Below are 142656 nucleotides of genomic sequence, written 5' to 3'. Positions count from 1 at the left end.
TCATTTTAATTATGTACATTCTGAACTCCTTCTCTGACATTTCATCAATTTTGCTGTTAATTGATTCTATTATTGTAGTATCTTGGTTTGTTTGGGGCACTTTCTTTCTTTGTTTTTCTGTTGTAAATCTGTCTTCCTTTCCTACAATGCAGATCTGATGTGTTTCATATTGCACCCTATAATCTTGTAGTGTCCCTGAAGATTATCTCTACCTCACCTTGGTGTTAGGCTTGTGTCCCAAGATGGATACTACCACAAGTAAATGTGGTGGTGGCAGTAGCGGAGGTAACTCAGTATAGCAGTAGGGGTGTCCCAAGATGGATTCAACCACTTACAGAAATGCAGCTAAAAGGGCTGGCCTTACAATAGCTTTGGGATGTCTGTTCTGAGATGCAGCACTTGGCCTGCAGTAGGCAGCTGGTACAGATCCTGTTTCTTGTCCAAAGGTGGAGGGTACTACATGGGGAAGGCTATAGCAATCGCTGCAGTGTTCCAAGATGGAGGCAAGCTGGGGGAGCAATGTGTTGGTAAATGGAGAGACCCAGTATGGTCCTCTGCTCTGTGCAGAGGTGGACCTGGGTCTGGGTTCTCACACATGTCAGCAGGGATGGTACTATAACTGGCCTGGTCCTGGGCTCCCCATTGGTGGCTGGGGCAGTCCTAGGCCTGGACCCAGGCTCTGGCATAGGTCAGCAGGTTGGGGGAAATATTTTGGGCCTGATCTGGACCTGGGTTTCTGGGTGGTAGGATCAGTTCTATGTAAGGGTTATGGGGTCCCTTATAGCTTCATGACTTTGGCATGCTTAGTGGCTAGGAAGTTTCTGTACAAAGGCCCAGAATACCTGTCTGCTCGGAAAACTTCTGTGCAAAGACATGAAATGCCTGGCTACTGTAGGAATGCCCTGCATGAGGAGGCTCTGTTTCAGAGTTTTATCAGCCTTGACCTTGATCTCAGGCCCACAGCTGTTGGAAATAAAGAAACCCCCTTGTTAAAAAAAAAAAAAAAAGAAAAAGAAAAAAAAAAAGAAAACAGGAAAGAAAAGAAAAGAAACTCCCTTGTTAGACAACCACAATGTTTTACCAAGCTCCATTGTGCCTGAACCTCTCTACATAACAGTAATTTTAAACAGTCAACTTTCTTGAGAGCTTCACAGAGCTCCTAGCAACTAAGTGTGTAACTAAGGAAGAAGCTGCATAATGTTGCTAAATCTGTAAACTGCCTAATGACACAGTGCACAATAATGTACTACTGATGCCAGGGACCTAATGTAACAAGTTGATATAAATAAAGCTGGCAGCTTGGCCATTTGATCATTCTGCCTCTGTACTTTGCTTCTGTCTTCTTTTGATTTCTTACAGTTGTAGGCCTGGGGTTGGGTTCTGGCTTTCATTGCTGGTCTTCCAATCATTTCTTTCATATGTGGAAGTTAGAGTAAAGTAAAGAAATGAAGGTGGTAGAGGATCAAATATATAATGTAGGGAAAGTCATTGGAGTAGGAGGAGACCAGAGGGAGATTGGAAAGGGGAGGATACAGAATGCATTTAATGAAACCATGTTACATCCATATGTAAATGCACCATGTGGAATTTCATCTTTATGCATATGCAGAAAGTACCAGTAAAAAACAAGTAAGTAAAAGAGCCAAAGAAAATCAGTAGAGCAGAAGAGGGAGGAGAGGTGGGGAAGAAGGAAATGGTGACTGAAACCAAATTACTTGCATATCTGATTTTGTCAAAATGAAACCAACCGATATGTATAATTATAGTTCTCTAAATAATAATAATAATAATAATAATAATAATAATACCCAAATTGCTGAGGGCCTGGCCAAGCTGCCCAGGATGACTTACTTTCATGTCTGGCTTTGGTACACACAGGGGGACTCACTCCATGCACTTCTCAAATCTAACCACACGGTGGCAGTAGAAAACCACCAGCGTCATCCAATTCAGAGCCATTCCTCTGGCAGGACCATACACAGACCAGGTAAGTTCTGGTCTCTCTTTCCTCTTACCTTGGGTAGACGGGTGTGTTCCATATGTCATCTAACAACTCCTTTTTTGCACTGGTATACCTGCGTGTTATACTATGTACCTTTGCACTTACAGGACTGGAAATTGGTGTGGTTTCCCTGCTTAAATACACTCACCATTGGGCAGCTGGGCCTGTTGTTGGTGATCCAGAATTAGACTTTGTTAAAGAATCCAGCAACCATATAAAGGTAGCAGATGTGTGCTCACACTGCTGGCAATAGTCTTAGTGGTGTTCTTGCAAAGAAAATAATAATAATCTGCCTTTGTGTTGGCCTGTGGCAAAGCAGCACGTCATGGCAAGAGTGCATGGGAAGGAGACTGCCTACCTGGTGGCCAGCATGTGATGGAGGAGGGGATGGACCTGTCACACACTCCACATTGGGGCACACCCTGGGGGCCTGAGGACGTCTCTCGACCCACCTCTTAAGGTACTACCACCACGCACCACATAGTGCCAGGCTGGCAACAAAAGTTCTACACGTGGCCTTTAGGGACACTGGGATCAACCCCAGCACCTATCTCCTGGGTGGGCCCTTTTCCTATCTGTAATGAGTGGCTAGTATTTTACTGAAACAGCTTGGAAGATATTAGGCAGAAAAGCTTACTTGATAATTTCTCCAAACAGATTTTATAAGATATGCATGTATTTTTGCATATTATTTATCATTTTTTGTTTTTGTTTTTGTTTTTATTTTATAGAATTGCTGAAAAATGAAGAGGTGAGTGGTGTTTGTTTTCATTTTGGTGACAAATGTCATAGAAAAATATATTTGATCTACTAAAAATTATGTTCTTGATTGATTTCCGTAGAATAAACTATTAATATTCTAAACTAGTCTATATATAATTACTAATCAGTTAAAATTCATATTTGTCCTTGGGGGCCTGAGCTGTGTGTACATTGTATATTTAGTATAATCAATTATACACTGTACAAACTTTTTCCTTTTTAAATTAGTTACAGTGAGACACATTTGTTCTGACTTTTATCAGGTTTGCAAATGTGTTTTTATTTTCAAAATTTTTATTAATTTTAATATGTTTTTTGTTTTATTTTCATGAATGAATGATAATTCTGTATACTTATGAGTTTTTGTTCTACCATTTCTTCTGTTTATAAACTAACTCTATAATTTGATTAATTTTCACATTTCTCTTCTAACTCTTCATTGCTATTTTATGATATTTAACCATCACTGGTGTTGGGTTATGTGACAAGTTGTCAACCCACATACCCAGGCAGCATTTGACTTCTTCAATGGTCTCTCATTTCTTGGCAGAACATGTTGAATTCTTGTACTAAGAATTAAGACGTGCATAACTTTGACACTAAGACATGCATAACTTTGACAGTTTCTCTGTATTCAGGGACTTTTTTTTTTTCTTTGCACTCACCTTTGTTTTGCTTGGGTTTTGATGCCTCTCAACCTTGTTCTTCCAGGGGGTGTTTGTCTAGTGAGCCAGTGCCCTCCAAGACTTTGCACTTGCTACTTGTCCTCTTTCCCAGGAGATGCCCTTTTGTGGTCATTTCCAAGTGCACTCTGCTCCCCCATGATGCTGGCCCTTTCTAGCTAAGGGAGGGGTCTGAGTGTCCTCCAGGCCCTGAGCTGTGTGGACACTGGACTTCCACTGCATGCAGCTCTGCAATTGTGGAAGGAGGGATGCCTCTCCTCTTCCTGTGAGTCCCAGTGAGCACCCTGCTCAGGGTGCCTGGTGCACAGCCCTCAGCTGTAGGAAGAGTGGCCTTCTCATTTGCTTTTATTTGCTCTTTATTTTTCAGAACACCAAGGAGAATATCAAGGAGACTTGAGCTCTTTTAAATTTCTTGGTCCAGGGCTAATCTGTCTTACAACATCTGAACTTAACAGAACTTCAGGATTCATGATCATTTTTTTATGTTCACTGATCTCCTATTGACCTGCACTTCATGCCACTGGCTTAGGTAGATTATCTGAGAATAGGAGCCAAGGACCCTTTCTAACATAGAATTGTTTTTGTGTGTTTTGTTGCTTTGTACAGAGAAAACAGAGGATGAGAATGGTAAGTGACACCTCCATTTGACTCATAAACTGTGGAATATTTGAATATTCCACACTTGATGTTCTTTTATTATTGGAAGAAAGCCAAAATGTGCAGACACACTAAATGACCTAACATAGTACTTAAAGACAACCACAATATCTTTCTTCCATATTTCAACAAAATATATATAAGTATGTGTAGGACGGTGAAAGTTGTTAGGTGTAGACCAAGAAAGGGGGATAGCACATGAACTGAAGCACGGTATGGAAGAGCCCATGATTCTTCCAGTGCAGACCAGAAGTGGCCAAGGGATCCTGCTGCAGAGACCCATGATGGCAGGCTGTGAGGAGGACAGGTGAGCCAGGTGATCTCACTGCAGAGACCCAGGGCAGGCTGTGAGGAGGAGAGGTGAGCCAGGTTTTCTCACTGCAGAGACCCAAGGCAGACTGTGAGGAGAAAAGATGAGCCAGGTGAACTGAGTGCAGAGTACCAGGACAGGTTGTGAGGAGGACAGGTCAGCTAGGGATCTCACTTCAGAGACCCAGGGCAGGCTGTGAGGAGGACAGCTGAGCAAGGGGTACTCACTGCAGAGACCCCTGGTGGGCTGTGAGTATGATAACTGAGCCAGGTTATCTGACTGCAGAGACCCAGAGCAGGCTATGAGGAGAACAGATGAGCCAGGTGATCTGACAGCAGAGCTTCAGGCAGGCTTTAGGGTGGACAGGTGAGCCAGGGGATCTCACTGCAGAGACCCAGGACAGGCTTTGAGGAGAATAGGTGAGGCAGGTGACCTGGCTGCAGTGACCAAAGGCAGACTGTGAGGAAGGTAGGTGATCCAGTGTGATCTGGCTGCAGAGACCCAGGGCAGACTCTGAGCAGGACAGGTGATTCAGGTGATCTCACTTTTGCAGAGACCCAGGGCAGACAGTGAGGAGAACAGATGAGCCATGTGATCTGACTGCCGAGTACCAGGGCAGGTTGTGAGGAGGAAAGGTCAGACAGGGGATCTCACTTCAGAGACCAATGGAGGCTGTGAGGATGCAGAGACCCAGGCCAGGCTGTGAGGACAGGTGAGCCAGGTGACCTCACTGAGGAGACCCAGTGCAGGCTGTGAGGAAGATAGGTGAGCAAGGGGTTCTGACTTCAGAGATCTAGGGCAGGCTATGAGGATGACAGGTGAGCCAGGTGATCTGGCTGCCAAGCCCCAGGCAGGCTTTGGGGAGGACAGGTGAGCCATTGGGTTTCACTCCAGAGAGCAAGGGCAGGCTGTGAGAAAGGCAGGTGAGCCAGGTTATCTTGGTGCAGAGACCAGAGACCCAGGGCAGGCCTTGGGGAGGACATGTGAACCAGGTGATCTTACTGCAGAGTACCAGGGCAGGTTGTGGGGAAGACAGGTCAGCCAGGGGATCTCACTTCGGAAACCCAAGGCAGGCAGTGGGGAGGACATATGATCCTGGTGATCTGACTGCAGAGACCCAGGCCAGGCTCTGAGGAGGACAAGTGAGCCAGGTGACCTTATTGCAGAGACCCAGTGTAGGCTCTGAGGAGGATAGGTGTGCAAGGGGTTCTGACTGCAGAGACTCAGGCCAGGCTGTGAGAAGCACAGGTGATCCAGGTGATCTGACTGCAGAGACCTAGGCCAGGTTATGAGGAGGACAGGTGAGCCTGGTGATCTGACTGCAGAGACCCAGGGCAGTCCTTGAGGAGGACAGGTGCGCCAGGTGATCTCACTGCAGAGACCCATGGAAGTCTTGAGGACAGGTGAGCCAGGTGACTTTACTGCAGAGATCCAGGGCATGCTTTGAGGAGGACAGGTGAGCCAGGTGATCTGGTTTCAGAGACCCAGGGCAGGCTGTGAGGAGGAGAGGTGAGCCATGTGATTTGGCTGCAGAGACCCAGGGCAGACAGTGAGGAGAACACATGAGCCATGTGATCTGACTGCTGAGTATCAGGGCAAGTTGTGAAGCGGACAGGTCAGTCAGGGGATCTCACTTCAGAGACCAACGCAGGCTGTGAGGAAGCAAGTGAGCTAGGTGATCTCACTGCAGAGAAACAGGGCTGAATGTGAGGAGTACAGTTGAGCCAGGGGATGTCACTGCAGAGACCCAGGATAGGCTGTGAGGAGGACAGGTGATCCAGGTGATGTGGCTGCACAGTCCCAGGGCAGCCTGTGAGGAGGACAGGTGAGTCAGGTTGTCTCACTGCAGAGACTCAGGGCATACCGTAAGGAGAACGGATTAGTCAGGTGACCTGAATGCAGAGACCCAGTGCAGGTTGTGAGGAGGATAGGTGAGCCAGGTGATTTCACTGCAGAGACCAAGGCCAGGCTGTGAGGACGACAGCTGAGCCAGGTGACCTGAATGCAGAGACCCAGTGCAGGCTGTGAGGAGGATAGGTGAGCAAGGGATTATGACTGCAGAGGCCCAGGGCAGTATGTGAGAATGACAGGTGAGCCAGATGATCTCACTTTTAGAGACCCAGCATAGACTGAGAGAAGGACAGGTGAGCCAGGTGATCTGACTGCAAAGACTCAGGGCAGACTGTGAACAGGACAGATGAGCCAGTTTACCTCACTGCAGAGACCCAGGGCAAGCTGTGAGGAAGGACAGGTGAGCCAGGTGATCTCACTGCAGAGACCCAGTGCAGGCTGTGAGGAGGATAGGTGAGCAAGGGATTCTGACTGCAGAGACCCAGGGCAGTATGTGAGAATGACAGGTGAGCCAGGTGATCTCACTGTAGAGACCCAAGGCAGGCTGTGAGGAGATCAGGTGATTCAGGTGATCTGGCTGCAGAGGCCCAGGCAGGCTTTGGGGAGGACAGGTGAGCCAGGGGATCTCACTGCAGAGACCCAGGGTGGGCTGTGAGGAGGATTGGCGAACCAGGTTACCTGGCTCAGAGACTCATGGCAGACTGTGAGGAAGGCAGCTGAGCCACATCATCTAACTGCAGAGACCTTGGGCAGGCTTTGAGGAGGATAGGTGAGCCATGTGATCTGACTACAGAACCCCAGGAAGGCTTTGGGGAGGACTGGTTAGCCAGGTGATCTCACTGCAGAGACCTAGGGCAGGGTTTGAGGAGAATAGGTGAGGCAAGTGACCTGGCTGCAGAGACCCAGTACAGGCTGTGAGGAAGGCAGGTGAGCCAGGTGATCTGGCTGGAGAGACCCAGGGCAGGCTGTGAGGAGGTCAGGTGAGCCAGGTGACATGCTGGCCAGGTGATCTCACTAAAGAGACCCAGGCCTGGCTATAAGGAGGGCAGTGGCTAGAAACAGCACCTACTGTCCATAAGGGGATATGCCCAAGAATTGGTATATTTCATTGTCTTTGAAAATGAGCAAATCATTTAAGTTCTCATGTGAATGGATTATCACAAGTAGATATTGAATTCTAAACATAATGTTTCTATGTGTCGAGAACAAATTAGATGGTGAATAGCTATAATCGTAAAGAAAAGAGAAGGAACCCAATTTGGGACGTGGTCTCATCTAAATAAACAACTCTAAAGAGTCAACAAATAATAATGTAGCATTTGGTGTTTCATCTTCAAAATCTCAATACATTTATTCTTATTATTTTTAGAAATCTAATAGTTTGGTATCTAGTAATGAAAAATGGTATCTAGTAATGAACCAGAAAATGAGAATAACACAAATAATTGCATACAAGGAGAACTTATGTGGGACCTGAGTTTTCTTTTAATTTCAACTTTTTATTCATTCACTCACTCTTTCATTTACTCTCACTCAGAGTGAGAGAAGTAAGTGATAGTTAGGCTCTTCTTTTCTTTTTACATGAATTATGGTGTCAGAGTATACAGGATTAAATTATGTCTCCATATCTTATCAGTTCCAAGACAGTGCAGATTCTTAACCGCGCCCCCCCCCCCGCGGGGGCACAGTTTCCACCTATCATGTGGCTGTGATAATGTCACCTATGATCTAGGGTCATTCTCAGTGTTGGACATGTGCCTCAAAACACCTCCAGAGAGTTCCAGACATTGTGGTTGCTATGGCCAGCGTCAGTGGTGTGGTGCTGAGCTGGGAGAAGAGGCTCTTGTCCTGGGCTGTATCTGGACCCTAGGAACCAAAATGAACCTACTGAGTCTTCTGTGAAAAGAGCAGAGCCGCCCCGTTCATACTGTCACAAGACCACAAGGCACCATCAGCCTGGTGGCCTCTTCCCACCTTCCTGCTCTAGGTACACTGACCCAACCAGAACCTGAAATAGTCAAAATATTTGGCTGCCAATAATGCCATATATTATATATGTCTATGTCTTTACTGTTCTATTTTGTTTTGCCATTCAGAATGCTGATTTTATATGGATTTACATAAATTAATAACTTTTTAAAAAATGAATAAATTATAATATTTAAATAATAAAATCTAATAACTGTCTTCTCATTAAGGAAATTCATAGTGTTTTTAAACTGAATTAAGTAACCTAGCATCATCTCTCTTGTCTGTGCTCACTTACACGTTTATAGAAATATACAAAGCTTATATTTATAAGAAGACAGCAAACTCTCATTAAAATATGTATTCTAAGTCACATGTAAAGAATCAGAAAATGAGAATAACACAAATAATCAGAGTATAATCATATTGATATCTAACCCCTCACTCATATTTCACCAAATATTGTAAATGTAAAGTATGTTTCTCTGGCATGTAGATGCTCCAGGGATTTGATACAGAGGACACACATTTGCACTGCTCCACTGGGTACCAAACATTTTGAAGAAATGGTAACTGAAACCTAAACTCCTCTAAAGGATGTGGCCAAAGTCCAGTTCCAAACAAGCATGATCATGAAACACAGACTAAAGTTTAAAAACTAGGTTTTTTTTTTTTAGATTCTTTCTTTCTTTATTTATTTTTAGTCATACATGACAGCCAAATGAATTTTGACATATAATACATACATGGAATGTTTTTTATCATGGGAACGCCACAGATTTGTAAGGACAGGATCACCACTATTTGACCAGGATGCTTCCATTAGAGGGAAGGGACAGTGCTTCCCAGTTAAGTGGACCTTTGGAGACAAAGGAAGGGAAGAACAGCGTGGTCCCCAGAACCTGCCTGGGGTGAGGTCTCAGGCTAAGGCTGCTGAGAGGTTTCTCCAGGAGAAGATTGGGTTGTGTCTCCTGCCACTGAGGGGTCTCAGGAGGGATGAGAGTGTGCAGGCACACACATGGTGAGGAAGAAGTGAACAGGGCACACTCAGAGCAGCCACAGCCCATGTCTGTCAATAGCAGGACTTGGTCCAGGCTGCACAGACATCTCTCAATCCAGGTTGAGTGACACAGTGAGGACCTCAGACCTACTTCAGTAGCCACAGAAACACCAGCCCAGTGACACTTATAGAGGAGTCACCAGGAACTGCTTGCCAAGCCTTGTCAGTTGAAGGGAAATGACTCTTGGCAGTGACAGTTGGTTTGGAATGTCCTGTGTTCTGATTCATTTGGAGCTTAGTGGACAAAGGTATCCCTAGTGCTACCCTCATCTCCAGGAAGGTCCATCATGATGCAGCTGGCACTGTGAACTTCCTGAACAGTGACCCCCATCTAAATTTCATCCTGTCTTCAGAGGAGCTTCCTTTGATAAAATGTGCATCCCATTTGGATCAGGGACTCAAAATAGATACAGAGGCTGGTCAAGGTCTTGAGCCCTAATGGCTTAGCCCTCTCTTCTAAGGTGTCAGCTGTTGTCCCTGCAAAAATCTTTGGTCACAATGTTTGAGTGAGTAGGGGAGCTGATGGCAAGACAAAAGGAGTCTCAGGTTTGGGGGTCTCTCACGCCAGAGAAGCAAAAACTTAACTGTCTCAGATCCATTGCTTATTAATATTGTTACTCTACCATGTCACTTCTTTCCTCTAAATATCACTGTCCTTAACTATAAGGCAGGTGTCAGCATTTCTACTCAGACCATGTCACAGGTCGACTTGGGGATCACAAGCCATGATGTAAAAGCTCCCAGAAGCTGCAATCACCTCACCCAACAGTGGAGGAGAGGAGCTCTGTCCCCTCTCCTGCCTTTAACCACCAACTCCCTCCTGGAGGCAGCCACTAGCTAGTGTGTGACTTTTCCTCCCAGATATTTAAAATTGAAAGGCCATGCACATTTATGCTGAGCCAGCCATCTTATACTAAAGCTTTACCTGCATCTGGTTACATTCAGCCTCATGATACAAATAAGGAGGCACATTTCAGTGCTCAAATTGAAAGGCTAATAAAATAGGTAGTTGTCACTCTGTTTTTCTGTATGCTTAACAAAACACTATTGAAATCTTAAGAACTGTCTGCTAATCTTGTTCCCAGAATTTGCTGTCCCCAACTGCCAAACTGTTTGCTAATCTTGTTCCCAGAATGTGCTGTCCCCAACTGCCAAACTGCAAAATGTAACTTCCCTCCCTGCCCTCTCCAAGAAAAGTATATAAGCTCTGCTTAAGAGGTTCTCAGGGCTCTCTCTCTCTCTCTCTCTTTGCTCTATTCAAGTGAGCTCTGAGCCCCAGCATGCTGGTCCCCAATAATCCCTTTGCCGTTGCATGAGATAGTCTCTTGGTGGTCTTTTCCTCCGACGCTCACCTGACCTTTACAAAATGACAGTGCAGAGGACCCAGGACACAGGATTGCATGACTCACCCAGGTCCACAGCTCCAGGCTGGTCTGAGCCCAGGCCCTCTGCAACAGCACCTAGAAGCTTAGGCCCTCTGCTCTTCTTCTGGCTCTGCACTGGCTCATCTACAGGAACACAGTTCCTACCCACCCTATCTACAGGTGTGCTAAGGGCCCTCTCCACGACCTCCCTGAAACCCCACTCTGACTCAGGAGGCTCTATGGGGCACCAGTAAACACTGGCTTCTGAATTTGAACTCTCAATCTCAGCAGCAATTCCACCCTGGACTAGGAACTTTGTATGGGCCACCAGGAAGAATGGGAGCCATGAGCATCCAGGAAAGCACAGCTCACAGGCCAGCGTCATCTGTGGACTCAACATTTCAGGCTGACCCCAGTGTCCATCAGCTGCACAGCTAGGACCTGAGCCCTATTCCTGTCCTCTCCTCCCTCTCCAGGCTTCTCTGCCCAGGACAGTGGCCCAGCAGCAGCTCAGTCCAGGCTGGTGAAGCAAACTCCTCCATCCACTCTGGTCCTGTGTCCACAAGGAGCCAACTCCTTGAGGAATTCATGAGCAGCCCCACCAATGTGCTTGTTGACAGGTACTCTGTGTCCTCCTGGCCTCCTGGGGCCCTGCTGCAGGAAGAGGCCCATATAATGCCGAGGTAAGATGGGAAATTGCTGGTTTATCTTATTTTCAAATGAACTTGTATGGAAATCTGACATCACACGTGACAGATGACATGGAGGTTTCCTTGGTGGGGTGGACTGCCTCTCTCATCATGTGACACTGGGCCAAGGGGTCATGCCAATGGCAGCACCAGTCTGTCAGCTGTGTGGGAGGGACGTGTCCTGAGCCCCCATCTACCTCCTGGATCAAGAGGCATGTAATTTTCCATCAAGACACATATGAGAAAGGGTGACATCCCTGACTTTCTTTGGGGGCACTGCACCTGCCTTGGGGCCTTTCACTGGACAGGAGAACTCAGGCCTGGGCCCACGGTGCCCAGCCTCCCCTAAGTCTCATTATTTCCTGTAACTGCCTTGGTCTCAGGATCAACTGTAAACAAGAAGGATCTGGAAACATCCTCACTGAGGGAAGCCCTAGATGAGGAGAAAAGTGGGCTTTCCTGCTGGCTCTGGCCTGGGAGCCTCCCTCCTGCTGGCTGTAGCTGGGGAGGGCTTGAGATCTGGGGACAAAACTCACCTTGTGGGTGAGGAACCTTGGGCCCCTGTGAACAGACCATTAGTCCTCAGGCATGTGGGTTTGCTTGCCATTTCCACTGATGGATCTGTGTGGTGTCTCCTGAGCAGCACATGCTCTAGGCTCAGATTTCCTTTAACAGCAAAATTGGTAGACTCTACTCCTGAAGTAACACAAGCAAATCCCACATCCTGATTTCCTGGTTACAATGTGGGTGTATAGTGAGTGTGTAAACTTCAAATTAACTTCATACTTTAGATTACTTTCATACTTCAATACACACAGTTCACACTCAAATCATGAGTTCACTGTATGACACCACATCAGACTTTACTTCAGAGGGTACAGCATAGGCCAGGAGAGCTGGAGGACCCTGCTTCCCACAGGAACTGGGTGAGGAACTGTTCTGCAGGCAGGTTCTCACCTCAAAGACCGACACACTCTGCCACAACCATCTTCCTGAGGGTACTTTAACCTCTGCTGTGGGCTCAGCACCCATTAGGATGTTTACCCCTGTGGCCTGGCCCCCCATGTGGGGTATGGACCAGGACTGAGTCTGCAGGATCCCATGTTCCTGCTCTTCCATATGTGGCATCCAGTGGTGGGGTCCCCTGGGGCTTCACACCTGTCCCTTCCCTTTTTCCCTGAATGTGGTTTTTGCAGGAGGGATCAGAATGCCCTACCCTGGTCTTGAACACCTGGAGAGGTGGGCAGGGCTCCTTCCTTCTGCAGCTAGACCCAGGGCAGCACCTGCCCCCAGCCCTGGTGGGGACCTGAGAGAGGAGGAGCCTGAGGAGGCCTGGGGAGGCTCACTCCAGGCCTCCCCACCTGAGCTGTGACTCTTCACTTCATGTTGCCCCAAATAGAAATGTCACCACATGTGGACAGTCTTCTTCCCATGTCTGGCACCCACCATGGTGTCTGTGTGGTGCCAGAAACACTGTGGCCAGCAGAGGAGAGAGGCCTCCTTCAGGGGCTGAGGGTCACGGTGGGACATGGCCTCCTGCCTGGGAGGTGCAAAAAAAAGGCAGGCTCTGTGTAGGAGGGAGGGTGACTTCAGCCTGTGACAGGACACTCCCCAGTATCCCTTTCCAGCCTCCCTAGGGAAGCGCATCCTGGGCTCTTCTGAAGGACTGAACAAAGGACTGTGGGTGTTTCAGGTAAATGTAAATATAAGTGGACTCAGGTTTGATTTTCCCTTTGCATTGCCAATTCCTGGGGAATACATTATAGTAATTAGCACCTGATGGTCTGCAGGGGTCAGCACAAGCTGAGACCAGTGGACTGGGAAATGCCTCCTGTTGGCCCAGATCTGTAGCTCCCTTCTCATGGCCACACTGCCCTGGAAATCCTTTTCCTCTGGATCCTAGGGGCATAGAGGGGGACCCTGCTGTGTGGGATTAACATGTAAATGAGGGCACCTGCAGCAGCCCCTGGCCTTGGGCTGCAGAGGGAGGATTTCTAGGGGCAGCAGGAAGACAGCAGGACACCTGGCCTGGGAGGGCAGGAGGGTTCCCTGTGCTAAGAGGAGGAGATGAGCACAGCATGGCCTGCCCCAGCCCAGGTTGTTGGTGCCTGGACACTGTGTCCCTTCCTAGGCACAGGGATCAGGGGCAGCCCTGTGTCTGCTGTGAGCACTTGTGCAAGTCTCCATTGAAGCCTGGAGGCTGGAGCTTGCTTCCTGCTCCTCCCCTTAGGGCCACTGGCAGAAGCAGGGGTTGCAGGTCAGATCAGCAGTTTGGGAGGAATTGGCCTCATCTCCCAGAGTGTGGGGATCTGGTCACAGAATTCACTTCCTTCAGGGTAACTTGGGCTCCTCTTATCAACATTATTTTGGACCTGCATTTCTCCTGCAGTGAACAGGTAGTTTGCTAAGGAATGTGATATATCCTGTCCACTTAGGTCAGGCTGAAAGACCCTAGCCCAGTAACCCCGAGGCCTAGTTACAGAATAACCAGGGCATGTCACAAACCTGCCCAGGCACCAGAAGTGTTTTTGAAATCAGTTAAGTGTAACTGATTAAAAGGGAAAAACAGGATGGTTGGGAAAGAGCAGAAAAACAGATTCCAGAGCATGCCTGAATAAACAGGGGCTAATAAGCAGGAACAGAAAAACCAGAATGCTCATATGTAACTGTCATGTGGTATTTTTCCAGGAACATAAAATGAAAAATAACTTTACCCTTCAGGTAACCTATATGCTGGGTTCAAAATAGCCAATAAGAAACCTGTTGCTTACCGCGCGCGCGAAACCTGCCCCTTTACCCTATAAAAGACCTGTACCCCAAAGCCCGGTGTGCCAGCTCACACGTCTGTGTCTGAATAAACCTCCTGCGTTTGCAGCCAGTGCCTCGTGCGTCTTTCTTGGACAGGGAATCGGAGGGTCTTTCAAGGCAGAGCTGCAGCTAAATTGCTTCTTGGAAAAAAAAAGCATTCTGCACATGCAGGCTATTGATAAATACCTGTAAGGAACCAGAGAAGGAGAGGCCCCTTCTTTCTTAAGTGTCATCTCCAGAGGAGCCCTCCCCAGAGTGATGGACATGAGCCAGATATGCTGCTGAATTTCCATTAATTACCATGAAGCAAAGTAACCATCCCAGTCCTTCCCCACACTAAACTCAGTCCAGGGTCCCAAAAAGTGAACAAAAAAAGTGCTGTTCCCATGCAGAGGAAACTCCCACCCTCTCAGAACTGTCTGGTGGGCAGAGGTCTGTGCCTAGCCTGGGTCCCTTCCTTGGAGTCATGAACACAGTGTGTCCATTGCAGCTGCAGCTCACAGCTCACAGGACTGGCTCTGAGGGCTGCAATGATCCTAGGCATGTGGGAGTGACACCTTGAGTTGTGAGGTTTTGCAGGTGTGAGCCTTGACTGCTGAATCTCTGACCACACAGAGCCCAGGTGAGTTCTGAGAAGCCAGCGGAGGAGGAGGGGGAGGTGTGGACAGTGTGTCCTCCTTGCAGCTAACGACTTCCCACTGTGTCTCTAAAGGCTCCTCTGTCAATAGAAGATATGATTCCAGTAGTGACCATGAAAAAACTCCAGGTAGATTCTAACAATGAGACAGGACCCAAGGAAAAGGCATTCCTGGGAGTCACTGAAGTATAACTGCTCAGCTGGAGACAGAGCAAGAGGCTGTGAAATCAGAAAGAAAAAAGAAATGTGACTTTTTACCTTCAGCAGCTACTGGTGCAATAAAAGAGCTGTGATGCCTTTGGGCTTTGAGTGCTTGACTCCCAGCCATCTTGCTCTGCTGTCAAGGTGTCTTTCCCACCAGATCAGCTGTCTCCTGAATCTGCCTCTGACACACCTGAGCACTGGGGTTGCCTGGGTAATGCCTGTTGAGAATGGAGTACAAAGTCTCTGGGTGGGGTCTGGTGCTGAACCCCAGTGCAGGTGTCTCATAGACCTGGATCTCTCATGGCTTCCCAGACCCTGGATGTGGAGGGGATGCTGTTCCAGAGAGCTCAGGGTTGTGTCCTGGCTGTTTACTCCTGGTGCACTGATGCCCTCGTGGTCAGTTTACCTGAAGAATCCCTTAAGTGTGGTGAGGTTGTAGCAAACTCAGCCACGTGCAAGGTGAGCCCTGAAGCTGGTGTGGCCCCAGGTCCTGGAGAGTGTGCCAGAGCTGGAGCTTCTTAGCTTCTTAGCTGTTCTCACCTCAGACACATATTTCATAATTTAGCCACTTTTTTTTTAATGCTTATGTGCTCTGTTTTGTTTCAGAATTTTCTCAAAGGTCAATGGAAGAGATATGTAATTTCCCCTTTCTAACATTGTTTTATTTCTACCTGAAGAAACTCCAGGTAGATTCCAAAATTGAGACGGGACCCAAGGGAAGGGTGTTCCTGGGAGTCACTAAGTTGTAACTGCTCAGCTGGAGACAGAGCAAGGGGCTGTGAAATCAGAAAGAAAAAAGAAATGTGACTTTTCACCTTTAGTAGCTAGTGGTGTAATAAAAGAGCTGTGATGTCTATGGGCTTTGAGTTTTCTTTAAATTTTGATGGTATGTTAATATTTTCATATAAAATCATAGTGGTTTTGTATCATTATTTTATCAAATATTTTGTGTGGCAATTGACCAGTGGCTGACATGAATTCAGACACACGTGTGTGTGTGTGTGTGTGTGTGTGTGTGTGTGTGTGTGTGGTCACCTTGTCCTTTAATTTGTACAATTGGTGACATATTTTTGCACTGACTTTAACATCACATTTTTAGCATAAACCTAAAAAAAAGAAACTAAACTCAGGAGTAGGGTGTTGGCCTTTTCCCAGGTGGTGGTGGTGATCAGCCTCCTGAGCCCCAGGGCTACACACAACCCCTGATAAGAAGGCAGGAGGGTCCTAGGAGCAAAGGGTGAGGCTGAGCCAGGGTGTGTGTGTCACTCAGCAGGCTGTGTCCCTGTGGAAGTGGCTGCTGCTCCCCAGAGCACAGGAAGAACAGGCTCCATGCTCAGCTTGGGCCCTGCGCTGGTGCGGGCATCCTGTCTCCAACAAGGGAGGCTGAGAATCTAGCAGGGCTCCCCATCTCAGAGCCAGTGATCTGTTAGGCCTGGAGGTTTGGGGAAGTGGTGACCCTGGACCCAGCTGTCTGTGGCCCTGGGCTACAGGGGAGGGTGATGGTCTCCCAGAAGTAACTGGGCAGAGAAGTGGCCCCCATTAACAGATGAGGGGCAGAGCTTCAGCATTGCCCTCCCACCCAGCCCAGTGGCTCCCCACACACTCACGTGGGCAGGGAGCAGGAGAGGAGCCCCTGCCTGCTGTATTCAGCAGGGCTGCTCTACAGGATGGTGCTGGGCAGCCTCAGCTCTCCAGTCACTCCAACACCAGGGGCGCAGCTATCAATTCAACAAGATCCTGTCCCAAAATAAAAACTCAAAAAAAAAAAAAAAAAAGAAAAGAAAAGAAAAGAAAAAAAGGCCTGGGGATGTGGTTCAATATTTAGGCACCCGTGGGTTCAATCCTCAGTACCAAAAAAACTGAACTTCTTGCATCTTGGAAAAGATGAAAAGGAAGGCAAAACACAAGAGGTTAAGACATGAGAAGCTTATGGGTGGCTATAGGGTGCATTGGCCTGGGGCCAGCATGGTTGATTGGGCCTTGTTTTAGTCAGTTTTTTGTCAGCTGTGACTAAATGACCTGTCAAGAACAATGTGGAGGGGGAACTGTTTGTCCCAGGCAGGTTTCAGAGGTCTCAGTTTATAGATGTCCTGTCCATTGCCCTGGGACCAAGGTGAAGTAGAACATCTAGCAGAATGGATGACGAAAGAAAGCAGCTCCAGACGTGGCAACCAGAAAGCAGAAATAGAGCTCTGCTAACCAAAAATAAATGTAAATCCTGCAGGAATCCCCCCCCTCCAGCTCCCGCAGCCACACCCCACATGCATGCAGTCACCAAGAGTTCATCCACTCAAGTGGGTCGATACTCTGCTTGGATTATGGCTCTCATAACTCAATCATTTCACCCAACTTTCTTACATTTTCTCACATATGAGCTTTTGGGAACACGTAGCTAAACATTAACAGTGTTTGATGAAAATTCTTAACCTAAAACATAAGAGAGGAAAACAGAAAAGGAAAGCAGGAGGGAAGCCATAGTAGGCAAGAGGTGGAGAAGAATTAACTTTGAGTGTGCTTTTGTTGGGAAAATTGAAATTGTTGAATACAATTTTTTAAATAAGACTGTTGTGTGGTACAATAAGAGTTTTTCCTGGATGTAGAATGTTGGATTGTTCCTCAATGGGCAGGAGGTAGTAAGAGTCAAAACTGCTGGCATATGCACATTGAAGGTGTAAACAAGTCATGACACTTGATGTGTCTTTCAGAATTTATTGAAAAAATTATAGCAAGGATGTCCTTTATGTAATGAGTCCACTTTATTTTTTGAGTGTGGGGATTAGGAAAAACTTAAAAGCCATCTAATGGGCATTTGGCAGAAAAAAAATATGATAGTCCAGCCTTATGGTGTTCTATCACCACATTCAGCAGATTCAGGGGATCCGAAATGATCTTAGTAATCCACATGGCTTGTTAAAGGAATACTTGATGACTTCAATGGTTTTAATCTTTGGAATATGTTAAAACATACAATATGGCATTCTTGGAATTGTGTGTTTGCTACTAATTTTCATTTGTGTTATAACAATAGGATCTTCTGTGGAGAAATCTGACAGCTCCAAATAATAACAAATCATTTGTGCTTAAAAATAAAAAACGGGGAGATGTGGAAAGAGGTGACATGTATCAGGTTCTCTGATTGCCTCATATATGTGATCCACTTGACCTGGGAAATTTCTGTGTAAAAGTCAAGTTGCCCAGTTGCTCTGGTGACACCCTGCCTGAAGAGGCTCTGAGAAGAGACACAGAGTCACATCAGTCTTGACCTTGAGATCACACACCACCTCCCAGCAATAGAGAATTCTGAGTATGACAAAGTCACAATGTTTTACCCATGCTGTGACCTCTACACCTGCACACTTATCAGAAACTCTGGCAAAGGGCTTCCTGGGTGTAACAGGATACCCCTAGGTTTATAACAGTAGAATAGCTACAAGAATGTTTCTAGTCTTGTAAATTTTTAATGCACAAAGAACAATGCCTCTACAGTCTTTAACTTCCTGATTATGAGACACTATATAATATATGTGTTGTGCCTGCTGCAGGTCACTTCTTCTCCATTAGAGATGAGTGCTTCACCTGATGCCAGATTTCTCTCTAAATTTGTGTCTTTCCTAATCCTTCATCATCCCTCACTGGTTTTTGAATTAAGGTCTATGCAGGTCATAGCACAGAGTTATTGGAGATTGCCTATATCAGTTTTAGATTGATACTTTTTTCCTTTATTTTGCATGAAAATATCATTGGGATTTTTGATAGGATTCCATTAACTTTGTAGGTAAGTTTTGGATAGTTTTGATTATATTATGTCATTGGAAATGTGAATACTAGCTGTCTTTCCATTTATTTGTATATACTTTCATTTCTTTCAGGATCATTTTATAGTTCTAGGTGTATAAGCCTTTAATCTTCTTGGCTAAGTTATTTCCCAACTTCTATTCATAGTATTTTTTTCTTTCATTTTCAGATTACTCATTATTAGTGTATATTAATGCACCTTAGTTATGCAGATTGAGTTTTTTGCTCTGCATCATTGCTGAGTTCATTTATTAGTTTCCTTAATTTTAGTGTATTTGAATTTGTTGCTCTTTGTTACTCTTTTTTCTTCAGTAGATAATTTGCCATTGGGCATGGTGGCACTCACTTGTTATCTCAGTTCCTCAAAGGGCTGAGGCCACCTGGACAACGTAGTGAGATTTCAAAATATAAATATAAAAAGTGTGTAGCTCACTGAAAGGTATAGCTGCAGCTCAGTGTAATGTGCTTGCCTAGCCAAAGCCAGACTGCAGTCTGCTCAGAAGACTGGCAGTTGTTAACATTTGTTTTCCCATTAGCATTGGAAAAGTGGTTTCTGTAGACTAGATTAACAGAATGTGTTTTGGAGATTTATGAAACTTTCTAGGGGTGTCCCTTGGAAGGTGTCATCTTGTTGATATTAGTTGTTTCTAAATCCATGCTATGTTTTCTCTTATCCCACACTGCTTTAACTTTAGTTAAAAGACAGCTTCATGTTGTTCTGTTTATTGATCATTACTCTTATTTACTACTTGGCAAAATGTTATCTGGAGTAAACCAATTGCTACCTTTGAAATGTTTTTGTTTATTACTAATCAAATAGTTTGAGATGATTTCTACAAATAGTGACAACTTCTCTGAAATATGATCTTCTGGGCAGCTGGTTAGAGACTCTGCCTGAAGCATGGGCTAGTGGGGAAACTGCTCATGTCCTCAGCACTGGTGTAAGAGTGCGACAAGATGGTAGAGTTTGGAAAGGAAAAAAGAAATCCAGGAAATACTATCTGGCTTATATAAATTCATTAGGAATAATGAGCCACGTTCACCATTAGGGAGGTATAATCTATCCAAATCCAGATTTCCCATGTATCAGCAAAGTTCCAACTTTGTGTGCAGACATTTCTAAAGATATATGAGTTCAGGAGTCCTAATGAGAAGAAGTCCCTTCTTAGCAAGCAGGTGGTTGGAATTTGTTTTTAGATGCGTGTTTGAGGTTCAGTCTGCAAAGGGAAATTACGATGGCCCAAGATAATATCTTTCTCCCAAAACTCTTCTGTGACAAGGCTATTCTTGCTCTGCTACTGCTTTTCTGCATAACTTAATCCTAGTGTAGGAATGTCTGCATTTGAGGAAATGAGTCCAGATGGATTCTGATTTTTGGTGACCAAATCACAGAATAAGTATTTGGAGAGTACAGAATCATGTGAACACTGTCATGGTAAGTGCAGATTCCAAGTACTGCTAATCTCACCAGCCCTCAACTACACATTTGTAGGATATTTTATAACTCAGTTGCCTTTGAGAATGTGGCTGTGAACTTCACCCAGGAGAAGTGGGCTTTGTTGGATCCATTCAACAAGAATCTCCACAGAAATATGATGTAAGAAGTCTCCATGATTTCTTTACTTAATCCAATAGAGAACATGTGGGCCTTTGCTTTTAATTATTGTGAGGTCTTAGATTTGAGATATGTAAATGAAATAGTATAGTAAACAAAGGAGACATGATCCAGTGTATACACTAAGAAAACACACAAAGTCAGAATTTGAAACAAATTAAAGAATTTTTATTTGACCTGTCTTATCCTGGCCAGGGATGTTTCTGACATAGCCTAAGTAGCTCTCTGAGAGAAACATGCCAGGCTGTCTGTGGTTCCAATATTTACAGAAGAAAACTACATCATATGGAATTTTGCAAATTGCAAGCACGCAGAGTACAGGGGCTGAGAACACAGCAGAACCACATCTTGGGGACTTTATAGTTGCAGGCATACAAAGTGTAAGTGGGTGCACAAAGTGCAAAAATACACATTTTTATCATCTTTAAAATAGTTCATAAAATAGTTTCACAGAGAAACTATAAAGATGTAGTACTTCTTTTATCTTACTGTTACTTCTTCTATCTTATAACTAGGGCAAACTAAGGTAACTTAACATTACTAATTTTATAACTTATAATCCTGTTATAATCTTATAATTTTCTTATTCATATTCTTTCATTAATCTATATTTCCTAATCTATAACCTATAACCTATTACTTGTATTGATTTGAATCAGACCATAACACAGTACAATAGAAGTACAGTAGGATTTTTGTAACTCATTGTAATTCAAATGATTTTACTGGATCTGCCTTTTAGGCTGCAAATGCAAATACCAGAACATTGATGAGGAGAACAAAAATTCTGGGAGAAATCAAAGGTAATTTGTAGTCATTCAGCATGGAGTGACCCTTCAGGGAATCATAGCATGATATGGATTTTTTTTTTTGGGGGGGTGTGAGCCATTTCAATTGAACCCTGGACCTTGAGGAGAGTATACAAACATTTTTATCATTAACCTACATATCCTTTTCATGTAAATTGTAAGACATATAAAACAAATAATCAGAACTTTAAATATATTTATTCTTTGTATTTTTCATGAGTGTCATATACATCATACAACACAGATGTTCCAGAGCTTACAAAATAATTGAATTTTAAACATTGCTAAGTAACTACATTCACAAATATAACTGTGTTTTTAAAATATATTTTTACTTGTCAATGGACACAACATATTAATTCATTTATTTTTTAATATGTTGTTTAGATGTTGATAAACTTTTATTTTATTCATTTATTTATATGCGTTGCTGAGAATCAAACCCAGTGCCTCACACATGCTAGGCCAATGCTCTACCACTGAACCACAAACACAGCCTGCTTGTTCATTTATTTTTATGTCATACTCAGTATTGAATCTAGTGTGTTACATGTGAGACAAGTGCTCTACAACTGAGCTACAACCCCAGTCCAAATATCACTGTTTTAATAATAGCTATTGGGAAGCCATGTTACAAATTAATAAATATATTTGCTTTTTATTAATTTACACATATTACAAACCTAGGCTGGGCAGCATGGCACATGCAAATAATCTCATTGGCTCAGGAGACTGAGGCAGGAGAATAACAAATTCAAAGCCAACTTCAGCAAAAGTGAGGTGGAAAGCAACTCAGTGAAACCCTGTCTCTAAAGAAAATACAAGAAGGGCTGAGGATATGGTTCAGTGGTCGAGTGTCCCTGAGTTCAATCCCTGGTACCAAATAAAAAAAAAAAAAAGAGCCCTTAAATTTTTGCTCATATTGATAGTATGTAAACCCAAGACCTATTAGTTAAAGAAAAATTATTAATAAGAAAAACACGATAATGTCCTTGTTATTTTTAATAGCAGTCATGTAGTAGAGGAATTGTACAATTAAAAAGGAAGTCAGGGCTTGGGGCTTTGGGGCTGTAGCTCAATGGCAGAGCGCTTGACTCGCATGCGTGAGGCACTGGGTTCAATCCTCAGCACCACATAAAAATAAACAAATAAAATAAAGGCATGCTGTCCATCTACAACTATACAAAGTATTAAAAAAAAGGAAGTCAGTGAGAAATCTTCAGTAAAATTCCAAATTTTAAATCTGTAAAAAGAAAATACTTATTAGTATAAATTCATATAAATGACGTATATGTGACATTTCTTCACATGTTATTCATTCCTTAATGGGCACACCATATTTTACTCTGGAAAGAAAGCATATGAGACTGAGGAGAGTGGAAAGGAGCCATATAAATTCAAACAATACAAGAGTTCAAAGGCAGCCTCAGCTAAAGCAAGGCACTAAGCAACTCAGTGAAACCCTGTCTCTAAATAGCATTTAAAATAGGGCTGGGAATGTGGCTCAGTGGTCCAGTGCCCCAGAGTTTAATACCTGGTACCTCTCCCCCCAAAAAGTGTTCTGAGTTTGCTATTTGTATTTCACATTTAACTGTTTGGATATTGAATAACAAAGAGAAACTAATGAGAAGCTATATTGGAAGCATATGTGAAAATTTCTAAGGCATTCACATAAACATGAGCACACACAACACCAAACTCAATTAGCTCAGCAATGTTGCAGATGACAAGAGAAATACACACAGAAACAGAAGATTTTTACACTGGAAATGAACAATCTCAAAATGAAAACAAGAAGCAGTTCTATTCAAAATTGTATGAAAAAAAATACTTGGAAATAAATCTTACAACAGAAGAAGGTTAAGACCTATTTACCCGAAAGGTAAGAAAGAAAGTTGAAAGTAATTGAGAAAGAGCTAAATAAATGGGAAGTAGCTAATATTCAAGCACAACAAAACTCAACAGTGTTAAGATCATGTTATTCCTTATTTACTGCATCCAACAGAATACAACAAATATGATAGTGTATCATTGTGCATCTTGCATCCAAAGGTCTTGAGTGCTTCTTGTCTTCCTAGTTGAACCCTCTTTTTCCATGAGAGCAAAGACTGTGTTGCTGATGGAAAAGGAGATACCATGGGGAGGAGAACCAAGGTGCCCCAGCCAACAGCCAGTTCCCTCCAGAAGCAGAGCTGCCTGGTCAACATGTAGAACACATGTCTGCATGGGCCCCGATGTGCCCAGATTGCTGACCAGCTCACCCACGAGCTGGTAAGTTGTGGAGTGATTTGTTCTGCAGTCAGAGCCACCTGACACATAGACCCAGTGCAGATGGGAGGCCAGGGTTCAACAACACATTCACTGGGAGTTACTGGCCAACAACAGGAAGCCAACAGGCACTGAGTTATCCTCTTCTTGTTCAAGGTTGGGTTTCCTATTAGATGGTGTTGAATTACACAGGTATGCATATGAACATCTGTACATGTGATTGGTAGTCACAGAGCAGTCCACACATGTGAAGAGAAAACAGTCACAGCTTGAAGATTAGAGTCAAGGTCCAACTACAAAGTAAGTACAAGTGAAAATCGTGCATGAGTGAGAGTGGGAGCCAGGAAGCAAGGCTCAGATTACCAAGCTCTGCTTTATTACCTGTGGTTGGAGTCAATAGGTCAGACACCTGATATGACTCATTTTGGGGGGATAGTAATGGCCTAAAGCAAGGGTGGATTTTATAGGCTGATTCATTAGGTTGGGACAGGAGTGTGAATAGGGGGCTTATTGTATTGTGGTTAGGGTTGGAGGTCAACCAGGCATTCCTTATGTACTCCTTCCCTCTAGCTGAGGCTTGGACTTTTCAATGACAGAAGCTTCAATTTTACCCCAGACAAGGTGGGTGAGAAAACAGCTGCACATGGGGGGAAATGGCCTTGGACTTATACTGCATATTCGTCAGAAGTTTATCTTTAATCTGCTACCTGCACATCTAAACAGTGGAGGTGACCTGTAGACACAGCTGAAGACTTAGGGTTCTCCTCACTTTTTTAAAAAAATTATTATTATTATTACTTTTATTGTTGTTGTTTTGTTATCTGATTTCTGGAAGGAGATGGTCCATCACCAAGCAACAGGTGGGGAGGTGTGGTCAACCTGTGGAGATTTTTTGCCTGCAGCTCCAGTTCTCTCCTGGGGCTCTGTTGTTTGGAAAGCAGGAGAGCTACTAGCAGGGAAGAGATGTATCCTCATTGTAGCATAAAAGTGGGTGAATGTTGCTGACAGACATCAGGGGGGTCACAAACCTCAGAGATGCACCTGTTATGTGGCAGCCACAAAGATTAGGTTGGACTCCTGACCACATGGAATGTGGCTGGTCTGCAGTGAGCTACTGAGAGAACACCATAAATTTTAAAGAAATAGTACCATAAAGACAAGTAGTTAATTAATAGTAATTGAAGGTTTATGGAAAATGACATTCCTATAAGACAGCTCACCAAGAAAAATGAAAAGACAGTGTGGTTTGAGAGGAGGGAGGGTAAATTAACCATACATTAACAATGGACACTGAGGGAAAAAGTAAAATTTCATCCCTTTTTGGGTTCTTCCCCAGCATATCTACCAAAAGCAAACATTTATCCCTGCCCAACTGAAATGCCAGATTCGTGGGACCACGATAGACCTCCAGGAGCCAAATTCGATGCAATCACACAAGAGTCTTTATTGCAAGCTCAAGCCTGGACTCACAACCATTTCCGATGCAGGGGTCCTGAGGAGTGAGTCCTGGCCCTTGGTTCAGTGAGGCTTTATAGGTTTTGGGGGGATACTCTATGTGTCACAACATCACACAGCAAATCATTTCATACTGTGGGAAAAACAAACAACAACTCTTAACATTGATTAACACATTCACTGGCGGGAACAAGTTGGGTAAGGGTGATTGGTTAGTTCAAGTGGTGGATACATTTGAACTGATTGGTGTAGGCCGTGAGGGGTTGCAAGGGTGTATATGCTAAACTGCAGGGTTGCCTAATCCTGTTATCAATCTGCAAAACTACTGGGAGGGTCACCTGACATTTCAGGTATTTTTCCTGTCTCATGCTGATTGGTGGTTGCTAGGGGGTTGCTATGGGTCGTTACCTAGCATAACTGAGTCAGGGACACGTAGTGCTACAGATCTCTCCTCTTATTTACGAACAACTCAGCAGGGTGGGTATGTGCCCAGGAGGCTCTATGGGTTATTCCAAGGAAAAAGGTCATGCCCCCTCCCTCTGGACAGGCCTTGAGGTAGAAGCTGGTTTCTCAAAAAATGGAGTCATATCAGTTTCTCACAACCACAGTGAGTCCTGAAGGAGGGAGGCAAACACTGAAAGGCTGGGTCCTGAATTTTTTACCCTTTCCCATAGCAGATGATTCCTGGAAGGAGAAAAGCAAATAGTGAGGCTCTAGGTAACAATGGGTCCCAGAGATAAGCAGGGAACACCTAGTTGTGAGCTTTTCCCAGTGACAATAAGTTTAAAACTTTTTACAGCTGCCTTCCTGAGTTAAAATTTTAACTTGCAGTACTAGGTTCCTGACCATCCAAACTGCATGTCTACAGTCTCCAAACTCCTGTATCATGGTGGGGTGGGGGGTAATATATTTCCATACCCAGAAAATGAACCCTCCTATGCCTGATGGATTGACTTCCCTGAAGAATAAAGGAAAGTTGGTGACCTGAGGTTTGCTTGATTGTGGGCCATGCACATACAGTAATACCTCACTGCATCGGTTGCATAGAAAAACAATGATATTTTATGTATATTACATTAAAGAACTCACAACCAATTTCACCTGTAACTGACTCTCTTGTTTTGAGGGTTTTTTTTTTTTTTTTTTTTTTTTTTTTGCTAGACAATCACTCTACCACTGAGGTATGCCTGAGCTATTTTACCTGTTTCTTTATCGTTTTTTAGGTGACTTTCCGAAAATTTAAAATTACATGACACATTTTATTTCAATTAAACAGGGTCTTCCTTTGCATAGCTGGGCCTGAGCCATCTAAACGAACACAGGTGAGGAAGGTCATGCAATTTGAAATCGTAATAAAATTCTCAAGTTACTCCCAATCTTGAACAGCACAGTTATTTGTACATACGGCTGACATTCGCTGGTCCTCTTTAGATGTTGCCTTCCTCAACAGTATGAATACAAACGTTTCCCGCCAGGCTCAGGTACCCTCTCGCCAAGGAAGCCCTGCCTGAAAAGGGCTGGGCCAAGAGCCTGTCACTCTGGCGTGTTTCAGCCACCGACTGGTTAGAATAGCTGTCACTCAAGACTGTGAGGCGGACAATTAGGCGCTGGGGAGGAACTGTCCAATCAGGTGCGCAGACGGAGGGGAAGGGCGGGCTCTCACAAACTCGCTCCTTCCTCTATTCCGCTTTTGCCACTTCGCTGGATCCCCAGGGACTCTGCATATCCTGGGGCCCCACCGAGCTCGGATACCCGACGTCCCTAGGAAGTACGGCGCGTCACTGGAGCCCCCCAAAACGATGAATGTGCGGCTAGTACTGGCCGGACCCGGTGAGCACCTGCCTTGGCCACGCGAGTCCCTGTGAGCTGCGGAGCGTGGGGCGGAGTCCCCAATGCGGGTGGCCTGGACCCTGCCCCTTATCCCGCGGGGTGGGGAATGCTTGGTGGCGGGTCCACGAAGTCGGCTGCATAGTGTTACGAGTCCCTGCTGGCGGGTGACCTTGGACCTTATCCCCCTGATCCCGCGGGGTGGGCTGGGTGGCAGGTCCCCGAGTTCAGCTGCAGAGGGTGACCGAGTCTTCTCTGGCTAGTCATCCTGGGTGTCTGTCTCTGGGCTGGGCTGGGCAGGGCAGCAGGTCCCTGTCCTCTTCCGCTCCCTATTAGCGACCTCTCGGTCATTATCTAGGCAGCTCATGCAGCCTGACGCTCCCAGAGTGTGCGGTGAGCAGGGGAGGGTGACATGGAATCCGGACTCCGGTTTGTTCTTGGAATCCAGACTCAGGTGTGTTCTGTCAGTGACAGTTGGCCCTTGGGGTCCCCGTCTGTCCTTGTTTTCTCCACAGAATTAACCTGTGCACCCGACAGCACATACTCCTAAATGTGCAGGAAGCTGGGTGTGAAATCCATTTCCCATTGGGACTTTGCTGCTCCTAGGGCTGGTAGCAGACCCCTACAGACCCCAGCTCTATTTTGTATTTTATTTAGATACAGGATCTCATTGAGTTACTTAGTGCCCTGCGGTTGCTGAGGCTGGCTTTGAACTTAGGATCCTCCTACCTCCACCTCCGGAGGCACTGGAGTTGCATGCATGGGCCACCACACCTAACCAGATGGTGTTTTAATTTTGATAGTTTCATCTATTCATTAATAGCACTTCTAAAAAACGTTTTATTTTATTTTATTATTATTTTTTTAATGTGGGCAAAGTTTTCTCAGGAGTGGAAAGCAGAGAGGAATTACCTAGAAAGTCCTCATATGGTCCTGATGCATCTCTTCATCATGCCCAGGAACAGACACCTATGCAGAGTCTTTGGGCAGACGTATTTTTTCAATACCACACAGGGTCCTGTGTCCTCAGCCGATCTGTCCTTTCCTGGGGCTGCAGCAGGGTGCCCACAGGTGTGCTGCGCCCTGAAGGGTGTAGGTAATTTCAAGCTCTGCATCAGCTCCTCCTAGAGGACAGCCTGAGGTATAGGAAGCAGCCTCTCAGCGGAGCAGCTGGAGATACTCAGGTCAGGCAGTGAGATGCTGGTGTTGAGGGAACATGACACACATGGTTCCTGCCCTCAGGATGCATTCAGAGCTTTGAAGGAAGAACAGTTATCCTAAAGAGCAGGGGAAACTAACCCTAGCAAGGTGGAGCAAAACCCTACAAAGCTCTTCAGCAGCAGGAGGCGGGTGGGAAGTTGTGCCTGGTGACAGATGGCCTGACCTGAAGCTGGAGTCTGACAGATCAGTGTCCAGTGGTTCTGCAGCTGCCTGGATTTGTTGTCTTGGAAAGACTGGCTCAGGTATTTTAGTGTCAGTTTTTTTATTAATTGTATAATGTAGTTTATTAGTAGAGCTGATCAGAAAATATTCCTAAAGAGTAAGATAGAGATATAATTCAGTAGAGAAAGAAGGCTAGAAACAGAAAAGAAATACTTGGTCTTATATTTCCATAGTTAAAAATTCTTATGTACTGGTTTTGTTCCCCAGAGTGAGTTTACTGAGTCTCTCAGATGCCTTTTTTGCAGGGTGGGGGGTGTTGCTAATTTAAAATATAATTCCAGGCCTTTGCTTTGGGAATGCTACCTGGAAATAGAAAAAGGGAAAACCTGTTTCAGTGTGGCTGCAGATATGAATGTATTCACAGAAGACAGTGTGGTAGAGAACTTGGTTTCTTCTTTTTTTTTTTCTTTTAATATTTGTTTTTCAGTTGTAGTTGGACACAATACCTTTATTGCATTTATTTATATGTGGTGCTGAGGATCGAACCCAGGGCCTTGAACATGCTAGTTGAATGCTCTATCACTGAGCCACAACCCCAGCCCTCCTCCTCCTCCTCCTCCTCTTCTTCTTTTTTTTTTTTTTTTGTGTGTGTGTGTGTGTGTATGTATGTATGTGTGCGCTGGGGATTGAATCCATGGGTTTGAGCATTCAAGGAAGGCACTCTATCAAATGAGATAGATCCCCAGTCCAGAAGTGTGTTTCTTCATTACAAAAATTCAACCTCACTAACTTAGTGAGGGCTTTGCTAACTTGCTGAGGCTGGTTTTGAACTGGTGTTTGTTCTGTGTCATCCTCTGTAGTCACTGGGATTGTAGGCCTGCACTACTGCACCTGTCTAGTTAAAAATTCTTATGTACCTTTTTCTCCTTTCAGATGTGTTCTTCTGGGGGGAGCAGGGGTGGGAGAGGGGTTTAAAATAGAATTCTACAACTTGGCTTTGGAAATGCTACCTGGGAAAAGAAATAGGAAAGGTTTTGTTCCATTGTGGTTGCAGAAAGTGAGTATGTTTCCCCAATACATGTGGCAGACTAATTGGTTCATTATAAAGATTCACTGAATCATGAGCTCTTGTATTTTGGAGGGGAGGGTGCAGGGACAGGGGAGAGTCAGATCCCAGGTCAGAGAATGTTTCACCAGAAGTCATCCTGTTCTCAGGGGTATGTTTCACCAGAATGTTTCACCAGAAGTCATCCTGTTCTCAGGAAGAAGGGTATATATTGGCTCTTGCTGTCAGTGGGTCGGAGTTCAGGGTCCTGGTTCAAGGAGAGAAATTTGAGTCAGTTTTGCTTAACAAGTATTTTTCTGATCCCTGAAAACAAAATTGGTTCCCTCATCACTTATGAGGGGAAAAAAAGAGGGGAGGGATTTTCAGGATCAGTGTGTATGTGCCGTGGGTTAAAAAGGGAACATCTTTTGAGTCATAATGGGAAGGGGTTTCTGTGCAGTAACTGCTCTAGCAGAATGCAGAGTTGGGGTTATTAAATCAAAGATATTTTGCAGAATTCTCTTCGACACTTTCTTTTTCTTACATATCTTTTTATTTTGGCCAATCCTAAGTTGAGTCCTTTAAACTGAACCTAAGTGATATGCTTTGCTAAAATCAAATCAGTGAAGTTAAGGAGGGGTGATAGGAGTCCCCAGTTTGTAGTTCTTTGCTCTCAGCAGGACTGGCCCTCCTGCCCTGCAGCTGGCATCTACAGTGGGGCAGTGTTGAGCTGACCCTGAACTAGGGTTTGTGCTGACTGGTGGTGTCAGAATTGAACTTTTGAGTGACTTGTGATTTTGGAGAACAGATTGGTGTTCATCAAACTCACATTGTGGTGTCAGAAGTGGTTTCAGGAAAGAGGCCTCACAGGCCAGGACCTTCATGTGCCTCCTGGTGGGTGCTTGGGTGCCAGTGACAACTGAGGTCCTGCAGGAGGGAACATTCCACTCTGTGGAGAGGAGAGCACAGTGACCTTCCAGAACCAAATGTCCCAGCTGCTCATGTTTTCCTCATTCCCTAGGAGAAGCCACATGAGCTGCATCCTCTGTGAGAGTGGTCCCCAAGCGGAGATTCCTGGTGAACTGTGGATCAGAGGGTGCTTCCCTGAGCTGGTTTCTGTTGCTTCCTTTATCAAGTCTTGCTGCCGTACAATTCTAGTTTGTCCCAAGAATGTAGCAAGTTCATTTTTCTTTCTTTTTTTCCTTTGATAGTGGGGATTGAACTCAGGGGCACTCAACCAATGAGCCTCATCCTGGCCCTTTTTGTGTAATTTTTTTTTTTCTTTTTTAAATAGCCATTGTCTCACAGCATTGCTTATGCCTCCCTGTTGTGAGCCTGGCTTTGATCTCATGATCCTTCTGCCTCCCGATCACAAGCCAGTGGGATAACAGGCATGTATCACCTCACCCGCCCAAGAATTTCATTCCTTCTTTAATGGGAGATTTTTATATTATGGATTAACATTTATTTGGATACAGTAATTTGATGTAACAAAGAACAGAGTTTTTGAAACAATTTTTTAATGCTCAATTTGATATGAATCAATTCACCCATATATTCCTGTCCAAATAGGGATGGGTTGGCCCTGGGCAGGCTGCCTCTCTCCCTGCTCTCTCCCACCTCTGCCTGGAGGTGAGTGCAGTGCTAATTCTGTCTTTCCTTCTAGTTTAACCAGCTGTGAGGAAGCAGAATTTTTCTTAGTTCTGTCTTATTGAGTTTTCAGTACTTTAATGTTACCATTAGTGCTCTATCACTGGAGTTCTATAATGTGCAATGTGTAGTTTCTCTGCCTCAGTTGGTTAGACTCCTGTGCTGTCTGAGTCTTTGGGTCTCCCAGTTTCCTTCCCTGTTCCTGCTTCAGGAACCTCACTTGTTTCCAGTTTCATTTTTATGTTTTTGACAATTTCATTGTATTTTTTAAATTTGGTCCCCAAGTGTGTACCCTTTATAATTTTGTACACATAGGGAAATTCTCAGATTATTGATTATGGATAAACTGCACTGTAGTATGTGGAGCAGCTCTCTCACTGTTCATCCTTGTGTGTTTACCCTCTTACCTGTCTATCCTTTTATACTTCTATGTGACTATATATTGCTTTTCACTGAATACCATTAGCATGAGCAAATTTCAGTTTATATCCATGTTCTTTGAAATGGTTTTCAGTCATTTTCTCATTTTGAATTTACTTTTGATGTTATATCTTTTACTTTTATTATTCTCTGCACTTGAATTCTTTTTTTCTTGTAAAGACTGCAGACATCTGCCCTGAGGTAGGGTAGCCTTCTTGCACCCTATTGCAGTTTGATGGAAGAAACCCCTTTATAATAAATGTGAGTGTATCACTCTCTTCTTTTGAATTTATCTTAAAAAGAAAACCTACAGGACAGGGGGCAGGGTGCATTTTAAGAGATAAATCCTTAGGTGTCCCCTCCTGGACACAGGGAATGAGTCCCCTTGGGCCAAATTTCAGCAGTCAGAGTGTGGCTGCCAACATGGGAATGTGTTTACCCCACTGTGTGTGGGTATTCATTCTGAACTGTGAGTGAGGCAGGCTCCTCACCTGAGCTGGCTCAAGTGTTTTCTTTTGCTTTCACTGTGTTTTTTCTTTCTTTTTCTTTTTCTTTTTTTTTTTTTTATTATTGTCATGTAATTAGTTTTTCATGCACTTAATACTTGTACTTCCTGATTGTCTTTATATTTTTCTGTCTGAAAATTAGTTGACAGAGTAAAAGTATGAGCAGGCCTTGCCCATGAAGCCCTGGCCTCTTCCCAAGTGATTTACACCTGGCTTCCTCCTTCCTAGTCAGGCTTGACCAGGTGGCACACACCTTCTCTGAGGTCAGGTCAGGCTGCCTTGGAACCAAGGCTGTAATTCCTCACATATGCCTGGGACTCTGTGCCCAGAAGAACTTCCTAGCCTACAGGGCCTGCTTTGGAAAGCCAGGCTCAGCTCTGCATAAATGGAAATGTCCCCCTGCTGGGGCAGGTCCCCTTACAGGGAGGAAGTTCTGCCTGAAAAGGGCTTTTGCCAATACCTTGTCTTCCTGGCCTATGTATTCAGGAGCGTGATGCATCTCCTGTCAGTCAGGGCCCCAGAGTGTGCATATTTGGGGTGAGAGAGGGGTCTTGTGGAGCCCTGGCAGTCAGCAGGCAGCTGGTAGGAGGGGGTGGTCTTCCACAGCCTCAGAGGCCAGTATCTCTCACCCTGTGGAGCTCAGAATCCATCTCCAGGACTGTGTCTCCTCTGCTGTGTGAGGCCCAAGTGGCTCTGGCTCACATTTGTCTCCCTGTGACCTGCAGGTGCTATGAGGTCCACAGAAAGGATGTCAGGTCTCCCCAGAAGGCGGAAAATGGTGAGTATGTGGGGCAGGTCTGGTCAGGTGGGAGGTATGCTTGTTACAAGTGATGAACCAGCTGTGGCTGGCCTCTGGCCTCCCACTGTCAGCTCTATAGTCACCCAAGAGTACCTGAGTCATATGCTGCTTTAGCTCAGCCCTTGATGGTCATGGTGTGGGCTGGTGCAGGTGGGTTCCCAGTGTGCTGCCTGGTCTGTAGCCACTTTGGCAGAACCCTCTCTGCCCAGCTGGACCCCAGCCCTAGGTTCTCAGTGTGAAGTGATGGCAGTGGGTCTCAGGGGATCCTGCCTTAGGTGTGGGGCTCCTGGGTAGAAGATGCTGGTCTGAGGGGTCTGTATTTCTTCTTCTCAAGGAGTCACGCTCCTTTTCCCCTCCTATGCCCTACCAGGGCTTTTGGTACATTCTTAATATTCCTGTCCTTTTCTCATATTTACAGATCTGACTCCCCTTCCAAGTTCACAGCATTTTCATTTTTTTTTTTTTTTTTTTTTTTTTGTGAATTTCCCATATGATGAAAGGAGAGAACAGTCACCTGGAACTTCACTGTATCTCTCTCTCTCTCTCTCTTTTTTTTTTTTTTTTCCTTCCCTAGGAATTGATACTTTATCAAATTGTGGAGAGGTTTCTTTTGGACCCCTCACAGGTTCCCATGTTTTCAGCCACTGTATTGCCCTGCTTGGGGCTGCCTCAAGTCCTTTAGGCTGCCCTGTGTCCTACAGGAAGCAGGCAATTTTAGACCCTTGGTCACCTCCTTCTAGAGGACATTATGAGGTGTGTCATTCAGCTTGTGAGGGGAGCAGCTGGAGGCCCTGGGGCTCAGGAATGTCCTGGAACAGGCCTCATCTAGAGAGCTACCTCCTTGGGACATTGTCTCCCCCAAGCCCTGTTCCCATTCCTTGGAGACAGGTGGACAGTGAGCCTGTGGATGCTGGTGCTGAGGGGCCAGGTCAGCAGTGATTCTTGCCCTTGCATTCTCTCACAGTTGTGTAGGAGGAAAACTCTCCCAGAGCATAAGGACCACCCACCCCAGTGCAGTGCTGTGCAAACCTGAAAGCCTCCTAGACTGGAGTCATGGTCCAGGTCTCCTGGGAGGGTGATCATGGAGTGTTTCTTTGAACAGGACCAGGGGGGATGATGTCCGGCTGTCAGGGACCTTACCAGCCCCTTGATCCTTACACATCTGCTCCCTTAGCTTCAGCCCTTTCTGTGTTTATCACTTTAAAATGTTCTGCTCACTTATTGCAGGCCTGGGTTTCCTTAAATGTGAAATATATTTATTCAGAGGTGAGCAAGGTGAAAAAAAGTTGTTTTTTGTTTTTTTGGTTTTTTTTTTAATCTTTTCTATTTGATCATTGTTATTTTGGAAATGTTTTAGGGCTTTAAGAAAAAAAAAAATAGGCTATGTTTCTTGTTTGTTTATTTCATTTGTGGTGTTGAGTATAAAACCCAGGGCAGTGCTTCCCAGATTTTCTCAAATTGCACCCCCCTTTTTTTCTTTCCATTTGTATTACTATATTAGTTATACATAATATTAGAGTTTGTTTTATTTATGTATCTTTTTGCTGTCAGGAATTGAACTCAGTGGCACTTTACCGCTGAGCTACATCCCCAGCTCTTTTTATTTATTTATTTTTAGACTGTCTCACTAACTTGTTTAGGGCCTTGCTACATTGCTGAAGCTGGCCTCAAACTTGCATCCCCTGCCTCCGGCTCACGGGTTGCTAGTCTTACAGGTGTGTACCTCCTTGCCTGGCTAATGTTGGGTTTTTATTTTTTATATAGTATGCAAGCATAGGGTGTAAGTTACTCTACTTCAGTCCCCAGTAACTCCCTTTTCTCTCTCTTATTCTCTTTCTGTTTCCTTACTGCTATTCTACTAGACTTCCTTCTGTTTATCTACAGTTTTCTTTTTTAATTAATGCTTTATAGATAAACATAATGGTGAAATTCATTATGATATGTCATCTATGCACATAGCATAATTTGTCCAACTTCACTCCAGTGTTCTCTCTTTTCTTTTCCTTCCTCCCTAATTCTCAATCTCCGTCCTCTTCTGTACTGATCTCTGTTCTGTTTTCACGGGATCCTGCCTACCCCACTTTTTGTCCTGATTTTCCTCTAGCTTCCACATATGGGAAAGAAAACATTCAGCATCTGAGGTCTGGCTCTCACTTATTTCACTTAGCATGTTGTCTTCCAGTTCTACCCATTTTCATCCTGATGACATACTTTCATTCTTTATGACTGAGCAAAATCCCATTGTGTATGTGTACCTCATTTTCTTTATTCTTTTTTCTCTTGGTGACGCCCTGGGCTGGCCTTGGATACGGGGAACTGTCCTGTGACTTTATCACTGAAGCGTGTTGATGTTGCACAGGGCGCTCAGGCTGCTCCCTGCAGGATGGTGCTGAGTCCCAGGGTTTGGGACTGAGGTGCATCATGAAGTTATGTGAAATTTGAGGCTATTCCAGGGTCACATTTGTTCTACTTCTTTTTCTGTGTTTATGTGTGGAGCAGCTCCACTGCTATTTGGCTGACCATCTGCTCCCTGGAGGTGTTGTCATTTCTCATCTACGTGGTGTTAAAGGTACCATTAGTGCCACCTTTGGTGACTGTTGACTTGAAGCAAGTTTTGTACTAATTTCATTGGTAGTCAAAATGCTCTTTTTCAAAGTTCTGTGGTATTTTGGGTCCCTTGTAATGTTGAATGATGTTTTGCATTTCTAAAAAGGAATCATCACCCGGGATTCTGATGGGTTTAAATATAATATATATATATATATATATTATAAATATAATATATATAGATTCTTTGGGATTATTACCACCTTAATAATGTTAAACCTTTTTCCATGAGCATGAAATAGTTTCTCATTTATTTGGATCTTGAGCTTCTTCCAAGAAGTGTTACAGTTTAGAAAATAAGTTTTATAGTTTCTATTGTCTATGTATGTAGCATATATTATTATTATATTATTTATTCTTCTATATTTATTCTTGGAGTGTCATTATAAATGAATTTTTAAGAATTGCATTTCAGAATTTTATAAGAGCAAAGCTGATTTTTGATTATTAATTGATTTTTATTGAGTTTTGTTTACTAATATTTTCACCCCTGACCTTGGGAACACATCTTCCTCTTGGGTACTTCCAGGCTTTGAAAATTATGAGTGCTGGTGCTCTGAACTTTGCAGGGCAGGATTTTGTGTGGACCTACGTTGTGAACTCATTTGGGTTACCTCAACTTTGCGAAATGGCTTGAGGTCCAGGAGCCACCGCTCTGACACATGAGATAGGGTTGATCATTTCAGCCTGTGACAGTTGAGTGGCTGTGGGCCTGTGAGGAGGTTTGTGTGAGGCCTCTGTGTGTTAAAGCCCTAGGACTTCTCAGGTATTGATCTTCCCACATGTCACAGGCTTTCTGGTAGGTTCAGCAATGAAGAAACCCTGTCACATGTCCTGTTCACTTGTAGTAGAGACTGTAGAGAGCAGGAAGCCAGTAATACAAGGCAAATGTGTTACCTGTTCCTACCTCTATCATTGTGGTGGAGTTCTTGATTTTGCCTCAGTGTCTGCTGCTGTGAGAGTCAGCCCTGATGTCTGTAATGGTGTGATTTTGTTCCTGTCTTCCCTAGTAGCCCCCCTCTTGGTGTGTTTTCTAGAAATGGTGAGAGCATGGAGACCTGGTTTTGTTCTTCAGTATAGCCTCAGGTTTTGTAGATCCCCATGACTTTTTAGGGTGTTTTATTCATTTCCAGGTCTGTGCGTGTTAATGTCACAAAATTGGGTTTGCTTTTTGTCAGCTGCTGCTGCTTCATTCTTTCTAGGTATCAACACTTCTCCAGATGCATGATATGCAGATGTTTTCTAAAATTCTTGTTCTTTTTTTTTCTTTTGAGGTGTTGGGATTTTTTGATCCTGGAAGTTCTATTATATGAGTGGGACAAAATAACATGATTTCTGAAATAAACATTATCATTCAGCACATCCTGTGCTGCTTACCTACACAGTCAAGCACTGTGACTCAGTGTAAATGCTTAGTTTGGTGAGATCCTATCCAAATCTTTACTACGTTCTACCAGCTAAACTACAACTTTGTCAATAGGTATTTCTCAGGATAGGTGTTGACAAAAAGACTAATATTAGCTCTCCTCTGCACATGAAGTCGTAGGGCTTCATCATTCCATGTATTAGTCATTAACCCTGAGAAGATCTTAGGGGTGACCTGAGAGCATACCTTACTTTCTTGATTAAAATTGAGAAGGGTATTTTTTTTTTCTCTTCTGATGCTTTCCTGATAATTCTTTCTTATATTGGAATGTCCATTTGGGGAAGTGAGTGCAGACAGAGTACAAGTTTAACAACCAAATCAGACACTGAATATTTGGAGATCACAGAATCATGTAGAATCATCTATTCTCACATGTAGAGAATAGAACTCACATGTTGTCAATCTCTCCTGGTATACCCTATACTTTTGTGGGACATTTTAGACCTCAGTGGCCTTTGAGGATGTGGCTGTGAACTTCACCCAGGAAGAGTGGGCTTTGCTGGAACCTTCCCAGAAGAATCTCTACATAGATGTGATGCGGGAAGTCCTTAGAAACCTGGCTTCTATAGGTAAGGATGACGTTTCATTACATAATCATAGACAAAGCACCTGGGAGGTTTTTTTTTTTCCCCCTCATGAATTTGGAGTGTGAGAAAGGGAGTACTTTAGGGAATAATTTGGGCCTAATGTCATTGCACTCTGCAACATAAATACCATAATCCTGTCTCCTCCCCGCCTTTACCATTTTTTTAAAGGGTGCAGTATAGTTGTCCAAATTGTAAATCCCATAATGCATTCTGAAATCATGATGATGCATAATGACTTTTCTGGGACTACATTTCAGGAGACACATGGGAGGACCAGAACATGGAATATCAGAACACAAATACCAAGAGAGATGTAAGGTAATTTGTACTCATATGAGGAAACCGAGTGCCTTGAGGGAATTCTAGCACATCCTATAGTTCCACAAATAAGCAACAGAAACAAGCATGAGATGAATTATACTTATTCTTTTTTCACCAAATATGGACTTTAACGTAAGATAGTTGTTTACTGTTTTCAAAAACTATTGAATTTTTGACAGTGTTAACAAGCTTCATTTATGATAGCACTGCTTTAGTAGCAGCTGTGGAGAAGCAGTTTACAAAGTAATTGTTATATTGATTTTCAAAGAGCATATAGTATAGATATGACAAAAAACCAGTGCTTTCCATGATATTGGTAATAGTATAAGTCCAAAGCCTATTAATAAATGTAAAAGTATTAATGATTCAACCATAAATTGTACTTGTAATTATTATTATTATGTTTTTACAGAAGTCATATGGTAGGCTCTGGAAAACTTTGAAAAGGTACCCAGTGTGGAAAAATCTCAGGGAGATTCCATATCTTAGTCTTAAAAAAACATTCCTGCTAGTCAGTTCATGTGAAAGCAATATGTGTGGACAGGTCTTCACATGTCATGTTTTCCTTAATAGGCCCATCATATCTCACTCTGCAAACCAACCATATGAGAAGGAGGAGTGTGGCGGAAAGCTATATGAATGTAAAGAGAAGAGAAAATCCTCCATTTCTCTCACAAGTGTTCAATGCCAGATGTCAGAGCACACTGTAAATGGACCTAATGGAGGTCTGACATGTGGAAGAGAGTTCAGTTGTTCCAGGTGTTTTCAAAAATATCAACCATCTCATACTGGAGAGCAGCCACCTGGATGTAAGCATTGTGGAGGCGCCATTACTATTTCAAATAACCTTCAAATGCATGAACAAACTCCTCCTGGAGAGACGACTTACAGATGTAAGCAGTGTGGGAAAGCCTTCACTCATTCATATTCTCTTCAAAAACATAAACGAAATCATACAAGTAAGAAGCTCCATGAATGTAAAGAATGTGGTAAAGCCTTCATTAAATTCTCCTACCTTCGAATACATAAACGAACTCATACTGGAGAGAAGCCCTATGAATGTAAACAGTGTGGTAAAGCCTTTCCTTCATCCAGTAAACTTCGTAAGCATGAAAGAATTCACACTGGGGAAAAGTGCTATGAATGTAAAGAATGTGGTAAAGTCTGCACATGTTACTCTGAACTTCAAATACATGAACGAACTCACACAGGAGAAAAGCCGTATGAATGTAAGCAGTGTGGCAAGGCTTATGCTCGGATTTCTCGCCTTCACTCACATGAAAAAACTCATACTGGAGAGAAGCCCTATGAATGTAAACAGTGTGGGAAAGCCTTCGCTACATCTGGTAACCTTCAAATACATGGAAGAACTCATACTGGAGAGAAGCCTTATGAGTGTAAACAATGTGGGAAAGCCTTTATTTCTTCCACTGCCCATCAAATACATAAACGAATTCATACAGGAGAGAAGCCCTATGAATGTAAGCAGTGTGGCAAAGCCTTCATTCGATCCTCTGCCCTTCGCTCACATGAAAGAACTCATACTGGAGAGAAGCCCTATGAATGTCAACAATGTGGTAAAGCCTTTACTCGGTTATCTTATCTTCATGCACATGAACGAACTCATACTGGAGAAAAGCCCTATGAATGTAAGCAGTGTGGCAAAACCTTCACTCATTTCTCTACCTTTTACTCACATGAAAGAGCCCATAGTGGAGAGAAGCCCTATGAATGTGAGCAGTGTGGCAAAGCCTTCATTGATTCCTCTAGCCTTCATTCACATGAACGAACTCATACAAAGCCCTATGAATGTCAACAATGTGGTAAAGCCTTCACTCGGTTATCTTACCTTCATTCACATGAACGAATTCATACTGGAGAGAAGCCCTATGAATGTAAGCAATGTGGCAAAGCCTTCAGACATTCCTCTAGCTTTCGCTTACATGAAAGAGCTCATAATGGAGAGAAGCCCTATGAATGTAAGCAATGTGGCAAAGCCTTCAGACATTCCTCTAGCTTTCACTTACACGAAAGAGCTCATAATGGAGAGAAGGCTTATGAATGTAAGCGGTGTGGCAAAGGCTTCATTTATTCCTCTAGCCTTCACTCACATGAAAGAATTCATGATGGAGAGAAGCCCTATGAATGTAAGCAGTGTGGCAAAGCCTTCAATTATTCCTCTAGCCTTCGCTCACATGAACGAATTCATACTGGAGAGAGGCCCTATGAATGTCAACAGTGTGGTAAAGCCTTTACTCGGTCATCTTACCTTCACTCACATGAACGAACTCATGCTGGAGAGAAGCCCTATGAATGAAACAATGTGGTAAAGTCTTCACTTGTTCCTCTGAACTTCAGGTTCATGAACAAACTCATCTTGCAGAGAAGCCATATGAATGTAAACAGTGTGGCAAAGCCTTCACTCAGGCCTCTAGCCTTCACTCACATGAACAAACTCATACTGGAGAGAAGCCCTATGAATGTCAACAATGTGGCAAAGCCTTCACTCATTCCTCTACTCTTTGCTCACATGAACAAACTCATAATGGAGAGAAGCCCTGTAAATGCAAAGAATGTGGAAAAGCCTTCACTGTATTAGCTTACCTTCAAAAATATAAAACAAATTCATACTAGGGAGAAGCCCTATGAATGTAAGCAGTGTGGCAAAGCCTTCAATCAGTCCTCTAGTCTTCACTCACATGAAAGAACTCATACTGGGGAGAAGCCCTATGAATGCAAAAAATGTGGAAAAGCCTTCACTGCCTTCTCTTATCTTCAAACACATAATCAAACTAATACTGAGTAGAAACCTTGTGGATGTACAAAATGTTTTAAAGCCTTCACTAGTTTGTTTAACCTTTGAATACACACATAAATTCATACTGGAGAGATGCCCTATGAATGCAAAAAATGTGGGAAAACCTTCACTGTATTCTCTTTCTTTCAAATACATAAAGGAATTCATACTGGAAAGAAGTCCTATAAATGTAAGCAGTGTGGCAAAACCTTCACACAGTCCTCTAGCCTTTACTCACATGAACAAACCCATATGGGAGTGAAACCCTATGACTAAGCAGTGAGTCAAAGCCATCACTCAGTCCATTCTATTTCACACACATGAAAGAATTCATGGTAGAGAGAAGCCCTATAAATGTAAACAATGTTGAAAAGTCTTCACTACTTTGTCTAGCCTTAAAAGGCTTAATCAAAATCATTCTGGAGAAAATTATTAGTGTGAACACTGTGGGAAAGCTTTTCCTTGATTACTTTTGCTCACATGAACAAAATCATATAGGAAAGAAGCCTTATGAATGTAAACAATGTGGAAAGCCTTTGCTTCAACTGGTGAACTTCACTCCCAAGAAAATACTCATACTGGAAAGAATGTTACTGGGTATGTAAACATTGAGGTAAAACCTTTAGTCCTTCCACTTGTCTTCATGTGCATGAACAGACTCATGCTGGAGAGCAGCTCTATGAATGTAAACAATGTATTAAACCTTCATGGTGGGGTTGTAGCTCAGTGGTAGAGCCTTTGCTTAGCATGTGTGAGGCATTGGGTTTGATTCTCAGCACCACATATAGATAAATAAATAAAACAAAGGTTCATCAATATCCAAAAATTTGAAAAAAAAAAACATCATTTTTTTTTTCTTTTTCTCTTTTCCTACAAATGCATGAACAATCTCAATGGAGACAGGTCCTGTGAGATTAAATGGTCTGGTAAAGCCTTCAGTAGTTTGGCTTACCTTCAAATACTTTAAAAATGTAAATAGTCTGGTAAAGATTTGACTAGTTATGCTTATCTTCATATACATGAAGGAACTTATACTGGAGAGAGGCCTCTTGAAAGTAAATACTGTGGTACAACCTTTGCTTATTCCAATTCAATTTGAAAACTCATACCAAAAAAAGACTGTATGAAAACAATGTGAAAAGCTTTCAGGACTTCTATTCTCCTTCAATTGCATAGCACACTCATATCACAGAGAAAAAATTTGATTGTGTATTGTGTAATTTTTTTTTTCTTTTTAGTTGTAGTTGGACAGAATATCTTTATTTTACTTATTTATTTTTATGTGGTGCTGAGGATCTAGTGTCTCACCCGTGGTAGGTAAACGCTCTACCCCTGAGCCACAATCCCTAACCTGTCTTATTATTAGCTTCAAATCACAAACAGATTCATACCAGATAGAAGCCTTATGAATGTCAACAATGCAATAATGTGCAAAAGCTTTCAATTGATCTTCCTACCTTCAAATACAAGAACAAACATACTGGTGAGAAGTTCTTTGTGTATAAACAATGTAGTAAGTCATTTGTTGCAGTGACATTTAAAAACATAAAATAACTTCTTCTACTGAAACAAAGCTGTATTAATATAAACAATCAGAAAAAAGCTATATTAATGTAAACACTTTCCTTTGGTGCAGTTCCCCTAATAAGCATTAAAAAAATGATAATTAGAAATGCTATTTCAGGGACTGGGGCTATAGCTCAGTGGTGAAGTGCTTGCCTTGCATGTGTGAGGCACTGGGTTCAATCCTCAGCACCACATAAAAAGATAAAAAGATACTATGTTTTCATCTACAACTCAATAAATATAAAAGAAAAAGAAATGCTATTTCAATGCAAAAGTTCTGAGAAATAATTCAGTTTTCCTGTTCATTTTCAAATATGAAAAGATTCACACTACAAAAACTCTGAACATTAAAGAAGTGATAAATCATTTTTCCCTGTTGCTTTCAAAGCCGTTTCACTCACAGTGGAAGAGAAACCCTCTAAATGTGTGATATTTACTTCTTATACATGAAAGGTAATGGAAAAAAGTAATGTGTGAAAGAGTTTAATTTTTACAGTTCCTTTGAAGAACAGAAAAAAAAAATTGTACAGGTTGAGAAACCCTGAACCAGAAATCTGATAGAGCCTTTACAAGTTTCAGTTTGATTTATGTGTCACATTTCCATTGTACTGACAGAACTATTGGAAAATTCGACCTATGGGAGGGAAGATTTATTTTGGCTCATGGTCATATACCTTTTTCAGTGTATCACAGACTGACCACCTTGCTTTAGGCCTGAGGTGAAGCAAAACATAATATGGAGTGATGTAGGAAGGAGAGACTATTTACCTCATGGTGGCTGGGAAGGAGGGAGAGAGAGGGAGACAGAGAATCAGTTAAGTACATCATTACTTGCCTAACAAGTTTTGTTTTGCAGACTGTAGATGTGGCCTTTCTATTTTAGAGTTTCCGCTTCCCTTGATACTCTAGTGTGCACTTGTGATGTGGTTCACATCTTGATGCCTCATGGTCCAGGTCCAGGTACAAAAAGAAGAGGAAACCATGATGCTAGGTTCTAATAAAGCATGGGAGAGGCTACCTCATGTATTCTGAGGGCAAAATCCCTAGTCAGTGTGTGGGCTGCTCTTAGCACACTAACAGCATTCCAAAAGTCATATAAGAAGGTTTGATGGTCTTAGACAAAATCACTATGCATTTTGTACTAACCCTAATAAGAATGAATCACATTTCCTGGAGATTGAGGTGGTGACTTCCATTGTAGGTTATTGGGCAGCTAAAATCTTTCAGTACCACACAAAACATGAGCACTACTGGGGTCAGAGGAATATATTACCTGTGTAAAGTGCAAGTTTGCATGAGTACCCCAAATTTTTCAGAGGAAATTTATGTAGAGAGTAGTAGTTTTGTGTAGTGGGCAGTTCTAGAAACCTACTAACAAATGACATTGGTCACCAAGACCCTTCAATGCTTCTTGCTATGCCAATATCCCAACAATTATGCTGATCTCCTGGTATCAAGGTACAGGATGGTTCTTTAGTTGGCCTTGAACCAGCTCAATTCTTCCCCACCCCTGTTGCTTGTACGTGTCAAGAATAAAAGTGAAGTGTGGACATAGAAGAATAAAGAGCATTCCCGTGCACCACTGGCCAAACTTTCTGTGTCATGGAGAAGGTGAAGTGGCAGAAGGCAAAAGAGGCGACAGACATGGTGAACTCAGCAGTCTCTTTCTCCTTTTGTTAAAATATTTTTTGTTGTTGTTTTTGATGGACCATTTTTTTTTAATTTGCTTATTTATATATGGCACTGGGAATCAAATGCAATGCCTCACATGTACAAGCCAAGTGCTCTAACTCTGAGTATTTCTATGCCTGGACTCCACATGGGTATTTAAAATATTGCCTTCAATAAGATACTGATTCATTTTTTTATACTGTCTTGTTCCCAAAAAGAAGTTTGTAGTGTAGCAGAAATAGAATAAGAAAGAGGTCAACAGTGTTAGTGTTAAACCATGATGCAAAGAAAAGACCACTGACTCCAATTTAAATCAAATTAAAGCAAGCTTGTAATTCTGACCAGCAGGGACTGTCCCTCTCCTGAGATATGTGGGAATAGAAGACAGTACTCCAACTATCTAGGAGCTCAGTTTTATAGCACAAAAAGTTGCAAAAAGGGGGGTGTCTTGAGAACTTACAGATAACAGGATTTTGAAATGCATAATACTAAGGCAAGTAGTAGGTTAAAGGTCTAAGTGGTTCAGCACTTAGGGAGTAAATATAAATCCCAACATCTGAATTTATGAGGCACTATTAGAGTTTCAGAGAGGATTGTTATCTTGTCAGGGAAAGCCAGAATTTATGAGGTACCACTGAGGTTTCAGAGAGGGTTGTTCTGGTCAGGGCAAGCCAGGCATGGGTGAGTTCAAGGTACAGGCAGGAATTCCAAAGAAGTTGATAAATCTCAGGAATTTATAGTAAAACAGAAATTAACTTTTCATGACTTTGTGACAAGATGGCTCCCAATCTTAAGATGGAATTAGGCTGGGTTCATCAGTTAGCAGAGCACACAGTCACCAGGGGTTTGAGAAGGGGGACTCTGGTGGAATAGGGAAAGTAGCAAATGATAAGCTATTACTTTTATTAATTTGGAAAGGGGAATTTGGAACTTTTTAGAAACTCCAACCAGAGACATACTCTTAACTCAGAGTTTTGTTCTGTATTGTCCTAGGGTTCAGGATCTCTTTTTATTAGGGGAGCAGTCCAGTTGAGAAGTGGATCCTTCAGAAATCTAGCATTACAGTGGAGGGTTTATCTTACAATGCTCTGGTGATTTGTCAAAACAGAATTTTTTTAAGTTGGAACCTACAGTTTTTGTATAAATATGTATGAGGGTGCTCTCTTAGTCCCTATAGCCATCTCAGTCATAAATATATATGTATGTTAAAAACAAGAAGATTTGTGTGGGGGGAGTAGTCTTCTCACCTTTTTCACTAGTTTTTTAGAGACATGACATTTCATTTATTTAGTGTTTTATTAAAACAAAAAAATGCACCTCATTGATTTGGAGGCTTTTTTTTCTCTTTTATGTTCTCCAATTTATTCTACAGATTTAGAAACTTTTTTAGATTCAAACATCTCCAATCTTGTCACTATAATTATTTTTGATCTTTAGAAGGAACAATTCCTTTATCTGGAAATGCACAGATTCCACAGTGGAGATGTTTTAGAATTCTTGCATTCATATAGATGTATGTGTATGTATACATATATGTATATGTATTTGTATATCTTGAGATTTGTGTGTATGTATATACATATACATATATACATATATCAACCTGCTTTTGTTCACAGTCCAGTTTTTCTCAGTCCCAATCTCACTGACATTGAGCTCAAATTTACACTGCGCATAATCTGAACTTTAAAATATTCATGTAAAAAAAGAACTCACAATAAGATTTGTAGCTAAGATCTGAGAGACACCTTTGGGACTTACCAATATATAATGATAAATCAGTGAGTTTAGGGACTCCCCATGTTTCCCAAACACTGGTTATTTGAAATAATAGCAATTCACAAATAGACAGGGAAATCTGTTAGGGTTAGGGTTAGGGTTAGGGGTCTAGCAAGGGCTTATACAAAGAACACTTAAAAAGAGTGTCCAGATGAAAGGCAAATTAAGAGTATAATTGTATAGGGAGTCCATGGTGGTTTGTTGGGGTTTAGAATTAAGTTAACCTGGTTTGAAATTTGGTTTTCTAATATAGAATCAAGATCACAGTCCAGTAGACACAAAAGCTGGTAATCTCCACAGAATGTAATGTGATCTGCCCTCATTGCCTCCCCTGGATATGGAAGCATCCTTTCCCATTACCATGCTGAAAGAATCCAGGGTTAACTTAAAAACATGAGCTGACTTTGGAACCTAAAAGAGGGCCTCATGTCACTACAGAAGTGTAGGATTCCACGAGGATGGTGGGTGGGGAAGTAATGACAGAATGACAGACATGCCACATCTTTTCTTTAGAAGGTTGAGTTCTGGGGGCTGCTCCTGGGGAAAAGGGGGAGAGAGGCAGACCCTGTGAACATCTCAGGACACTGATTATGGGCAACTGAAATACTTGTTTTCCCATGTTTTTCTCCTCAATATTGGTAACTTGCATGTCTTATGTGGTTGTGAGAGACTGTGTTTCAGTTTGACAGAACTTTTCTAGAGAAGATGCAGACTTGAGACAGGCCATGCCTTGAAAGAAGAATGTAGGCAACATTTTCTCCTAGGCCCCACCTGGTGAGATAGGTACATTGATGGAAGGTGGAAATGACCACTCCCTTTCCTGGGCCACAGAGGGTTGGAGATACCTTTTTAAAATGAGGAAGTCCTGGTTTCCCTGGGAATGTATGCTTCTGCCTGTCCTTTAGTCTCCTGTGCTGGTTAGTAACAGGGCTGTTCCACTTCACACTGGTGAGGATAAATTAATGAGGAAATGAAGGATGAGAGGCAATAGTGATACAATGAGCCCTGGTACAGGTCTGAGTCAGTCTATTTTCAGAAATGGTCTATGCTTCAACTTAGGATGGACAGTAGCCAGAGGAGTATACACAGTCCTGAGAATAACAGCCTCAAAATCATTTCTCCCAGTAAATTCATGTTGATAAAGTTAATACTGAAAAAAGAAAAACCATCTTTACAATTTCATTGAGAAAACCCAGTGGTTTTCCTGGTGACACACTTTTGTATCTGAACCATCAGCTTTTGAAAATAAGGGTTGACTTATCAAGACTTGCCCTATGACACTTCAAACCTCACCTCAATATATTCATCCCTCTATGTTCTCAGATTTGAAACTATTTCTTGTGACCTTTGTCTATTGCCACTCACTTTCCTGCACTAAAATTATGACTTCAATGATTTAATGTCAGATCTAAAATCCTATAAGCATGCATCTGCAATTTGCTTTGTGAGTGTCTGTCAAAGTGACATATCCCATGCTGAACTGCTTCCTGAGTGAAGGAGTGTGATTGATGAGTGGGCTGTGTACTAGAACACTACTTTTTAAACTCCACTTACAATGACATTGACAATGATTCCAATCAGTATGTTTATCTGAACAATTTCAACAAGATTCTTTAATGCACCTTGGTATCAAACAACTGGATAGAAGAATGACTGTAATTTTATTCTGTGGTGAAAATTGGTGGCACATGTGTGTGGCAGTATCCCTGGTTACATAAGGTCTTTCATAAGAATGTAAAGAAAGTATTGATTGATTGATTGTCTGGAGTGTAAAAACAAACAAAACCAAAAAAAAAAAAAAAACCACCAAATATTTTGACATGATTTGGGCTTATCAAAGAGGAGCATAAAGAATGATGCTTGGGACTATTCTGTGTCCAACCTAGTGTGTGTGTGTGTGTGTGTGTGTGTGTGTGTGTGTGTGTGTGTGTTATGTGTGTATATTATATTTCACACACATTTTTTTTTCCTTTTGATATTAGCATTAGCTGCAGGACAGGCTGAACAAATGTTAGCTGCAGGTGGGCTGAACACTCAACCCCCACTCTTCTGTGCCTTATAGCTTATCTGCCTCAAGACTGAACACTGAAACCCATTCAAAACTGAACACTCAACCCTCACTTGTCTGGTGCAATGGAAACCCACATTGGGCCCCTGCCTAAGGGCAGAAGATGACACCCTTAGCAACTACAGTATGATCCAATCACTATGCCAACAAGGCAGCTTGCAGACCCAGAGACCCCGTTAGATGTTGGCTATAAAAATTCTCTCCTGCCAGGCCCTCCCCTCTTCTCACTTTGCCTTCCCTCTTTGCTTTCTCCCTCTCTTTCTTTTCTGTTTTTCATCTCTCTCTCTCTCTCTCTCCCTCCTCCTTTTTCTGTTGATCAGATACTGCTACAATAAAGATCTCTTGGTCATTCTGAGTGTCATGGTCATGTTCCTTTTATTTTGGTGCCAAAACCTGGGAAGAAGGTAAAACTCACATTTGACCACCACAGTGGTCCTCAGGGACTCCCTCCTACCTCAGGTTTGACCTCTGGGTCCCAAATTATTTCTCTTTCTCTACATAGACCTCACAGACCATCTTCAGAGGACTGTGTAACCCCCGTGAACACACAATGGAGTACTGACTGTTGATCATCTTGTCAGCCTCAGTGGAGCAAGGCATGTCCCAATTTAAGGCCATCTACCAGACTCTTTCTAAAATGTTTCACGATGGGCCACTGGGCTTCATACTGTCCCAGTACACACAGAGGTGCATGGCCTGACCCTAGCCCCCATATTCTTGTAGGGCTAGCCATCGATGATTGATGGGGTCTCAAGACTCCTGAATCAACAAGTCCAATAACCATGCTGGAACCCAGAGTCCAAATGACTGTCCATGGTCACTTTCCTTTCACCAGGGGTTGAATTCAGGGGCATTCAAACAATGGAGCCACATCCCCAGCCCCTATTTTGTATTTTATTTTGAAACAGGGTCTTGCTAAATTGCTTAGTGACTCACTTTTTTGCTTAGGCTGGCTTGATCTCTTGATCCTCCTGCCTCAGCTGCTGGGAATACAGGGGTGTGCTGCTGTGCCCAGCACACCTAGGATATTTGCAGCAAAAGCAGCACACCTAGGATATTTGCAGCAAAAGTAGCATCCAGGAGAATCTCTGCTGCCCCAGGTCTTTTCTCCTTGTCCTACCCCTTCTTCTCTATCTCCTCCTCCTCTGCCTCCACTGCCTACTCCTCCATCTCCTCTTTCTGTGTCTTTACCCCCTCCTCCTATAACTCCTCCTGCTCCAACCCCTCCCCCTCTCCCTTCACCCCTCTAACTCCTCCAAACTACTTCCTCTACCTCAACCCCTCCTCCTCCCCTCCTTCAATACCTTTCTCCTCCACCTTCCCTCCTCTTCCTCCTCCCCCTCTTCTTCCTCCGTCCTCTCTTCCTGCTGTACTCCTCATCTCTTGTCCACAATCTTCCTCCTTCTCCACCCTTTCTCTACCTCTATTTCTTTCTCCACCTCCTCCTCCACACCCTTCCTCCTCTATTTCCTCTTCTTACTCCTCTTCCATCACTTCCTCTTCCCCTCTTCTGCTCCCTCCAACACCTACCTCCTCCCCCTTTCTCCTCCATCCCCTTTTCTTTCCCTCCTCCACTTTCATGTCCTCTTCTTCCTCCTATATTTTCTCCTCCTCTGCCTCCACTCCATCTTTCTCCATCCCCTCCTCCTTATTTATGCCTCTCAGCCATACTCCCTCCTTCATCTCCACTATATTCTAAGCCTCCACTGCTTCCTGCGCCCCTACTTCATTCCCTTCTTTCTTCTCCTCCCACCTCCTCCTCCTACCTCCTCCCCTTCTCCATTCTTTATTCTCCATCTCCTATTCTTCCCCTCCTCTGCTCCCTTTTTCTTCCACCCCCTTTGTCTTCTTCCTTCATCCCTCATCTTCCTCTTTCTTTATCCCTCCACCCCTTCCTGCTCTCCCTTCTTTTTTGTACACTGCTTTCTTTTCTCCTTCATCCTCCTCCACCCCGTCTTCCTCTACTCCCTTTTTCTGCACTCCCTTTTTTCTTCCTGCCTTCCCATTTCTCCATCTTTTTCCTAATCCTGGCTCCTTCCTTCCCCATCCCTTCTTCCTTCTCGACCCCCCCTTCTTCTTTGTGCTCCTTTATTCTTCATTCCCAGTTCCTCCTTCTTTTTGCCCAATCTTTTTTTTTTTTTTCTTCAGTAGCCTTACAGCTGCAGATTTTGGCTTTTACCCCGACTAGTTACCAAAGTCTTGAACACTCAAAGTCCAATTCCTATAACTTTGTTCAACATGGACACCAGTGGGATTAAAGGATTAAATGTCACAGCATTCAGCTACTTATGCATATAAAGGAAGATGGCAGTATCTTTCTGAAAGGAGAATCAGTTAAGATGTGGGAGGAGAGTGCTGCATATATGAATGTTGTAGAGGGAATTGTGCTGGGAGAATGGACACATTGGCTGGACCCACTAATGCCAACTTCAAAGCTTTGTTATAATCATTGACAGACTGGAAGAGAACATCAGCAACTCTTTGAACCATAGCACACCTGCCAGTAGACACCAGTCACTATGAACCTGGTGGTCCCTGCTAGTCAGTGTGGCTCCCTCATTGGAAAACATGTTTATTAGATGAAGGAGATTTGACAGAGCACAGGGCTCAATCCCAGGTGACAAGGACATTCTCCCTAATGCAGCTGGGTGGGCCTTTGCTATTGCAGGCATTTCTCAATCCATCACTGAGTGTGTCAAACAGATGTGCATAGTCATGTTAGAGTCCCCCCACTGGGTTGCTCATCCCACACTGCCCAAGATGCCATCTTCTGCAGTCCTCTTTTCAGGGATCCAGGGCAGGTACAGCACAAGCAGCAACAGTGCACACTTTTCCCACAGCACCTCATCCATGTGCCTCAATCCTGATATAGAGAAACCCCTCTGGAGACCTGTGCCATTCAAGGACAGTCTGCCATTCCATAGCTAGCCTTGACCAAGTTGCACCAATTGGCAATGCAACACTCTCATTGTCCTGGGACACAATGATCACACGGGATTAAACAGCATTGATTCCAGCTCTTCAGATGTGAAAGGCTGTCCAGCAGGTTTACATGCACCTGGTCAGGCTACTCACAAACTCAGTGTCCCAAACAACTTGACTGGCTGCATAATCAGGTGTCAAGGCACCAAAACAAATGAGATCCTTCAGATGTCTGGAGCACAGGTGAATATTGTGAGCCCAGTGGAAGATCTACTGATAGCAGCTCACCGTCACTGAATCTGCTGCCAGCAGTAGCCTGGCTCAGAATCTCATCAAGCTCAGCCTTTCCTCAGAGAGAGGTGGCATGGGGAGCCATTGGAACAATGCAGATTGATCTCTTATCCCTTTCATCTGCTCACCGCCACTCATGATCCATCTGTTTAGTTTCTGAACAGTCATTCCAGGTTTTACATAGTTTGTAAATCTTAAGATTTTACACACTTTATTATCCACTCATGGTTGTTTAATATTATTTGTTCTAATTAGTTATATATGACAGCAGAATGTATTTCAATTTATTGTACACAAATGGAGCATACATTTTTATTTCCCTGGTTGTGCATGAAGTAGAGTCAAACCATTTGTGCAACCATACATGTATCTAGGGTAATGCTGCCCATCTTGTTCCACTACCTTTCCTATTTCCAGGTCCCCTCCATTCCTTTCACTCCCCTTTGACCAATCTGGGGTCTGAACCCAAGGGCACTAAACTGCTACAACACATCCCCAGTTGTTTTTAATATTTTATTTAGAGACAGGGTCTCCTTAAGTTAATTAGGGCATGTCTAAGTTTCTGAGGCTAGCTTTGAAGTCTCAGTCCTTTTGCCTTAGTCTCCTGAGACACTATGGATTACAGGCATGAGACATTCACTATGTCCCACTGAAATAATTCATTTTTTAGATTCTCCATTTAGTATGAATCTAAACATCCATATGTCCCCATCCAAATAAAGGTCAGTGGGCCCTGGGCTGGCTGCCCTCTCTCACTGCTCTTCTCTACCTCTGCCTGGAGATAAGCTTAGTGCCAATTCTTTCTGTCATTCCTTATAGTTTAACCATAAATGAAGAAGCAGAATTTTACTTGGTTTTGTCTTATTTGAATTTTGAATAACTCAATGTTATCATTAGTGTGCTATCTCTGTGGTGCTATAACTTGTATTGTGTGGATTCTCTGCCTCAGTTGGCTAGACTCCTAGTGCTGTCTCAGGCTGTGGGTCTTTCAGATCTTTCCTTTTTTAAGAGCCTCACTTTTTTCCAGTTTAACTTTTTAATCTTGATAATGTCATTCTTTTAAAAAATTTGGCCCCCAAGTGCACACACTTCATAAATATTGTAGACATTGGAAAAACATTGTCAGATTATAGATTATGGATGAATTCAAATTACTAGAAAATTCCAGTGCAATGTCTGGATGAGCTCTGACTATTCATATATGTGCATTTATGTCTTACACCTGTCTATCCTGGTTTATTTCATATCACCATATATTTCTTTTTTACTGAATATCATTTGCATGAGCAATTTTCTGTGTATTTCTATGTTCTTGGAAAGGTTTTCAGTAATTTTCTCATGTTTATTCATTTGTGAGGACATTTCTTTTTCCATTTAATATTTTCTTTGTGTGAATTTATTTTCCTTTGTAAATACTGCAGGCATTTGCCCTGAGGTAGAGCAGTCATCTTGCACCCTGTTGCAGTTTCATGAAGGAGCCTCATTTTTAATAGATTTGAGTGTATCACTCTCTACTTTTGGATTTCCTTTATCTTCTCATTAAGAAAACCTATAAGACAGGGGGCATGGTGGGTTTTGAGAGATAAATCCTTAGGTGTCCCCTCCTGGACACAGGAAACGAGCTCTCCTGGGGTCACATTTCAGCAGTCAGAGTGTGGCTGTCAACATGGAAATGTGTTGACCCCTCTGTGTGTGGGTATTCATTCTGAACTGTGAGTGAGGCAGGCTCCTCATCTGAGCTGGTTCAAGTGTTTTCTTTTGCTTTCACTGAGTTCTTTTTATTATTGTCATGCAACTAGTTTTTCATGCACTTAATACTCGTATTTCCTGATTGTCTTTATATTTTTCTGTTTGAAAATGAGTTGACAGAGTAAAAGTGTGAGCAGGCCTTGCCCATGAAGCCCTGGCCTCTTCCCAAGTGATTTATGCCTGGCTCCCTCCTTCCCAGTCAGGCCTGACCAGGCACACACCTTCTCTTAGGTCAGGGTAGGCTGCCTTGGAACCAAGGCTGTAATTCCTCACATATGCCTGGGACTCTGTGCCCAGAAGAATTTCCTAGCCAACAGGGCCTGCTTTGGAAAGCCAGGCTCAGCTCTGCATAAATGGAAATGTCCCCCTGGTGGGGCAGGTCCCCTTGCAGGGAGGAAGTCCTGCCTGAAAAGGGCTTTTGCCAATACCTTGTCTTCCTGGCCTATGTACTCAGGAGCGTGGTGCATCTCCTGTCAGTCAGGGCCCCAGAGTGTGCATATTTGGGCTGGGGTGAGAGAGGGGTCTTGTGGAGCTCTGGCAGTCAGCAGGCAGCTGGTGGGAGGGGGTTGCCTTCCACAGCCTCAGACGCGGGCATCTCTCACCCTGTGGAGCTCAGAATCCATCTCCAGGACTGTGTCTTCTCTGCTGTGTGAGGCCCAAGTGGCTCTGGCTCACATTTGTCTCCGTGTGACCTGCAGGTGCTATGAGGTCCACAGGAAGGAATTCTGGACTCCCCAGAAGGCAGAAAATGGTGAGTGTGTGGGGCAGGTCTGGTCAGGTGGGATGTAGGCTTTTTAGAAGTGGTGAACCAAGTGTGGCTGCCCTCTGGCCTCCCACTGTCAGCTCTATAGTCACCCAAGAGTACCTGAGTCAGATGCTGCTTTATTTCAGCCCTTGCTTCCTTCAGGCCATGGTGTAGGTTGGTCCAGGTCTGGCAGCCACTTTGGTAGAACCCTCTCTTCCCAGCTTGACCCCAGCCCTAGGTTCTCAGTGTGAAGTAAAGGCAGCGGGTCTCATGGGATCCTGCCTCAGGTGTGGGGCTCATGTGTGGAAGATGCTGGCCTGGGGGTCTGTGTTCCTCCTTCTGCCCAGGAGTTACCCTGCTTTCCCCAAAGTAGCCCATTCCTGGGTCATCAGTTGATCCTTAATATATCAGCCCTCTCCTCACATTTCCAGACTCTACCTTGCCATCCAGCGCACAGCATCATCAACTCTTTGATCCTCACACTACATTTATGTGGGCACAGCTTCAAAGATGTTTTCTGTTTGTGAATTTGCCATGTGATGAAAGCAGAGATCAGCCACCTGGAATTCCACTGGTAAAATACTTTGTGCCTCTCTTCATTTATCTTCTGTAGGCACAGATAATGTAATAAGTTTGTGTTGAAATTCCACTTGGCTCTTCAGAGGGTCCTCTGTCCTCTGCCATTTTCCTGTCCATTCCTGTGGCTGTGAAAGTGTGTCCTTCACTGCCTTGTTTCTTGCAGGGTGCAGACAATTTTGGGCCCTGGGGCAGCTCCTTTTAGAGAGTAGTCTGATGTGTGGGGTATAGAATCTCAAGGGACCAGCTGGAGGGTCTGGGTATGAGGAATCCTTTGGGATTTGAGCCATGCACTCTTACCACTTGTATACTTCATTTCTTTCTTCCTTCCTCCCTCCCTCCTTCCCTCCCTCCCTCCTCTCTCTCTCTCTCTCTCTCTCTCTCTCTCTCTCTCTCTTCTTTCCAGGGATTGAACATGGTCGTGCTTAAACACTAAGCCACATTCCCAGCTTTTTAAACAATTTTTAGAGACATGTTCATACTAAATTTCATAGGGTCTAACTAAGTTCTAAAACTAGCTTTGAACTTTTGATTCTCCTACATCAATCTCCCAAATCACTAGGATTGAATCCATGTGCCTTCACGAATGGCCTGAATACCCTAATTTCAGAGATTAGTTTTTATTGTTTTTTTCTGTTACACTTCACATTGTTTTTTGTTTTTTTATATATAAACCTGCAGCCAGGTGCAGGTTTTTTTTTTTTTTTTTTAAACATGTTTAAGCAATTCCCCCTAATTTTCTACACCCATTGTCTTCTGATTAGGCAAAGCTGTGAGAGGCTTTTTTAGACCTCAGATCGCACTATGTCCACTGTGATGTGCAAATGCAGTAATTCACAGGTGAGTCTTTCCTCTGTTGTTTCTGGAATCTGAGACCAGACACCCACACTGGGCACTCAGTGTTTCAGTCAGCTTTTTTGCCACTGTGAATAAAGGACCAAACAAGAACAATTGTAATAGAGAAAAAGTTTATTTGAAGGCTAATGGTTTTAGAGGTGTTAGTGCACAGGAGGCTGGTTCCACTTCTTGGGGCTCAAGATGAGGCAGAACATCATGGTGGAAAACTGTGGCACAGGGAAACAGATCACATGGTGATCAGAGGGTAGAGTGAGAGACTCCACGTGCCAGATACAGTATATCCCCCATAGCCACATCCCTAGTAAACCGCTTCTTCCAGCCACACCCCTGCTGTCTCCAGTTACCACCCAGTTAATCCATTCAGAGATTAAGTCACCAATTAGGTTAAAGCTATTTCACAATCATTTCTCCTTAAAATCTTCTTCCATTGTCTCTAGTTTGAGCTTTGAGGGACACCTCACATCCAAACCATAACACTCAGGCTGCTGTCTTATATATTTTTACGTATATATTAAGCATATATATTATGTATTATATATTGTTGTTCTTTATTATTCTTCACTTTTTTCCTTGTGTTCAATTTTAAATAAACTTTTCTCTTAATTGCATTTCAGTATTTCATTTCATATATAGAGAAGTTGATTTTTGATTATTAATTGATATTATTCAATTTCATCTATTACTTTTCACTCCTGACCTTGGGCACACATCTTCCTATTGCTAGCTTCCAGCTTTTGAAAATAATTTGTTCTGCTGCTGTAAACTTTAATGTAAAGTATTTCATTGAGACCTACATTGTGAACCCATTAACTTTGGGAAATGGCTTGGGGTCCAGGAGCCACTCCTGTGACACAGGAGATAGGGTTGATCATTTCAGCATGTGAAAGTTGAGCAGTCATGGCCCTGTGAGGAAGTTTGTGTGAGGCCTCTGTGTATGTGTGGGTGTACTGGAGCCCCATGACTTCTCAGGTTCTGATCTTCCTCTGTGAGCAGGCTTTCTGGTAGGAGCAGCAGTGAAGAAACACCATCAAATGCCCCTGTAATTTTGCAGTAGAGACTCTAGGGAGCGGGAAGCTAGAAATAAAAGTCAAATGCACATCGTGTCTGTGGTCATTGTGTCGCTGTCTCCTCCTACTTGGGGCCTGTGGATGCTGTCTCTGTGGATGAGTCTGAGTGTGAGTCGCCTGCACCCACCTGTATCTTAATGGTGAAATCAGTGATTTTGACCCACTGTCTGGGGCTATGTGAGTTAGCTGGAGTCTGGAACACAGGGATTTTCTTCCTGGAGTGGCTGGTAGCACTCCTCTTGCTGTGTTGCCTGGAAGTGGTGACAGCAGGCATCCTTGACTTAGTTTTATCATGATGGAAGGAGCCTTTTGTCCTGCATCCTTAACTATCGTGTTAGGCTCAGGTTTTTTAGAGCTGTGGCCTATTAGGGATTTTCATTATTTCCAGGTATGTTTGTGTCATGAAGATGGCTTGAGCTTTGTCAGCCACTTTTTCTTTATTTTTTCCAGGTGTCAACACCTCTCCAGATGCACAATGCATAAGTATTTTCTACAGTTCCTCGGGGTGCCATTCCACTCTGATTGTTTCCTACAAAGGAAACATTTTCCTCTTTAGTGTTGATTCATGTTTAAGTTGCACATGTTGATGAGGAGCAGTGAGCTAGTTGCACACCTGTTCAGTGTGTCATCATCAGATCAGGGCATTAGCTCTTCCATCTGTTAACATTTATCATTTCTTGGTGTCTGTGGACTGCTCCCAGCTTCATTATGAAATACACAGGGACATGCTGTGTACCCCTGTCACCTCCTGTGCTGGAGGGCAGCACTGCTGGCCCTCCTGAGGTATTCTAGTACCTAATACCCAGCCTTCTCCCTCAGGCCCACCTTGTCCTCCCTCCCCTCTCTTCCTCCCTCTGGTGACTACCCGTGTACTTTCTGTAAAATCACCTTGTGCTGGCTCTCTGTGCTGCCTTATTTCACTTAGCAGGGTATCCATCAAAAAAATTTTTTTTTCTAATTGTCTTCTGTATTTCAATAGTGTCTGTCATGATGTTTCCTTTTTCATCACAAATTTTACTAATTTGAGTTTTCTCTCTTCTCTTTTTTAGGGTGACTAATGATGTATCAATTTTATTTGTTTTATTTTTTTTTCACAAAACCAGTCTTGTCAATTCTTTGAATTGTTTCTTTTGTTCTAATATTATTGATTTCCACCCTGATATTAATTATTTTCTGTCTTTTAGTTTTGGTGTTTGTTCTTCTTTTTCTAGGGCTTTAGTTTGTAATGTCAGGTGGTTTATTTGTTGATTTTTTTATTCTTATAATGAATGAACTTAATGTTATGAAATTTTCCTCTTTGTATTCACTTCATAGTGTCCCAGAGATTTTTATATGTTACATTGGAGTTCTCACCTATCTGTAAGAATTTTTTTTACCTCCTCCCTGATGTCTTCTGTTATCCAGGAGTCATTTGATAAAATATTATTTAGTCTCCAGGTGTTGGAGTAGCTTATATTTTTTATTTTATCTTTCATTTCTAATTTTACTTCATTTTGGTCAGATAGAAAGCAGGATAGTATCTCTAATTTTTGTATTTACTGAAACCTGGTTTGTGGCATAACATATGGTCTATTTGGAGAAGGATCCATGTGCTGCTGAGAAAAAAGTATATTTGCTTGTTGATGGATGACATATTCTATATATATCTGTTAAGTCCAAATGATTGATTATTTTATTGAGTTCTATAGTGTCTTTGTTTCGTTATTGTTTGGAAGATCTTTCTAGTGTGTGTTAAAGTCACCCAGTAGTATTGTGTTGTGGTCTATTTAATTGTAGTTGAGAAGAGTTTATTTGATATACATAGATGTCCAATTGTTTGTGGCATATTTGTGAATGTTATGTCTTCTTGGTGTATAAATTCCTTAAGCAACATGAAATATTTTTCTTTATCCCTTTTCACTAGCTTTTAGTTTGAAGTCTACTTTATCTGACATGAGGACCTGCTTGTTTACATGGTCCTTGTGAGTAATATGTTTTTTTCTAACCTTTCACCTTCAGTCTGTGGATGTCTTTTCTTGTGAGATGAGCCTCTTGAAGGCAGCATATTGTTGGGCCTTTTTAAATTTTTTTTTTTCCAATCTGTCAGTCTATGTCTTTTAATTGATGAGTTTAGGCCATTCACATTCAGGTTATTATTGAAATATAAATTGTATTCCTGGACATTTTGGTTTATTTTTGGTTTTTACCTTGACTTGGTTTCTCCTTTGATTGGCCTTTCCTTTAGTGTAGTTCCTCCCTTTGCTCACTGTTCATTGTTGTTTTAATCTCCTCCTGGGATATTTTGCCAAGAATGTTCTCTAGTTCAGGCTTTCTCCCTACAAGTTCTTTTAACTTATTTATCATGAAAGGTTTTCATTTTGTCATCAAATCTGAAGCTTAATTTTGCTAGATGTAACACTCTTTGTTGGCATCCATTTTCATTAAGAGCTTGCTATATATTGCTCCAGAATCTCCTGGCTTTGAGAGTCTGGGTTGACAAATCTGTAGAGATTCAAATTTGGCTCCCCTTATATGTAATCGGATTCCTCTCTCTTGTGACCTTTATGATTCTATCCTTAATCTGTATGCTAGGCATTTTCATTATAATGTGTTTTGGTGTAAATATGTTTTTATTTTGTGCATTTGGTGTCCAGTAAGTTTCTGGTATTTGATTTTTCAATTTATTCTTCATATCTGGGAATTTTTTTGATATTATTTAACTAAAGAGATTGAATACTTCTTTGATTTAAATTTCTGTGCCTTCCTCTGCCCAATAAATCTTAGATTTGGTCTTTTGATGATATCCCATAATTCTTGGAAGTTCTATTAATGATTTCTTAGAATCTTTACTTTGTGCTCAACTTATTTTCAAAACTGTATATTTTGTCTTCATTATAACTGATGTTCTGTCTGTTGGTGATACTTTCTATTGAGTTGTTTATTTGTTTTATTGTTTACTTCATTTCAAGGATTTCTGTTTTTTTTTTTTTTTTTTTTCAGAATCTCTATGTCCTTCTTGAAGTAATCTTTTGCTACCTGTATTTGCTCTCTTATCTCTTTGATAGTGATCAATTTTTTTCCTATATTTGCTCTCTTATATCAATCTTTAATTCACAGATCATTTTAATTATGTACATTCTGAACTCCTTCTATGACATTTCATCAATTGTGCTGTTGTTTCTATTATTGCAATATCTTGGTTTCTTTGGGGCAACTTCTTTCCTTCTTTTTTCATGTTGTCTATTTTTTTTTTCTCATAATGTGGGTCTGATGTATTGCAGTTTCTACCCTATAATCTTGTAGTGTCCCTGAAGATTACCTCTCCCTCACCTTGGTGTTGGGCTTGTGTTCCAAGATGGATACTACTGCAGGTAAAGGTGGTGGTGGCAGTAGCGGGGGTAACTCAATATAGCAATAGAGATGTCCCAAGATGGATTCATCCACTTTCAGAGATGAAGATAAAATGGGGGGCTATACAATGGCTTTGGGCTGCCTGTTCTGAGATGCAGCACTTGGCCTGCTATGCTTCAGGAGGCAGCTGCCTCCAATCTCTGTCTGTTGTCCAAAGGTGGAGGTTACAACTTGGGGAGGGCTATAGCAATGGCTTCAGTGTTCCAAGATGGAGGCAGGCTGGGGGAGCAATGCATTGGTAAATGGGGAACCCCAGCATGGTCCTCTGCTCTGTGCAGAGGCGGTTCTGTGCCTGGGCTCTCACACATGTCAGCAGGGATGGTACTGTGCCTGATTGGGCCTGGGCTTCCTTGTGAGTGGCGGGGATGGTCCTTAGCCAGGGTATGGGCTCTGACATGGGTCAGCAGGTTGGCAGAAGTAATGGACTTGGGCTTCTGAGTGGCAGAGATAGTTCTATGTAAGGATTCTGAAGTCTCTGATTGCTTCATGATTTTGGCATGCTTGGTGGTAGGAAGTTATTGTGCAGAGACACAGAATGTCTCGCTGCTAGGAACACTTCTGTGCAAATCACAGAATGCCTGCCTGCTGTTGCAATTTGCCCTGCATGAGGAGGCTCTGTATTAGAGCCTTATCAGCTTTGACCTTGATCTCAGGTCCACAGATCTTTGGAATAAAGAAACTCACTTGTTAGACAACCACAAAATTTTACCAAGCTCCTCTGCACCTGAACCTGTCCACATAACCGTAACTTTAAACATTTGACTTTCTTGAGAGCTTTACAGAGCTCCTAACATTGCACCTTGCAACTATAGTGTGTAACCGAGGAATAAGCTGCATAATATTGCTAACTCTATAACCAGCCTAATGACACAATGAACAATAATGTATTACTGATGCCAGGGACTTATTGATTTAAATAAATCTGGCAGCTTGGACATTCGGTCATTCTGCCTCTGTACCTTGCTTCTGTCTACTTTTGATTTTGTATAGTTCTAGGCCTGGGGTTGGGCTCTGGCTTGTGTCCGCGGGTCTGCCAAACATTTCTTTCATATGTGGAAGCTAGTGCAAATTAAATAAATAAAGATGGCGGAGGATCAAATATAAAATGTAGGGAAGATCATTGGAGTAGGAAGAGACCAGAGGGAGATTGGAAAGGGGAGGATACAGAATGCATTTCATAAACCATGTTACATGCATATGTAAACACACCACATGAAATTTCATCTTTAGGCATATGCAGAAAGTACCAGTAAAAAACAAGAAAGTAAAACAGCCAAAGGAAATCAGTAGAGCAGAGGAGGAGAGGTGGGGAGGGGAAGGAATGGGAACTTAAACCAAATTTCTTGCATGTGTAATTTTGTCAAAATGAAACCAACTGCTATGTATAATTAAAATTCTCTAAATAATAATAATAATAATCCCAAATTGCTGAGGGCCTGGCCAAGCTGCCCAGGATGACTTACTTTCCTGTCTGGCTTCCATACACACAGGGGGACTACTCCATGCACTTCTCAAATCCAATCACATGGTGGCAGTAGAAGACCACCAGCACCATCCCATTCAGAGCCATTCCTCTGGTGACACATCCACAGACCAGGTAAGTTCCAGTCTCTCTTTCCTCTTACTTGGGTAAGGAGTGAGTTCCAGCATGTCATCTAACATCTCCTTTTTTACACTGGTATACCTGTGTGGTATACTATGTACCTTTACACTTAATGGGGTGGAAGTTGGTGTGGTTTCTCTTCTGTAAATACACTCACCATTGGGCAGCTGGGCCTGTTGGTGGTGATCCAGAATTAGACTTTTTGAAAGAATCCAGCAACCATCTAAAGATAGCAGATGTGTGCTCACACTGCTGGCAATAGTCTTAGTGGTGGTCTCAACTTGTACTACCAGCTATATAGCACTCAGCTTTTCTAAGACCCTGAACCATGTCTCTGACCCCCTCCATAGCTGTAACCCTGATCCTAATGGAATAGCTCATTTATTATCTTATCACTGCCATGGTCTCCACCCAAACCCACTGGGGTACCTAGAAGCATCCAATTTATAAGATTCTTCTTGGACTGATTAATGTGTCCATGGCTCACAATTGCTTTATATCTGTGTGCATTTGGGAAAAAGCCTCAATGTGTTCAGCCTCCCAGGTCCACCAGCCTCTGCTCTCAGAGTGTGGAACTGGGAGATGCCAGGACCTTACCATAGGGAGGTCTGCAACTGTGTGGGTGTAGTCCTGGAGGGGAGGGAAAGCTTGGACTTCACCTACAGCAAAAACTGGCTCTGCTTTATCCTTAACCAATCAGTGTGGTTAGCAGAAAGCTCAGGTCTTTGCAATTCAGGTGTTGGTGACCTGTCCTCTCTCTTGGGGATGTGTCACCAGCATTTAAACTGCTTTCTCTAGGTGAGAAGACTAAGACAGCCAGGCCTGTAAGATCCAGTTGGATTCCTTGCCATGTCCCATGGGTGGTGTGATAGTTAGTGATGCCTTTCTTAAGGCCACACAGAATGGAGGCAGGCCCAACAGTAAGCACCCTTCAGACAGCTCTGCCTTTATGGAGATTGCTGTCCGGGCCTGAGGCAGCATGGGCCATTGGTCTCCTCTTCTCTGCCCCTGCAAACCCGGCACTGGCGCATTTATTTCTCTGCCAGTGCCACCATCACTGCAGCCGATTTGCATCCACGGGGATGAAAGCTGTGTCTCTATTGCCTCCCCTTCTGCCTACTGGCCCTCAGCTAACCAAATGCATAGAGCTTTTAAAGTTTTCTGCTAAATATTACTCTGCCTAAAATCTTCTTTTTCCCTTTTTCAACATATTTCTGTACTTATTAACATAATAGGATTTTGTTGCTTTCAATATCATTTGTCAATTTGAATCCTTTCATTTCATAAAACTCAAAGAAAGAATATTTTTCTGTGTAGCAGGGGAATTCTTTGAGTATATTTACATGCAGCTTTTTCTGTAGAATTGTCCTGCCATGCTTCATGTTATTTTTCCTTATTTGCTATTCTACCAGTATATTTAAGATCTCTTAAAAACTTTTGTAGTTTGTTACAAGGTGCTCAATATTCTATTACCTAACTTATTTAATTATCACTTGTGATTTTTCTTATCATATGAATATTCAAAACTTTGAAATATGACACTTTGCCAAGGGTTAATAAGTTTTTCTCAAGCATGATATCAGAAAAATAAGCTCTGGAACCCTCAGGTTTGTGCCCCTCATGCTAGAAATGCTGTGTCCCTGGTGGGAACTGTGTTCTGGCTTTTCTGGATCCAGATCCTGGGCTTGCGGGAAGGGCTCAGGACAAGCTGAACCTGGTACAGCTTAACTGAGACTCAGCCTACCAGAAAAAGTGTGCAGCCTTCCCTTAAAGTGACTGCTGAGGGCCCTTGGGGGCCAGAATATGTTATGGGGCTTTTAGGAAGATGATTGCCTCTTAATCGAGGGAAGAAATAGCAAGCTCCCTGGACAATTATGTCATGAATGACTTTAACTCTTTCTATGCTTTGAAATGTGCTGGAACACACAGAAGCACATGCACCAAATCTGACAGCTAGGGACCATTACAGGAACACAGCCCTGGAACCACCAGGAAGGGCCACCAGAGAAGCAGAACAGCACAGCATCAGGGTTTCCCCTCGGTCACCCCTCCCCGTGGCAGCCAGTGCTGCAAAACCTTCAGATGCGTCTTGTGCTACATGCAGAGAAGACCTGCAGAAAAGCTGGCCATCTGAGCAGAGCTGCTGGTCCTCACCAGCCTCTCCCACCCTCACTGCAGCCACCAGGCCATGCCCGCCAGGACCTGGGAGTCACGGCTTCTTCCACGAAGGCCCCATCTTGTCCCAAGATCTCATTCAGGATCCCAGGCTACATTTAGTTGTGGACTTTGATACCTTCAAAGAATTTTGAAGAATATTTATTGGTTATTTTGCCAAATGAATTTGATAATAATCATTTCCTGCATTATCATTATTGTGTTATGAGGTCAATGTTTTCCTCAATATTATAGGTTAGCTTTTACTGTTGATTCACAATTGTTTGTAAGAGGATGTAGGTTGTGCTCTTTAGAGTCTGGCTGCATATGAAGAGCAGGACTTTGATTTGTGCGGTGACAGGAAGCCATATTGGATCATGTGTATGCTTACACACACACACACACACACAGAGAAACAACAACAAAACCACACAATATCAAAACAACAGTTCAAAACATTCAAAAAGACAAACAGCATGGACAAAAGTGAATTATAAACCCACAGTTGACACTACTGAAAATTCTATGTACAGTACATCTTGTGACCACCCCCAGCAAAATATGATAGTACATATTAGGCCACACAAGATCAATGCCCACAAAAAAATTACAAAGATTAAAATAATTTTGTAAAGCTAATGTGTAGCCACTTCCACCCAATGAACTGCCTCTGACTTGAACTCATTTGCCTTCATCACAAAACTTCATCACAAAACTCGTTCCTAATGATCTCAGACAGCATCATCCACTGGATGCTTTCACTCAGCTGAGAACTAGACTAGCTGGACAAGATCCAAGAAGCTGATTGCCCCACTGGTGCCCAGCCAAGGAGCTACAGGGGACATGAGCAGGCAGAGGGCCATGGAAGGCCAGGCAGGCTCTAAGCATGTGCTCAGGCAGCAGATGGGGGAAAAAAGTTAGTGGGGGAAAGTGTCCTGACGTCCACCACTCAGAGCCATGTCAGAAGGCTGCTTCTGGTTATGTCATTTAATGAAATGGAAGTTGAGAGACTCTTTGGAGTCTGGGTGACATTCTCCTTCTTGGCCTGTTCACTAAGAATTAAGGGGGTGAACTTCATGTTATTCATGTGAACTAACATTATGGTGTTACAGGAACAAATTTTATATTTTGGTAGAATTTTAAATGAAGGGAGTAATTATTCACTTTAGTGTGTGTTTGGAACTTAGTAGTAATGGCCTGTGTGATCAAGAGGTCCGAGAGGATGCCTGTGCATGGAGGAGGAGGAAGGAGACCACACCAAGGGCCAGAGGGTACAAACAGTGCCAAAGCAGCAGCTGAAGACAGTGCCAGCTATTCCCACACCACCCTCTCCAGCTTCCTCAACAGTACACTTCCCAGTGCTGACCACAGGGCTAGTGGACAGTGAGAAACAGGAGCAGAGGACAAGAGCAGCAGACACATTCCAGGAGAAATCCTGGAAGCACGTCTGTGACTTCAGCAGTCATCTCGCGGCACCATGAGCACCACCTCTGTGGTTGTTCCTCCTCCAGAAACACCTTTTATACAACTGCTTTGCCAAAGGATCTCCAGCTGGTTCCTCAACGAAAATAGAATCCACCCCTCCCACTTCAGGAAGCTTCTTCACCAGGTCTCTCAACCTTCTGTCCACTTCCCAGGCCTCCTCAGGAGATGGCTGTGTTCTATTTTAGGGAGAAAGGGGAATATTGCAAAGCTCTGCACTCACCATGTTAGAAATAGTCATCTAACTTGCTTTGGTGTGGGAAGTGTGAGAAGGAACAGTGTATGTAACACCTGGGAGGACACAGGGAGTCCTCAGGACTTTCCTGTCCAGCTGCATCTTCTCCTGTCAAGGGAGAATGAGTACAAATGAATCTGAGCAAAGGAAGGAGAGAGCAGCTTGCAATGCCAAAACCTAAGGGACTTGGCAAATGTCCTGGAGACAAATGAGCACCCACCTTGGTCTTATGGGCAAGACACAAATCTTCATAGTTGATTAGGTACTAATTATGCCTGTGGCTGCATTAGCTATCCTCTTATATGTCCTGATTAACATTCCAATTCTACCACAGGGTCTCTGACAAGCAACAGTGACTTCAGCTCCTGGCACTGAGCATCTGTTCTGCAGGCATTTTGCCATGAGCCTAAGTGCCAGAACTGTGGCCAGGAGGATGTACTATCTCTGCTATAAATGTCTGTTATTTAAACCAAAGGGAAGATGCACCCTTCAGAGCTCATCTGCAGTGACCATCTTCTCCAGCAAAACCCCACTTGCCTACACTTAACTCCCAGTCAGTCCATTCACAGTAAGATGGACTGACAGAGTTACACCACCCATAGCCCAGTCATTTTCCTCCTGAATACCCCTGCATTGACACAGGAGCTTTGGGGACACCTCACATCCAAACCACATCCTTTAATAAGCTCCATGTTTTAAGAGCCACCTCAGATGCATCTCAGGTGGAGGGCCTGCCCCCAAACCCTCCTTCCACCCAGGACTGGCATTCTCCCCATGGTCATCCATGTGGTCTTGATTTTTCATCACACAACTCCATCCTAATGATCTCAGACAGCATCATCCACTGGATGCCTTCATGATTGGACCTTGAGAACGTCCCCAAGGAATGTGGAGAAAGAGCGGCACTGTCTCAATAAAGATTAGACACAATGATAAGAGCATGGTCTCCTAGATACTATGTCACACTGCCCCCAAGCAGAAAGTAGAAGTTTGCTTTTTTTATAAAAAGAAAGAGCCTGTTATTTAACTCTTTATTCATACATCATTTCAAATTCACAGAAAATTAGCATGAAAAAATAATACAACTAATTCCAATGAACTCTAAACCTAGACTAACCTCTGATTAACCATGCACATGTTTTTTTCATATTTTCTCTCTCCACTATACCAGAATGCCTTGTGACCATTTCCTCTGAATATCCACTATGTATTTTGTAATGCTATGAATATTTTCCCCTAGAAGGAGAAAGTCCTTGTCAACTTAGGTATATAAGGTGGATCCAGGGGAGCTGCATGAGGACCCTGAATGCACAAGCAGTAGACAGAAGAGACTCACCCCTGAGAGGAGCAAAGGGATGTAGCACTGTGGAGTAGGAGCCCAGGAGACGGCACCAGGAGATCTTCATCATCTGACGTGGAGAGAAGGAGAAACCATGGAACTCAAATCCCCTACTTTACTATTTCCTGAAAGACAGGTCCCACGTTCAACATTTTCCTCAGAGCCCCAGTGACATCCTTGTTCCTGAAACTGTACAGCACAGGGGTGAGTATGGTGTAAAACACAGACACCACCATATCCTTCTGAGGGGTGTGGTAGGAGCTGGGGAGAATGTAGGTATAGACAGCAGCACCATAGAAGAGTGTGACCACCATCATGTGTGAGGAGCAGGTGGCCAGGGCCTTCCTCCTGCCTTCTGCTGAGTTCATTCTGTGGATGGTGAGGAGGATGCAGAAATAGGATCCTGAAATGACTGTCACAGGGATGAGGAGCATGAGGACACAGCACAGGTACATGAGCGTCTCATAGAGCGAGGTGTCTGAACAGGAGAGCTTCATCACAGCAGGGACTTCACAGAAGAAGTGCTGGATCTCCCGGGATCTGCAGAATGGGAAGGTCATGGTGACAGGAGTGAGCATGAAGCCATCCACTGATCCCAGGAACCAGCAGCCAGATGCCAGGAGGAGACACACCCTGTGGTTCATGAGCATAGGGTAATGGAGAGGATGGCAGATGGCTATGCTTTAGTCATAGGCCATGGCACCTAAAAAGAAAAAATTAGAACCTGCGAGTGTCACACAGAGGAACATCTGCATCCCACATTCAGGGACTGAGATGGTACTTACACCCAGCACCTGGTCCAGGAGCACCTTGGTCACAGTGATGGAGAGGGACATCACTGAACTTCAGATGTCACTGTCCCTCTATGCAAGAAAAACACCAGTTAAATGAGATGAGGTGGGGTTTTTAAATAGTGATAAAATAAGTTAGGAATATGGGTGGACAGAAAACACACCTGGCCTTTCTTAAGGAAATCAATAATGCCTTCTTTTCCATTTTCTCTCAAAGACAGTAAACATTTCCAGCTCTCTGGTTCTGACAGATTAACTGTTAAATTTGATGCACTATCTGCAGGAAGGTTCTATCATCACTCCTTAGAAAGACTAGCATGAGCTATAATGCAGAGGTGTTCTTTTAAGAAATTAAAGTTTTTGTTTGAACCCTGGTAACAGTCCCTAAAACCAGCTGTGGCACTTCACTCTTGACAGCCTTTGCTGGGAAGGGCTGAAGCAGAGAACACAGTGCTCCTAACGCTGTAGCTCAGTGTCCAGCATGACTGAGACCCAGGGCAGAAGACAGGAGAGGTGCATAGAAGGGGGAAGGATTGGTAGGTGTGTGGGTGGGTACAAGGTAGAAGATATTTAGATGACACAGAGATGATAGGTGGATGAATAGACAGATTTCCTCTCCATCTTATCCTACTCTGCTGATAGATGAAGGGCAAGATCTATGCAGAATGAAGAGGAATCACAATGGCTGCCCTGTCTACCTCTGTGGACAAAGTGGAGCAAGACCAGAGTCCACCAGCCAGTGGGAGAAGTGGACAGCACTTGATGAGAGAATGGAGGGAGAGAGGAGGCTACGAGAGGAGGGAGGCTCCTGGGGGAATCTCTGCCACTGTCCTGGAGCAACACATAGTGACCCCAAGACACCAGAGGATCAGGGAACATGGTCTGCTCCACAAACAGGGCCTGGCATGCTCTCTCTCACTCTTCTCTAGGCAGTTGCTGGAGTTTCATAGGAACAGCTGGTGCATGCTTCAGTAGGGAACTGGTAACAATGCTGGTAGAGAAATACTTAGCCATCCCTAGAAACCAAATGCATCCAGGGATCACTGTCTTCACCTTCCCCAGAGCCTCTGAGGTCCTCACATCTTGTTCTTCCTAGTACAGACTGACAATCCAGGGTCTCAGGCCTCTGCCTAACATCACAAAAGTGACCCAAGCGAGGGTTTGTATCCTGCCCCTGGGTACAGCAGAGCACCTCACTGCTCAGTGTCCTTGGAAAACAGTGTCCTCCTCTGTCATGGACAGCTTGGATCTGGTCCACTCACCATCTATGTGCTTAGAGAAACATGAACATGCTCAGGATACTTGCTTCCAGCATTGCTGCAATCTCGGGAGTCACCTCCATGTGAAGCAAGGATAGCCCTTCTCCCTCTGCAAAGTTGCAGTCTCAGGACGACTAGTGTAGTTTCCTACCACCATCTGAAGCATAAGAAGGAATATATAACATTATATGTCCATAAATAATTAGGAATAAAAACTCAAAATTTAAGATGTTATGGTAAATAAATGTATATGAAAGTTTTAAGAAGAAAACATTTTATTTTATTTTATTTTTTCTGAAGAACAGGTGATAGAGAAAGATGAGGAAATGCCGTGAGGACCTAAGAGACCACCTCAACAGCAGAACAGCAAGCCCTGCTCAGCCATGGCCCTGAGCTCCAGGGCCACCTGCCTGGCTGTACTCACCTCAGAGGACGCTGTGCCTCACCCAGATGGCCAGGGAGTGTGGCCTGGCTAAGTCACCAGGAAGAGAAGGGTGGCGTCACCCCTGGTTTAGGATGCTAACAGGGGACTGGATGAGACATGTCTGTTCACAGATCCTCTGGGACCTGGAGGACACTGCAGTTAGAGCCAAGGAAGCAGCAGAGCTCTCTGGGGCACAGCTCTGGGTCATCCTCATTCTGTCCTGTCTCCCTCTTTGTTCAACTCCAGGCTTCACCAATGTTAACAGTCCTCTCCACTCTCACCCTGTCTACAACGCCTGACAAGTGACATGTAGGAGGATTTAGTCTGGATTGGTTTATCAAACATACCCTGTGTGTGTGTGTGTGTGTGTGTGTCTGTGTGTGTGTGCGTGCATGTGTGTGTGTTGTACAAGAAAAGCATCACCTCCTCAGTGTCCTGGAAGCCTGGAAGGAGTCCTCCTCACAGGTCCACCTCACTCTCTTATGTCCCTGCTTGTGTTCCTTGTTTCCTGTCATTCACTGGCCATCTAGGTCGTTATAATTTAGAATTTAATTTTAAAGTATTTGTTTTTATTTCAATTACTGATATGCAAATTATTGAGAAGTCTCAAAGCACAAACTGTTTCATTGAAAATTTAAATGTTTATTGTAATATATTTACCCAGATAAAAAATCATGCTTTAAATGTTAAGAGTGGAGGTGTAGCTCAGGGATTATGGCTCCTGCTGAGCATGCATGAAGCCCTGAGTTCAATAACTAGCATGCAGTAAAATGAAATAAATCCTATCCTGCCTACAAACTACAAGTGCTTCAAATATCTGTTCAGTGTACACTTGTTGTAGCAGCTACAATGAAATAGGGGAAGACAGAAGCAAGATCCTTCAACATCTGTTTTTTAATAGGTCCCTTTCAAAATTTGCAGTGAAATTCTTCTCAATTTTTTTTAAATCTATGTCTGAAACAATGCTTATTATTTACCCTACCATGCAGGTCTTGTGACAGCCTGGATCCACACACACACACTGTTGGCCAGGCTGCCTCCTAAGCTGTACCTACCTGTGACCTGCAGGGCTTCAGCCTGTAGATGGCTTATCCTGCCTCTTTGTCCCCCTGGTTTCCTGTAACTCTGTGGGATGCAGGCCTGGGGTCCCCTTGAGTGTGGGAGAAACTAAGAAACTGGGACTTTTCTCCCTCCTGGAGATGATCCGTGGCAGCTGAAGCATCTGGGCACAACAGGGACCCTGTTGGCTCCAGGCTCCAGCATCCAAAGGCATTTTGAGTTCCAGCAGCACTGCAGGACATGGGTACCTGGGTCGCTATGGCATCCTGCCTGTGACTGGGCTACAGTCTCCACACTCAGTAGAGAGTGCACAGCAGATGCAGAGGGAGGAATGGGGTCCTTAGCTGACAGGCTCCCTTCTGCTCCACCAGCCTCACTTAGGTCATGGCCACTTTGCAGCCAACTCTTTGCATGAAGTCTCTTCAGCTTGGAATTTGTGGTGTTGCCTTTTATTAAAAATGATTTAATGTGGTTACTATGTATCAGGTGATTTAAACAGAAATACAGTCCCTTTCTAAAGGTGCACGGTTGTTCTATGCTAAAAAACATCAATTATAAACAGAGCTGAAATAAAAATGCTTATACAGTAATCACTCTCTCAGTTAGTTTGTTTTGTAAAGTAATTCCATACAGGGAATAGTCATCCAAACATTTTGATATATAGCAATAAGTTGCTTTCTGTTAACTACCAAATCATGCTACAACATCCAGCTCTGCCTAAACCAGCCTGGAGTATGGTATTTTTCCACCTTAGTAAATTTATTAGAGTCACATTTGACTTGCATTTCTTGCTTACTAATATATCTATATGATTTTTCATGCTTCTCCATGTAACGACCACTTTATGGAATGACTATGTTCTTTGCACATTTTTTTTAGTGAAATCTTTTCTTCATAAATATACAGTGATATACTAATGTATTCAAAGTAGTAACTCAATATAATGGGCTACAACACTTAATTTCATTGGTTATTTTTATATTAGTTTCATCAGAATTTCCTGAAGCATTATGTTTAATTTGACAAATTTAATGATTCCTTTCAGTGTGTGTGTGCTGGGAAAATCTTAGTATGTTTTGATGTCTTCTAAAATATCCTCCTTCAAATTTCTAAGAAATGAGGTTGAGTTATTTTTTATTTATTATTATTTTTAGTACATTTACTTCTGAGACAGCAATAATTTATTTGGGGTGCACTCTGCTGGTGGAACAGCATCTGGGGCATGGGGTCAAGTGTAAGTCCGGATCTAAGAAGAAAAATTACTAAGAAGTACATGGGGTTGTGGAAATGGGGGTCCACGCAGGATAGCAGGACAATGTTGAAGTTGGGAAGGATAACCAAGGTGAGCAAGAGGATTACAATGCAGAAAAGAGTCTCTACTATCTAGGGCCACTCAGAGATTCTAAGCAGGATGGAGTCTACTGGGAAATTTGATGGCCCTCCCTATTGTTTTTTGAATTTGAATTTGAATGTAATCCTAAGCAAGATTTTATGTGTAAACTTTGTAGTAAGTTTTTAATGCCATTTTCTTGGAGGGGACAACCTTTTTCTTTGGCTAAGAGGATGAAATCTCTCTTCTACAAATGTCTGTTATTTCAACCAAAGAGAAGAAGCACACTTCCAGGGCTTACATGCAGTGACCCATCTAATCCAGACAAACCCCACTTGCCTACACTTAACTCCCAGAAAGTCCATTAAAAAAGATGGAATGATTAAGTTATAGTTCCATAATCTAGTCATTTTCCTCCTGAATATCCCTGAATTGGTACAGGAGCTCTGGTGAACATATCACATCCAAACCACATCTCTTAATGTTTCAAGTACTACCTCAGATGCATCTCTGGTAGGGAGCCTGCATGAAACTCTCCTTCCACCCAGAATTGGCATTTCCCCCATAGTCATCCATGTGGTCTTGAATCTTTTTCACATAACAGGATCCTAAAGATTTCAGAGAGCAACAACCACTGGATACCTTCATGGTTGAATCTTGAGAATGTTCCTCAAGGAAGGCAAAGAAGCAGCTGCACTAAGTAAAATTAGACACAATAATATGAGCTTGTTATCCTAGATACTATGTCATACTGCCACAAGCAGAAATGTCCTTTTTATAAAAGGAAGGAAAGCCTGTTATTTAACTCTTATATGTGATTTGAAACTTGCAGAGTATTAGCATGAACAAGAATAGTACAACTAAGTCCCATGAACCCTAAACTTCGACTCATCTATGGTTTACTGTGTACCCATTAATTGTCTACATATTCTTCACCATCCCTTGCCTCTGTCCACCTATCAATCACCTCATGGCCACTTTATCTAAATATCCACTATGTATTTTGTAATGATATGAATATTTTCCCCTAGAAGGAGAAAGTCCTTGTCAACTTAGGTATATAAGGTGGATCCGGGGAGCTGCATGAGGACTCTGAATGCACAAGCAGTGGACTGGGGAGGCTCGCCTCTGAGAGGAGCAAAGGGGTACAGCACTGTGCAGTAGGAACCCAGGAGATGGCACCAGGAGATCTTCATCATCTGATGTGGAGAGAAGGAGAAACCATGGAACTCAAATCCCCTACTTTACTGTTTCCTGAAAGACAGGTCCCACACTCAACCTTTTCCTCAGAGCTCCAGTGACATCCTTGTTCCTGAAACTGTAGATTAAGGGGTTCAGCACAGAGGTGAGAATGGTGTAAAACACAGAAACCACCATGTCCTTCTGAGGGGTGTGGTAGGAGCTGGGGAGCATGTAGGTATAGACGGCAGCGCCATAGAAGAGTGTGACCACCATCATGTGTGAGGAGCAGGTGGCCAGGGCCTTCCTCCTGCCCTCTGCTGAGTTCATTCTGTGGATGGTGAGAAGGATGCAGGAATAGGATCCTGAAATGACTGTCACAGGGATGAGGAGCATGAGGACACAGCACAGGTACCTGAGGGTCTCATAGAGTGAGGTGTCTGAGCAGGAGAGCTTCATCACAGCAGGGACTTCAAAGAAGAAGTGCTGGATCTCCTGGGATCTGCAGAATGGGAAGGTCATGGTGACAGGAGTGAGCATGAAGCCATCCACTGATCCCAGGAACCAGCAGCCAGATGCCAGGAGGAGACACACTCTATGGTTAATGAGGACTGGATAGCGAAGTGGATGGCAGATGGCCATGTAGCGGTCATTGGCCATGGCTGCCAGAAGGAAAAACTCAGAACCTACTAGTGTCAAGTAGAGGAACATCTGTATCCCACATTCAGGGACTGAGATGGTACTTACACCCAGTACCTGGTCCAGGAGCATCTTGGGCACAGTGATAGTGATGTACATCATGTTCATGAGGGACAGCTGGCTGATGAAGAAGTACATGGGGGTGTGGAGTTTGGCACTGGAGTGTATCAAGATGATCAGGACAGCATTTCCAGACAAGGCCATTAGGAAAACCAGAAAAATGACAATACAAAGCAGAGCTGGGTGTTGAGATTGCCTGAAGAGTCCCACCAGAATGAAATCTGCCCACCCTGTGTGGTTGGTCATCCAGGTGGTGATGTCCATGAGGCTCTACCTTGGCCACCAAGAAAGCTTTGGGTTAATGTTGTACAGAGGGCTGAAGTGACTTTTTAGCTGCCACACACCTGTGCACCAGCCTGATTGTGCCCAACCAGAGGATGTTCCAGAGCCTGTAGATCCTAGGAGTTCTGATGACCTGTAGTAAACAATATTTTTAAAAAAGTATCTAAAAGCTCACCTGTGGGTGAAGTGAGTTGGTAACTTGTAGTGAGGTTGCAACAGTTCAAGTTCATGAACTTCCTAAAGAAAGCAGTTTGTCAATGACAAGTGCATATATTCAGAATCGTTGCTCAAAAAAGTAGGGGACATTTGCAAACAAGGGGAATCACTAATTCCTGAGTTTAAGTTATTCAAGTATGAAATAAGTGTTAATATTTCTGGTGTAACAATCTGGTTTTAGCTGGCATTCTAAGACTCTCAGATCTATATGGTATACTAGAAATGTTTGAAACTTTACTGAGGCATAATTCATGGAATGCACATTTAACATTTGAACCCCCAACGTCTATAGGACCAGGACATGCCGGGAGGTTCTGTGAGTCTGGAATGACTCTGCTGTTCTCTCCAGCACACTGCAGTCTACACACAGGACCAAACCTTTTGAGACCTGAGGGGAACCCTTCCATAATAATCCAAGGTCATGGCTGGTTTCCAACCTTGACTCTTGCTACCCCTGACCTCCCCTTCCTTGTCCACTCTGCCTGAGAGATGATTAGAATGACACCTGACACCAGGTGTGGTGAGGATGAAGTGAGGCAAAGAAATGAAAGTTCCCTGAATTGTGACTTTGACAAACGAAGAAACAGGCATGCTGTTGATTGACATCTGCACTACTCACCCTTCAGAACCTGTCCTAGACCTGGCTGTCACTGCTATTGTACTGTGAGATTCCATACTTCATTTCTCCAATTTGGGTAACTATTTATGTCTCCAATATTTGGTTTTCAGGATTACATGAGAAAAGACATGCAAATAAAGCTTACAATCAACTTTAAAGGAAAATATTTGGATTTGACAATTTTTATGTTGCATTATTTATTTTGTATAAAATGAATAAATAAATATAAATATGAACTGTCTGAGATAGTTATTGGTATGACCCTCACTAAGCACAGTTTCCTGGAAAAGTTCTTATGAAAATTCAGCACAGCCAGGGCTCCTCCTGATCCATCTTCCATCTCTGCCATTTGCACTCAATCTCAGGTGCAGAACAAGCATTTGGGGATCACTGCTATTCACCAGAAAGGCTTTGGCTATTTTGCCAACATCATTTGATTTATTTACAGACACAATCAATTTTAATGGACACTGAGAGTCAGAGAGTTAACAGAACCACACGGAGAGGTCTCAGGGCACTCACTGTTGCCTGCTTTGTCTTGATGCTCAGCCACCTCTGTGTAGATGCTGAATACAGGTCAAGGGCTTGTTAACCTTGTCTGCACTTCTGGAGGTCATTTTCAGACTCTACACGGAAAATAGCATCCATAATATTTGAGGCAGGATTTTTATATAGGGACAAAATAAGTAAAAAGGGCAATGAACATAAAATGTGCCCCACCTTTCTTAAGGAAATCAATAGTGGCTTCTTCCACGTTTTCTATTAAAGAGATAAAACCTTTCCAATCTTCTGCTTCTGAAAGCATAACTGTTAAATTTGATTCTCTCTCAGCCTGAGGGTCTGATGTCTCTTCTCTCTAGAAAGACTAACAGTAGATAGAATACAAAGGTATTTTTTTAAAAAAGGAAAGTTGAAGCACATTTTCTCCCTTGTATTATATCCTAAACCAGATGTGATAGTCCACTTTTGACAGCCCCTGCTGGGAGGCACTGAAGCAGTGGACACAATACACGGCTTCTGATGCTGTAGCCCTAGGGTCTAGCATGACTGAGACCCACTGCAGAGGTAGACAGCAGGAGAGGTGCATGCCCAGGGACAGAGATGGTAGGTGGGTAGGGGGTAGTAGGTGGATGACAGACAGTGGAGAAAGACATGATAGACAGATAGACTTCCTGTCCATGAAATCCTAACCTGTTGGCAGATGAAGGCTGAGCTCTTTGGAGAATTTGAGATCTTTCCCATGAACTGAAATCACACCTTCTGTCCCATCAAACTCTGTGGACAAAGTGGAACAAGGAATGGACACAAACAGCTGCAGTGAAGATAGGGACAGAATTTTCTGAGAGGACAGAGGAGAGAGGGGCAGTGAGGGAGAGGCTCTGCCACTGTTAGGGAGCATAGCACCCCAAGAATATACAGGACCAGGGACCCAGTCTGCTCCACATCCTGGGCCTGTCCCACCTGCTCTCTTACTCTTCTCTAGGCACCTGCGTATGTTTCATGGGAGCAGCCTGATGCACGTTTAACATGGGGAATTGGTGACAATTTTGGTAGACAAACACAGAGCCACCTTATTAGTCAGCAGCATCCAGGAATTGCTGACCATGTTCCAGCTTTCACAGAGCCTCTGAGGTCCTACTCTTCTTATTTCCATCTAGTACAGACTGACAATCCAGGGTCTCAGGGTCTCTGCCTAACATCACACAAGTGACTCAAGATAGGGCCATGTCCCACCCCAGCGTGCAGCAGAGCACCTCCTTCAGTGTCCTTATAAAACACTGTTCTCCCTCTGCCATGAACAGCTTGGGTCTGGTCCACTCACCGTGTGTCATCAGGGAAAAATGAACAGGCTCAGGACACTTGCTTCCAGCATTGCTGTGACCCTAGGAGTCACCTCCATGTGAAGCAAGGACAGCCCTTCTCCCTCTGCAAAGTTGCAGTCTTGGGACAACTAATGCAGCTTCCTATCAACCATCTGAAGCATAAGAAGGAATATATACTCCTATGTCCATAAATAATCCCAAATAAAAATACACTCCTTAAGATGTTGCAGCAAATAAATTCTATATGAAAATTCAAAGATGAGAACACATTTCTATTTGTCAGAAAAACAGGTGATAGAAAAAGATGAGGAAATGCCGTGAGGACCTAACAGAGCACCTCAACAGCAAGTCAGCAAGCCCAGCACAGTCATGGCCCTGAGCTCCAGGGCCACCTGCCTGGCTGAACTCACCTCAGAGCACGCTGCGCCTCACCCAGATTGTTAGAGTCTGTAAACAAGTCTGGATGGCACCTGGCAAAATGCCAGCGGGAGTGGTTTGTAAAGTAACAAAAGCGAGCCATTAAGTGTGGAGATTCCTGATTGGTTGACTGCTGTATCTAGTTTATGCTAATTAAGATAAGCTGTGCAAAATGTATAAATACCTCTGTTATCCTACAATAAAGGGCTGACATTCCTGCTGCATCAACGTACACAAGTTATTCGTCACCCCTCGGTTATTCTGCTGCAGCCGGATTGCGGCACCAGATGGCCAGGGAGTGTGGCCTGGCTAAGTCACCAGGAAGAGGAGGGTGGCGTCACCCCTGGTTTAGGATGCTGACAGGGGACTGGATGAGACATGTCTGTTCACAGATCCTCTGGGGCCTGGAGGACACTGCAGTTAGAGCTAAGGAAGCAGCAGAGCTCTCTGGGGCACAGCTCTGGGTCATCCTCATCCTGTCCTGTCTCCCTCTTTGTTCAACTCCAGGCTTCACCAATGTTGACAATCCTTTCCACTCTCACCCTGTCTACAACGCCTGACCAGTGACATGTAGGAGGAGTTAGTCTGGATTGGTTTATCAAACATACCCTGTGTGTGTGTGTGTGTGTGTGTGTGTGTGTGTCTATGTGTGTGTGTGTACTCACATGACCATGAAGTGGATTCTGTGAGACACTATTATTATAGGGATAAAACCTGAAGGTCAGAGTTCAACTAATGCATCAAAACTATCACTCTGGTCAATGCTGTGGGAAACTAGACAGAGGATCCACCCCACATCTTTCCCCCACTCTCTCACCTCCCTGCATGTGCTCCTTGTTTCCTGTCATTCATGGCCATCCAGGTTGCTCTAGTTTAGAATTTAATTTTAATCTTTTTGTTTTTATTTTTATTACTGACATGCAAATTACTGAAAAGTCTCAAGCACAAACTGGTTCAATGAGAATTTAAATTTTAAAATTTAAATTTGTCCTTTTAAAAATTTAAAATTGTCCTGTAAATGTTAAATCCCTAGAGTGGAGGTGTAGCTCAGTGGTAGAGCTCCTGCCTAGCATGCCTGAAGTCCTGAGTTCAATGCAATAAAATGAGATGAAGTCCTATCCTGCCTAAAAAGTGCAAGTGTTTCAAACATCTGTTGAGTGTACATCATGTCCTATCAGCTTGCATAAAATAGGAAGACAGAAGCAGGCCCACCATCCTGGAATTTGTAACCAATTCCCTCTCAACTTTGCTTCTGTGTACATTCTGGAGCCATGCTGATCATTTCCCCTGAGCTGGAGGTTTTGTGATGGCCTTGCTCTACCACACTGTCTGTTGGTCTGGCTGTCTCCTGTAGCCACCTGACCTGCAGGGCATCAGCCTGCAGATGACTTGTCCTGCCTCCATGGTCTCCTGGTTTTCTGTAAAGCTGTGAGGTGCAGCCTTGTGGGCTGTTGCAATGTGAGTGGAATAAACAAGCTGGGTGTTTTCTCTGGATATGGTTTCAGGCAGCTGCAGCATCTGGAGGTGACAGGGACCCTGTGGGCTCTGGGCTCCTGCACCCAGAAGGCAGGTTGCAATTCTGGCAGTACTGCAAGATGTGGGTATTTCCAGTCAATCAGCAAGATAGACATCTAGCAAGGGCTTCTCATAAAAACAGAGACACAAAACTGAGCTGCTCAGTTCCCTTTCTGCCAAGGAACTATTTTTCCTTCCTTCCCATTCCTGACATGGTTTCCCTGTGTCAGTGTGTGTGAGGTGACCTGTGCTTGGTGTTAAGTCCTCTTGAGCAATGAAGGCGTGTCATTACTGGACTTCCCCCTCGGCTTGTCCTTAGAGTCTGGCTGAGGTGTGAACAGCTGCCCTTGCTCTCTTTGGCCTTCATAACATACAACACCCTCCCTGTCCCTTTGCTTCAATCTGTCCTCACAGTGAGGTGAGTCTTCAGGAGGCAGCTCATAATTGAGCTTGATGGTTTCATAAATTCAGTCCCTCTGTTCATGTTGGAGAAGTATTACACAAATGTTTGTCCTAAGACAAATTCTAGCACATAATGTTCTTTAGTGTCCTACAAGTCCAGTTCTGTCTGCCCACTGATTGGTCTGAAGTCAATGGGGGAGAGTTGTTGTCACCTGTCTTCTTTCAGTTCTTAGTAATGTTGAATACAGAGAGTGGTTGTGGGGATCAGAGACAGGGCTGTGGCCTTGGTGCTCTGGTTCTGCTATGAATAGGAAATGTCTTCTCTGGACTTTGGGTAAATTGGGGAAGAAAGGGCTCAGAGCAGCAGATGAGCTTCTACCATGCAATGGTATTCAATAACCATCACAAGCATATTCAAGCATATTTTATGGTGGGTTTCTGGTGAGTGTCTGCAGGAGGTTGCACACTCACACAGCTGGAAATGCTAGAGTGAGCTCCTGCAGAACCACGTCTAAAGCCTAGTGTGTGAAGGACAACTTCCACCAGGTTGCAATCAGGCTGCTAACTCCTTTACTCTCCACTGAGCACAGACTACACATAGGGCAAGAGGCCCTGTCCTGCTCTACAGGATCAGGCCCACAGAGGGAAAAGACAACAAGTAGGAAACTGACACTAACCAGACCACTAGGAGCAGGGATTTGGTGTGCACACCTGGAATCAAGGGCTTACGTTAAATTTATGCATTCAGTAGAAGACAGTTTCCCTGGTTCTTAGCAGAGTTGTTTTATAAAAGATCCCTCATAATTGCTTTTGTGTATTCTAACTCCAATATGACAGTTAAGTGCTCAACTTAACTTCAACGTGTTTGAGGCTATTAAATAATCTAGGACTCCTCCACAGCAGGTAACTGTAGAGAAAAGTTTGCATGGACATATTTAATCATATCAGATGTTAGGATAAAGTTAAAATTCCCAACTTTAACCAACTTTCCAAAATAAATAAGAATTCCCTATTGAAAATGTTGCTGATGGGCAGTTGTCAGGGCTTTGTCAAAGGGCCTGGCTGAAAAAGCCAAGCCTTGAGTCAGGAGTGTCAATCATGTGAGTGTGGACTTGGGTGGAGTGAGAATGGGTCTGCAGAAGGAGATGACCTGTGACCACTCCCCAGCACCTTCCTGCTGCTGTGTCACAGCAAATGTCCTGCCCTGTCTGAAAAATAAGGCTTGAGGGACAGCATCCACAACAGGGATCAGGAGCCAGAATGTCACAATGGTACCCCTGGACACATCTGTGCAGAGAAAAGATGTGTGGGCTCTCTCTCTTCCAGCAAGGAGGTCCACGGAACAGGATAGAGGAGAGTGTGGCTGCAGAGTTGCTAATCAAGACCTTTGAGACCAAGCAGGAGGCAGGTCTGATTTTATTGAGCAGTTACCATGTATTATATATTCAGGCAGCAGCTAGGCAGATTATAGGCAGCAATCAGTGCAATTTCTGCTAACTGTCCTTGAAGCCACCAATCAAGGAGTGGGCTATGGAGCAAGCACAGGGACTGCAACACATGGCCTCATGCCCAGGGCTGTGCCTACAGGGGTAAGTGGCCTACTGTTCACATGCCTAGCACAAGGGGAGTGGCCTGTCACCCAGAAGCCCTTAACATATGCCATGTGCGCAGTACCCCATGCACTTGTCCCCACAAAGAGCAACTGTTTGAAAATGTGTTTGAACTTTAGATTTCTTAGTACATGTTTTGATCTTCTCCTTTTTCTAAAATATATCCATGTTCATTAAATATATTGTACTGAAGTAAGTGCAGTGTATAATATTTTCTGAATTATATTACATATTTCATATTTCAAATTGAATTAATGAAGTACATATGTAAGACTTTCCTTATAGAAATTTGACACTAAATTTTTTTACTAAATAATTTTAATGATTTTATTGGTGCATTATAGTTATACATGATAGTGGGTTTTATTTTGAAATATTAGAATGTGCATGAAACTAAATTGCCCCTTTCAACCCCCTGTACTTCCCCTTCCCCTCCCCTTTCCTATTCCCTGACCTCCTTCCTGTTGTAATGGCCTTCTTTCTATTTATTTGTTGTTTTTTAAATTAGCACTGGGCAGATAAACATAAGGGCGGCCTTCCCTGGGGGTTTACACATGTGCACAGAATAGTTTGGTGAACCTCAACTCTCAGATCCTCCTCTCCCCATCCCTGCTCACCACCCCAACCCTTCCACTCCACTGTCTTCCCTTCTTGAGGTCCACTCTTTCCCCCATTCCTTATTTTGTTCTAACCCACATAAGACAGAAAACATTCCACCCTTGGTTTTCTTACTCTGGCTTATTTCACTCAGCATGAAGTTCTCCACTTTCATCCCTTTGCTCCACCTCCATGCACCTACAAGTAAATGACATCATTTCATTCTTCTTGGTGGCTGAGCAAACTCAGCCATACTAGTCCACATTTTCTAGACCCATTCATCTCTTCACAGGCTCCTGGGCTGGTCCCCTATCTTGGCTCTTGGGAGTGTGCTGTAAACATGGATGGATGTGGCTGAGTCACTATACTAAGCCAATTTTAGTTCTTTTGGATGAATACAAAGGAGTGGGACAGCAGTGTCATTTCAGGGTTCCATTCCTAGTTTTTTATTATAGCTAGTGTTTTCCCAAGTATTATTCCAGAGTATTATAAAACCTAGGAGGGCTGGGGAAATCTATGGGCAGGAGAACCATGAGGAAGGAAAGTGTTAAAAAAGAACCATCTCTCCATTCACTGAAACACCCCAAGTGGTGACCTGGGTCAATGTGTGAAATAAATACATGAGACCTCTTACCTGAAGCCCCCACAATGAATGGAAGGAAAAATTGACAGACATCTGTCTCCTCTGTTATCCTCTCCTCTCTGCTTTCCCCTCCCTCCCCTCGTCTCCTCTCTTCCATGAGACACTGTTTTCCAGCAGTGTAATTGGGGAACAGGCTGCAGAGTGATTCATCAATTTCCTGGATTATGATTCTCATATAAGCTGCTTCTAGGATATTTTTCCATTGAGAGAAGATGCACCTCTGTAGACAAAGGACCTCCCTAGACATATTCCCAGCTGACCTCCTCTTAGCTATCTGTGGCCACTGCATCTGAACACAACTTCAGAGGGGGAGAAATGTCCAATCAGACCAGAGTGACACACTTCATCTTCAGGGGATTCTCAGACATCCCAGAATGGAGGCCACTGGTCATTGTCTCTTTCCTGTTGGTCTACGCCTTTGGCCTCCTGGGGAACATGTCCATCATCACAGCTGTGCTTAGACACAGCCGCCTCCACACACCCATGTACTTCTTCCTGAAGAATTTGTGTTTTCTGGACCTGAGCTACACCTTGGTCACCATCCCCAGGCACTGGCTACCACCCTACAGGGCCCTGGGGTCATTTCCTACCTCGAGTGTGTGGCTCAGCTTATGTTTTTCATGCTTGCTTCAGCTGAGTGCTTTCTGCTCATGGCCATGTCTTATGACCAGTGAGTGGCCATCTACAGGCCCCTGCTCTATGGGACCATCATGAGAACTGGCAGTGCTGGGCACTGGCGGTCCTGTCTTGGGTGGGCGGGGGTGGGCGGGGCCCTCTACTCTGCCTTCCACACAGTCAATACCTTTCCCTGCCCTTCTGTTGGCCCAACGGAGTGGAGCATTTCTTCTGTGACATTCCCGCTCTCATGAGGCTCTTCTGTGCTGACTTCCACCCCAGGCAAGAGGTGGGCTTTGCCTCATCTTGAGCTCCTTCACCCTCACCCTCCTCTCCTACATCCACATCCTCTCCACCCTCCTACGGATTCCCTCGGGGGACCGTCGCTGGAAGGCCTTGTCCACCTGCTTCTCCTGCCTGACCACCCTCCTTCTGTTTTACGGCTGTGGAAGCTTCACCTATCTGAGGTCTGCCTCTCAGGACTCCCCCACCCAGGGTCGTCTGGCACCGTCTTTTACTCCATCCTCACCCCTTCCTTGAAGCCCGTCATCTACTCTCTGAGGAACGGAGACATGAAGGTCGAGCTGCAAAGGCTGAGCTGCCAGCGGAGTCTGAGCGCTGGGTGCTGCACAGCTGGCCTTGGTCCTGGGGTCTGATGCCCAGGGGGTGCAGACAACCTCCTCCATCCCTCCTCTGCCCTCCCGCTGAGTCTCACCTGTGGATGGAGGTCCCCACCCATCACCTGCTGCTTCTCCTCCCTCCCCAGAAGGTCTTTCACTTCAGTGGTTTTACATACAGTTCCACCACAGAAACATACAAATCTTGATTTCTTCATATTGTACCATAAAAATCATTTTAAAATAATTCTTCTATTTAGTATATGCGTAAGAATTCTTTTTTTTTTTTCTGTGAGTTTTTCTGGAATGGTATTCTCAAATCTTTATCATCACTCTCATGCTGTGGCCCCTAATCATGAATTTCCTTTTTTTTTTTTTTTCCTTTCTTGACATCATTTTCCTGAATATAACAGGAGGAACACATTTTTAACATTTCTAAAACCTACTGATTTCCCCCCTATATTCCAAACTACCTGACCATTCCTGATGCAACTATTCAACCCATTCTCTGCTTAGACATCCAAAGAGTAGAATGCATTGTCTTTGATCTTTATCTTTCTAAATATCATGAATTTCTAGTTCTCACAGGTTTTTCCTGAACATTTCATGATCCTTTACTAGCTATTCCTTCTTAGTCTCCTTAGTCTTTAGTTATCTGTTGTCTACAATCAATAATCAATATTTAATCAATTCAATGGTTTTTTAAGCACCGCCTCCTTTTTTTTTCTTGAAGAAAGAACACTGTATTCAGACAACAACTGAAACCCCCAAATACCAAGTGGATGTTAAGGAGGACACTGGGTGGTCTCAGGGCTGAAGCTCAACTCTCCCTTTCTCCACCACTGTATTGTATGGTTGTATTTTCAGAAAATTTAGAATTCCATCCCTGGGACAGAATTAAACTACAGTTGCAGTTCCTTTTCATGCTGTCTCCCTTCTCCAACTATTGATAGGAAAGTACCAGGTTATCTTAATTTATTTATTTATTTTAAAATTTTTTGGTTCTCTTTAGTTATCCATGACAATAGAATCCACTTTGACTTTATTATACAAGAATGAAATATATATTATTCTCGTTAGGATACCATTCTTGTAGATGTACAAGATGGTGGTATTCACTGAGTTGTTTTCCTATGGGTACAGGGGTAAATTGCATCACATTCATTTCACTGTCTTTCCTTTTCCTATCCCCCATTTCCCATTGTCTAATCCACTGAACTTCTACTCTTACCCTCACCACTCGGGTTGTGTTAGTATCCACATACCAGAGAAAACATTCAACCTTGATTTTTTGGGATTGTTTATTTCACCTAGCAGTATAGTCTCCAGATCCATCTATTTGCTGGCAAATGTCAGAAAGTCATTCATACTTATGGTTGAGTAATACTCCATTGTGTATATATACCACATTTTCTTTATTCATTCATCTATTGAAAGGCATATTGGTTACATCGCTTAGCTATTGTGAATTGAGCTGCTTTTAAATCCTTTGGATATAAAAATATATACTAAGGAGTGGGATAATGGGATAACTGGGTCAAATGTTGGTTCCATTCTAAATTTTCTAAGGAATCTCCCTACTGCTTTTCAGAAAGCTCACCCTAATTTACAATCCCATTATCGATGTACTATCGATGTATCAGTTAATCTTTTTCCCACATCCTCACCAACATCTATTGTTACTTGCATTCTTGATAATTGCAATTCTGACTATAGTGAGACAAAATCTCAGTGTAGATTTAATTTGCATTGCTCTAATTGCTAGTGATGTAACATTTTTTTTTCATTATTTTGTGACCTATTGTAATTCTTCTTCTGTGAACTGTTCAGTTCCTTAAACACATGGATTATTGCATGCTCTTATAGTAAAGTAAATTCTTCAGGGGCTCTTGCCATTCCTATCTGGAAAATCACGATTAGCAGTATGATTTCTGTTATATTTCATCTTCAGAAGCACATTTACATCATCCTCACTCAGCTGTCCTTGAACACATCCCACACTGAAGGTGCCAGGGTTGCTTCTGCATCCTCATTCTCTGTGGATAGTACAACGTGGAAAAATTAAAACTTGGACTTTCCACATCACTTCCTCTGTGGTATGCAATGCTACTCTGCAGAAGTCAGCAGAGCATGACTCATTTTCAGATTTCAATTTATCTCCATGTTCTGAAACACTGTCATGTATTTCATGTTGAACAGATGTCTATGCCTTAAAAAAAAATACAAAATGCTGGAAGATCCAAACCCTCACCCATACTTTTAGGTCTTATGTCTTTGATTAATTTCAGGTTGATTTTTTTGACCATTGTGAGAGATAAGCATCTGTCATTCTTTGCATTGGCTGTGAGGTTTTCCCAGCCCAATTGGTTGAAGACACTCTTCTTTCCCACTCACATTCTTGGTGCATTTGACCTACACCCATTGGCGTGGATTCCTGTTGCACCACCCTTTCTCTCTAGTGGTTCTGATTCCTGTTGTGTGAATACTGGAGACCATGGCCGTCACTCCCTGGATTCCACAGCTTGTCACCCAGGTGGCTACTTCCATCTCCTCCAGCTTTCAGAACCCATCTTCATTCCACTCATATGGACACTCCAGCAGCTCCATGGCATGCTTTGTGTTGGCCACCTCCAGTGTCTTCCTGTGGTGGCCATCCATTTACTGTCCATCAATGCTCCACTGGACTTTAGGTTCTGAGTCAAAGGTTTGCCCGGCTATCGTGATGCATATTTCCACTTCTGAGGAGCAGTATCTTGCTGCCACAACCTCATCTCATGCATGACAACACTGAGGCCGACATCCACTAAGTGCTTAAATCCAGGCACCCACTGCTCTACCAGGGCGCGACTTGTAGCACACCTTTTCTTCCTGATTTCTGATTTAGACCACTTTCCTTGTCTGATCTTTCCTTTATGATCATAGTCCCACTTTGTATTCAGCTATGATGTTTGCTCCTGGTAAAGGGATGTCACTGTTATCAAATTTGAAAGGATGATAATTCACATGGTCATTTATTACCTGAAGGATATTTTAATATGGAAAGTACTCTACATCCCCCAGTCTTGCCTGCTTAAACTGAAAACAGCAGTAAGAAAAAGAAATAGTCCTTTTTGTTACTATGGCTCTGTAGTATAATTTAAGTTCGGGTATTGTTATGCCTCCTGCTTCATAGTTTTTGCTGAGGATTGCTTTGGCTCTTCTGGCTCTCTTATTTTTACAAATGAATTTCATGACTGCTTTTACTATTTCTATGAAGAATGTCATTGGGATTTTAATAGGAATTGAACTAAATCTGTATAACACTTTTGGTAGTACCACCATTTGGACAATGTTAATTCTGCCTGTCCAAGAGCATGGGAGTTCTTTCCATCTTCTTTTTTTTTCTTTTTTTCTTTTATTGATTTTATTTTTTAAAATACATGACAGCAGTGGAATGCATTACAATTCTTTTGTTTTTTTATTAGTTACACATGACAGTACAATGATCTTGACATATCATACATACAATTCTTATTACACATATAGAGCACAATTTTTCATATCTCTCTATATAAAGATGTTCACACCAATCATACCTTTATACATATATTTTGTTTTTTTTGTATTATAATTCTTAATACACATATATATCACAATTTTTTAATCTCTGTATATAAAGAATGTTGACCCCAATTTGAGTCTTCATACATGTACTTTGTATAAGGATGACCATCACATTCCACCATCCTTGCTAATCCCCTGCCCCTTCCCTTCCCTCCCACCCCTCTACCCTATCTAGAATTCATCTATTCCTCCCATGCTCGCCCTCCTTACCACACTATGAGTCAGCCTCCTTATATCAGAGGAAACATTTGGCATTTGTTTTTTGGGATTGGCTAACTTAGCATTATCTTCTCCAATGCCATCCAAATGCCATGATTTTGTTCTTTTTTAATACTGAGTAAAATTCTATTGTGTATGTATGCCACATTTTTTTATCCATTCATCCACTGAAGGGCATCTAGGTTGCCTCCACAGTTTAGCTATTATTAATTGTGCTGCTATAAACATTGATGTGACAGTGTCCCTGTAGTATGCTGTCTTTAAGTCCTTTGGGTATAGACTGAGGTGAGGAATAGCTGGTCAAATGGCGGTTCCATTCCCAGATTTCCAAGGAATCTCCATACTGCTTTCCATATTGTCTGCACCAATCTTCAGTCCCACCAGCAATGTATGAGTGTACTTTTCCCCCACATCCTCTCCAACACTTATTGTTGTTTATATTCATAATAGCTGCCATTCTGACTAGAGTGAGATTATATCTTAGAGTAGTTTTTATTTGCATTTCTCTGATTGCTAGAGATGATGAACATTTTTTCATATATTTGTTGATTGAATGTATATCCTCTTCTGAGAAGTGTCTGTTCAGGTCCTTGGCCCATTTGTTGATTGGTTTATTTGTTTTTTTGGTGTTTAGCTTTTTGAATTCCTTTATATACCCTAGAGATTAGTGCTCTATCTGATGTGTGAGAGGTAAAAATTTGCTCCCAGTATGTAGGCTCTCTATTCACATCACAGATTTTTTTTTTTTTTTGCTGAGAAGAAACTTTTTAGTTTGATTCCATCCCATTTATTGTTTCTTGGTTTTAATTCTTGCTCTATAGGAGTCTTATTAAGGAAGTTGGGGCCAAATCCCACATGATGAAGATTAGGGCCTACTTTTTCTTATATTAGACGAAGAGTTTCTGCTTTAATTACTAGGTCCTTGATCCATTTTGAATTAAGTTTTGTGCATGGTGAGAGATAGGGGTTTAATTTCATTTTGTGGCATATGGATTTCCAGTTTTCCCATCACAATTTGTTGAAGATGCTATCTTTTCTCCAATGCATGTTTTTGGTACCTTTGTCTAATATGGGATAGTTGTAATTTTTTGGGTTAGTCTCTGTGTCCTCCATTCTGTACCATTGGTCTACCAGCCTGTTTTGGTGCCAATACCATGCTGTTTTTGTTACTGTTGTTCTGTAGTATAGTTTAAAGTCTGGTGTAGTGATACCACCTGCTTCATTCTTCCTGCTAAGGATTGCTTTAGCTATTCTGGGTCTCTTATTTTTCCAGAGGAATTTCATGATTGCTTTTTCTATTTCTATGAGGAATGCCTTTGAGATTTTGATTGGAATTGCATTAAATCTGTACACTGCTTTTGGTACTATGGTTATTTTGATAATATTAATTCTGCCTATCCAATAACAAGGTAGATCTTTTCATGTTCTATGATCTTTTTTGATTTTTCTCTTTAGGATTCTGTAGTTTTCATTGTATTTTATTTTACCTCTTTCATTAAATTTATTCCCAAGTATCTTTTTTTTGAGGATAATGTGAATGGGGTAGTTTTCCTCATTTCCTTCTCAGAGGCTTTACTACTGATATACAGAAATTCCTTTGATTTATGGGTGTTGATTTTATATTCTGCTACTTTGCTGAATTCATTTACTAGTTCTAGAAATTTTCTTGTGGAGTCTTTTGGATCTTCTAGGTATAGAATCATATCATCAGCAAACAGAGCTAATTTAAGTTCTTCTTTTCCTGTACATATTTCTTTAATTTCTTTCATCTGTCTAATTGCTCTGGCCAGTGTTTCAAGAACCATGTTGAATAGAAGTGGTGAGAGAGGGCATCTTTGAATTGTTTCTTTTTAGAGGGAATGTCTTCATTTTTTCTCCGTTTAGAATAATGTTGGCCTGAGGCTTAGCATAGAGAGCCGTAATGATGTTGAGATATCTTCCTGTTATCTCTCCTTTTTCTAGTGTTTTGAACATAAAAGAGTTCTGTATTTGCTTTTTCTGCATGTATTGAGATGATCATATGATTCTTATCTTTAAGACTATTGATGTGATGAATTACATTATTGATTTCCATATGTTGAACCAATCTTACTTCCCTGGGATGAATCCCACTTGATCTTGTTGCACAATCTTTTTAATATGATTTTGTATTTAATTTGCCAGAATTTTATTGAGAATTTTTGCATCTTTGTTCATTAGAGATATTGGTCTGAAGTTTTCTTTCTTTGATGTCTTTTTCTGGTTTTGGAATTAGGGTGATATTGACCTCATAGAATGAGTTTGGAAGTGTTCCCTCTTTTTCTATTTCCTGAAATAAATTGAAGAGCATTGGTATTAGTTCTTCTTTAAAGGTCTTGTAGAACTCGGCTGTGTATCCATCCAGTTCTTGGCTTTTCTTGATTGGTAATCTTTTGATGGCTTCTTCTATTTCCTCTCTTGATATTTCTTTCAATTCAAGGATTTCTTATTTTATTTAATTTTTTTAAAACCTCTATCTCCCTGTTGAGGTGATCTTTTGCTTCTTGGATTTGTTTATGTAGCTCATTGTTGAAGTGATCTTCCACTGCTTGTATATGTTCGTGTATGTCTTCTTTGAGATAATAGAATATTTTAACCATATATATCCTCAAATCTTTCTCTGACATTTTTTTTTTTTTTTGCTGTAGCTGTCAATTCTTCTAATGATGTATTGTCTTGATTTGTTTGTGGTACTTTCTTCCCTTGTCTTTTCCTGTTGCTCTCGTTTCTTTCATTCTAGCTCTGTGGGACTGGTGTGTTATTGTTTTTACCCTATAGATTTGTAGTGTTCTTGTATGGTTCCAAGATCCCTCCTTTGTAGGGAAGGACAATGTTAACAGATCCCAATATCAACCATACATCACCTATGAGCAAATTATTGTTATTAAGACATTTATAGTTTAGTCTCAATGTCCAGAAATGTTGGATTCAATTATTATTTAAAATATAATCAGTAATTTCATAGAAGGATTACAGTTTCTGGCAGCAGACAATGATCTCAGGGTCAGGCGTAGGACAATATGCTAAGCGGGAAAGATGTGAGGATATGGGGTTAATATAACTTAGGAAATTTGTAGGAGAATGCTAATGAAGAGGGTTAGTAACATGGGAATAGACAGAAAGTAATTTAGGGTAGACAAGTACATGGGAGGACAGCAGAGTTCATAAAAACAAACACACATATGTATTTAGAAAATTGCAGGATGTTAAAGTAGTAAAATTTGGAGGGTGAAAGAAGAAGAAAGAAGAAAAAAGGGAAAGAAAGAAAGAAAAAAGAGAGAAGAAAAAGAAAAAAGGAGGGCCTTATGCAATTCTTCTATATTATTCAGGTGACTCAATTCTCAGAGTTCTATATCATGCAAAGTTCTTGGTTTCACATATGTTGAGGTTGTGAGGGCCAGAGAATAGAAGGGTAGAGGAAAAAGAAGAAAAATAATAATAAAAAAAATACTCTTAGAATTCCTTTTCTTTCCTCCTTCTCTTCCCTTCCAGTAGGTGGAGTTGTATATTTTAAGCTGGAGTCTGTGCCCTCAGGGTGGTGTAGGTAACCAGAGTGATAAGACTTGAGGCCCCCACCCATCATCTCCCTCTCCTAAATGGAGCTCCCCATCCTATTTCTTCTGTTTTTCTCCAGGCTTTAGACTCCTCCCCTCTGTTGCTTATAAGGTCCCAACTGCAAGACCTCTCGCCCCTAGGCTCACACCATGTGGGTGGCCTGACAGTAGTCGGCACTGTGCTCCTGTTCAACTGAGAGCTGTTTTGTGCTGGGTAGACACTGTGCCAAGTTATTGCAGTTGAGAAGGGTGGGGGAGGGGAGTTGTAAACCTGGTACCTGTTCAATTAGTGCTGATAGCCACACCCACCAAAAAATGGTGAAAAAAGTTTTCCAAGATGGAGTGAGTCTGCTTCCAGTGCCGGGGTGTCTGATGAGGTGGAGGGAGCTGGGATGGCCTTGGGCTGTGGCTAGATAGCAGCTCAGTGTCCTGCGTGGGAGCAGAGCACAGTCTGAAGTTCTGCAGAGGTGCTGATTAGGTGATTTTGCTGCGCCACTTGAGAGCCCTGTGCACGCTAGAACTGCAGGCTTGGGTCCAGAGTTTGGAGTCTTACTGGAATGCAGCTCTGATTTCTGCACAGGCTGTTGCAGTGCTGGTGGTTTCTGCGAAAATCTGCTGTATAGGGGTCCTCTCGCCCACTCTGAGATGTTGTATTCCATCTAGGTGAAACCTTGTGGAGAAACTGCCTGACTGCTTTCTTGGTTTCATGCCACAGAGCAGCCAGAAAAAGTGCCTCCTCTATTCTGCCATCTTGGCTCTGCCGAGTTCTTTCCATCTCTAAGATCTTCTTCAATTTCTTTCTCTAGTGTTCATATATTTCATTATAGAGTTCTTTAACTTCTTTTGTTAGATTGATTTCCAAATATTTTATTGTTTTTTGAGGCTATTGTGAATGGGGTCATTTTCCTAATTTTACTTTCAGTGGATTCATCACTGATTTATAGAAACAAATTTGATTTTTTTGGGTGTTAATTTTATATCATGCTACTTTGCTGAATTCAGTTATGAGTTCTAGAATGTTTCTGGAGGAATATTTTTTGGGTTCTTCTAAATACAGAATTATGTTATTGGCAAATAGTGATATTTTGAATTTTTTTTCTATTCATATTCTATTAATTTCTTTCTCTTGTATAATTGCTCTGGCTAGAGTTTCAAGGACAATGTTGAATAAAAGTGGTGAAAGAGGGCATATTGTCTTGATTCAGTTCTTAGAAAAATAATGCTTTCAAATTTTCTCCATTTAGAATGAATTTGGCATTGGATTTAGCATTAATAACTTTTACAATGTTGAGGTATATTTCTAATATTCCTAGTTTTTCTAGTGTTTTGAATATGAAGAGGTGCTATATTTTGTTGAATGCTCTCTCAGCATCTGTTAGGATTTTCATGAGATCCTTTAAGTCTTTTGATGTGATAAATTATGTTTATTGATTTCCATATGTTGAAACAACTTAGCATCCCTGGGATGAATCCCATTTGATCATGGTGCACTCTCTTTTTAATGTTTTTGTATGCAATTTGGCAGAATTTAATTGAGAATTTTTGCATCTATATTTATCAGGGATATTAGTCTGAAGTTTTCTTTTGTTGATGGATCTTTGGTTTTAGTATCAGAATGATATTAGTGTCATAGAATGAGTTTGGAAGTGTTGCCTCATTTTCTGTTTCTATAATTTGAGAAGCATTGTTATTAATTTTTCATAGATGATCTTGTAGAACCGACTGAGAATCTGGTCTTATGTTTTTTTTTTTTTTTTTTAGTTCGTAGGATTTTGATGGCATCTTCTATTTTATTGCTTGAGATTGGTCTGTTCAAATTGTGTATGCCCTCCTGGTTTAGTGTGTGTGTAAATTATGTGTCTAGAAATTTGTTGATAACTTCAAGATTTTCTATTTTATTGGAGTATAAATTTTCAAAATACTTTCTAATTATTCCTCTGTATCTCAGTATTATCTTTCATGATATTTCCTTTTTCATTATGAATTTGATTTATGTGAGTTTTCTATTTCTTTCGTTTCTTTTTGTTAGTGTGGGTAAGGGTTTATCAATTTTATTTACTGTTTCAAAGAACCAAGTTTTTGTTTTGACAATTTTTAAAATTTTTTCTTTTGTTTTAATTTTATTGATTTCAGCTCTTATTTTAATTATTTTCTGTGTTCTACTGTTTTTAGTGTTAACTTGTTCTTCTTTTTCTAGGGCTTTCAGATGTAATGTCAGGTCATTTATTTTTTGACTTTATATTCTTTAATGAATAAACACAATGCAGTGAAATTTCCTTGTAGTGTTTCCTTTATGGTGACCTAGAGATTTTGATGTGTTTTATCACTATTTTCATTTACCTCTAAATACTTTTTTCTCTTATTCCATGCCCGATTTCTCTATTTTTTGTATTTTATAGGGGTTGCTTCATGGAATAAGATATGGTCTATTTTAGAGAAAGATCCATGTGCTGCTGAGAAGAAAGTGTATTTGCTCTTTGATGGCTGAAATATTCTATATATGTCAGTTAAGTATATGTTATTAATGATATTTTTTAGTTTGATGGTTTCTGTATTTAGTTTTTGTTTAGAGGATCTATCCAGTGGTGACAGTGGCATGGTAAAGTCACCCAGTATTGTTGTGTTGTGATTTATTTGAATTTTAAAGTTGAGAAGGATTTGGTTTGATGTACATAGGTGCACAATGGTAGGGGATTCATGATTGTTATATCTTTTTGATGTATCGTTCCTTTAAGTAGTATGAAATTTCCATCTTTTTCCATTCTGATTAACTTTGACCTGAAGTCCATTTCATCTGATATGAGGATAGAAACCCCTGCTTGATTATACAGTCCATGTGAGTGATATGTTTTTTCCCATCCTTTCACCTTCAGTCTGTCAAAGTTTTTGACTATGAGGTGAGTCTCTAGAAAACAGCATATATTGGGTCTTGATTTTAATCTAATCTGTCAGTCTATGTCTTTTGATTAATGATAAAGGCCAATAGTGTTCAAGAATATTATTGAGATGTGATTTGTGTTTCCAATCATTTTGGTTGACTTCTAGTTTTTAATTTTAATTTTAATTTAATTTAACTTAAATTAAGTTTTAAATTTAATTATCCTTTGCTAGAATAATTCTTTAGTTTAGTTCCTCTCTTCACTTTTTTTTCATTTTTCCATTTAACATACATGGACTTTTTTGAGAATATTTTGAAGTGAGGACTTTTGGTTGTGAATTCTGTTTACTTCGTTTATTTTCATGGAAGTTTTTATTTCATCTTCAAATCTGAAGCTTAATTTTGCTGGATTTAGGATCCTTGACTGGCATCCATTTTCTTTCAGAGCTTGGCATGCTATTCCAGGACCTCCTAGATTTGAAGGTCTGGGTTGGGAAATCAGCTGTGATCCATATTGGTTTCCCAGGATATATAGTCTGATGTTTTTCTCTTATAGCCTTAAAATTCTATTCTTATTCGGTATACTAGACACTCTCATTATAATGTCTTCATGTGAATCTGTTTTAACTTTGTAAATTTGGAGTTTTGGAAGACTTTTGCATTTGATTTTCCATTTCACTCATTAGATTTGGGAAATTTCTGATATTATTTCATTGAAGAGATTGTGAATACCTTTGGTTTGTATCTCCATGCCTTCCTCTATCTTTATAAATCTTAAATTTCTTTTTTTTTTCATTAAATTACATAATTCTGGGAAGTTCTGTTTATGCTTAATTTTTAATTTTTTTTGTTTGTATTAATTGGTTATACATGACAGTAGAATGCATTTATGCGCTTTGATATATCATACATAGATGGGATATGATGATTGTTGTACAATCATTTTGGTCATGTAGTCACTTATATAAATAGAGTAATAACATCTGTCTCATTCTACTATCTTTCCTTTCCCCACATCCCAACCCCTTCACTCTCTTCACTTCCCTCTACTTAATCTAAGGTAATGCTATTCTTCTTTAGTTCCCCATGCCTTATTGTGAATTAGCAACTGCATATTAGAGAAAATATTTGGCCTTTGCTTTTTTGGGGATTCAATTATTTTGCTTAGCAAATTATTCTCCAACTCCATCTGGTGAATGCCATAATTTCATTCTTCTTTAAAGGTGAGTAACATTCCATTATGTTTATATACCACATTTTCTTAATCAATTAATCTATTAAGGGGCACCTAAGTTTGTTCCATTGTTTAGGTGTTGTGAATTGGGCTGCTATAAACATTGACTTGGCTGTATTAATGTATTATGCTGATTTTAACTCCTTTTGGTATAAACTGAGGAGTAGGATAGATGGGTCCAATTGTGGTTCCATTCCAAGTTTTGTGAAAAGTCTCCATGGTGGTTGATGTACTTAAATTTGCAGTCCCATCAACAATGTATGAGTGTATCTTTTTTCCCACACCCTAGTCAACATTTATTGTTTTCTGTATTCTTGATGATTGCCATTCTGACAGGAGTGAGATAAAATTTTAGTGTAGTTTTGATTTGCATGTCTCTAATTGCTAGAGATGTTGATTTTTTTATATATTTGTTGTTCAGTTTTATTTCTTCTTCTGTGAAGTGTCTGTTAGGTACCTTAGCCCATTTTTTGACTGGGTTGTTGTTGTTGTTATTATTATTAGGTGTAAAGTTTTCTGAGTTATTTATATGTCCTAGAGATTAATGCTTTATCAGAATTGCATGTGGTAAAGATTTTCTCTCAATCTATAAGCTCTCTCCTCACTTTATTGATTGTTTTCTTTGCTAAAAAGAAGCTTTTTAACTTGAATCCATCCCATTTATTAATTCTTGATTTTAGTTCTTGCGCTTTATGAGTCTTGTTAAAGAAGTCAGATCCTAGGCTGATGTGATAAAAATTGGGCCCTATTTTTTTCTTCTATTAGCTGCAGGGTCTCTGTTCTAATTGCCTAAGTCTTTAATCCACTTTGAATTGATTTTTGTGCAGGGTGAGAGATAGAGATTTAATTTCATTTTGCTACATATGGATTTCCAATTTTGCCAGCACCATTTATTGAATAGGATATCATTTCTTCAGTGAATGTTTTTGGCACCTCTGTCTAGTATGACATAACCATATTTGTTTGGGTTTGTCTCTGTGTCCTTTATTTTGTACCATTGGTCTAAAGTCTATTTTGGTGCCAATACAATGCCACTTTTGTTACTATGCCTCTGTAGTGTAGCTTAAGGTTTGGTGTTGTGATGCCTCCTGCTTCACTTTTCTTGCTAAAGATTGCTTTAGTTAATCTGGGTCTCTTATTTTTCCAAAATAATTTCTGCAATCAATTGAAGAGTATTGGTTTTATGTCTTTCTTAAAGGTCTGTGGAACTTAGTGTGTATTCATCTAGCCTTGGGCTTTTCTTGTTTTTTTTTTTTTCTATTTCTATGAAGAATGTCGTTGGGATTTTAAAAGGAATTGCATAAAATCTGCATAATGTTTTGGTAGTATTGCCATTTTGACAATTTTATTTCTTTCTAAGCAGGAGCATGGGAGATCTTTCCATCTTTTGAGGTTTTCTTCAACTTTTTCTTTAAGTGTTCTGTAGTTCTCATTGTAGAGGCCTTTTACCTCTTTTGTTAGATTGAGTCAGTTTTTTTTTTTTTGAGGCTATTGTGAATGGGGTAGATTTTCTAATTTCTCTTTCAGTGAATTCATTGCTGATGTATACAAACACATGGGTGATGATTTTCTATCCTGCTACTTTGCTAAATTTATTTATTAGTTCTACAAGTTTTCTGGTGGGATTTTTTGGGTTGGCAAATAGTGCTAATTTGAGTTCTTCTTTTCCTATTTGTATCACTTTAATTACTTACATCTGTCTAATTGCTCTTGCAGTGTTTCAAGAACTATGTTAAATGGAAATGGTGAAAGAAGACATCTCTGTCTTTTTCCAGTTTTTAGAAGGAATGCTTTCAATTTTTCTCCATTTTGAGTGATGTAGGTCTGGGGCTTAGAATAAATAGATTTTACAATGTTGAGTTATGTTACTGTTATCCCTAGTTTTTCTAGGCTTTTAAACATGAAGGGGTGATGTATTTTGTCAAATGCTTTTTCTGCATCTATTGAGATGATCATATATTCTTATCTTTAAGTCTATTGATGTGATAAATTACATTTATTGATTTTCATATGTAGAAAAAACCTTGCACCCCTGGGATGAACCCCACTCGATCATGATGTAGTATCTTTTTGATATGTTTCTTAATCATTTTGCCAGAAATTTATTGGGAACTTTTGCATCTATCCAGGATATTGGTTTGAAGTTTTCTTTCTTTGATATGTCTCTGCCTAGTTTTGGAATCATGATGATATTGTTCTCATAGAACGAGTTTAGGAATGCTTCCTCTGTTTTCTGAAATAAATTGAAGAGTATTGGTATTATTTCTTTCTTAAAGGTCTTGTGAAACTTGATGTTTATCCATCTAGCCTTGGGCTTTTCTTAGTTGGTAGGCTTCTGGTGTCTTCTTTTATTTCATTGCTTAAAATTGATCTGTTTAATTTGTGTATATCATACTGATTAAATTTGGGCAAATCATAGAACTCTAGAAATGTTTTAATGTCTTTGATATTTCTATTTTATTGGAGTACAAGTTTTCAAAATAATTTCTAATTATCTTATGTATTTCTGTAGTGTGTGTTGTGATGTTTTCTTTTATATCATGGATGCTAGTAATTTGAATCTTCTCTCTCCTTCTCTTTGTTAGCATGGCTAAGTGTCAATTTTATTTATTTTTTCAAAGAACCAACTTTTAGTTTTGTCAAATTTTTCAATTGTTTCTTTGTTTCAATTTCATTTATTTCAGCTCTCATTTTAATTATTTCCTGTTTTCTATTGATTTTGGTGTTGATTTGTTCTTCTTTTTCTAGGGCTTTGAGGTGTAATGTTAGGTCATTTATTTGTTGACTGTTTATTCTTTTAAGAAATGAACTTTATGCAATGAAGGTTTCCTCTTAGTAATGCCTTCATACTGTCCCAGAGATTTTGAAGTGTTGTATCAGTGTTCTCATTTACCTCTAAGAATTTTTTAATCTCTCCTTGATGTTTTTTGCAATCCATTGTTCATTCAGTAGCATATTATTTAGTCTCCAAGTGTTGGAGTAGCTTTTATTTTTTATTTTATCATTGATGTCTAATTTCATTTTGTTATTACCTAATGGAATGCAGGGTAGTATCTCTACTTACTTTTAATATTTGCTTTGTGGCATCATATATAGTCTATTTTAGAGAAGGATCCATGTTATGCTGAGAAGAAAGTGTATTTGCTTGTTGAAGGATGAAATATTCTATATATGCCAGTTAAGTCTAAGTTATTTGTTGTATTATTGAGTTGTATAGTTTTTTGTTCTGCTTTTATTTGGAGGATCTATCCAGTGGTGAAAGAGGAGTTTTAAAGTCATCCTGAATTAGTGTATTGTGGTAAATTTCACTCTTGAACTTGAGAAAAGTTTGTTTGATGAACATAGATGTTCCACTGTTTTTAGCATATATATTTATAATTGTTATGTCTTGTTGGTGTATAATTACCTTGAGCAGTATGAAATGTCTTTCTTTATCCCTTTTTGTTATCTTTAGCTTAAAGTCTACTTTGTTTGATATGAGGATGGAAACTCCTGCTTGCTTCCACATTCCATGTGAGTGGTATGGTTTTTCCCAAACTTTCACCTTTAGTCTATGTATATCTTTTTTTTAATGAAATAAATTTTTTTGATGCAGCATATCTTTGAGTCTTTTTTTATCCAATCAGCTAGCCTGTCTTTTGACTGGTGAGTTTCAGCCACCAACATTCAGGGTTATTATTGAGACATGATTTGTATTTCCAGCCATTTTGTTTATTTTTGTTATTTAACTTGGTTTGTACTTTGATTAATATTTTATTTAGTATGTTACCTCCCTCTGCTGAGTTTCATTGTTGTTTTTCATTTTTTTTGCCACAGAATATTTTGCCAAGTATATTCTGCAATGCAGTTTTTCTAACTGTAAATTATTTTAACTTTTGTTTATCATGGAAGGTTTTTATATCATCAGAAAATCTAAAGTTTAAGTTTGCTGGTTATAATATTTTTGGTTGGCATCCATTTTCTTTCAGAGCATGGTATATGTTGTTCCAGGATCTTCTAGCTTTCAGTATCTGGGTTGAAGAATCAGCACATAACCCATTTTTTCCCTATATGTAATCTGATTCCTTTCTCTCATAGCTTTTCATATTCTCTCCTTATTCTGTATGTTAGGCATTTTCATTATAATGTGACTTGGTGTGGATCTGTTGTGATTTTGTACACTTGGCATCCTGTAAGCCTCTTGAATTGGTTTTCCAATTTGTTCTTCATGTTTGGGAATTTTTTTGATATTATTTTATTGAATAGATTGTTCATTCATTTGGTTTGGAACTTTATGCCTTCCTCTCTCCCAATAACTCTTAATTTTGTCTTTTTATGCTATCCCATATTTCTTAAATGTTCTGCTCATTTTTTTCTTACCATTTTCATTGTGTGGTCTAGATACTTTTCAAAATTATATATTTGTCTTTATTGTTAGAAGTCCTGTCTTCCAAGTAGTCTAATTTGTTGGTGATGCTTTCAATTGAACTTTTCATCTGGTTTATTGTTACTTTCATTTCAAGGATTTATCTTCAGTTTTTCTTTAGAACCTCTATCTCCCTATTGAAGTAATCTCTTACTTTCTGTATTTGCTTATGTAGGTCTTTGTTGAAATGATCTTTTGCTGCCTGCATTTTCTTTCTTATATCATCCTTTAATTCACATATCATTTTAATTATGTACATACTGAACCCCTTCTTTGTCATTTCATCTTCTGTGATGGTCATAGATTTAATAATGTGGTATTTGGAATTGTTTGGGGCATTTTCTTTCCTTATCTTTTCACGTTGCTCATGTGTCTTCCCTTGTAGCACTGTGAATTCTTGGTGTTACTGTTTTTACCCTACAGACTTATAGTGCTCCTGTAGGGTTCCAATACCTCACCATTGAGTGGTAGGACAATGTTAACAGATCCCAATATAAACAATATATCACCTTAAAAAATTAGTTGTGAACAGACATTTACACTTTGCTCATAATATACAGAAATTGTGAATTCAATTATTATCTACAATATGATCAGTAGGTTTGTAAATGGTTTTACAGTTTCTGATGGTGTACAAAAACCAGGGTGAGGTGTAGGAAGATATGTTGAGGATGTAGGAGGTGAGAATATAGAGTTATTATAACTTAGGAAGAGTAAAGTAGAAATCTAAAGAAGGTTAATAGCAGGAGAATACAGAGGAAGTAAATTTGAGTAGAGAAGTAAGAGGAAAGACAGTAATATAATAAAACAAACACATACAGATATTAAGGGAAAAATCAAAAAATGTTAAAATAATAAAAATTGAGGGAAAAACAGAAAAAACAAAAACAAGAAAAAGAAAAAATGTATACAACATAAGGATAACATACTAATCAGTTGTTTCAGACTTCAATATACTAATTCATGCAAAGTACTTGGTTTCACAAATGTTGGGGATGTGAGAGAGGGAGAATAGAGAGGTAGAAGAAAGAATAAAATTAAAAAATCTCAAAAGAAGAAACAAGGATTGTTTTGAATGGAGATCAGTGTCTTTTCTGTTTCCCTTCTCATCAAATAGGTGGGGTCATCTGTTGGTAGCTGCTATCTCCACCTTCAGAATGGTGAAAGTAACAAGGGAGGGAGGGTTGTTATTGAGTGGAGGGCAACTGGAAGTGGGCCATGGCACCTGTCCATCTTCAAAGGGAGACTGCACCTCAGAGATCTCTTTTTGAGCCTGTTCCTGTGATGTGAGTGCCTGATTTATCTCCTTATCTTGCTTGAAGACCTCCCAGTTCCTAGTCTCTCTTAGTCTCTAAATTGTATCACACACTTACTTTCTTCTTTGGTTGCATGTTCCTTTGTTGTAAATCTTCCCTTTACTGGTTTTCACTTTAAATTTTTTTAATGTCATCCTCATGGAATATTTTGTTGAGATTGTTCATACCCTCTCCATTAATGGTCCATAATAAGGGTCCTTTCTCTCTGGGGCTCTTGTGTGGTGTTTTTGGCATGCTGCATACCTGCCCCATTGAGAGCTGTTTATTTTGTTGTTGTTGTTGTTGTTGTTGAGTATTACAGTGTTGGGTTAGGGACTGTTGGGAAGAGGGAGGAGTTAGAATCTGGGTACCTGCCCACCTGGAGTTTCAAACTGGGAGTTGCCCTCACTAAATATGGTGATAAAGGTGAACCAAGATGAAGGCATCTGCTTTCAGTGATAGGGTATTGGGTCGGGTGGGACGAGCCAGGTGATGGTGTTTGATGATGAGACTGGATTTGTGGGCATGTAGTGTGTGGATATGGCTATCTTCAGAGCATGTGTGAATTTCTCTGGTTCAGGCAGACTATAGCACATAGGGGACTCTCTGTTTCTGCAGAGTCCCAAGATGGAGGTGACTGGGTGAGCCCCACCTTGGTTGATGGAGGTACTTACAGGAGTGGCAGTTGGAGATCCTGTGTGTGGATAGCTGTCAGGTACCTTGTGTGGGAGCTGTATCTAGGATTTCTTCTTGGATGGGTGGCCAAAAGTTTTGCATGGGTGCTGATGGTGATAGTTCTTCTTGAGCACCCAGTGGTGGTCTTGCTCAGGCACCTGATAGTCCTATGTGGGCAAGTAGTTGGGAAACCTACTCTAAAACTGAAGCCTGGAGCCCTGCATGGACATGGTGGCCATGGTTTCTGTGCAGAAGCAGGAATATATGGCTTGCATGGAAGTCGTATTCTCACTTCTTGAGTCCCAGGTCACAGAGCTACACAGAATGCTGCCTCCATCTGGCCCACTATCTTGGATCACCTCTCAAGGTTATTCTTGAGATATGATTTGTATTTGCTGTCATTTTGATTTATTTCTGTTTATTTTTATTTATTTATTTAATTTCTGTTTTTTTATTTGCCTTACTTTCTTCTTTGTTTGCATGTTCCTTTAGTGTAAATCTTCCCTTTGCTGGTTTTCACTTTATATATTTTTTAACTTCATCCTCATGGAATATTTTGTTGAGATTGTTCTGTAGTGTAGGCTTTCTAGTTTTGAATTCTTTTAATATTTGTTTATTATGTAAGGTTTCAATTTCATCTTCAAATCTGAAACTTAATTTGCTGGATATAAAATTCTTGGTCAGTATCCATTTTCTTTCATAGCCTGAAATGTATTATTCCAGGACCTCCTAACTTTGAGGGTTTGGATTGAGAAATCAGTTGAGATCTGAATCAGTTTCCTCCCCATATGCAATTTATTATTTTTTCTCTTAGGCTTTAAGATTTTATGTGTATTCTATGTGTTAATCATTCTCATTATAATGTTTTCTGCTGTAATTTTGTACATTTGGGGTCCTGTAAACCTCTTGTGTTTGACTTTCCATTCCAATCTTTAGGTTTGGAAAAATTTCTGCTATTTTATCATTGTAAAGATTGTGAATTCATTTGGTTTGTTTCTGTGCTCCTTAATCTGTCCCAATAACTCTTAAATTTGGTCTTTTGGGAACATGACAGCAGGCGCAGAGAGATCAAGTCTATGACCTCTTCAGCTGTGCGGGCATAGGGAGTCGTAAACCATCTAAATGCTGTTTGCTAAGGATTACTAGGTAATGCTGAGCTGACGTGGATCTGGGGCAAACAGTCTGGGCCTCTCAGAACACACACCGAGCCCAGATCAGTTGAATTCATGCTCCGGTTCACCTGCTTCTCACAGAAAAACTGCTGTGACCCAGCACTAACGATCCCACTGAAACAACTGGTCGGCCCTTCTGACCCTATGGAGGTTAATACCAACCAAGCCTTCATAGGCAGTGGTCACAGGTTTGAAACGGCACTTGGGAGAGACAGTCAAAACCCACCCGTTGCATTGGTCACCCGGCAAAGGGAACGAACTGTTGCCATTTGCATGGGATACCACCATGGCAGAGAACTGATGTCACCAGAATGCGGTGGAGGAGACAACTTCATTGAAACCAGTGGTGACAGGTGTGTAATCCCCTAGCCTTCCCTCTCCACACAGCAGGGAATCCTTTAGGGCCCCTCCCAGCTCTCCCGTAAGCGCGATAGCCACACTGTGGGAATCAGAAGTGGCGTGGGACCCGCAGAACGGAACTCCCGGCTACAGCTCCCACCAGTACTGACAACTGAGGTCTCTTGCACCAGCTACTGGGGGCATGGTTACCAGAGGGCAAGCAAGGGTGTGAGGGAATGGCAAACAGGGAGAGTGTACCCAGTCGTTCATGAAAACAGGGCTTCCGGGAGCAGCAGACCTGGCGTGTAGCCAGTATTGTGGTCAGTGTCACCGGTGAGCGGGGCCTGGCTTGAGGAAAAGTGGGGAAGTGTCTAGACAAAAGAGAAGGCCCTAGGCACTCAGGATTGGAGACCCGCCCAGTCTGGGAGGAGGAGCTGCTGCACAGTGATTGGTTCCCGTGAATTGAGAGGAGAAGCTTTGCCTGGTGGGCACAGCTCTACCTACTGGAAGAGAAGTTAATCGAACTCTAAGACTGCATTTATTATTATTTTTTTTAATTTGGGCTTTTTTTCATTTTCATTTTGTTGTTGTTGTTTTTTAAATTTTTTAAAAATTTTTTAAATATTTTTTTGAATTTTAATTTTAATTTTTAAAATTTTTTTTCTTTTTTCTTTTCTATTTTTTTCTTGTCTTTTCAATTTTCTTATACCCCTTCCTTGAATTCTACCTGCTTACTCTCATTCTCTTTAGTGACTTCTTCCCTTCCCTTCTAATACCTTTCCTCCCAAGCATCAAATAAATTTATAGGAGTAAACAGTAACTCAGCAGTCAAACAGAACAAGAAGTAACATGAGCAGCATGAAAAAGCAAGGAAGAAAAGGAGTACAAACAATGAAGGACAGCCTAAATATTCAGGAGGACCTAGAGTCATCAGAAAAATTTTCAAATAAAGAACACAAGGAATACCTTAGACAGATGGAATGGAACCTTAAAGAGATATGAGACAGCAAATTCAAACAGTGAACGATCACATTGAAAACGAATTACATAAACAGATAAAAGAAGAAGTTAAGCATCTTTATCAGGAGATAGAGATTATTAAAAAAAAATCAACAGATCAGGCCCAGCGACCCTGATTCCTAAACCAGACAAAGACACTTCAAAGAAAGAAAACTACAGACCAATATCTCTAATGAACCTAGATGCAAAAATCCTCAATAAACTTCAGGTGAACCGGATACAAAAACAAATCTAAAAACTTGTGCACAATGATCAGGTAGGATTTATCCCTGGGATGCAAGGTTGGTTCAATATACAGAAATCAATAAATGTTATTCACCACATCAATAGGCTTAAAAATAACAACCATATGATCATCTCGATAGATGCGGAAAAAGCATTCGACAAAGTACACCATCCCATTATGTTCAAAACTCTAGAAAAACTAGGGATAACAGGAACATACCTCAATATTGTAAAAGCAATCTATGCTAAGCCTCAGGCTAACATCATTCTGAATGGAGAAAAACTGAAGGCATTCCCTCTAAAATCTGGAGCAAGACAGGGATGCCCTCTCTCACCACTTCTGTTCAACATAGTTCTCGAATCACTGGCCAGAGCAATTAGACAGACGAAAGAAATTAAATGCATAAAAATAGAAAAAGAAGAACTCAAATTATCACTATTTGCAGATGACATGATTCTATACCTAGCAGACCCAAAAGGGTCTACAAAGAAACTATTAGAGCTAATAAATGAATTCAGCAAAGTGGCAGGACATAAAATCAACAAGCATTAGTCAAAGGCATTTCTGTATATCAGCGACAAATCCTCTGAAATGGAAATGAGGACAACCACCCCATTCACAATATCCTCAAAAAAAAAATACTTGGGAGTCAACCTAACAAAAGAGGTGAAAGACTTATACAATGAAAACTACAGAACCCTAAAGAGAGAAATAGAAGAAGATCCTAGAAGATGGAAAAATATACCCTGTTCATGGATAGGTAGAACTAACATCATCAAAATGGCGATATTACCAAAAGTTCTCTATAGGTTTAATGCAATGCCAATCAAAATCCCAATGGCATTTCTTGTAGAAATAGAGAAAGCAATCATGAAATTTATATGGAAAAATAAAAGACCCAGAATAGCAAAAACAATGCTAAGCAGGGAGTGTGAATCAGGCGGTATAGCTATACCAGACTTCAAACTATACTACAGAGCAATAGTAACAAAAACAGCATGGTACTGGTACCAAAACAGGCGGGTGGACCAATGGTACAGAATAGAGGACACAGAAACCAATCCACAAAACCACAACTATCTTATATTCGATAAAGGGGCTAAAAGCATGCAATGGAAGAAGGATAGCATCTTCAACAAATGGTGTTGGGAAAACTGGAAATCCATATGCAACAAAATGAAACTGAATCCCTTTCTCTCGCCATGCACAAAAGTTAACTCAAAGTGGATCAAGGAACTGGATATCAAATCAGAGACATGGCGTCTGATAGAAGAAAAAGTTGGCTATGATCTACATACTGTGGGGTCGGGCTCCAAATTCCTCAATAGGACACCCATAGCACAACAGTTAATAACTAGAATCAACAAATGGGACTTACTCAAACTAAAAAGTTTTTTTCTCAGCAAAAGAAACAATAAGAGAGGTAAATAGGGAGCCTACGTCCTGGGAACAAATCTTTACTCCTCACACTTCAGACAGAGCCCTAATATCCAGAATATACAAAGAACTAAAAAAATTAGACAATGAGATAACAAATAACCCAATCAACAAATGGGCCAAGGACCTGAACAGATACTTCTCAGAGGAGGACATACAATCAATCAACAAGTATATGAAAAAATGCTCACCATCTCTAGCAGTCAGAGAAATGCAAATCAAAACCACCGTAAGATACCATCTCACTCCAGTAAGATTGGCAGCCATTAGGAAGTCAAACAACAACAAGTGCTGGCGAGGATGTGCGGAAAAGGGTACTCTTGTACATTGATGGTGGGACTGCAAATTGGTGCGGCCAATTTGGAAAGCAGTATGGAGATTTCTTGGAAAGCTCGGAATGGAACCACCATTTGATCCAGCTATTCCCCTACTCGGTCTATTCCCCAAAGACCTAAAAAGAGCACACTATAGGGACACTGCTTCATCCATGTTCATAGCAGCACAATTCACAATAGCAAGACTGTGGAACCAACCTAGATGCCCTTTAATAGATGAATGGATAAAAAAAATGTGGCATTTATACACAATGGAGTATTACTCTGCATTAAGAAATGACAAAATCATAGAATTTGGAGGGAAATGGATGGCATTAGAGCAGATTATGCTAAGTGAAGCTAGCCAATCTCTTAAAAACAAATGCCAAATGTCTTCTTTGATATAAGGAGAGTAACTAAGAACAGAGTAGGGACGAAGAGCATGAGAAGAAGATTAACATTAAACAGGGATGAGAGGTGGGAGGGAAAGGGAGAGAGAAGGGAAATTGCATGTAAATCAAAGGACACCCTCAGGGGTATATAAAATTACATACAAGAGGAACTGAGGGGAAAGGAGGAAAAATATAAGGGGGAGAAATGAATTACAGTAGAGGGGGTAGAGAGAGAAGAGGGGAGGGGAGGGGAGAGGGGGATAGTAGAGGATAGGAAAGGCAGCAGAATACAACAGACACCAGAATGGCAATATGTAAATCAATGGTTGTGCAACTGATGTGATTCTGCAATCTGTATATGGGGTAAAAATGGGAGTTCATATCCCACTTGAATCAAAGTGTGAAATATGATATATCAAGAACTATGTAATGTTTTGAACAACCTACAATAAAAATTAATTAAAAAAAAAGAAATATCCTCCAGAGGTCCTTAACCTATGCTCCACAGGACTCTGGGTGTCCTGAGTTATTTTTTATTATAATTGTTTAAATTGATAGACCATGGGCCATGTGAAGATAGACGCAGAGACTACCCTGGTATTGCCACAGGACAAGGATTCCTGGGGCTCCCAGCAGCTGGGTGAGGCAAGGAGGGAATCTTTCCTGAGAGCTTTCAAAGAGAACATGGCCCTGCTGGCTCTTAAATCGCTGATTACCAGTCTCCACATCTGTGAAACAGTGAATTTTTCTTACTTTAAGCCCCTGTGTTTGTAGAACTTTATTATGGCAATGCTAAGAAATGCAGACACACTACCTATGACTTTCTCACCAAAAGAAATCACAGATACTTTCATGAAAGATTATGATTTCTATGGATAACTTAAAATATTAAGATCACGGGCTGAGGTTGCGGCTCAGTGGTGGAGTACTTGCCTAGCATGTGTGAGGCACTGGATTTGATCCTTAGCACCACATGAAAATAAGATAAATAAAATAAAGATATTGTGTCCATCTATGACTAAAAACAAAAAAAAAAAATCAAGCAATATTTCTAGAAATGAAGGAAACTATAAACCAAATTAAAAACTCAAATGAGAGTATCACTAACAGAGTGGAGCAAGTAGAAGCCAGAACGTCAGATAATGAAGACAAAATATATCATTTTGAAAAGAGTCTAGCCAACCAAGAAAGGCTGATAAAAATTCACGAGAAAAACATCTAAGAGATATGGGATAACATAAAAAAACCAAACTTAAGAGTCATCAGGATAGAGGAAGGTAGAGAGAATAAACCAAGGGAATGAGTAACCTGCTGAATGAAATAATTACAGAAAACTTTCCAGAAATAAAAAAGGAAACAGATATACAAATTGTAGATGCATACAGGACACCGAGCATACAAAATCACAGTAGACCAATGCCAAGACACATTGTTATGAAGATATCCAATATACAGAACAAAGAGAACATATTAAAAGCTACAAGAGAAAGGAGGCAGATTACATTCAGGGGTAAACCAATAAGGTTAACAATGGATTTTTTATCACAGACGCTGAAAGCAAGAAGATCCTGGAACAATGTATTTCAAACACTGAAAGATAATGGATGCCAACCAACAATTCTGTATCCAGCAAATTTAAGCTTCAGGTATGACAACGAAATAAAAATTTTTCATGATAAACAAAAGTTAAAAGAATTTGCAGCCAGAAAACCAGCAATGCAAAGCATCTTGAGCAAAACACTACAAGAGGAAGAAATGAAAAACAATAACCAAAACCATCAGTGGGAAGTGCCTCAGTAAGCACAAAGGGCAGGGGGAAAGCTAATCATGGAGAAACAAACTAAATTTAAAAAAAAAGATAAATAATCAAACATGGCTGGAAGTACAAACCATGTATCAATAGTAACTCTAAACGTTAATGGCTTGAACTCTCCAATAAAGCGACATAGGCTGGTAACATGAATTAAAAAAACTAATCCAACAATATGCTGCCTCCAGGAGACACATCTGATTGGAAAAGACATACACAGGCTGAAGGTGAAAGTTGGGAAAAAATATACCACGCACACGGTCCTCATAAGCAAGCAGGGGTGGCCATCCTCATATCGAATAAAATCGACTTCAAGACTAAGTTAATCAAAAGGGATAAGGAAGGACAGTATATACTGTTAAAAGGAACCATTCACCAACAAGATATAACAATTATCAATATTTATGCACCAAATAATGGTGCTGCGACATTCATAAAACAAATTGTCCTCAAGTTCAAGAATCAAATAGGCCACAACACAATAATTATGGGTGACTTCAACACACCTCTCTCACCATTGGACAGATCCTCCAAACAAAAGTTGAATAAAGAAACTATAGAACTCAATATCACAATCAATAACCTAGACTTAACTGACATATATAGAATATATCAACCATCATCAAGTGGATATACTTTTTTCTCAGCAGCACATGGATCCTTCTCAAAAATAGACCATATATTATGCCATAGGGCAACCCTCAGTAAATATAAAGGGGTGGAGTTAATACCATGCATTTTATCTGATCATAATGGAATGAAACTGGAAATCAATGATAAAAGAAGGAAGGAAAAATCCTACATCACATGGAAAATAAACAATATGTTACTGAAGGATCAATGGGTTACAGAAGACATGAAGGAGGAAATGAAAAAACTCTCAGAGATAAATGAAAGAACAGACACAACATATCGGAATCTATGGGACACAATGAAAGCAGTTTTAAGAGGGAAATTCATCGCCGGGAGGTCATTCCTCAAAAAAAAAGAAAAAAACAACAAATAAATTAGCTCACACTTCATCTCAAAGCCCTAGAAAAGGAAGAGCAAAACAACAGCAAATGTAGTAGAAGCCAAGAAATAGTTAAAATCAGAGCAGAAATCAACGAAATTAAAACAAAAGAAACTATTGAAAAAATTGACAAAACTAAAAGTTGGTTCTTCAAAAAAATAAATAAGATCAACAGACCCTTAGCTATGCTAATGAAGAAAAGAGAGAGAACTCAAATTACTAACACCCAGGATGAAAAAGGCAATATCACAACAGATGCTTCAGAAATACAGAAGATAATTAGAAATTATTTTGAATCCCTATACTCCAGTAAAATAGAAGATAGTGAAGGCACCGATAAATTTCTTAAGTCATATTATCTGCCCAGATTGAGTCAGGAGGATATAGACAACCTAAACAGACCAATATCAATTGAGGAAATAGAAGAAGCCATCGAAAGACTACCAACTAAGAAAAGCGCAGGACCGGATTATTATACAGCAGAGTTTTACAATACCTTTAAAGAAGAATTAAGACCAATACTTTTCAAGTTATTTCAGAAAATAGAAAAAGAGGGAGCTTTTCCAAATTTATTCTATGAGGCCAACATCACCCTGATTCCGAAACCAGATAAAGACACCTCAAAGAAAGAAAACTACAGACCCATATCTCTAATGAACCTAGATGCAAAAATCCTCAATAAAATTCTGGCGAATCGGATACAAAAACACATCAATAAAATTGTGAACCATGATCAAATAGGATTCATCCCTGGGATGCAAGGCTGGTTCAATATACGGAAATCAATAAATGTTATTCACCACATCAATAGACTTAAAGATAAGAACCATATGATCATCTCGATAGACGCAGAAAAAGCATTCGACAAAGTACAGCATCCCTTTATGTTCAAAACATTAGAAAAACTAGGGATAACAGAAATTTACCTCAACATTGTAAAAGCTATATATGCTAAGCCTCAGGCTAGCATCATTCTGAATGGAGAAAAGTTGAAGGCATTCCCTCTAAAATCTGGAACAAGACAGGGATGCCCTCTATCACCACTTCTATTCAATATAGTTCTCAAAACACTGGCCAGAGCAATTAGACAGACGAAAGAAATTAAAGGAATAAAAATATGAAAAGAAGAACTTAAAATATCAATATTTGCGGATGACATGATTCTATACCTAGAAGACCCAAATGGGTCTACAAAAAAACTACTAGAACTAATAAATGAATTCAGCAAAGTGGCAGGACATAAAATCAACACTCATAAATCAAAGGCATTTCTGTATATCAGCGACAAAACTTCTGAAATGGAAATGAGGAAAAACACTCCATTCACAATATCCTCAAAAAAAAAAAAATAAAATACTTGGGAATCAACCTAACAAAAGAGGTGAAAGATTTATACAATGAAAACTACAGAACCCTAAAGAGAGAAATAGAAGAAGATCTTAGAAGATGGAAAAATATACCCTATTCATGGATAGGCAGAAATAACATCATCAAAATGGCGATATTACCAAAAGTTCTCTATAGGTTTAATGCAATGCCAATCAAAATCCCAATGGCATTTCTTATAGAAATAGATAAAGCAATCATGAAATTCATATGGAAAAATAAAAGACCCAGAATAGAAAAAGGAATTCTAAGCAGGAAGTGTGAATCAGGCGGTATAGCGATACCAGATTTCAAACTATATTACAGAGCAATAGTAACAAAAACAGCATGGTACTGGTACCAAAACAGGCCAATGGTACAGAATAGAGGACACAGAGACTAATCCACAAAGTTACAACTATCTTATATTTGATAAAGGGGTTAAAAGCATGCAATGGAGGAAGGATAGCATCTTCAACAAATGGTGTTGGGAAAACTGGAAATCCATATGCAACAAAATGAAACTGAATCCCCTCCTCTCGCCATGCACAAAAGTTAACTCAAAATGGATCAAGGAGCTTGATATCAAATCAGAAACTCTGCGTCTGATAAAAGAAAAAGTTGGCTATAATCTACATATTGTGGGGTCCAAATTCCTTAATAGGACTCCCATAGCACAAGAGTTAATAACAAGAATCAACAAATGGGACTTACTTCAACTAAAAAGTTTTTTCTCAGCAAGAGAAACAATAAGAGAGGTAAATAGGGAGCCTACATCATGGGAACAAATTTTTACTCCTCACACTTCAGATAGAGCCTAATATCCAGAGTATACAAAGAACTCAAAAAATTAGACAATAAGAAAACAAATAACCCAATCAACAAATGGGGCAAGGACCTGAACAGATACTTCTCAGAGGAGGACATACAATCAATCAACAAGTACATGAAAAAATGCTCACCATCTCTAGCAGTCAGAGAAATGCAAATCAAAACCACCGTAAGATACCATCTCACTCCAGTAAGATTGGCAGCCATTCTGAAGTCAAACAACAACAAGTGCTGGCGAGGATGTGGGGAAAAGGGTACTCTTGTATATTGCTGGTGGGATTGCAAATTGGTGCAGCCAAATTGGAAAGCAGTATGGAGATTCCTGGGAAAGCTGGGAATGGAACCATCATTTGACCCAGCTATTGCCCTTCTCGGACTATTCCCTGAACACCTTAAAAGAGCTCACTACATGGATACTGCCATATCGATGTTCATATCAGCACAATTCACAATAGCTAGACTGAGGAACCAATCCAGATGCCCTTCAATAAACGAATGGATAAAAAAATGTGGCATTTGTACACCATGGAGTATTACACAGCACTAAAACATGACAAAATCATGGAATTTGCAGGGAAATGGATGGCACTAGAGCAAATTATGCTAAGTGAAGCTAGCCAATTCCTGAAAAACAAATGCCAAATGTCTTCTTTGATATTATGAGAGCAAGAACAGAGCAGGGAGGAAGAGCAGAAGGAAAAGATTAACATTAAGCAGAGACATGAGGTGGGAGGGAAAGGGAGAGAAAAGGGAAATTACATGGAAATGGAAGGAGACCCTCATTGTTATACAAAATTACATATAAGAGGTTGTGAGGGGAATAGGAAAAAAAAAACAAGGAGAGAAGTGAATTATAGTAGATGGGGTAGAGAGAGAAGATTGGAGGGGAGGGGAGAGGAGGAGGATAGTAGAGGATAGGAAAGGTAGCAGAATACAACAGTTACTAATATGGCATTATGTAAAAATGTGGATGTGTAACCGATGTGATTCTGCAATATGTATTTAGGGTAAAAATGGGAGTTCATAACCCACTTGAATCTAATGTATGAAATATGATATGTCAAGAGCTTTGTAATGTTTTGAACAACCAATAAAAAATAAAATAAATAAAAAATAAAAAATAAATAAAAAATAAATTTGGTCTTTTCATGTTAACTCATAATTCTTGGATGTTCTGTTCATGTTTTTTTTACCATCTTCTTTGCATGATCAAATATACTTTCAAGATCACATAGTTTATCTTTGTTGTCTGAAGTTCTGTCTTCCAAGTGGTCTAGTCTATTGGTAATGCTTTCTATTGAATTTATAATTAGGTTTACTGATTCCAACATTTCAAGGATTTCTGTTTGGCTTTTTTTTTACAATCTATTACTCTTTATTGAAATGATCTTTTATTTTCTGTATTTTGTCTTTGATTTCACTTCTTATACTCTTCTTTACTTCACATATAAATTTAATTATGAACAATCTGAACTACTTCTTGGACATTTCTTGTACTGTGTTATCAGTGGCTTCTGTTTTTGAATCATCTTGGTTTGTTTGGGACACTTTATTCTCTTGTTTTTTTTTTTTCATGTTATTAGTGTGGTTTTCCATCTAGCAGTATGGATCTAAGGCACCACAATTTCTACTCTGCAGACCTATGCTGACTCTAAATGTTTCCAGCACCTCACCTTTAATGGTGAGACCAATATCAATAGCACCCAGTGTAAACAATATATATCCTTAACTCTAGTAGCTCCCACTAAAGTGTCTTCTGCTTTCTCACATTAAACCAAAATGATGAGTTCAATAACCCTAGTAGCTCCCATTAAGGTGTCTACTGCTTTCTCACATTAAACCAAAATGATGAGTTCAATAACTATCTATAGTATAAACAGAAAATTTGTTAAAATGTTGTACAACTTCAAATGGTGAATGAGAGAACAGAGGTAGTGTAGTATGCAATATTTGTGATGGAGGTAGAGAGAAGCTAGAAGTAAAAATTCACAGGAAGGGTCAAGAGGAGCCAACACAGATGGACTGCTGGTTGGAGAAAAGTTGAAACATGAATATGAACCAAAAAAAATTAAAGTCATAATAATAGAACAAAAATGCAAACACTATTCATATATTGTTGCCCTCCACACACTGATGCATAAAAAACACCCTGTTCCAAATATGGTAGAGATAGTAGTGAATCGAGAAATGAAATAAAATAAGATAAGTCTTGCTAGAAACTCAAACTATATCTTCCAGTGTTCCAAAGTTTCTCAGGCCTGTCTCTGATGTCTCTCAGTATCAACAAACCCAGATTAGCCCCTGAAAATCCCATCAATATGCCACACATCTGACTTCAGATACTTCAGGATCAGCCACGTGTAGTTCCAAGATTTTAATGCTACTCCTACTTGCAGAGAGACCACCAAAGGTACACTCATCCAAAGGAGCAACCCTGAAATGCAGCAGCAAGACAAGGACCACCAGCACTCTTGGCAGGACAGGCACTTTCAAACCCGCAGGTACCCTCACACTGTATATGCAGGACCCAGCAGGAGTCCCAGACAGAAGCTGTTCTGGTGGTAAATCTGCAGGCACCTGGGCACCAAGTCCTGGATCGTGTCCAAAAATGGGTGCAGCCACGTGCAGCCAAACCTGGAGTTTCCCAAGAAACGCTCAAAAGTTAGAGGCAGCAGAGCAGGAGACCCTAGTGAGTGGCCCTGCTTAGAGAGAAGCTACCCAAGAGAGGGGTGGTGCCTCAGGCAGGCCAGGCCCTGGGTGACAGTGGTCACTGGTAGTCTTGGTGCTCATGGTCAACCGCAGTCTTCCATGAGTCCCCAGGACACACAGAAAGCAGCAGCAGGGTCCTGCCATTGCCATTTCAGGAGGGTATATGATGTGATAAGCCAGGGTTTCCATCCCAGGACATGCACAGAGCATTTCATCATCCCTGGGCACACTAATGAATACCTCAATAAATAATCTGGTCTCCAAATCAACCAATTTAAGGGTAGACCACAAAAGTTCTAAGCATATATGCTGTTTTTATGAAAGAGCTGATCTTGACCCCCAAACTTCATGTTCTGGTAACTATGTGAGGTGATAAGGTGAAGATGGACTAACTCTTCCTTTTTATGGCTTTTCCTGCCAGTTATCAGTGATACAGGGGACCCACAGTCCACTCCTGACTTGTGGTGACTAGCGCACTCTGCTTCCCAGGAACCTGAGCCACCCCGCCCCATGCACTTCCCTGTTACTTTTGGCTCTTCTGGCCCGCATCAGCAGAGCACAGGTGACCAGCAGGCTTACTTCCAGGAGGACCAGGAACACACACAGCCCCATTGTCCAGGACCAGTCTTTGGGAAACAAGGCACCTGAAACACACAATCATCAGACTGGAGTCCAGTTGGACAGCAGGGGACCTGGCTGTGGGGTGACTCTCCAGGAGCCTTCTCCAGACAGGAGGAGCTCAGAGACTCTGAGCATCCCTGCCCTCTGCTCCACTCCAGAGAGTCAGGAATTCTGAAGGTTCTCCTCCTTCACAGCATGGGGCAGAGACCAGAGGTCATGTAAGGGATTATGAAGATGTTGAGACATGTCCAACATGTTATGATAAATCAACACAGGGTATAATCTAGATTTAATAGTGCTTACGATTATATTTGTGACATGTAATTATTTTATAATAAAATGTTACTAATAGAACACAGTTTTCTCCTTCCATGTGGATCTCTTTTCTCCTTTCTCGCAAGCCCTGATGTGGCCAAGTCCTCTTTACCTGGTTGTTTTCACACATGTATGCACATGAGTGACCCAACAACATGTTGCTGAGGAGTTGGGGGAGCTCCTCTGAGGGCAAATGAGGAAGTTTGATCCTTTTAGAGGGTAAATCTAATAGGTCGCATGGACCAAGTCCCAGAGACAAAACCCTTACATGCCCTGGTATCCTTCTGAGAGGAATGACCACTGGTCCTTTAAATAAGCAGCTCTGGCCGGGCCATCCACACCTGTCTGTGCAATAACCTTCCCTGAAAAGAGGTCCCGAAGACCTCCTCACTCAGGAATTGCACTCATGTCAATAAGATGCTTTTGATCTAATCAATGGCTTTTAGTTATTATCAATGATTTTAAGTTCCATATAGAAGCATTTTTACTATTAACTGAAGACACTTTTTAAATTTTCATCTTCCATTTTTTTTTAAGAGAGCTCTAGTATGATGACCTGAGCATTGGTGAGTTTTCCTCTCTCACTTCCCACTCACGGTGAGCTGCCTCAGCTGCTTTCTTCACTATGAAACTCTAACAGGGAGAATTGGTTGATTTTTCCCTCTCTAATTTTGCTTTACTGAAATTGCAATTTAAAAAAAAACAGAAAATACAAACTCTACTGCTCTGATATATGCTTTTGAAACATTCTCCTTTTGAACATGGAATTTTCTTCCATTATGTCAAACAAATGTGGGTGCTTGAACTGAAGCACCCGAGGAAGGGCATTTTAGTTGATGGGATTCTTAGGAGCCTTCATCAGTGAACAGGCAGTGCCACACCTGAGCTGAGCCCTTGGGAAGTGATGGGGACAGGAGAATTAAGACACAAGTCCCCCTGGGTGCCATACCACCTCAGCTAGTGGGATGCAGTCCCCTATGGTGTAAGAGTCAACAGGGGGACCGCAATGCACAGGGGCTGGAGTGGATTCCTGGAGGACAGGTCCCTGGGATGCGACTTGAAGGACCAGTGGGGAAGCTTGGTGAAGGCTCCCAGAGGACAGGAGTGTGGGGTACCCTGTGGTCGGGACGGGACAGAGAAAGGAAGGAAGTGCAGAGTTGAAACAGAGGTCATGTGAAGGCAGATGAGAGGAAGAGCCTGTGGACCTGAGTCACTGTCACGCCCTGACTGGGCAGAAGGACAGAAAGCCGCAGGAGAGTAGTCGGGACCAACTCTTGTGGAATGCCCACTCTGGGTCTGTGCTGCCCAGGTGAGTTCCATCAGTCACTCTTCAGCCTTCTCATGGCGCACACACCATCGGGAGCCCTATTTCTTCTTTGGGAATTGACAGGGAAGGTCAGTACCCGCCAAAGATCCCAGAGATGATGGGTGGCACTGTCAGGATTCACACTAATTAGTCGGTGGCAGAACAAACATTAAAGTGTTCTGAATGATTTTCTCCTGGGCAATAGCTAAAGAACATCTTGAGGAGAATCTGGGAGATTCTCTCCCATGTTGCATGGGCTTTGAAGGCTTTTGCATATCCATAAATTCATTTTCATAAGTAAAATCATTTCTTTGCCAATAAATGGGAGCTGAGGATGAGCTCACATGGAAGTCACAGAGGAATGGACCAGAACCTGGCCCAGGTGACTGCCCAGGTCTTTCCTCGTCACACCTGATCAGCTGCAAGGACAGCGCGGACTGTGGAGGGAACTCACCTGCCAGAGACACATGTGCTTCCTTCTGCTCGCCAAGGAGTGGGTTCCTTACAACACAGGACAAGTTTCCTGTTGACCTCTCGTCCACTGTGATGGATGCCTGCACCTGAAACGTGCCAGGCTCTTCCGTTCTCACTGTCTCATAGGCTTGTGTGAAGTGCAGTCCCTGCCTGCCCTTCCACTGCACCTGGGGCTCGGGGTCCACCCCGTGGACCTGCAGGTCAGCCTGATGCCCCAGGCTGCATCAGGTTCCACATGAACACAAGGAGCCATGCCGGTGCCTGGAGAGGGAAGGAGGCAAAGAGCGCACACTGTTCCAGAAATATCCAGCTGTTTCACATGGACCAGTAAAACTGTGATTGCTCATTAACCTCTGTGAACCTCAACTCTGTGTTTTGTTTTTGTGACAATGGGGTAAAGTCACACAAAGGGTTTGGAGGAGGAACAGATTAAGACCACAATTTGGCCTTTACTAGAGTACTCCAGTTCCTACCAGGTCCCTTCCTGCTGTGTTTCTTTCCCTTGTTCCCCTTTGAGAACTACATGTAGTTAGTAAAATCCATTGGTCCATTTGCAGCCAGTGGACACACATGAGCTGGTGGCTTCAGATGTCAGTTGCAAGTTGTCCACATAATTTCTATCACCCTTCTCCTATACAACTACCTCACATGGAACTTCATATGGCCTTGGGCCAATATGGCAGACACTAGCCACTGTAGCAAAAGAACCTGGAAAGATGTCTATGCACCCCCCACCATAATTAGAAGCTACCCCCATGAACTGTATCCATGGATACACCTGCTCAGAGGGGGGATGCCTGCCTCAGTGCCCTTGCTGTTGGGAGTGTCCTAGAGGCTGGCCAGAGTGCTGTCCCTGGACATCATCTGTGTGTCTTGGTCATCACGTTGCCATAGGAACTGGCTCATCCTTCCCTCACTCTCTCTCTCTTCAAGGACAGGGGTGCAAGAGCAGCAGTGATACTTCTCCCAATGTGAAGATGGAGGCTGCACTGGGGGAAGGCTGAGGATCAGGAGTAAACGAAGGTGGACACACACAGAGAGACCCACTCCTCCTGCCTTTGTCTCTCCTCCCAAGATTTGGGATGACAAGCAGCTGTCACTTGTGCATAGTGTTTTGCAGCTTAGTGTGTACTAACACTAACTGATCCAAACCATCACAGTGTATAACAAAAACTAAAGTAAATTTACTGGTATTAAACAATCACTTTTGTGGGCTGAATCATGTTCCTTAGAAGATATGTTCAAGTCCTAAACACAGTGCCTCTGAAGGTTCCTGTGAGTGAAAATAGTGTCATTTTAGATGTAATTCCTAAAAATGAGCCTACATAGGTCATATTGGACAGGTGGGACATTCCCACAGAGCCAAGATGACATGGCGAGATGGAAGCAGATCTTCGAATGGTGTGGTCACAGTGCAGGAAGTGTCTGGAAGTTGGAAGGCACAGGCCTCTCTGTTGGATTACAGGAGGATGACACCTTGAGTTTGGAAGTCTTCACTATGGAAATGTTTTCAGGATATGTGTGCACAATGATGTTTAGTTAGGAGAAAATTTAGCAGAAAAATCTGTTTTCAACTGGTCAGTAATTCTTTCTCCTAGTCTTCTTTAATTTGAGAAGAATCAATAAGTACCCACCTTTCACTGTGCAAGCATGAGTTTAGGGGTGCTCATGGACTGCCCAAAACTGTCACTGAATATAGGGCAAGGACATGGCCTGTCAAGGCACACTGCAGGAAGAGATCTCCCCCTCTCGGGCTCCCTGTGACAGACTGGGTAGCCTCTCTGAAGGCCAATTGTGAGGATGGCAATGGAGAAACTCATTGCCTGAGATTGTCACAAGGTTCCATGACAAGAGCAGGGGCAAAGCTGTTCAAGCTCAGTGTGAGCCTGAAGCCTGAACCCCTCCACACCTGCTCACCCTGGCAGAACTGGCAGTGCTGTGGGTGCAGTGTCTGGGCAGAGCTGGGATCTGAGACAGGAGCTCAGTGCAGGGATCCAAGCAGACAAGAGTGTCATAGGAAGATGGAAACCACCATGTTGGACTGGGCAAGAGCAATTCCTGATGGTGGTGCATCTGATCTTTCCTGTCTCCTTCCATCTCCTTCTGGATTTTAGAAACTAGAGTGATATCTTAGACTGAGATGTGCTTCTGGGACTCCTTGGAAATATCATGGCTGGGATGGAGCTCAATGACAGAAAATGTGCCCAGCATGATTGAGAGCCTGGGTTCAATTCCTAGAAGAAAGAGAAGAAAAAAGAGAGAGAGAGAAGAAAGGAAGAGAGAGAGAGAGAGAGAGAGAGAGAGAGAGAGAGAGAGAGAGAGAGAGAGAGAGAGAGAAGAAGAAGAAGAAGAAGAAGAAGAAGAAGAAGAAGAAGAAGAAGAAGAAGAAGAAGAAGAAGAAGAAGAAGAAGAAGAAGAAGAAGAAGAAGAAGAAGAAGAAGAAGAAGAAGAAGAAGAAGAAGAAGAAGGAGAAGAAGGAGGAGGAGGAGGAAGGAAGAAAGTGGAATGAAAGAATGATATATACTAGATTCTCTTCTTTCTCCTCTTCTTAATTATGTTGACAAAGAAATGGGTTGCGACTATATTTCTCTTACAGCCTGAGACCATTGGAATAGATTAGTCAGATGTTTTCTTCCTCTTTAACACTCTTGAAATTCCTTCATAGGATTTGCCTAGACTATACCTCCACTGTCCACTATACCCAGTATTTATCCTAACGAAGTATAGGCAGAACAAAAAACAGAGTTAACGTTCTACAGAATATAAAGAGTTTTCATTTCAGAGAAGTTCACCTGTGACCAACACTTTGAAATGTGCTTCATTGTGGTAGGTGGAGCTTAAAAAGAAACATCTATAGTCGCCTTCATCTGTAGGGTGGATGTTGCGGATCCTCAGGGCCACTTGCCCCCTGGTGATGTTCTCCCTCAGGATCTCTGCCCTCCCTTGGTTCTCTGGATGCTGCTGGTTCTTGTTCTGGGAATTCCTATAGTTATGTACCAGGCATGATTTGTTTGTATGGTGCCATGTCACCTCCATGTTCTGAGTATCCATGGAAGGGCTGAGGTAAGAGGAAAACATGGCCTCTTCTCCCACCATGACAATGATGAGTGAGCTTGGTCCAATCACGAGGAACTGCCCTGAAAGTGATCAAGAAAAATGATAGAGGCTTTGCATAGAGTGTGGCACCTAGCCTGAAGCTAATTTTATAGAACATTTTTAGTGCACCTGTATTTTGATGATAATCCATCCGATGAGGTCAGGCAGGGAATTTCATACTTGGATAATCACATGAGCTGAAGAATTTTACACCTGTAGCATCTGTTGTAGTGCTTGTTAAAATTTGAATCTCCAATGGCACCCAAAAGCTCATGTATTAAAGACTTGGTTCCAAGATGGTGATGCTATAGGGAGGTAACAGAAACTACAGGAGCTGGCACCTAGTTGAAGGGAGTGGTTCTATCCTGTCTTCAGCCTCTTGCTCTCACTCTGCTCTCTTGCTGCCATTAATTGAGTAGCAATTAATGCCCTCTCTGCTGTGGGTCTCTGCCTCACCATCAGCCCATTCAATGGAACTGGCTGACCATGAACTGAAACCTCTGAAATCATGAGTCAAAAAAAATCTTCCTTCCCATAAGTTGATTTTCTCAGTCATCTTATAACAGCAAATAAAAAAATGAACTAACTCAGAAAATAGGTACTGAGAAGGAGGGTTATTGCTGTAACTGTACCTGAACACATAGTCCAAAATCCTTTGAAATTGGTTGTTGGAAGAAGTCCTATAATGTTGAAATTGGAACTTAATGAAGGACTCTTCTGATAGGAGCTCAGAAGATTGAAATGCCAATAGGCATATGGACAATAAAGACTTCATTCATTAGGCTTTTTTTATGTACATATCTATGTTTATTTTTTAATTGAATTTATTTTTTAAATACATGGCAGCAGAATGCATTTAAATTCTAATTACACACATAGAGAACAATTTTTTCATATCTCTGTTTGTATATAAAGTATGTTCACACCAATTCATGTCTGGGAATGAGCATGCTGTGGGGAATTGGATTAGCAGTCACATCTGTTACATTCTAGAAAATAACCTGTCTAAATTTTACCCATGCTCAGAGACTATGTGTGAGATTGAGTTTAAATATGATGGATTCACTCATCCAGGAGAGAGAATTTACAACTCATAGCACTAAGGCAATGATAGTGTATTGTTCGCAGCTATTAGCCAGGTTCAATTCTGGGAGCTAAAAGCAGAGTAGAAAGATTTGAAAAACTTTCAATTTGGGCATAAAGGGAAAATGTTTAAGTTTGTGGTCAAGGAGGATGTGATTGCTGAAGAGATCAGTGTCTATAAAAAAAAAATACAAGTGCTTCTCATTGGGACACTTGAAAAGATGTCTCCAGGGTATCAAGAATTGTACAGACAACACACAACACAAACTTAATGATGTCAAAGAACAAACTCACTTGAAAGATTGCTTTGAGAAAAGAGGCAGGAATACCCTGTTCCAAAAGGACCATCTAGGAAACTGCTTTCCCCAGGATTCATGTCAGCATGCTCAACTAACTAGGAATTCAGAAGTCACTGAAGCCATAGTCCCAGTGGGTCCAGTTAATGCTTGAGCTGGCAGCAGTTCTTGGCATCATTTATGGGGTGCTGGTTTTGAAGGAATGGAGAATGCAAGATCTATGGGATCATGGGGGTTTCCACTGAGATTTAAAAGGGAGACCAATAAGCCAGGCTGGGTGGGACAGTCTCAGCTTCCCTGAAGGGTTAATGTGCTAACTGGTGAGAATAAGGAGGGACACCAAAGTTGTTATGTTGACCACAGGAAGTTGGAGATGCCAGGAATTTGGGATATTAGTCAAGAAAAGTAGCAGGCAATAAAAAGAGTCAGCCCAATACAGTGATCATGTGGGATACAACTGGCAAGGTCACACAGCTTGCCAAGCCCTTTGGACTCCACACGCTGCCCCCATGTGCCCTGGATGCCAAACATGGAACTAAAGGATTTAGGGTTTGCCATCTGGATTTTGATCTTGCTTTGGTCTGATCCCTTCTTTCTCTTGCCCATGTGAAAACCACATAGCTAACAAACCATGCCTAAAAATCTCCTACAAACAAAAATGAAAGAAAGATGATAAACATAGTGAAAGCATGTGAAATATAAAAACCCCTAGACAGGTACACAGAAGAGAACTAGAACAAAGATCCAATCTCAACAAAATAAACCCCATTGAAACAGTAAAGTTACCAATACAGTAAAACCTCAAATCTCAGAGATGAATGAGAAGAAAAAACAAAGAATATTTGCAAAAAAAAAGAAGAAGAAGAAGAAGAAGAAGAAGAAGAAGAAGAAGAAGAAGAAGAAGAAGAAGAAGAAGAAGAAGAAGAAGAAGAAGAAGAAGACAAAGAAGATGAAGAGGAGGAGGAGGAGGAGGAGGAGGAGGAGGAGGAAGATGATTTTAAAAGTGCAGGCAAAAGACATTATTTTTAAAACTAACCTTGAATTTAAGTAGACTAAATGCTCCAACTAAAAGATAATGACTGGCTGAATGTTTATAAAAACAAGACCAACATTTGCTGCCTATAAGAAACTCACTTTAAAAATGAATATGCACAGAAAGTGAAAGACTGGGAAAAAATCTAAAATATCAATTTTTATTATTTATACATTATAATCATCTTTTTATAAATTATATTATTTTATCCTTCTGGAAATTGGAGGTCAAGTATTTTGCAGAAATTGATGGCTGTCAACCAGATATTTTGCATGTTGTGTGAACATAAATCAAAGATAAAATGAAAAGAAAAAGTACCTCCCAAAATAGAATTAAAGACAGAAACTTGAGAATAACCCTAAGATGTTTAGTTGTAGAAAACAAGAAATAACTGAGGCCTGGAATTGTAGTGTGGAATAAGATGTCCTCTCAACAAGTCTCCAGTGTAAAGGAAAGCAGTCTTCCTCCTTCTCACTCACCTGCACCTGGCCAGGGAAGAAGGAGGGAGAGCAAGCATGCCCAGCTGCCCACACAGAAGAACTGCATCCTAGCTGGAAGGTCCCAGTGCCAGTGGGACTGTCACAGAGCACAGTCCTGAGATGCAGTACCTACATCCCTCTCCATAAACAATTGCTAAACAGAAAACCAACTTACAACATCACTGAATACTGGAAATGAAAGTAAAGTGTCATGCAAGTAGACTTTGATCAAGTTGAGTCATTCTTTTACATGTTAAAAGACCAAATAAGGAAAGAGAAGAGATACACAGAAGTCATTATGATATGGTAAAACCCCTCCCAGCACCAAGGAAACGGACTCTAATATCTTTTTCCAGACTTTGATTTTTGTTTTCTCTTTTTGATTGGTTTGCCTGTGGAGACATTTTTTATTGGTGCATTATAATAATACACAATGTTGGGATTCACTGTGACATGTTTGTACATACAAATATTATGATTTGCTTCATTTTTTTCCCCAGTACCACCCTTTACACTCCCTTCTTTCCTATCCCTAATTGCCTTCCTCTAGTCTACTGGTATCCCTTCTATTTCTATGAGATCCTTTTTGTTTTGTTTTGTTTTATGTTTTCCTCTCTAGCTTCCACAGGAGAGAGAACACACACTTTGACTCTCTGAGGCTGAATTATTTCACTGAATATGCTATTCTCCAATCCTATTTAATACCTTTGCACTAAAAAAAGATTTCCTTTTCAGAGAAAATATGGTTCACAGACTTCTACATTGCTGCCCTAATCCTAATGTGTACTCAAAGTTAAATAATCTGATTTTTATCCCTTGACAGGTTCCTTTAGAAATTCTTTATAGCTGTATTATTAAGGGAAATTGCAAAGATAACGTTACATTTATGAGTGATGCATATGTTTGCTTGTGTTTTATTTAAGGATTATAAGAAGACCTTTGGTCTTCAGGAGATAATAAAGATGGGCAATCTGTGATAGTTTTCTGAAAACCTCTCATGATGATTTGACCTTATTCTTCTTGTTCTCTAACTATGTAAATATAGAATATGAACAGATATGTGCACAGAAATTTTGTGATGTCACATAGAGTTAAGATATCACATATAGTTGTACCTCTAGTTAAAAGCAAGCTAAAATGGATTCAAATATTTTTTAAAAACCCACATGGCTTCATAAGGTTTACATAATTATAAGCTATGCCTTTATTATTAATGAATATTTTCTCAGTTATTTGAATAATCTATAGTCCTTAATTCATAGAATATTTAACATATATGTCTATTCATTTAGTTAATATATGTGTATTTGCTTCTTATAATTTTCTTTCAACAGAAAACACATAATTTATATTCCTTATACATGCATTTATCGGATGCTCTGCTTTTTATAGTTACAGATATTTGAGCAATGTATTTCACTATAAATTTTTTTTTCTTTCAAGAGATTATACAACCATCAAGTAATCTCTAATTCTCAAATTATTGTACAAACTTTTATAAGATAATAAACCAATATAATTTTGTCTACAGAAATATCCAATATATTTCAATATATTCAATATATTTCAATATATTTTCATTGAGATATTTTTTCATATCAAGGTACAATAATTTGTTTAGATTCTAAGACTTATAGAAATTCCTCCAAATTATAACCAAAAGAAAGAATTCTAAACTGAGAAGAAGATACTTCCACATAGAGGAAACATAAATTGGAGGTCCTACAAAGAGGAAAGAAATCCTCTTTGGGAAATATAAGGTTGTTACATTCTAGATTTTTCTACATAAGAAAATCCTTACATCATTATCTATTATCTAGACAGATAATAGAGAAATTTAAAATAATTGAGAAACTGATTTATGTATAACTAGACTGACTGTAAATATAAACTAATCAATTCTTGTATATTTTAGGCTATTTCCCTGACCTTATTATGTTGATGTGAGCTAAGATTTTATCCATATTTTGACATAATGAAGACTTATTAAAATGTTAAGTTTATTTCCTTTAACTAAAGTTTTTATTTACCTAGTGATTCTTAATGTTTAAGAATTAGTTTTAGTGAATAAATTCACATCCTTAGTTAAAACAATCAATGTTGTAAAATGCTGACTAAATTCTAACTTTAACATTTCTCCTTGGAGACTAAATTTGATTCTTGCATATTACTTGTATTTGTTGGATGTTTGTGAGATTTTGAAGAACATTTAATTAGGATGGGTGTTCTCCAAATTAATGTTGTACATTAGTTTTGAACAATAAAAGTTGCAAAATTTGTTGGAAATTCATTGGTATTATATAAGTTCTCTGACTGGACCTATTATCCATAAATAATATGGTAAGACTCATATACTACTCCCTACACTGGGAAGTAACCTTAATCATATTTTTAAAAAGATAATTAAGAGACACCTATTTAAAGGATAATATTCTGAGATATGGAGATATTTTGAGACCTTCTCTCAAAAAGAGATTGAGGGGTCTTTTTGAATTGTTAGAATGAATCAACTAGTCTATATACTGGGAGATTACAATAATCAAATGGTATCTCATTTTCTTATCTATCCTCAACTCTATCATCAAAGAAGGCCTTAAAAATTGCCTACTAGAAAGAAAGATTGAAGGGAACTTTTCAAACTTAATATAGACCAAAACAAATTCAGGGAGATTTTCAAGAAATCCAAATTCATGTATTATTTCAAAATTTAAGCCAAATATCTAATCTTACCTAGAGAAACATTATGCTATTACTTAGCAAAAATTTGAAATAGAAGGCAATTTTAAAACTAGATTTAAGGGAAATTAATCTTAACCATGTCCCAGTAACACAGAATAGGGACAAATCTGATAGTCTAACTGAAGTACAGACAACCCTCCAAAACAGATATCCAACATATAAACAAAATGCCTAAAAAAGAATTTTAGTAAGCCTTTAGAAAATTTCTACTATTTTCATAGAGATACTTAAAGGGACAATACAGTACCTAAACTTATAAGGGGCCACCTATTTTCAAAAGATGAGTCTATTATCCAGTTAGCCATCAATATTACAAAGGATTTACATAATTCTAGCCAAGTTTAGGTGTTGCACTATAGTTAAATGGAGCCCAAGTGAAGAAGAAAACTAAAGGCAAACATACAGACAAAAAGAGATTAAAATTGTAATCTTACCACAAGAAAAATATGATTCTTAGTTAAAAATTTTACTCCTCTTCTAATTAAAAACAGGTTTTGAGAGCCTCTAAATATTAAAATGGAGTCTTAAGTCAAGCCCTGTCAACAGTTTGTCACTGTGGAAAATAGCCCTAAAAATAGTTACTCCTAAAATATTAGACAGCCATAAATAAATCAGCTCCATAGCCAATAACTAATTTTAGTAATAAATTTAACACAATAGAGCTTTTTTCAATTTTAGTGCACTGAGATGATACCCTACATACATTAATATTTTTGAAATTAGTAAAGTCATGGATTATGCATGGTTACTGGAGCTAATTTTGCTACATTAAGTGGAGTTATTAAAGATGTTCATGCATATGTTTCTTTATACACAATTGTTTTGACAATCATCCCTCAAGATGTCATTGCTAGTTCAGTTTCATACAATTTCTAAATTAGGTCATTGTGTTAAATCACACTATTGACTTATTTTTACCTATTAATATTTGAGATACTAACTCTCCATACTTAAGTCTACACTAAGTTTGAAAATGATAATGACAGTTTTTTTTAGATTCATAGATAAAAGACTATTCATTTCTTTTCTCTATTTCATTTTTTTTTAATGGTAAAAACAAAATATCTTCTCCAGGCTTATTTAGCATTTGACTTTCTATTTTGGATAGATGTTTACATAATTTTTCATGCCCCTAGTAAAGACCACCACCACTCCTAATTTAAAAACTCTGTCTCTACCTTTATTCCAAATTAAGATAATTGATTAAGTTAATCTAGATCTAATTTCAAAATATAAATTTTTGTATACAACTTATTGTATTCTTCATTTTTGATAATTCTGTTAAAGTCAAAATCAAGTCATACATTTAGTAAAGGCTAAATTTCTATTTACCATGCCCCCTAAATTGACTTTTGTCAAGTCTCACAACCAGCTGAAGATAATAAATTTTTATCATTTAGATACTTGTACTATTGTCAATAATTTATAGTAATGATATTATGATATATGTCAGTATTTCATTCAATGTTAATATATTAAAACAGGGAGAATCAGGATCCCACAGGGTCACAATAAATCTTACAAAATATTTTTTTTAATTTTTTTAATTGTAGTATTGAGTCTTTCTGCTGCTGAACATGATTCAGTATATTAAATTAAATTTCAAAAAATAGAGTTTAACCCGGTTATCATGGAAAGGTTAAAACCCTGACACAGAAAGGTAAATTCCCAACTGTGGAGTTTATATCCATACAGCTTCATGAGCTTGTCAGATAAGTGAAAATTAGGATCAAACTTCTATAGGCCCATTTCTCAGGTCCACCTTTAATATGCTTTGTGCTGTGGACTGGAAAGTCCACCTATATAATCATATTAATTGTCCTGACTGTAATGGTCAGTTACACCTATATGTTGATCCTGTGTAAACAGGCTGTCTGGGAGTATCTTTTGAGAAAAAGTCAGCATATGAGAAAACTAAACCAGCCAATCATGTTGGTCCTTAGAAATTAAGACTATATATCTGGACAATTGTCAAAATAGAATGACTATTGAAATAGAACCTTCCTATATAGGCCAGGCATTTACAGACTGGTCTCCTAGAATTGACAAGGATAATTGCAGAAGCCTTAACCCTCAGTGAGTTGGTATCCAACAGAATGTCTGGTGCTTCTGCCTCCAGAATTTTTACATTACTGACCTAAAAGACTCCTTAATGTGATAATTGAGAGAAAGGATTGTTAAAAAATCCTGTAGCCTATAAAAGGCACAACTTGCCTCATTCCATCCCTAGTTACAGTAGTGGAAAAGAACATTGATCCTTCATCAACTTTCCTTCATCCTATTGCCAGGTAGCACGCAGAAGTTAACATTCTGGCTTTGAAACAGGTGCATGCCAATTAACCAGACCTAGGCAAGCTCTTGATTTCATGATCCTTGAAGTGAATACTTAAAACATTATTCATTGTTCCTACAATACAGCATTTGTGGCTATGTTTTAAAACAATATGTGATTTTTTAAAAATATTTTTAATTAAATTTCCTCCAAGATCCCTCATAGTCAGATAAGTGCTGATGGAAGAATTGAAACTAAGTTAAAATCCTCTACAAACCACTGTAATGAATAATGTGAATGAGCCCTCTGCTCTATGGTTTGTGGAAAGGCTTGAATGTCATGCCAAATAAAAATGTCTATGTTACTATGGTCAAACACAATGCTTCCCAATAAAATTGGGAAATGATTAAGAATCTTTTGATGAGTATTTGACAGAATAATAATAATAACCTAGATCTTCCAAAGTTATGTTATTGAAATGATATATTTTCAACTAATTCCTTTTATGTTTCAATAGTAGATCATGACAACCTTGGACCAAGAATCCAATGACTAAAATATACAATTCTCTAGTTGCCTTTTTAAAATATATATATATTTTTTTCTTAATATATATATATATATATATATATATATATATATATATATATATATATATATATATATATAAAGAAAGGGAGAATAAGTTTCGAGCTGCCCTGGATGCAGATGCCTTTAAGTCCTGATGCACCAAGTTCTGACCAATTACTGTCTTCAGTCCTGCACGGCAGTGCCAGGTCGCAGTAACTTGGGCATTGCCCCTGCTCAGAAAACAAGTCATGGCTCCAGGTGTTGGTGACACCTTGCTGGGGCTGAGTTACACTTACCTATTTGTAACCCTACTCCTTGCCTCATTTGAATGGCTTCTCCCCAATGATAGGGTTTAGCACATGCTCTTCACTCTCTTTCTTGCCTGCCTTGCTCCCCTGTGGGAGCTGCAGCTGAGGAGCGGTCAGTGAACCCAAAGAAAAGGTACTTTCTGAGTCTGTGTCTTTATTTATTCCCCAAATTCACTTGGAGTGACCCAGATTGGTTTAGTTGTGAGACACAACACCTATCTATTTTCTTGAAATTGACATAACTTAATTCTTCTTTATAGTTGAATAAGACTCTTTGTATATATGTACCACATATTCATCTGTTGACAGACATCTAGGCTAGTGCCATAGTTTGGCTACTGTGAATTCCACAGCTGTAAACATAGATATGCATGTATTGCTATAGCATGTTGAGTTTAATTTTTTGGGATAAATACTGACTAGTAGTATAGCTGGGTCAGATGATTCTTCCATGCCTAGTGATTAGAAGAATTTCCCCATGAATTTTCAGAGTGACTGTACTAAAGTACAATATCACTAACAGTGTATGAGTTTATTTACCGACACATCCTTGTCAGAATTTATGATTATGTGTGTTCATGATGCTTGCCCTTTTAACTGAAGTAGGATGGACTCTCAGTGCAGTTTTAATTTGCATTTTAATGATTCCTGAAGATGTTGAATATTTTTTTATGTTTGGCCATTTAATTTTATTTTTGTTTTGATTTTGGTTTTAGAGCTCCATGTATTTGCTTTTTCAATATATTTTAATAATAATAAATAATAAAATAATAATAAAAAATGGCCATCACATTTTTATTTGTGCAGTGCGAGGCCATCACCTCTAACGTCAGTGTGGTCAGGAGCTGTGTGCAGAAGGGCAAGGACAGCACAGATGTCCAGTCCTCAGCATCCCTGTGAGGGGTCTTCCCTGGCACTGCTCCAGGAGATAAACCCCCACCTTGCCTCTAACCTTGAGGAGCATGCATGAGTCTGACCTCCCGTGGTTACAGGTATTTCTGGCTCAGGCCACCTGCACCTTGTGGCTCAGTGGTCGAGTGCCCCTGAGTTCAATCCCTGGTACACTTCCCCTGCAAAAAAACATTTATAGCCTGTCTAGAGAAAAAATAAAGAACTTTCCAGGAGAATAAAATGAAGGAAAGGTCAGTGAGCAATCACTTGCTGAAGCGATTTGTGCAGATGAAATGGAACCCTGTGCTAACAAGACAATAAGGAAACATCACGGAAGGCAGCACAGAGTTTGGCAGGGCTGGCCCTCTCCATAGAAGCAGAGGCCTGAAAGGGAGTGTGTCTCAGAGAAGGCACCTGGTGCTCTCCACGGGCTGGCTGCCCAGGTCCTTTTCAGAATTGTGCTTCCTACTTTCTGGTAAAGCACTCCATGGCTACTTCCAGGGCAGAAATACACCCAGGTCCTGGTCATACTGACAGTAGAACTCAGTGGCTTCTACATGATGCTGGTTGTGTAGGCACCAACGATAGAGTCATGGCAGCTTCAAGTAAGATTCTGAAGGGGCAGCCTGGGATGCCAGGCTAACGTTGGCTGCAGGAGGAAGTGTCCTTGAGATCACCCAGTGCGGTAATGCCTGGTATATCAATGGGGATGGGGCCATCACCAGGACTAAGCTTGAGTAAGGCCACCAGCAGCATGCACTGGCTGACCTGGGAAGTCCCAAGTGTCAGTGCGAAGCCTCAGGGAGCATCTTTTTGGGGTTTTAGACAGCAGAGCTGTGGGTGTGGTGCTGCCCAAGGCCCTGTGGTCTCACTCCCCATGACAAAATCAAGACTTTGAGACTGGGCTTCACATAAATGCAGTTTTCATTGTGAGGCAGGATAGGCCCTGCAGGCCAGGGTTGAGTGCTATGGTGTGAATATGCTTTGATCATGCCTCCAGCAGCCCACCTGTTTGGACTGTGGTCCTCAGGTGGTGATGTTGAAGGTGGTGGAAACTTTAGGAGACGGAGCCTGATGAAAGGCAATTGGGTCACTTAGGCACTGGTCCTGGAAGGGATGATGGTCTCCCAGAATGAGTATTTTTTTGTGTGTGTGAGATTGCATTGTTATGAACAGAGAAGGATTTGACCCTCCCACTCTCTGCCTTTCTCTCTCATGTGATTTCTCCTGGGTTCCTGCTGTAATGCCATCCACCATGAGGCCCTTAGCAGAGGACAATCCTGTGGGAAGAACTGAACTTGGACTTGCAGCCTCTAAAACTATGAGCTAAATAAACTTCATCTTGCATTGCACAGCCTCAGGTTATAACAAAGAACAACTAAAACCACATCCTAACAGGCATGAGGTGACATCACATGAGCTTCGACTCCAGTTCCCTTATTAGTGTTGTTGAGTGCAGCTTATTCAGTTGTCGTCCATTTATATGTCCTTTCTTGAGAAATGTTTATTCAAATAATTTTCATATTTTTGATGTCTTTTAGTGCTTTAATACTGAGTTGTAGGAGTTCTTTATTCATTTTTAATATGATTTTTCCAATTGCAGCATTCTTTCAATTTTCACTGTGTTCTGAATGCCAGGCTTTTAAATACAGATGCAGCAAGCCCATGGAGAGTACCTTAGCAAACATAGCTAAGCTCAGGTTTCTTCCATTAGCCTAGCAGTGGGCAAAGCCATAGACATGAAGCAATATTCAAATAGCTTATGCAAATCTAGTGAGTGCATTTTAATTGGAGAATTTAGTTCATCTACCTTTGAGGTGATTGTTGGTAGGTAAGGTCTTGCTACAACCATTGTGCAACCTGGGCTTTATTTTATTATAGTTCCTTTTGGTCTTCCTCCCTGCTATAGTATGGATGTGAGGTGTCCCCCAAAATTTGTGCTAATGAGGAATATTAATCGGGGAAATGATTGGATTATGAGAGCTGTAACCTAAAGGCTCACTTGGGCTGACTTACTTTGGACCCAGAGCAATGGACATGGCTGACTGTGGACTAAACCTCTGGAACTGTGAGCTAAAACAAGCTTTTCCTCCTCTGTCTTCTTTTTATAAGGTGTTTTGATCACAGCAATTAAAATGTGACTCACTCTGTCTCACTTACGGTCTGACTTTTGTGGTTTGGTGATAATCTCCAGCTGATGTTTATTCCTTGCTTATTGTTTGTTTGTTAAAGAATTTTGGCATTTATTTCAGTCCCCTAATTTGGCTTTGATTTTGCCTTGTTTATAAAAATTCTGACCAGGTTATCTATGTTCTCTGAGACTGTAGTCACTTCCATTGTTTCAGCCCTGTTTGGCACTCAGGTCAAGATTTTATGGTGGTCTGTTGTTGGTCTGTTGCCACTATTTCAGTAGTAGAGATAAATCCAAGCCCTGGGTTTTCCCAAATGCACATTGTTGGTGGGTTGTTCAAAAGAAACAGGAAAGTGCCTAGAAAGAGTAGTCTGTATCTACAAGTCTTTCCCTGGGGCCAGGAGAGACTCGGATGCTTCATCCACAGATACCAGCCTGTGGCCAACAATTCTGTCAGTCTGTCAATCTATGTTACCTTCTTTGCACACAGCCCACCAAAAGCAGCACAACACTGGGGTAGGAAAAAAAACTCACACTGCTATTGGTTACCTCTTGCTGAGGCGGACTTGTGACCCAAGACTATAGCAACAAAACACAGGTGCTGTTGGCTGAAACCATGTCTATTGACTGGAGTTGCCTGTCTTTCCTGAAACTGGGGCTGTTCCACAGTCTCCATTGATAGGCAAGCCTGGGTGTGGAGGCACTTAGGACCTGCCCAGTTTTCACCTGGGCAACACTGAGTTCCAGGGCAAAGTCTTGCACTTACCACACTTTCCTGTTACCCAGAAGATGGGTATTCTCCCACCCTGCTGCCTGAGGTCCGGATAATGTTGGTGAAGGCAGTCACTTGGGTACCCGGGCAGATGCTGAGCTAGGTCACACCTGCCTCTCAGATTGGCAATGACCTGCAAAGTCTCAGGAGTATGGTGAAGCCCACCCTGAAGCTGATGTGGTGCAGGCTCACACACGAGTCCATCCCACAGTTCCCACCTTGTGCCAGAGGGACTCTAAAGTCCTATGTCTGAGCAGTTGTCTGTTGAGATCTGCATTGCCCAAGGTTGGCCTTAGCCACCAACACTGGTGCTTAACTGGGATATGCCAAGTCTCCCAGCCACAGAGGCCTGCACAGACTTAGGAGGAGGTGATATGACCTGGGCCCCCTCTAAGGCTGGGAGCAATGCACACTGAACTGTGAGTCTGTGCCAGTAGTGCTCAAGTGGCATGTGCTCTTTGGCTGCTGTGACCAAAAGACCAGACAAGAACTTTTTAGAGGAGGAAAGTTTGACCCTTAGAGTTTCAGAGGTCTCAGTCCATAGACAGCCAGCTCCATTGCTCTGTATGCAAGATGAGAAGAACATCTTGGCAGAAGAGTGTCAGAGGAAAGCAAGCCAGAACATGTATTTCAGAAAGCAGAGAGACTAAGCTTGGCTCACCAGGGACAAAATATAAACCCAAAGGCAGTGACCTTCCTCCTCCAGCCACACCTTCCTGCCTATAGTCACCACCCAGTTAATCCATTCAAGAGGATTAATGCACTGATTAGGTTAAGACCCTCATAACCCTATCATCTCTCCTCCAAACTTTCTTGCATCTTCTGACACATGACCTTTCCACAGACAGCTCATAGCTAAACGAAAACAGCAGATCTCAGTCTTAAACGGGTCTAGAGGCTCCATCTGCACTATGGCCTGTTTACAGGGCCTTCTGTGCTTTGTCTTACCGAGACAGGGCTGGCACTAGAATCTTAGACAAAGCTTTTGCTGTCTTTCATGCCTAGCTGATCACTGAGTGGAGTCTTTCTCCCAGGTCAGCCTCTGAGGTTGGTGGAGGGGTGCAGGCCTTCAGCTGCCTGGCCTAGTCAAGTTCCAGGCTAAGTCCATGGGAATGGCCTGTCAGAAGTGGTGGAGCCTTGCCTACACAGGGTGTTACTGTAGTGGGCCTGGGCCTGGGTTTCAAGTCTAAGCCCCAAACTTTATTCTCTCTTCCTCCCTGAAAGGGGAGGCAACTCTCTCCATGCTGGGCTTCTAGGAGTTGGGGATGGTGACTTGGGTAACTCGTTTCTTCCTGCGTACTTCAAGAAGTATTTTTGTTATACTAAAATAGAGCACCACCTTCTCTCACTTGTTTTCTTTTTAGCTCTTTTGAAGATAGTTTGGTGCATGAATATTATGGGTTGAATATGTGGTGTTCTCCCAAAACTCATGTGTGATACAATGCAAGAATGTTCAGAGATGGAATGAATAGGTTAGAGAGCCTCACATAAGCAGTGGATCTATACTTCAGCCCTGGTGGGAAGCGCTGTGTGTGTGTGTGTGTGTGTGTGTGTGTGTGAGTGTGCACGCACGCATGTGTGCCTGCTTCCAGGCTGTCATGTCCTGAGCTGATTTCCTCTGCTTTGCCTGTCTGCCATGACACTGACCTCTCCACAGGCCCATACCTACGGAGTCCTCTGAACATGGACCGAACCTCTGAAACCCATGAGAGCGACATAAACTTTTTCTCCTTTACATTGTCCTCAGGTCTTTTGCTTACAGTGATGAAAAACTGACCAAAATAATGGATATCTCTTCAACTTGGAGTTTCCGTTGCCATTTTGCTTCATTCTTATTTATTCATTTTTATTTAAAGTAAAGGCATTAAAGTAAGCCTTAAATATATATGTGTATATGTTTATATGTGTATGTATGTGTGTGTGTGTGTGTGTGTGTGTGTGTGTGTGTAAATGGGCTAAGCCATGACACTGCAAAGCAAACCTGCTAAAAGAGTCTTTATTATAATTTAAAATTTATTTTTCTTCAATTAATAGTTGTATAGATTGCAGAATTATAAATCATCCTAAAGTTTAGTCCATTAACAGAGATAGTTTCTCATACAAGATTTTTGTCATTTCTGTATTTCAGGAATTTGAGGATGGTTGAGTAGCTGTGGCTCTTAGTCTCTTGTGAAGTTCTGGTTGCTGCTGGTTTTACAGGGGCCAGACTGTCCGCTTCAAATTGGTTCATCCACATGGATATGTGCAGGAGGCCTAAAATTCCCTCCATGGGGCCTCTCCATGGAACTGCTTGAGTGCCCTCACGGCATGGCGCTATCATGTTTCAACAAGACACCTGCTGTCCACTGCAGGATGTGACTTGGGATGCTACTTAACACTGACTGCACTGGATTCTGGGAGCATGGCTGTTACTCACTGAGGAAGATCTATGCAAGGGTACCAATAACAGGAGCAAGGAGCACTTCTTACCACACTGGAAACAGTGAAAACACAGTGAAACGAAGAAACCCAAGTTCTGCCCCTTCCCACTCAGTCACCTCCAAAACCATCTACTTATTTTTTACAAGATATTCATTTTACCTGCTGAAGAACTTTATACAGATGGAGATGTTCACTTTTTTTCTGTCTGCCTTTTTTTGATTAGCAAAATATATCTGGGAATCATCTACATATTGCATATTTCAGTGTCTCATTTTTTTTTCAGTGCCAAACACTATTTTAGGCTATGAATGAATTTAAGTTTACTTATAGATTCTCATGTAGGACATTAATTTCTAGCTTTCAGTTGTTTGTAATATAGCTGCTAAGAACATTCTTGAAGATCTTTGGTTCATAGTGTCTATTTCTTTAGAATAACACCCAGCAGTGAAATTACTGATTATAGTAATATTTTAACACATTTAACATTATGAGAAATAACCAAATGTTTCTTCAAATGGATTCTTCAGTCAGCAAAGTGTGCAAGGTTGAGTTGCTCTAAACTCATTTTCTGTTATTTCTAGTTCTTCTGTGAGCAAGGCTTTGTGTCTTTTCTGACAGGCAACAAACACAGCAGATGCTCAAGGGTTTTGGCTGGAGGCAGACGTCATGGCCTGCATCTGCGTGCATGATCATGCGACCTAAAGGCCCTGGGATTACACACAGAGCTGCACAGAAATGCCTGGAGAGCATGTGTCCTTCTGGGCAATTCAATTCTATTCCATTCTGTGGTGTTCAGTGCTGTATTTGCTCAAGAAAAGTGACAATTGTTACAGTGAATGACAGTCGGTCTCTTGCCTGGGAAACCTCACCACTTCCTGCTCATACAGAAACAGTCCATCAGCTGGTAAAGCACATTAGGCAATGTGACAGTGACCTACCAAGGACAGTCCTGAAGCACTTTCAGAGTCTAAGAAGGACCGCAGAGATTTGTCTTTCTGCAGGGAAGGGGATGGAAGGAGAGGGGGAGAGGGACAGCAGCCAGAGCACCTGAAGGCATCCCGAGTCTTCCCAAATGTCTGCAGGGAGCCTGGCTTCTTGTGGCTTGCAGCTCTCTACTCTGAGAATGGTGACCCAGACTGTCATTATGACCCATGAGGACGTAACCACTACACTCTAGAGAGGGACAGCGGGGTCTGCGGTCGGCACCTTGACAATGGTAAGGCCATTTGTACTTTCTCACCAGCAGGCTCGGGGTAGAAGTACGACCTCAGGGGCTCAGTGAACTCGCTTTTGAAAGTGTGGAGAATGGTACATTCAATCACATTGTAGAACGAGATCAACCCTTCCTTATACTGCAAAAAAATGCCCACCCTCAGGAGGGGCCCTGTGACCTGGAGAACGTGGTGGGAGACGGAGAGGGCCTTGTACATGCTATCTTTCAGGCACAGGGTCCAGAACCCACTCTGGGTCTTAGCAGAGATGCACTGTCCTTTGTGGTTCACTGACTCCACACAGATGCCGACGGTCCACTTGCTATTCCCTGCTACTTCCACCTCCTAGTAGTGGGTGCCACTGGAGAAATGGTTCCAACCCAGCACGGCTGGCATTGTATCAAATCGCTCAGGTTTGTTGGGCATGTCCTGCTTTTTGGTCACGGATTTCACACACTCTCCATCAGGTGACACAGCAAGGTAAGGGTGAGCAGTGTCTTTATCCAGTATTATGTCTTCTGCAGAAGGAAGGAGAATTAATGGTAGGACTTCCACTAGAACCAGATTGTAAGACAAGGCAAAACAGGTAACACTTGGGGTTCTTTTCATAAGTAAGCACAGGATCCGTATGCTATTTCCCATGAGGCCATTCCACATCCAAACACAAAATGGTTCTGACTCAGTGTGAACTATCCCTGAACTATTTCATCTCTACAACAGATGTGAGGTGTTTCATCACAGGTTCCAACGGAACTGGTGATAGGTTGGGACGACCATGGTTAGGACCTTAACATAGGTAACGATAGCACAGATCTCAGGATATTTCTTCAATATTTAATCAAGGTCTACCCAGCCCACCTGGGTGGATTCAAAGGGATAGGGGTGGCTGTGAAAGCCCTTACATGCTGAGCAGAGAGACAGAGCATGCCTGAGGGCGCTAGCAGCAGGAGGTGGGCGGTGGGCAGCAGCATGTGAGCAGGCAGAGGATCCAGCCAGAAAGGCAGCACTTGGAGGGAGGGAGGCCCCACCAGAGCCTGTCTTCAGGAACGGGGCCTCTGGACAAAGTGGAGAGCAAGGGAGACAGTTGAGAGGGCATGTTCAGAGGCAGCTCCTTGTGGAGGGTTGACAGTCGGACAGATGAGAGGGTACCCACGGTGCTGGTGGCAGGGACTGGATCCTCAGAGGCAGCCCTCTCCACCTTCTCTTTTCTAAAAGGAGAAATGGTAGTGTTTGTGCAGGTTGATCAGGGGAACCTGAGAGGCGTGAGAGCTCTGAGACTTCAGGAGAAGAGAGAAAAGGAAACCAGCCCGTCTCACCAGTCTGCTTGATCTAGACAGTCTTGTGGCTGTTTAATTGCTGAGGCCAGGACAGAGAGAGGACTGATTTCTCACTTACCTAGAAAGTTATTTCAGATCAGGTGACACCATGCTACCTCTGTTTGCACAGCTAATGCACTGTGGTCTTTTCTAAAATGAAACCTTTCCCAGTCAGCAAATTGGTGCTTATTGGACAGAACGAAAGCCCAGAATCAGATTATGTTGACAGTTCAAATGTGTGCTAGAGATGGGGAGGGAAAACACTTCTCTTTTTCCACAGGGGGACTGATGGAACTGCAGATGGCATTGCAAGTCAGTCTTCCCCACAGAGTAATCACTTTGCACTTACCTGCAAATTTTCAGATTTTATTCAGACCTGCAATTGATAAAGACATTCAAGGTTAACTGGGTAACAGGGAAGGATAGGGCTGTTGTAGGTAGTGGCACATGGCACATCAATTGGGAATCCTGGCTTCACTTTCCCTGTTCTCCAAGGAATTTTCTTTCTTCTGCAACAGTAAATAGGAAAAGGTAAGTGTTCTAAGTGGTCACAGGACACATTTATAATTTACTTTATGAAAGAGACATAGGACTTACCAAGCTCTTTGTTAATTTTATCTAAAACAAATAAAACAGGTAGAAAGATATTAATTTATAAAATTCTGAGACATTTGATCCTTAGCTTTAATTTTATATGACTTGTGTGGCATTACTGGATATGTGGAACATATCTCTGGGCTCAGAGATTAAAGAAATTAGCTGCCTCAGACCACACAGGGCATCTTTGGGCTTGGGACTGCATGGGCTGGCTGCCCAGAACACATGCAGGGCACACAGAGAGCCAGAGCTCGTCTGCCCTGGAGGTCACTTAATCTGCTCTTTAGATCTAGTGTCAGAAACTGCCATATGCACTGGTTCATTGCTCTTCATGGCAATTATTTTTGTTTAGTATGTATTCATGTTATTAGAGAGAAAAAGGGAGAGAGGGAGAGGGAGAGGGAGGGAAGAGAGAGAGAGAGAGAGAGAGAGAGAGAGAGAGAGAGAGAGAGAGAGAGAGAATCAATCCTATTACATTTTCAGTAGTTAGATACAAAATGTTAAAATATCTTTTTACTTATATATTATATTTTAATTCATAACAGCAAAAAAGACCATCCAATAATGCCACTTCATCATCTTTTCTGTTCATTTTAAACTTTATTTCATATTTTTCCATGAAAGTAACAAGCATAGTTTAATGCCTGAATATTATTTATTTTTGAAAATAATGACTAGTGGCCTAGTCTTTTCTACTATGGATTTAATTTTTTTTTCTTATTTTGATCAAAGCAGACACACAAGTAAAGATTATTTATATTTCTCATCTGTGAGATTATAAAAGCTAAGAAAAATAACAAATATTTTTGGTCTTGCTTTACAAGGTCAGTCATGACCCTCTCTAAGGGCCTTGCCACTTGAGTGAGTCACCTACTCTACCAGTCAGGGGGACCAAGAGGACCCTGGAGGCCAGGAAGCTATCTGCAAACATTTTGCGAGGAGTGTCTTTGGGGAGGGAAATATCCCTAATAGTTCAAGGCAAGCCCCATGTGGTCAGCAAGCCTTTGACCCATTCTGGCAGATGAAAAGTCTCAGCTTACTGAGCAGTAGAAGGAGAGGGGTCAGCACAGGCATCACCTACTTGGTCTTGAATACTCAGCAGGGAAGTTCAACAATGTAATAACACGAGGAGGAATGAGAAGTTGGACAACAGGGATGCAGGGAGACTTCAGAGGAAGACAGAAGCCCTTTTAATGTGATGCTGTGAGCAGTTGTGGAAGCTCTAGCAGAAGTTAAGTAAAGCCCCCAAGTCACCAAGAAGGGGTTCTCACGGACAGTTGCCTGGCACCAAAGCCCTTCCACCAGACTCCTGCACAGAGAAGGTGGAGCAATTAGCTTGGACAGGGGCCCTGTATTTAGACAAAAACAAGAAAATATGATCCCAACTATATATTTTTAGTAGCCTATATTTGTGGAACCATCTAAAAGGAGAGAGAAGCCCTGCATGACTTATTTAACTGGCAACTTCAGACTTTGGCTCAATTGTATTCCGCTTTATAATTGATCATGATGCTTCTACTTTCAGGCTTAACTTCTGATCATTTTTGCTCTTATGTTCCAGCTATTGTTTAAAGACCAGTTTAGCACTGGGACAAGGAACCTGCTGACCAGACTGGCCAACACTCCAGGTCCCTCAGGACTGAGGAATGGGAAGAGGACAGGAAAGATGGTGACAAGGACTTAAGATTCTTCACTTTGTCCTGTAAATGTCTGTGGGGGGCTAAAAGGGGGACTAAAGACTCGGCCTCTCTGCTTGCATTTTACACCAACCTTCTTTGCTCCAAAGTCACCCTGGATTCCAGGAAAAAGGGATGATGGATCTCATGTGAAGAGTAGAGTCCACTTCACCTTCCACAGCTCAGGCAATAGCAACTTCCTTATTGTACAAGGCCCTGTGGGACCAGCCTGAGATAAGGATGGGCAGGGCACACCTGACCAAGACCTCCTGCATTGGCAGCTGTTCAAAGCCTCCAGTTGTGTAAGCTCCTCACACTGGACCTCAGTCCCCTTTCTGTAAACCCTCAAAGTCCTTGTCAGCCCTGAACACAGAACTAAGAACATGGGTCCCCGTATCTTTCCAGAGAAGATGATCAAAGTTCCTTTTCAAGTTTTTTAAAACAAAAAACAAAATAAAAAACCATTCAATATCATTAGCCATCAGTAACTGAAGGTCAATACCACCCTGAGAAACCATCTCACCCCAGTTAGAATGGCTGTGATCGAGACAGAGCAAAGCATCGTGGTGAGTATGTGGAGAAAAAAAGACCTTAATGCCTTGTATGTAAAAAGATGAACTGAAAGTAGAAGAGGAAGTATTCTGGAGGGGGAATAGAAGGAAGGAGAAGCCAGGGTAGAGGTAGGACAGAGAAAATCAAAGCACAATAATAGAGACATGAAGATAATGGCATGAGGAAGCCCATAAATATGCTCCATCAATCTGCAGTAGAAATTATGTTATCTTCCAGCTTTAAATCTTAATGTTGTTGTTGTTATTATTATTATTATTATTATTTATTATTACTATTTAGTACCTAAAATTGAAGTCAGGGGCAATCAAAGACTGAGCCACATCACCAGCCCTATTTTCTATTTTATTTCTAGTCATGGTCTTACTGAGTTGCGTAATGCCTTGCTAAGTTGCTGAGGCTGACTTTGAACTCACAACCCTCCTTTCTCAGCCTCCTGAGCTGCTAGGATTACAGGTGTGCACCACTGTGCCCAGGTAGATGTTATTTTATCCGTGAAGTTTTAGGCTTGGTATCTGTTACTCCTTTGTTCCTTTTTCCCTCTTATATAATAACTGGAAAAAAGTATACCTGTCCCATGTCTTTCCTTATATTTGGAATCATGAACCTTGCTGATTTCACAGGCTCTGGGCTGGAGAAGAATTGTCCCCATGTGACTCATACCTGGAGTCATCCCTGTGTCTGATTCAGATGAGACTCTGGTCTTTAGACTTTTCCTTTGGTGATAGAAAAAATTAGGACTTTGAGGATATTGGGATGGAATAAATATATTTTGCATGGGAGAATGACATAGATGTGGGGGACCAGAAATTTTCACCATGGAAAGCTGTGGTCTGAATGTCCCTGGAAGTGCATGTGGAAGAAATAATCTGCTATGCAGCTGTGTTGGAAGACAAAACTATTACTAGGCAATTCTGTAATGGGAGAACCGTCCTCATGAAGGAGTTAGTGCCACGATCATGGTGTGGGCTGGTTCTCTTGGGAGTGTTCCTGATAAAGGAGTGGGCGAGGCACCTTCCCCTCTCTATGCTGCACATGAACTCTTCTGCCCTTCCAACTTCCACCATGAAATGATGCAGCAAGTTGGCCCTCACAGGATGCTGGTGCCATGACCTTGGGCCATTGTAAGAAGTAAATCTGTGCTTTAAATAAATCAAGGTACATATGAAATACCAGTCTCTAGTATCCTATTATAGGAGCATAAAACAGATTAATACAATATTATCAATTTAAGTAACATAAACTATAGTTATGAGCTTTTCTTCTTCCATGCATGATGCTTTTCTTTTCCTTATACAAGGGCAGTTTGTTTTTATTCTTTTAAAAATGCATTTGAGCCTGGCACAGTGGTGCACACCTGTTAGTCCAGTGGTTTTGGAGGGAGAGGCAAGAAGATAGCAAGTTCAAAGCCAGGCTCAGCAACTTAGGGAGGCCCCAAGAAAATTGGTGAGAGCCTGTCTTACAATAAACCATAAAGAAAAGACTGGGGATGTGGCTTAGTGGTTGGGCACCCCTGGGTTCAGTCCTTGGTACCCAAACCAAAAAATGCAATTGATTTTATTTTAAATTAAAACCAAGTTTAATTTACCCTGTATGAATGAGTTGGTCACAATTATTGGAAAACATAAACAAACAAATAAATAAAGGCTTAAAGAACAGCATGTGTCTGAAGTCATCCTAAACCCAATGAGGGGTTTCTTTGCACAGGCCCATTTGAAGCACTGCTGTACTTAGTAGCTTACCTTATGGAAGAAGATTTTGCTAGGCAGAGAATCTGCCTCTGAGTTCCCTCCAAAGTCAGATGAAGCAGGGACAACTTTGCAAATACCATTGTGAACACCTCCTGGCAAACCTGGTGGCATTTTGTGTGGTGCCTAAGGGGAGGCGGCAGCGTGGGGTGCTTTGAAACAGTCCCACCATGCTGTTCTTGTTTCTTTGCTTTCACACAAATCTCTATGTATTGGTAGCATGGAGAGCCCCCTTTGAGAGAGTTGACAGGCCCCGGCACAAGCCCAGGAGCAGGCTCCTCACCCCTGAGCGTGGCACCCACACAGCCATCCCAAGCTGAAGCAGGATATTTTTGGTAAATTTTGAGGCTCGGAGTTCCTAGGAACAGGCAGAGCCCCTTCCATTTGGGACCCTATGGCTTGTCTCCTCTAGTGGGGCTGCGAGTCTTGGCAGTGGCACTGTGTGCAGTGGAGCAGGCCCAGTCCCTCCAGAGACAATGACCATTCTGTGGTTCTAGGATGAGCAATGGCAGGACACTTGGCTGTGTGTGTGTGCAGTGGTAGGCTGCATTTGGATGGAGTGTGGACTTGGAAGAGCAAAACAGTGTTACAGAAACTTGGGGCAATGGACACTGGAGTGGACAAAAAAGAAACTCTCTCTCTAGAACCCAACATAATTTAAGGACTAGATTCCAACTTCTCCCAGGTTCATGAATTCAGCCTTTCCACAACCATTTCCTGGATAATGGTGAAATCATCATATTCATGAGCACATCAAGAGATTTATCTTCCTAAAACAGAATGGTGGGTTTCAGTATGCAATGGCTAACTAAAACTTACCACATTTCTCCAGGAGTGCAGCTGAAAATCAAACAAGTGGAAAAAAAATTAGCTGACATGGGTGAAAATGCAAATTCACCTAACTGATGACCCTTAACTCATTATCACCATGCACAGGTAAACAATCCCTGGTCATATGAGGCTCAATGTAGTGAAATACTTTATGACTATATTGGGCCGTAGACCAGCTCTGTCAGTGCAAGAGCAGTGAGCATGTGAGAAGAGAATATTCAGGCCCAGAATACATTGTTGCCTACATGATATTTTAAACTAATTTTTAAGCTAATTTATTATTTCACAGAAATAATTGAGTGAGGATTAAATAGGCGCCATAGATTCATTTTGATTTCATGGGATCTCAGGATTTGGTAAAGCAGATAAAATCATGCTTTCTCTGGAAATTAATAGCTATGATTCTGGTAGTAGAAAGAATAACATTATCTGTAATATGTGTTCAGGTATTTAAATATGCAAAATTTTATTCTTGAGTGTGAACGATATCACCTCGATAGCATTATCATAAGTAAATTGCAAATGAAAAATGCGGCTGAGTGAGATTAAAAAACTTCTGCAAGATCTTGGAAATCTTAAGTACTGAAATAATTTTAAACAGGACAGTCTGAATTCAGATCCTATTAATACACATTAAAGTCTAATCACTACTTATTTATCTCCTATGTGAACCAACATTAATGAATGGATAAATAAAATAGAAGGAACCACAGAAATCACACAGATTTTATTTCCTTCAATGAAACAGTTTTTATTCAATAGATTAGGCACTGTTAGATTTGTATAATGGCTCAGGAATAAATCTGATTTGTGAATTTTAATACCAAATACTGAATACCAAATAATCGGCTGACTTTTAGGCTGTTTGCTTATTGGAGCATCTCTGAGTGGATTCCTTCTTAGTTTTCTTCCAGAAAACCTCCCACCTAACAGTATAATGCATTCTCTGCCCTCAAGAAAATGTGACATGCGCAGCACCTCCTGAGCGCAGATCCGTTCGGCCTCTCAATTCTTGGCCAGCGTTCAGGTAACATTCTCTCCTGGAACGAGATCTGCATGCTGGCCGCCTGGGCTTGGCTCTATCTGGGCTTGGCTCTTCCTGGGCTTGGGAAAGAGAGTCTCAGGGCTGATGTCCCTCTCCTCTGACCAGGCCACCAGCTCGCTCACTCTGGACAACAGTGCTGCCAGCCCTCTCCTTCCTCACCACCGCCTCTCACTCCCAGTCCCTGCTCTTCAGCAACTTGGCCTGGCTGGCCCCTCCTCAGAAGGACCCATGGGCTCACTCCTCCTGCTGTGGGAAGAGTCACTCGTCATCACTGGGGGGCGCGAGGGAGGTGGAAGGGCTGAAGCCCCACACCACGCCTTCCCCCATCCCTGCCAAGGACTATCCACCTTCTATGAATGCTCAATATGGACATTTCAAATTACCATGATA

At 41.5% G+C, this 142656-nt stretch overlaps 2 protein-coding genes and 3 pseudogenes across 2 annotated transcripts; 3 read left to right on the top strand and 2 right to left on the bottom strand.

Moving 5' to 3' along the window:
* Positions 1–26660: 26660 nt before the first annotated feature.
* Positions 26661–40249, top strand: LOC143641307 (uncharacterized). Its single transcript, XM_077108574.1, is given in 6 exon segments — positions 26661–26767; positions 32494–32546; positions 37043–37169; positions 37445–37505; positions 38082–39820; positions 39823–40249. Coding segments are annotated over 6 exon segments (2331 nt in total). The 5' UTR covers positions 26661–26736; the 3' UTR covers positions 40143–40249.
* A 9378-nt stretch (positions 40250–49627) lies between these two features.
* Positions 49628–50705, top strand: LOC143641312 (poly(rC)-binding protein 2-like; annotated as a pseudogene).
* Positions 50706–65910: 15205 nt separating this feature from the next.
* Positions 65911–66636, bottom strand: LOC143641310 (olfactory receptor 2T5-like; annotated as a pseudogene).
* Positions 66637–71902: 5266 nt separating this feature from the next.
* LOC143641309 (olfactory receptor 2T29-like) lies at positions 71903–72865 on the bottom strand. The gene has a single exon (XM_077108575.1). The coding sequence runs from the start codon at positions 72863–72865 to the stop codon at positions 71903–71905; it is 963 nt and encodes a 320-aa protein (XP_076964690.1).
* Positions 72866–81040: 8175 nt separating this feature from the next.
* LOC143641311 (olfactory receptor 5A1-like) lies at positions 81041–81996 on the top strand (annotated as a pseudogene).
* The last annotated feature ends 60660 nt before the right edge of the window (positions 81997–142656 follow it).

This window comes from Callospermophilus lateralis, unplaced genomic scaffold (genome assembly GCF_048772815.1).
Source record: "Callospermophilus lateralis isolate mCalLat2 unplaced genomic scaffold, mCalLat2.hap1 Scaffold_957, whole genome shotgun sequence".
Taxonomy (NCBI): Eukaryota; Metazoa; Chordata; class Mammalia; order Rodentia; family Sciuridae; genus Callospermophilus; species Callospermophilus lateralis.
The sequence above is the reverse complement of the archived record's forward strand: the minus strand, read 5'-3'. Positions and strand labels throughout refer to the sequence as shown.

Excerpts from the sequence above, each read along its gene's own strand:
- LOC143641309 (XM_077108575.1), bottom strand. The coding sequence starts at position 72,865 with ATGGACATCACCACCTGGATGACCAACCACACAGGGTGGGCAGATTTC.